General features: G+C 38.2%; 1 protein-coding gene across 1 annotated transcript; it reads left to right on the forward strand.

The window, feature by feature from the left end:
- Window positions 1-13,691: 13,691 nt before the first annotated feature.
- On the forward strand, window positions 13,692-87,386 carry LOC147613120 (uncharacterized). The gene is made up of 6 exons (XM_086782754.1): window positions 13,692-13,783; window positions 27,154-27,248; window positions 54,103-54,562; window positions 54,661-54,777; window positions 86,280-86,924; window positions 87,039-87,386. The coding sequence occupies exons 1-6, from the start codon at window positions 13,692-13,694 to the stop codon at window positions 87,313-87,315; spliced, it is 1,686 nt and encodes a 561-aa protein (XP_086638880.1). The 3' UTR covers window positions 87,316-87,386.
- The last annotated feature ends 56,793 nt before the right edge of the window (window positions 87,387-144,179 follow it).

Genomic DNA, 144,179 nt, shown 5'->3' on the forward strand with positions numbered 1-144,179 from the left:
CAATAATGTAGACAAATGACTTTTGCACCAACCAAGCCTCTTCCATGCTTCTTTCTGACCTAGCTCTTTGCTTCACAGAGTCCTTGAGTGAAGGTATTTAAGAAGCGCTCAGGAAAGAATATCCATCTTGTATGAACAAGCCACCTAATCCACCAAGTGGACGACAAGATGGAGTTGGCTAGTGAGAATAGACCATGGAAAGGCCTCCTCTCGATGGCACACATTACCTACACATAGCCATGATACATGTCCCATAAAGAGAAGCAAGATCAATCTCCTTTAAACTTATGAGTCTACTACAAGAAAATCAACACATCCTCACATAGGTTAGTAGGATGCACATACTTAATAAACATAGAGTATATGAGCTTAGGGAAGCCAATATAAATTATTAGGCCGAGGATTCAGCTCACTACTTGCCCCAACTTATTATAGATGGTCTCATGCACTTTGCTATCTCCACATCCACTAATGCATATGGAAAGGATAAACTTCATTGAAAGGCACATACAGTTCAAGGGCAACCATAAAACCATAGCAAAATTAATGCAACCATCGATGTAGTGAGCAAAATACTCCAACATACCTGCAAGACATTTTCCAATCACATATCTTTAGCCCGTACAATTGGGGAGATCCACAAGTCTTTGTCTTTATAATAATACCTTAGTCTCTTTTTTGCCAAACTGTGTCTCTAAGGAACACACAGAGTTATAGTAGCAACTTCTACATGCTTCCAAATGAAAAACTAAGCCCAAACCCGTGTTCGTTGTGCCCAATAAGACAATGATGATCTGCAGATGATGATTTTAGGTTTTCTCCCAAAAATATGGCGCTTTTTTTTTTCTTCCTCCCACGATGCTACGCAAATGTTTTCCACCATTTAGCCTCCATGCCTAGTCGTCACCTTTGAGCTAGGAAGAGACCCAATAGAGATCTTTGGTTTTGGTTGGATGAAAGTCAAGAAATCGGGCCTCCATGGAAGGTGGGTGTTGGAGAAGATGAATAAAAGGGAGATTTTGACTTAACAAGTGATTAGTACTACTTATAATTAGTATAGATGATGATGAAGGGTTGAAGTCTAGAGAAGGGGCTATGGATCTAGGATCTCATAACATTTTGGCTTTATAATTAATGTAGATGATGATCAAGGGTTAAAGGCTAGAGAAGGGGCTATGGATCTAGGCTCTCATACCATGTTGACCTTATTAGTACTAATTATCATTAGGATAGATGATGATCAAGGGTTAAAGGCTAGAGAAGAGGCTATGGATCTAGGCTCTCATACCATGTTGGCTTTATGGGTGCTTAGCATAGGTGAATTAAAATCATGGTGAATGCATGGAGACAAGCTAAGAAAATATGAGATTAACACTAATCACATGCTTAGTTAAATAGACAACATAATGATAGCAATGAGATAAGAGAAGGATGTTGTAGTCTTGTTGCATTATATCATTACCTTCAAATTGTCAAGGATCTAATTTTCTAGGAAGGAAGAATTTAAAAGAAACTTGCAAGAATTGATTTAATTGAAATAACTCATCGATTACCACATGCTCAACACTTTCAATAATTGAATACCAATTAAATGAAAGTAAACAAGAAATGAATTATTAACAAGAGATAGGGATAAAGTGTACCACACAAGACAACATTGGGTGCAATCTCCCCCCTTAAGTGTGTAGCTCCACTGACACTGTCACATATCTAATTTTATAGGAAGGAAGAATTTAAAAGAAACTTGCAAGAATTTATTTAATTCAAACAACTCATCAATTACCACATGCTCAACACATCCAATAATTGAATACTAGTTAAATAAAAGTAAATAGGAAAAAAATTATTAACAAGAGATAGGGATAGAGTGTACCACACAAGAAAAGATTGGGTGCGATCTCCCCCCTTAAGTGTGTGCTCCACTTCCACGACTTGAGTATTTAGAGAATTGTATTCATAAAAATAGCCCAAGGACCTAACAATAGCTGAGCGTACAAATTGGGCCTACTTTTTTCCACTTTTGGGTATAGCTTTACATATTATTAACCATATGAAAGTTCCTAAGGTTTGTACATATCAAAGACTTTACCCAAATATAAATAATATTGGGCCTTTACACATGAAATAACTTTGTGCACACTCGCACATATATAATAACCTTATGCACACTCACACATTCCATTAAGCCGATTCCTGCATACATTAAATTAAGCATATTTTTCTATGGTTATTAATTCATCAAAAATATGATAAAATATATACCTCTAATAGTCCTCTCGTTTAAGGAAACAACTGTCCTCAATTGTGTAGGATAAAATGTTCTAACAACCAAATGATGCTAGTATCTATCGATTTCATAACGTGCAAGGTAAACTCAGAGGTTCGAACATGGCGCACAGGCTCAGGTGAACATGGACTTTGACAATAAAACTCATGCGACACCTAAATTGGTGACCCTCGCACTCATCATCAAATCACAAATAATATGTACAGAAAAACCTAGCAACATGAAAGGCTATTCTAATACATGATTAACAAAAATGATCACAAATGATCACCATCTTCACACTATCGCTCAATCCACTAGCCATATGACACCTCAATTGGTACCCTCGTATAGTGTGACACCTCAATCGGTACCCTCGCACATCTCATTGTCTATACACTGTCCACGTTAGTTAAACAATTAATTGAGCATATCAATTAATCCCAACGTCGTCTTGAGATATAAGCAGCACATAAGCTCAAGGGGTTAACTATATGTAAACTCTCTATATCACGGGCGTTTAAGGCCTAATTTTAAAACCCCTTATCTGTAATTTTTTAATGAATAAAATATACCCTTTTTCTATTCAATGTGTAAATACCCCCTTTAAATGGTACCCTTCTCTATGTAAAAAATGTGTAAAAAGGGGATTTTAGAAACCCTCTCTATTGAACCCACGTTCTACGCTTAAATATTTATGAGTGACTCCCTCCCCTCCCCCCCTCTCGAGCCCATAAGTATGCAAATCATAGACACACATAAGTTTGCCAGGCGTAGCCCGGGAATTACCCCTCCAATACAAAAAACCAACTGAAGCAAACATTGGAGGCCACAGGCATGAGAGGATGGCTTCATGATTGGTGTGGAAGACTAGATCAACACATAATGCATATGAAATAAAGTAATCAAATGAATGTATGTAAAACTGTGAAAAGGTGCAGGGGAGAAGATAGCTTCAGCTCTTGCAAGCACACACACACTCACAAAACCCTAAAAGAGAACGCACAAGGTGAGAGGCTGAAAATCTTCTTCTTCTTCACACAACACTCAACACACCATATACAAAGATAAGAGTACACACAATATGAAAAGGTACTCAACCAGATACATACTAGGGTTCTCTATAGTGTGAACCCAACTAAAATCAGCTGGCGGTATAACTATGCCAATCTCTAGAATGGCTGTCACACTAACTGTCATCCCATTGGCCGCATATCACCCATGATCTCACCAACTATGCCACTGGTGTAAGTGTAGGGCCCATCCCCCAGGCGGGTCATCAGTGTCCACCGCCTCACTAGATGAGCTCGATAACTCAACACTTCCCCCCTCGAGCTCAACTCCATCTCATGTACACCAAGCAATGCCCTGAATCTGCGGAGCTTCTCTGTACCCAATGCTTTGGTGAAGATGTCAGCAACCTGATCCTGTGTGTGCTGACATAACCAAGGTCAATGTTTGCCAAAACCTTCTCTCTGACAAAATGGTAGTGGACCTCTATATGCTTCGTGCGAGCATGAAAAATTGGGTTCCTGGCCAACTATATACTGCTAATGTTGTCACAGAAAATGACAACTTGTCTATCCAACCACTGATAGACCCGAATTTGCAAGTAGCTTTCTCTACCAAGCTACCTCACATGCTGCCATAGCAACACCTCTGTGCTCGGCCTCTGTACTGGATAGAGCAACTATAGGCTGCTTCTTGCTGCTCCAAGTCACAACAGCACTCCCCAAAGAAAACATGAAGCCAATAGTAGATCTTCTATCTGAGATACTACCAGCCCAATCAGCATCTGTGTACCCATGTACACATATCTCTGTCCCAGTTTCATAAAATAGTCCACAATGCAAAGTAGACCTCACATACCTGAGTATGCGTCTCAATGCATCCAAATGCAGCCTTTTGAGGAACCTGCTAAAATTGACTCACCAACCCAACAGCATAGTTGGTGAGATCATGTAGATCAAGCCTGGTGACCGTCATGTAGATCAAGCTTTCTACTATGCACCTATACGTAGTAGGATCCTCCAAAATCTCTCCTAAATCTGCACTCAACTTGCCATTCTGATCCAATGGCACTGAGATAGCCTGTCATACCATACTTGGACAACATGTCCAAGCCATACTGTCTCTACGGTAATCCAATACCATCATGTGGTAACCTAATCACCTCAATGCCCAAGAAATATCTGAGCTCCCCCTAATCCTTTATCTCAAACTTCTGTCTAAGCAAGATCTTTACATCAAAGATCTCTATGTCATGGTTCCCCGTAATGATCAGGTCATCTACATAGATGACAAACAAGCACAACCCCTCTATCACTGGGTCTCACATACAGCGAGAAATCTGCATTGGCTACATGAAAGCCAATAGTGACAAGATATTGAGAAATCTTGTCAGACCATGCTCTTGGTGCTTGTTTTAAGCCATACAAGGCTTTCTTCAACTTGCAAACATGCTCAGGGTGACTCACATCCTTATAACTAGGTGGCTGCAACATATACACCTCTTCCTGCAAATCCCCATGCAAGAATGCATTCTTTACATCCATTTGATGTAAAGACCATTGCTTTGACGCAGCCACTGCTATCACAACTCTCACTGTTGCCATCTTGGCACAACTAGGCTGAAAGTTTTCTCATAATCAATGCCATATGTCTGCGCATATCCTTTAGCTACCAATCTAGCTATGTATCTGCTTATGCTTCCATCACTATTATGTTTTACTTTGTACACTCACTTGCATCCAATGGCTTTCATGCCTTCAAAAAATTGCACTAAATCCCAAGTCTCATTTACATATAGTTCATCCATCTCCTCATCCTCATAGCTTTCTCCCAACACACATTTCCAACAGCCTCATCAATGCATGTGGGTTCTACAACCTGTACAACTTTTGCCATGTATGCATAGTGATGTGCCACATAACCATCATAGGTAAACCTCTGCACACGATTCTTCACTCTCCCATATCTTCACAGCTTTGCATTCATGGCTTCCATAGCCTTCTTTACACTAGGTGTTCTCATAGCTGGTATCCCAAGATCCTCATCACATCAAGGCTCATCTCTGAGCCATTAGACTCTCCATCAACATGAGAATGCCCCGCAGAAATGTCAGGCTTACTAAGGGGTTCAATCACTTTCTCTTTGCCTTTATGTGATGTACCAATCACATTTGCAGGTCTGGTATTATGATGCATCCTGCCACTCCATGGTCTATCAACTGAACCACTAGATGAGGACTCTCCTGGTCCACTCAAAGACTGTGATTGCTGACTTGCATTCTGTGCAACCACATTTCCACTCACATCAGCCCCAACAGCTTCTTTTTTAGCAGCATACCAGCTGCTCATCTCATCAAAAACAACATCCCTGCTTACCCTCAACTCATGTGTAGCAGGGTTATAACACCTCTATCCCTTTTGCTGAAGGGAATACCCAATAAACACACATTTTTCAGCTTTTGGATCCAGCTTAGTTCTCAGCTCATCTAGCACATGCACATATGCAATGCATTCAAAGACTTTCAGATGAGACAAATTAGGTTTTCTTCCAGTAAACCTCTCCTCTAGAGTTACATCATGTATGGCTACAGTTGGACTCATGTTCATTATGTAAACTGCTGTAGAAACAGCCTCAGCCCAATAGCTATGTGGCATATTATTCTCTCCCATCAATGCTCACGCAATCTCAGCAATGTGCCTGTTTTTCCGCTCAGCAACTCCATTGTGCTGCGGAGTGTATCTGCATGTAAACTGTCTCCGAATACCATTCTTCTTAAAAAATTTAGAGAACTCATTGGAGAAGTACTCTCCCCCTCCATCTGACCTTAGGCACTTTACATATTTCCTGTTTGCTTTTAAACCATAACTCTGAAATTCTAAAAATGAGTGAACACCTCACCCTTCTCCTTCATGAAGTATACCCACACTTTCCTTGTGTGGTCATCAATAAATGTCACATAATACCTGCAGCCTCCCATAGACATGGTCTATTAAGGGACTAAGGTTATGTAGAAGGGTGAGAGAAGGGTGTGAGTGTGAATGGACTTGAGGTCCACTTGTTCACCTATTTAAAGGTGAGGCCATGAGGCATTTTGTATGTGAGCAAGGCCTAGTTGTATTCATAAGCAACTTAATAAGCAAGAGTTTTTTCTTGTACTTTTTGAGTCTCTCCTCTCCACACACTTGATCTAGCATGAGCACCACATTTTCTCAACATGATATCAGAGCAAAGGCTGAAGATGTTGAAGATGATGAGAGGGCACAAGCCATTATCATGCTTCATCTTGATGAGGCACTCATCCACCATGTGGACCCAGCTTCCGACTGCAAAGGAGAAGTGGGATGAGCTTGATAAGCTCTATGGAGCTCGTGGCAAGAATTCCACGATCTCAGTCAAGATCGAACTCTTTAGCTTGGAACTCAAAGAGGGAGAGGGCATTGGAGCCTTCATCTCTCACTTGAAGGGCCTTATGGCTCAACTTGCATCAGTGAATGCAAGAATGGATGAAGATGATGCAGTGGCTGTTTTACTCAAAGCGGTCAAGAAGGTGTACCCCACTTTAGTCACCACCCTGAAGAACATACCGAATCCCACCCTCGAAGGAGTCATCCAATCATGTCTTGACGAAGAAAAGAGGCCAAAGGGACCAACTGAATCTTCACATGCAACCACTTCATTGACTATGGAACAAGCTTTGTCACATCAGGTAGTCAAAGTAAGATGTGCCCATTGTAAAAAGGTGGGACACTTGGCAAATAATTGCTGGGTCAAATACCCCAACAAAATGAAATGTAACAAATGTAAATAAACGGGGCATATTACTTCTAAATGTCCTAACAAAGAGTCAGAGGACAACTTTGTGTATCAGCCTCTACCTCTTCTGAGAAATTGTTTTAATTCTCAATGTAATCACACCTATATTCCAAAGCCTTGTATGCCTAATGTTATAAAGGCATCCTATGGTCCAATACCTCCTATTCCATTCTTCCATAGTTGGTATTGAGGGGGGGTATTAAGGGACTAAGGTTATGTAGAAGGGTGAGAGAAGGGTGTGAGTGTGAATGGACTTGAGGTCCACTTGTTCACCTAAAGGTGAGGCCATGAGGCATTTTGTATGTGAGCAAGGCCTAGTTGTATTCATAAACAACTTAATAAGCAAGAGTTTGTTCTTGTACTTTTTGAGTCTCTCCTCTCCACACACTTGATCTAGCATGAGCACCACGTTTTCTCAACATGGTCTTCGTAGGACCCCATACATCTGCATGCACAACATCTAGTGCATTTTTGCTCACATTTTTGTGCTCACATTTCTGTCATGTGGAAATATATGCTTTGTTTGCTTTCCAAATTGGCATGCTTCACATATTTTCTACATACCCTTTGGCAGCCCTGTCACAATTCCTTTAGTCTGCATAGACTTCATTCTCTGCACGTTCACATGTCCCATTCTTTAATGCCAATTATCTGTGTCTGCAATAATTCCTGAACCATTTGCAAACATCGTAGCACTCACTTCAGGCATGTTTACATTCAATGCAAACATCGCAGCACTCACTTCAGGCCTGTTTACACTTCAGGCATGTTTACATTCAATGTAAACATTCTCCCCACTTTGTTGCCTTTTGCAACCAACCTGCACTTGTCTTTAAAGTCTTCTCAACATAACCACCATCAGGGTTAAACTGAACCTGAAAACCCTGCTCAATCATCTCGCCAACTAAAACCAGATTCTTTGTTATGTTCGGAACATGAAGTACATTTGCAAGGTACTTCAGTTTGCCATCCTGCATAGACAATGGCACATCTCCAACATGGGCAATTTGATGAGCAGTGTCATCCCTTGTTTCCACAAAACCTGATCTTTCAAGGTTTTTCATCTCCTTGAACCACTTCCCATGACTTGTCATGTGGTTTGAAGCACCTAAATCAACGTACCATACATCATCTTTATGTGGTGCTTCAACATTTTCAGACATGGCATTAACAACATGCTGCATAACAAATAACCTTTCATTATCCTCATTGTTTTTGCTCGATGATGCGTTGTTTTACTGTAGTTTTTCATTTTGCATGTCAGCCTGCTTCTTATAACAATCTGCCTGCACACATGTCTAGGCTTACCACGATAAAAGCATCCACGTGTATCATTATACTACCTTTGCCAATTTCCACGACCTCTTTGACTCCCCCTGCCTCTGAATTGGCCTCTTCCACCTGTGTGTTGTTGTTATTGTGAATTCTGGGACTGTTGTTGTTGTTGCTGCTGGCCATAATTCTGATTACCTATTCGGCCACCTCCTTGGCTACATCCATGGCCTCCTCTACCTCATCCTCTTCTTGAACTTGTGTAGAAGGCCTGTTGCTCTGAGCTCTTTTTGTTTTGTGAAGATTGTTGGTCTTGACCCAAGCACTTCTGCTCTATAATCAACATTGACACCAAATCTATGAAATTGGGAATGTTTTCCCGAGTCTGAATAGATGTCTTGAATGCCTTGTATTATGGCCCGAGACCACGTAGACAAACTTCCACCTTATCATCATCATCCACTGAAATGCTAATAAATGCAAGGGATTCCACAATACCCTTGATCTTCAATGCATAGTCTTTTATAGACATACTCTTTTTCTCCACAGTATGAAGTTCATTCTTCAACTGTATCTTTCGTGCCTTGGTATTCATTTCATAGAGTTTTACCAACGTGTCCCACGCCTCCTTGGAAAACTTGGCATCCTGTATGTGCCCAATCATGGTGTCCTATGTATACTAATAGTAGAGAGCCAATACATAACTTTTCTGGCTCCTTGGTTCCAATCCTTGAACTCTTTCACATCTGCAGTAGTCAGATTGATCTCCCGTATCTCCGGTGCCTCTTCATGCTCACCTTCTATGTAGTCCCAGTAACCCTTTCCCATCATGAAATTTGTCAACCTGAACCTCCAAGCATGGAAGTTATTCTTATCAAGCTTCTCAGCCACAATCTGGTTTATGCCATCATTTATCATCTTTCTTGACACACAAATTTACCAGAAACAGTACTCTAGTTTGTCCTGGCACAAACTGCTGCAACGGTACTGTACTACACTCAAATGTCATAACCAGTGACCTCAATGTGCATACACACACCCAATGGCAACTGTTGACCTCCTTGCAGCACACACAATGTTTGCATAACCAATCTCTCTTCCTGCAGTTCTTAAAACAAACTTTTGCAAAGAATTGATGACTTACCCTGCAGTGCTCGAAATCGCGTGCTTTCCGAAAAACGGAGGTCCTAACGCTCTCGAAACACGTTTTTGGCACCAAAAATTTTGTCCAATGAGACGGTATAGTTTCCCTATAGCTTTACTCCCGTGAAGAAAGCTCCTCAATCAGAGATCGTTTGCTGGTGCCTCCCGTAGAGCTCCCGACAAGGGTGTAGTCGCCAACACAAATAGGGAAGAGTAGATGAAGCTCTTACCCTCATACCGCTTCCTGTGCTTCTATTGCTTGCAGCTCAGCCCTTAGCATGAACCAAGCTCTGATACCATGAAAAGATGCAGGGGAGAAGAGAGCTTGAGCTCTTGCAAGCACACACACACTCACAAAACCCTAAAAGAGAACACACAAGGTGAGAGGCTGAAAATCTTCTTCTTCTTCACACAACACTCAACACACCATATACAAAGATAAGAGCACACTTAATATGAAAAGGTACTAAACCAAATATATACTAGGGTTCTCTATAGTGTGAACCCAACTAAAATGAGCTGGCGCTATAACTATGCGAGTCTCTAGAACGGTTGTTACACAGCCTGTCATCCCACTCGCCGCATATCACCCATGATCTCACCAACCATGCCAATGGTGTAAGTGTGGGGCCTATCCCCCAGGCGGGTCATCAGTGTCCACCGCCTCACTAGATGAGCTCGATATCTCAACAAACTAGTCTAAGTGTTCCATACCACATAGACGCATTGCACATACAGACATGAGATGGTGAAAGATATAAGACATAAATGTGTCTGGAGCAAGTATATGAAACCAATATCATGTCCCGTACCACCAAATTAATTCCATTCATCACTTCCTTCATAGTAGAAGTTTGAGCAGGAGTGGCCAGTTTCCTCTAAACTTAAATTTCGACACAAATTTCTTTATCTTCAAAATTTTTTAACTTAGTAAATTTGTAGTAATCTTAATGTTGAATCTATTAGGTTGTTACGTGATTAAAGTAATATAGGACAAATTTGAATAGTGTATAAGAAAAAGTAAATGTATGCATACCTTGGTGTTTTGTTATATTTTTTATCGTGATACCCTCTTTCTTGAGATGTGAGTTTTTACGCTTTTATATACATAAAGAGTATAAGCTTAAAATCAATTATTGGCGTAAAGGTAGCACTAATGATTAATGCCAAAATTTTAAAAAAACTTGCTTTTGCTAAATAAAAATAACAATTGAAGTAACACTAGTCATCTCATAAGAATAAAAGACAAATTGATATGGGTATAAAGATAAACGGATACCAACCTTGAGATGAAAAGTTGTTTGATATCAAAAATAAATTTAACCATAAAAATGAATATAAGAAGTTGAACAATATTTACAACCCTCTAATGGTGCGGGCGTGGTTAGGTACAATTATTTTCTTGGGGAGTAATTTGGTTCTAAGGTAATGGAATCGAGCAATAAACTCTTCATTAGATACCGAAAGAGCATCTTCTATACAATATCCACCACGAATGATGTTGATCTGTTTGAGGAGGCAACAAAATTATACGTTTAGGAGTAAAAACTGTAATGTTGCCAATGCGTATGAAAATAAAACACTCTTCATGATCATGTGTCTAAATCTTTGATCATTCGTCATGTTGTTTGGTTGTTGAATATCTGTTAGTAAATGTTGAAATATAGCACGATTTCGTTCGGATAAATAAACTAGGCGGCTACATTCTGCCATGATTCACAAGAGCTCCAAAAGGTGGATAAGGGTCGTGAGGTGATGGTCGAGTCATAATGCTATAGACATAAATGTTTTGACATAAGAAATTCTAGTTGATGCGGTGTTTTACAACTAATTTTGGTCTCATTTTTGTAGTTTAATACAAAACTTTAATTAGGCTTTGACCTAAAGCTTTTGAAAGCTGTATAACTTAGCAAAAAAAAAAGTTTAGGTATTACATAAAGGTTTATATATTCACAATATAATATAAAGAATCTTTTTAATTAGTATTATAGTAGAGAAGCTAAAGCTTTTTAACAAAGCTATTTCAAGGAGCTTCTCCACAAACAGGTAACAGCCGACGTGTTAGGGTAAGAAGAAGAAGAAAAAATAAAAAAAATTGCAGTCAGCGTGTAAGAGGGGAGTCCTTGTTAGCGTAAGGCATAACCAAGGGTTAATTAAACTTAACCATGGCTAGTAAAGAGGTTTAGTTTCACGCCTCTCCCAGCATAAAGTGCCTATGAGAGGAGATTCTAATTGGCAACGCCATCGCAGGCGAACACGAAAATGCTTCTCTCTCTTTTTGTTTTTTTTAATTTAAATAAAGTATATATATATATATATAATCCAAATTCTTTTTACATCCTCGTGGACAAACGACCAGCGCTTAGTGCTCAACTGAGAAGAAGAACAGAAAAGTGAAAAAGTAAATTTTGAAAAAGAAATCTTTGCACAATTCTCACCCATGGATTTTTCTCTGTAGGGCAGGGGTTTAGCAATTGAACTATGAGACTAATTTCTCCTTCAGAAACTCATTCAATCCATATGGCTCGATCATATACAGGTTATAGATTTAGTAAAAAAGACAATATTAGATAATTTGGGAAAAATCTCATACTTTGGGAATTACCTTTTCAACATAGTTTTGGCCATATCTTGAGCATATTAACTCCGAATTTGTCAGACATTATAGATTTAGATTCTACTCTTAAAGATATTTCTAATGATATGTCACATGATGGGGTCAAAAGCTTGGATAGGTTCACCATGATCCCATTTTTCAAATGGGAATGGGATTTTTCCCAAATTATCTAATATGGTGTTAAAACCACTTTTCAAGTAGAAAGTAGTTTTATGGTTTTCTGTACAGTGGTTTTTCACTCCCTTATCCTTTGGTCTTTGCCATTTGGATAATAGATGCAATTCTTTTGAATGAAGATTTTAAGCTTTCAATTCTTATCTCCATCTTCCTAGATCCAGCTCTCCTCTCCGATACCTAATACCACTATCTCACGGATCTAATTTTCTAGGACGAAAGAATTTAAAAGAAACTTGCAAGAATTGATTTAATTCAAATAGCTCATCAATACCACATGCTCAACACTTTCAATAATTGAATACCAATTAAATAAAAGTAAATAGGAAATAAACTATTAACAAGAGATAGGGATAGAGTGTACCACACAAGACAAGATTAGGTGCAATCTCCCCCCTCCAAGTGTGTATCTCCACTTCCACAACTTGAGTATTTAGAGAATTGTATTTTTAAAAATAGCCCAAGGAGCTAATGATAGTTGAGTGTACAAATTGGGCTTGCTTTTTTTCACTTTTGGGTAGTATTGCTTTACATAATATTAACCATATGAAAGTTCCTAAGGTTTGTACATATAAAAGAATTTGTCCAAATATAAATACTATTGGGCCTTTACACACATGAAATAACTTTTTGCACACTCACACATATATAATAGCCTTGTGCACACTCGTACATTCCATTAAGCCAATTCTTGCACACATTAAACAAGCATATTTTTCTACGATTATTAATTCATTAAAAAAATATGATTAAATATATACCTATAACACGAATAGGCTGGAATACAATGGATTAAGAGTGTGGTTAACCCTTAAGAAAAATCCTAAAGTACCCTTGAAGTGAGCACCTCCAAGATCTCCGAAATTACCTAAATTTGGGTGCAAGTTTGGACCTCTTCCCACTTGTAAAATAGGTGCTTAGAATATGTTGCTTTGGATCCTCCTTTGACTATAATACACTATATGTATGATGGATATAAGACTTTTGAACCATATTCTCATATCTCCAATGTCATATGGTGGTTGCAAGATGAGGTTATCTAGTTTCATTTAGTGGGCGCCCTTGGGTTTAGCCTGAAAACAGGCATTGTTTCAAGAAGAATAGCCAATCTCTCCTAGTTAGCCAAGGAGTTTCACTTCAAGTTCTTCTAATGAAACATCATATGCAAATTTGGGAACCTAAAACTATAATCTGATTGAATATCCAATAATTGAAAATCCCATTTTCTTTGGGAATCAAAATTGTATATAGGCCGTATCGGATTTTAGAGAGAAAAACTTGAAGTAGAGGGCAAGGGCACTTATACAGTAGATTGGCATTTGGGGGGTGAGACCTGAAGACAATAAAGTGCTTGCTTGGGTGTCCAGAAGGTGCCAACACCCCAAATCCTTGTCCATGGTGCATGAGAATGTGTTAGTGGGTGAATCAAGGTTTGACATTTGCGAGGCGAACGTGTCTTTGGGTGCTGGCCTTGCTGTCCCGCAAATGTAAGATCCTGGTCTCCACCGCGCAACGGATTCGGGATGCTAGCAGCGGAAGTAGCACATCGTGTGCGGGTAGGGGTCTCACACTTGGGGCCTCGCCCACGGATATCCGGACAAGAGACTAATCCGTCAGTTTGTCCAAAAACGAAACCGAAAAAACTTCCTTTACCCGGAAAGCACCACGAGCGATTCCACCAGGATAACTCTTTACTCTAACATAGTCAAGATCATTACTGATCAACTGATCTGACTGCACCTCTAACGGTACTTGGTCAAATCAAGGAAGAAACTTGCACTTGGATCATTGGGATCAACGCTTTTTTTCCCACCATCAAGAGGTACAGCCGTTAATTCCTATCCATAGAACAATTACTATCCGCCGGGATTTACTTCATCTATCGTAATAATAGAAATTAAATCTCGATTTACAGATCCATCAGTCCAGCCTAACCCCATCCAGTCCCATGGGTTAGCCAACCGCCCAACCACTGTAGTGATGGGATCCAATTAAGAATTTGGTTAGGTTTTGTCCTGGGTACCAAGGAAAAGAGTTCCATGGCCCCCTAGCTGGAAGTTCATGCAAACATAAAACTAGTCACACCACTTACACACCCAATATGAAATTGCCTTTTTCTTAGCATCAGCTAACTTTAAAACAATCCTTTAATGAAACCATTATGTCACTGATGACAATCCTCAAAGTCTCTGGTTGAATCCTTATTTCCAGTCATTCATTCATCGGTATACTTATGGCATCATTGGCAACCAGAACGCTCACCACCTGTTCACTCAGGGGCCTTTTCCATAGTTCCTAGCTCATAGTAACCGACAATATATTCATATAATAGAATGGAATCTCCGTGGAAGATCAGCAAGATCAACCCACAGATCCATATAAAAGAGCCGTGGACTCATCCATTGAGGACCAGCAAGGTCAATCAACCAAATCCATGCCCGGTTTCGGAAAACAACTCTTACTCCTTGTTCCAATATCTTCCACGACGCACGTGTGGGTATCTTCGGCAACCCAAAGCCCGAGCACCGTATGGTCAGCACCCTCTAGGATCCTTCACAGGTGACCTAGCGCTTCACTCATAGGCCGCTTCCTTGGTCCCTAATCCACCGTACCGGAAGCTCACCATTTAAATCAAACCGAGGCTGGTCAAGACCTCGGCCGACCTTGCTACGCGAGATGTCCTCCATTGACTCTCCGTCAGTAGTTACAACTTTATCAGTTCGGTCTTCATGACCTTAATCCTTAAGACGATCAAAATGCTTCCCCAGCATTCTTGACATAAAACAGTCATTTACAAACAGTCACAAAATACAGTTTCTATAACGAACTCTCGTCTTTCCACATTATCCACTCTCAGACCACATTACTTATTCCCTATTCCATTCAATGTATACTCATTCTCATCCATTCACTCATATAGACTACACAATATTTCACATACACATTCACATTCATTATTCTATATACATATCCATGTTTGTACGTCCACATCATACATCCAATTTCACATTCATACATACGCATCTACATGCATACATCTATTTTCACATCCTCATTCATACATCCACGTTATACATACATCCAATTTCACATTCATACATACGCATCTATATGCATACATCTATTTTCACATCCTCATTCATACATCCACATTCACACACATACATCTACATCCAAATCTACATCCATACATCCACATCCACATCTTCATTCACATTCACATCCATTCATACACATCTACATACATACATCCACTTTCACATCCTCATCCATACATCCACATCCACATACACACATACATCCGTATCTACATCCATACATCTATACTACATCCATTCTCGCCCTAACACATCCTATATACATCTTATCCCATCAGATACACTCTCTACCTTGTTCCATACACATGTTAACACAACTCATCTTAACACATTCTATCACATCTCATACACCTCTTATCATATCCTATCACATCTCATACACATCTTATCACATCTTTTCACATCTCATACACCTCTTATCACATCCTATCACACAAGCATCTTCTTAAGCATAAATTCAATTTGGTAGGAATTATACTTTTAGAATAAAAGAATTTCTCTTATACATCTAAGTTATGCATAAAATCCATTTATGAAGATCACACTTTTAGTATAAAAAGAATATCTTTTATGCATACCTCTATACATGAAATCCAATATGATAAAAGTAACGCTTTTACAATAAAATAATCAACTTTTATGCATACCTCTATGCATGAAATCCAAATATGATAAAAGTCACACTTTTATAATAAAATAATCAACTTTTATGCATACCTCTATGCATGAAATTCAAATATGATAAAAGTCATACTTTTATAATAAAATAATCAACTCTTATGCATACTTCTATGCATGAAATTCAATTGTGATAAAAGTAACACTTTTATAATAAAATAATCAACTTTTATGCATATCTCTATGCATGAAATCCAAATATGATAAAAGTAACACTTTTATAATAAAATAATCATCTTTTATGCATACATCTATGCATGAAATTCAATTATGCTAAAAGTAACACTTTTATAATAAAATAATCATCTTTTATGCATACCTCTATGCATGAAATTCAATTATGCTAAAAGTAACACTTTTATAATAAAATAATCATCTTTTATGCATACCTCTATGCATGAAATTCAAATATGATAAAAGTCACACTTTTATAATAAAATAATCAACTCTTATGCATACTTCTATGCATGAAATTCAATTGTGATAAAAGTAACACTTTTATAATAAAATAATCAACTTTTATACATACCTCTATGCATGAAATTTAAATATAATAAAAGTAACACTTACATTAAAATAATAATCTTTTATGCATACCTCTATGCATGAAATCTAATTATGATAAAAGTAACACTTTTATGTTAAAATAATAATCTTTTATGCATACCTCTATGCATGAAAATCAATTATGCATAATATAAAAATCAATTTCTCTATGATTACAATGAATATCTTCAATTAATATATGATGATAATTCCTAGAATATGGTTCTATGATGATAATTCCTAGAATATGGTAGGAAGTCCTCTTTTCATGCTTTGAATTAAATTATTTTATGCGTAATTTTTATAAAAAATTTGCCATAGCTCCGCTGCTGCTATGATTGATAAATCTCATTTTTTCTAAGGGATAAAGCTTATCATTAAGAAATAATTAGAATGATCCCTAATTGGATCAATAATCCATAATGGATTGAATCATCAATATTCATGAAATACATAAACTAAAAGCATAGAAAAAAAGCCATTAATTTGGTCTCAAGTATAGATTAATCTTGGATTAAGGATGATTGCTTACACTTTTGATCGCTTTACTGCTTGGTGTGTAAAGTCCCGAACTACTGTGTATATTTGCACTAACGTATATCTACACCCATTCATATTACTCTCCTCACTCCAAATTCTTCCCTCCTTAAATAATGGGCTGATCCGTCAACCATTAACTTGGGTGATGACAACACCACAATTCTATCTACACGTACTCCTACTGTTCACTTGACTCCCATCCTAAATGAGAGGGCTGATTCATTCTCTTGGAGTCTTTTAGAGTAAGCGCTCAACTACTTGAGGATGAATAGAGGATCAAGGCTTTGTAGAGACTAACTTGTCAATACTTCTAACTTTTGGTGAACAAGCATACAAGGTGCGATTATGTGGGTTAGCGACATGCAATGTTATGCGAGGTACGTTGTGCAATGTGTGAGGTACAACATGCAATGTGCAAGTTGGTGTGACTGTGGTATGTAGCTTGTAGCATGATGCTTGGTGTGCAATGTACAAGGTGAAATGCATGGTGTGCAATGTACGAGGTAAAATTTACATGGTGTGCGAGCATTCGGAGTAAATCTTCCTCTTCTCCTCCAAAAGGCTATGCCACCTTGTGCCTACTCCTCCAAATATAAATGAGAGTAAAGAGTTTCTTCTACCAGTGGACTCTCACAAACTCTTTCACAATCCCACACTTCATCCCCTACCTCCTTTTTTACTCCTATGCACATCTTCCTTCCAACTCTCTAGCTCCATTATATACCCATGTCCATGCTTCACTCCACCTTGATCTTGCGATTTCATTCCAAGCCTCACTCCACTAAACTTATTCAATTAATTTGAGTCCACGAAAGAAATTAAATGTGATCGCGTTGAATTGAGTATCTCTTCCGGAGACGGTCATTCCATAGGATGGTTCGCTGTTGGGAACAATGCATGTCCAACGTCCATAATGCGGTGCCGTTGGACCCAGCTTGGGGTAGCGATCTGCGGGCTGCTTGATGTTTGATGTTTTGATTGAGAGGATGAGCAACTGGCTCCAAGGCGGCGATGTCAAGGATAGGCTCTATGCTTAGCATGGGTGTGAAGAACTTGAAGCAAACCTTGATGTGTTATGACCCTTAGATACTACGCGATGGGAACCCTTGTAGCACTAGTCCCTTAGAGCTTAGAGGCCGATGTGTTATCACCTTTAGCTACTGTGCGCGTGTGTATCTATATCTATAGAATCTGATAGATATGTGTGTGGTAATTGGTCACTAGTCCCTAGAGGCCCATATGTTATCACCATTAGTTTCCCTGATGGATTGTGTTATTGGCCGCTAAACAACAAGATTTTTTTCAATGATGAAATAGGATCCCATGATGTATTAATTGAATGTTATTTGAAAGTGTTGTCGACGAATTTCTTTCTCTTAAAGTGTGGAATTGGGAAAGGGATGGAATATCATTGTAAACCATTGTTTCCATAAGCTACTCCTCCATGAATAACACAATCTAAGGGCTTCTATTGGGCAAGTATAATATATACCGTAATTTTTAAAGTAGTCACATGTCTTTGAATGGTTTATATCCTTATCAAGCTATCTTATGAGTGTTTTAGAAAGGAAAAGGTCGGTAGAAAAAATATAAAATTACTATAAATGCCTATTTTTTAAAAGTTTCCTCCTTGAGGGGATATAAAGAGGAAATATGTATAAGTTTCTAAAATGCTACATCTAGGGGTACATAAGGTTGAGCCAGATTTTTAGGCATAGTTTTAGTTGGCAAGGAGATGGACGAAGGAGATGGACGAGGGAAAGTGCTATAAAGATGAAATGTGTATGTTTCCTCAAAAAAAGTCATGGATGTTGTGTATAATAAGGGTCTTTGGACATCTACGCATGGTGAAACCCGATTTTTATGTATAATTCTCATGGGAACATAGAAGGACAAGCAATAGTAGCTCGGAATGGACTTGGGCAAGCACGATTTAGTAGGTTCACTTGCACAGTTCACCACATGTCTAGGTTCTAGCTTTGATGTTGTGTAGAACATCACGCACCGTGGAACCGTATTTTTTGGTGCAATTCTTGTGAGTAGGGAGATGGAATGGGGATACTGCCCAAGAATGGATTTGGGCAGGTAGGATTTCTCTAAATTAGCATGATTACTTGCACTTTTGACCGCTTTACTGCTTGGTGTGTAAAGTCCCGAACTACTGTGTGTATTTGCACTAACGTATATCTACACCCACTCATATTACTCTCCTCACTCCAAATTCTTCCCTCCTTATCTAATGGGCTGATCCGTCAACCATTTGAACTCTTTGAGAGAAAGTTCTCACTACGCAAGGATCCAATATTAACTTGGGTGATGACAACACCACAATTCTATCTACACGTACTCCTACTGTTCACCTCACTCTTATATTAAATGAGAGGGCTAGTTCATTCTCTTGGAGTCTTTTAGAGTAAGCGCTCAACTACTTGATGATGAATGGAGGATCAAGGCTTTGTAGAGACTAACTTGTCAATACTTCTAACTTATGGTGATGAAGCATACAATGTGCGATTATGTGGGTTAGCGACATGCATTGTTATGCGAGGTACGTTGTGCAATGTGTGAGGTACAACATGAAATGTGCAAGTTGGTGTGATTGTGATATGTAGCCTGTAGCATGATGCATGGTCGAGGTGAAATACATGGTGTGCAATGTACGAGGTGAAATTGTCATGAGAATATATTTTAAGTCCTCTTTAAGAATATTATTTTTCCCTCTTGAGTAATTTGGGGACGCCTAGGTTACTCTTGCATCATGCCGGCTAGGTTAATATCGTGGGTGACACCACTAAAATATTAATACGTGCGGTATATGACATATACTTAGGGCCGTCTATGATTATTTCAGTTAGGTTTGTATGACAGGGTGATTCCTGGGGTACTTACGCCTGGTAGTCATGAGTTGGTGATGATTTGCGCCTGTTTAATATTTGTGGGATTAATTTAATTATTAATTGGGCCTATATTTTCAGGTGATGAAGATTACGAGGATTGATGAATAATGTCGAGGAGAATGTTTCTTATGCGCATCATAGTTATTTTTACAAGCGTAGCTTGTAACCTTAGTAGTTGATTTTTCCATTTTGATACATTGGAAAAAATACATTTATAATGTTGAATTTATTAAAGCCCAAAGACTTTACCCTAGCCCCAATTTTTGGGACACTCTATTTTTGTTGTGGAAGAGTGTCGTGCTCTCTAAAAGCACACTTTGTATATTTTTGGGGGCTATGGCCTAGTTTTGGTTGAAAGCTAATAAAAATACTCTTGTGTGGGGAAGGCCACACACAAGGGGGGGAAGATTGCACCCAGCATGTTTGTCTTGGAGCTAAGTATTATGTTTGTTATGCTTTTGTTCCATTTATTTGATTTTGTTGAAACCTTCAAAGCATGTGTTTTCATGGTTGAATTTATGTGGTTAATTTCTCAAGTGTTCCACAAGCTATCCTAGAGAACGATTCCGTTTTCAGAAATGTACATGGTGTGCAAGCATTCGGAGTAAATCTTCCTCTTCTCCTCCAAAAGGCTATGCCACCTTGTGCCTACTCCTCCATATATAAATGAGAGTAAAGAGTTTCTTCTACTAGTGGACCCTCACAAACTCTTTCACAATCCCACACTTCAGTCCCTACCTCCTTTTTTGCTCCTATGCACATCTTCCTTCCAACTCTCTAGCTCCATTATATTCCCATGTCTATGCTTCACTCCACCTTGATCTTGCGATTTCATCCCAAGCCTCGCTCCACTATGTGTAGAAATTTGCATGCTTGACTTCACTCTATTCACATGTCCATGCTTCTTCACTCCACTCTGTATGTTTAAACATATACACTATTGTAGATATATAAAAACATAATGTACATACATATTACATTAACTATAAACAAATATTTATGTGTGTGTGTGTGTGTGTATACATGTATATATCATATATGTATATATGTGTGTGTGTGTGTATATATGTATATATCATCATGCATGTATGTGTGTGTGTGTGTGTGTGTGTGTGTGTGTGTGTGTGTATCATTACAACTAATACCATCCACTACAAAAAAATGGAGGTATAACCATGCCACTAGTAACCTGGAAACTTGGTGTTATTTTTGTAGGCTCCAAAAATCACCAACTTGGCTACTACCCCGACTATTGGCCCATCTATAGACGGACTAGGAACTGTGGTAGGCCTGCAAAACAAAAAAGGCATGGGGCTCCCCTTGCTTGCACTATATAAACCATGATGCATGTAAGGGAGCCCCGTATTTTTTGCTTGTGCCTGTGCAAGTGTGCAAGTGAAGGTGAAGACAACAAATTTACACAAGATAGGCCAAAACATAGACAAATTAAAGATAACTATTTTACACCACGTTAAGGCCAAAACATAGATTTCATTATGTAATCATTGACAAAGTACATTTTGGATTATAGAAAAAAACCATAATGACTTATTATAGGCAAAACAAAAAGATAAGAACATAATGGTGCATAAGTACCAAGCCTAGGAATTTGGTGCATAAGCACCAAGCGTAGGATTGGGAGTGGATCAATGTTATAGGTTACAATCAATAGGAAAAGTTTAACTTATTTTATTTTTTTCTCATTTTAGGATAAAGAAAGGCTGAAATTCTTAATGAAGAGAAGGGGGAAGCCTTTCCATCAAGGCATAACATCCAATTTCACATTAAAAAAAAAAAGAAATCAGAAAACCATAGAATAGAATTTAAAAAAAGTAGAATTTCTAACTTACATGGAGTTTTGTGAGCTTTCCTTTGGCTTGAGGGATTGAGGGTTCTACTCTTGCTTGGATCAAGAGTGGCCACCAATTCTTTGTAGAGGAATGTCAAAAACAAGCAAATTATCAAATAAGTCAATATTTTTGGCTCTGGGGAGGAGTAGAGTAACAGTGCATAAAACACTATTAAGCTTTTACAAAGGGGGAGGCTTCTATTATTAGGAAAAAGTGAGCCTCAAACCAAGCAAACTGATTCTAGAATTTTCCAGATCAGTTTGGTCAATTTTTAACTATTTTTGGGTCAGTTCAGCTTACTTTTTGGAACTAGACTTGAATTATGAGAGAGGAGAGATGAAATATCTCATTTTATTGATTTAAAATGGAAAGCAATGATGAGAAAAAAGGTGCCTCCTTCATGAGAGGGAATCCCCATTTTGAGGTGTCAAAAATCAGTTTTTTAACTATTTTCCTTGGTCCTTAGTCCACTCTTTATCTTATGTGAGTATTTGCTCGTTTTTGGGGAGGTTTTTCTTTATTTCTTCAATTTATCTCCTCCCTACATTTGGATTAATCTAATTGGTCCCTCAGAACCTTCATCCAAAATTTTCAAAAAATCTCCACCCTTAGGCTAAGGCCTTTTGAGCAGATTTTAATGTATTTCTAATGCACCCTAGAAAATTCTTTTTAAACTTCTATTTTGGGAAAATTTAGTTTAATTAGAAAGGATATTTTTCCATCCAAAGATATCTAAAAACTGAGTTACCTCTCTCTATAACATTTTCTCTCTCTAGGCCAAAACACGTAGAAACAAGATTTTTTATTATTTTGAAAAGTGGATTGATTACAGGGGAAGAAATTGGATTGATTTATTATTCTGAAAAGTGGAATTATTACAGGGGAAGAAACTGGACATCTTGAGGTACATAAGTCCTCGATTGACCTCTCCGCCCACCAACACTTTGGCAAAAGAAGACATTGAGCAAGAGGTAATAATCGACCTTTTACAACCTAGAAACATTTGTAATTATGTATAGGAAAATATTTTGATTTTTCCTTTGATTGCAGAGGGTGGTTGAAATTGACGCATTTGCTGGGAGAGGCGGTGGCAGCAGAGACCAGGCCAAGGTCCATGGACATGATGCTGCGTTGGCATACTATCTTGGTCGACTTCCTGTGGATGGCATCACCATTATCCACAAGGAATACACCCCTCAATCTGCCTTCACTCTCTTCTTTTTGAAAGCTCTCTCTAAGGTGCTCTGTGTAGCCTCTATGGCACAGAGCACCAAATGTATAGTTCTGATTAAAAAATCCCTTGCCTTCGATGTTTTTGGTTCTGGATTTAGGGGTAAGCTTCTTGCTCGTATAGGTATAGCCAAAAGCATAGGCATAGAGGATCCTCAAGAAATAGCCCAATCACTCCTTGAGCACACTCTACCCAATAATAAGAGAAGGAAGCTCAATATTGTAAGAAAGCTTTTGTAAAGATGATATATCACTTCTTATTATGAATACAATACAATTTTTGCAAACTTATTTTCATCAAGTATATCATTGTTTTTTCTAGTTTGTACCATCAATGTTTTTGTGAATGCATCAGAAATGACCCTAGGAGCCTGGGAGAGTAGTGCTAGAACAGTGCGAATTTTGAGCCTACACCGCTCCTGTAAAGCCCAAATTTACACTGTTTTGGCACAATTTTCCCAGCCCTTCAGGAGCAATTCTGATGCATTAGATGACAAATAATTTTTACACATAATTAAAGGTATTTTCATCTTGTAAATTACTGTTTCTCATACTCAATGTACTCAACTTGATTATGAATGCATCAAAAATGATTCTGAGTGGCTGGGGGAGCAGTGCCAGAACAGTGCAAATTTTGAGCTTGCACCGCTGTTGTAGAGCCCGAATTCGCACTATTCTGGCATAGCTTCCCTAGCCCTCAAGGAGAAATTCTCATACATTGAATGACAAATAATGTATTTTTACACATGATTAAAGGTATTTTTATTTTATAAATTACTGTTTTATAATTAATGTAAACTTCATCTTGAGTGGCTAGGGGAGCAGTGCCAGAACAGTGCGAATTTTGAGCCTGCACCGTCACTGCAAAGCCTAAATTCGTACTATTCTGGCATAGCTTCCCCAGTCCTCCAGGAGCAATTCTGATGCATTGGATGACAAACAATGTAATTTTACACATGATTAAAGCTGTTTTTATCTTATAAACTATTGTTTCTCACAATTAGTGTACTGAACTTCATTATAAATGCATTAGAAATGATCGTGTGAGTGGCTGGGGGAGCGGTGCCAGAACAGTGCAAATTTTGAGCCTGCACCACCGCTGCAGAGCCTAAATTCACACTGTTCTAGTGGCATAGCTTCCCCAATCCTCCAGGAGCAATTCTGACGCATTGGATGATAAACACTATATTTTTACACATGATTAAAGGTATTTTTATCTTATAAACTACTGTTTCTCACAATTAGTTTTCTCAACTTCATTATAAATGCATCAGAAATGATCCTAAGTGGCTAGGGGAGAAGTGCCAGAACAATGTAAATTTTGAGCCTACATCGCCATTGCAGAGGCCAAACTCGCACCGTTCTGGGCACAGCTTCCTCAGTCCTCCAGGAGCATTTCTGATGCCTTGGGTGACAAACTGGCACATGATAGACACTCTATGTTAAACAAACATGATGACACCGAGACATTGTAAGAGAAACTTAAAATTTTAATTATCAGAAGGTTAGAAATGAAAGCCGGATAGGCTTGTTACAAAGGGGGGTTTGAAACAAAAGAGTTGCTTCAAAAAAAAGGTTAACATCTAAGATCTCTAGATCGTGTCTCGCTCACCTCGAATGCGCCGAGCTAGTTGCATGTCCTTGGCAGTTATGGTAATCCTCTTTGCATGTATTGCAAGGCGGTTGTTGTCTTCAAAAAGACCAACAAGGTAAGCCTCGGAGGCTTCTTGCAATGCTTCAAGGGTAATCCCCTGCACACGAAACTCTGTTCTATATTGTTGGAGAATCTCCTTCATTGTGCGAGTGAAAGGGGCTCTTCTTATCAGCAACTCAGTGTTCCTCTGATAAAACTTGATTTCTTGTAGAGCCCTATGTCCCTGGCGCATCCTTCTCCTTGGAGCTCTCTGTGTTGTGTTAGTGAGTTGGCGAGATTGGGACTTCCTTGGCTTGAAGAGCTTGACCTTTCTACGCTTGCACGCACTTGCAGGAACCTTCTCTTGGTCTCTCACATAGTCTGAATCCTCCTCCTCCTGTTGCTATGTATCAAGTTCCTCCCGAGTAGGTAGGGGTCGCTATCCTAGTAGTAGGGTCTTGCCTTCTATGGTGCTTCGCAATGTAGGAATGTTTTCACCAACCTAGTCGAACTGCTCATCATCAGCCTCTCTGTCTTGATCTCTAGGGTGGCTGTATTCTGGGGTCTTCTTCAGACGCTTGCTCCCACTACAAGGGCCTGCATGTGTGTGCATTGGTGTTTCTGTGGGAGGAGGGTTGGTGGAGTCTGGTGATCCCATTGGGCGTGTCCTAGAATCCAAGGGGTCACTCTCTTCCGTGGTGTCGCCAGTATGTGGTCGTTGGGTGCCTTGCACTGTGTTTTGTAAAGGCATGGTAACACGTGCGGTGTTCTTAGTGTGTGCCATATCCATGTACGATTATGCTAACGTGGTGATGTGCTCGTGTCCTTACGTGGGTGTCTAAGTAGATCTTGAGCTCTCTAAAAAAGGGAAATGAAAATGAAGTGAGAGAAGGAACTATTAATAGTTTTTTTTAAGGGCAAAAAAAAAACCTAACTAAACTTATTTTCTTAGCCTTATTACATCTAGATTTATGTTGGTGTGTGCATAACCCAACGCTTCACTTGTCTCCTCATTCGTGCATGCCAAGCACCATGCCTATGGGGAGCATTGGTCTGCAACCATTCAAGCCAAGCATGACTTTTTGTAGCTTTGCGTGCCTCTTGCGCAACTTAGATTGTTGGGCCCTCTCCCTAACCAATACCCTTCCAAAGGTTGTGTGTTAAAACCAATTGAACATCTCTTGTAGATAGTTTGTACGTGTTCCTCCTGCAGAAGCTCCACCTCCATGTCTTGTATTTTTGAAATAAATCCCTCTTGCTTTATAATGTGATTTCTCCATCCCTTGGGTGCTCCGCATGTCGAGCGATCCATACTTGTTCATGAAATACACACCATGCACATAAACTATGTGCTGTACACATGATAATAGAATTTAATTAGAAAAAGTCAAGGTTAAAACACCAGTTTATTTTTTTACTGTACAACTTACCATATAGTGTGTTACTTTACTCTCTCCCCAAGCACCTAGCACACTTTTGGTGAATTCTATGATATGTTGTTGGATTGATGCTCGTTCTTGGACAGTTGTGCTACTTTGATTCATAATGCGAACCATGTTATTGAAATTTATCCAAAGCTATTTGCGCATAATTACAAGAGCTGGCATTGGACAATCTACATTTGTGGTGATTGCACATAGGTCTCTCTAGAGTCCCCAAGTCTTCTTTGAATTCTCTATGTTTGCTGGCTTCTCCAAAAATCTCCTTGCCTTTGATCCAGTCATGGGAGACCTTTTGAGCAACCTCGTATGACATACCAGAGGCCTGCTTATTCACTTCAATTTTCACATTTCTGCCATGGCAACCCAGAGAATTCAAAAGATGCTCTAATTTACCAACGGCTATAACTTTCCTCTCTTGCGTAGGCATTGTGAATGCATAATCGATATGGCACTTAAGCAATCGATCAAAGATTCTCATGATTTTATGAAGTGTGCAAAATTGAAAATTCTTTAGTGGAAAATTAATGATGGGGCTCCAATTTGAATTCCTGTTTAGTTCTCCTAGCATATTAGGAGACATGACACCTTCGATCCATCTTGCATTTGGTTGTTCCTCATCTTCATCAATCAATTGACTCGGTTGGATGTACTGCATCTTCTTGTTGCTTCCCTTTCTTGGGACCTTTCGAGGCATCCTATCCACCAATAGAACCAACCTTTTGTTTACCTTTTCCATTTTTCTTTTTCTGCCTAGGAATATCAATCTGAGCATTGCAGTATGGACAAGGCCATCTTGATGTCGTGCCTTGAGCACAACCCATCATGCATTTAATTGTCTTCAAATCTCCCCCAAGATGCCAATCCACCTTGAACTTTCCTATGTTTTCTACATCTAAAAGTTGACCATCAATTTGCTTTTTTATTACATCTGTTATTTTTCAAGTACTGGCAATGCTCCTGGAGCAAAAGAAAAAGATGTTACAATTGTGGCCGAGGAGATTGAAGAATATGTAGACATCAATGTTATTGTTCATGCAGGTAAGGCCAAAAATTGACATTTAATTATTAACATTCCTATCAAGATTGTGAATAATATATTTTTAAGTGTTGATTAAATAGGGAAGAATACATAATTTTCAATCACCCCACATGGTAAAACAATTAAGAATAACTCAATTTTACAAAAAGAAACTTATGGTGGAGCTTACTTCGGGAAAGCAACACACATGTAAGTAGTATGTCAAGAAGATATCTTTCATCATAGGTGACCTCAAGTCAAAAGTTGATTTCCATGTGTTGGTTTTGGGAAGATATGATGTTATATTAGGGATCGATTGGTTAGTGCCTAGAAATGCCAAGATATTGTGTCGTCATGGGGAGAAGCAGATTTGCATGATTAGAGATGATGGTAAAGATTATTTCTTATAGGATCAAAGATGAGATATAGAATTTAGAATGCTATTTGCTTTGCGAGCACAGTAAGAAAAGGATTCCATGTAATATACTATTTGCTTAAATAGTAAGTTATCATTATGAAGTTATTAAGTGTAGGTTGGAAAATCTATATCTATTGTGGAGGTTGCAAGTCCATCAATAGAAAGATTATGTAACCACATTTGTTCGTAAAGTTTGAAAGTGTTTTGCTTTCTAAGGTCCTTAATTGAAGAGAGAATAGAGAATCACTCTCTTGTGGAAGAAATTTGAGTAAGTCTAAAGCTACAAGAAAAGTCAAAATAAGAGTTTGCAAATTATTTGATTACCTTAAAGTTTAAGACAATGTGGCGATAATATTTTTCATGTCATTTATTATTATTTATTAAGAGTTTGCAAATTGTTTGATTACCTTGAAGTTTAAGACAATGTGGCGATAATATTTTTCATGTCATTTATTATTATTTATTAAGTTGTGATTCCATTTAGAGTTAAATTTTATAGAATTAAGACTAGTATATTACTCTCTTACTCTAGAGTTTAGGAGGCCTACTAAACTCTAGCGTATACATAAGTAGCTTAACACATAAGTATACTTACTCTCTTACTCTAGAGTTTAGGAGGCCTACTAAACTCTAGAGTTTAGGAGGTGGCCTCCTAAACTCTAGAGTCTAGGAGGCCTCCTAAACTCTACTAAACTCTAGCGTATACATAAGTAGCTTAACACATAAAATCATTTATCCAAGATAAGATCTATCAGAGATATAAATAAAACAAAGCACAATACTCAGAGAAACGAATGCTATAATATTGAGAGTCTAATTGTTGATTGTATCCAAGAGAAAGGTAAGAAATGAAGAACCAAGTTAAGACCTTATTAGATCGAGTTAAGATCTTAGAAAAGCAAGTTGTCAAGTCATTAATTGAAGAAATTTGAGGACGAAGACATATGGATATGTATAGTTTTCTTGAAAGACAAAATCATAGGACTTCTCAAGAACTATATTAAGTATAATAATTGAATTTTACAAAAACTATTTCTCAAGGTCTAATGATTGAGGATAAGATGTTTTTATCGTAGAGAGGACAACGATTTCTTAACGGGCAGAGAATGTAACATACCTCCTAGTTTAAATAAGTTATGATTAAAGATAATCTTAAGTTTTGGATGCTACAAATTTCAATAATGAATTTCAGCAGGTTTTCAACAAATTTTAGTAGCAAAAATTCCAAGTGTTAAAATTAAGTGAAAATTTAAGTTTGAAATTTTTATTATCTAATATGCTCAAAGTATGCCTTTAAGTGTGTATGTAGACATGTAATTCAAAATTTCATGAAAGACTAAAACATAATCTATTTCTGGAGTCCACTTTCACATATAACCCATTTTGATGATCCGGTCCACGTAGGGTGTAGATAACCCACATTCTAGGAATTTTGCTTACCCACATGACTAGTTTTTGATTATTGTTCACAAAGTTATATCTGATATAGGTTGTAGCCTTGCTAACAAATTCGAGAGGCTGGCCAAAGCTGCAAAAAGCACTTCCACAACTTCTGGAGAGTAGACATTGATTCCAATCACTCAAGACATCGTCAAATATATCGGTAAAGTATACAAACGCTCTTTTATTATTTTGGTCTAAATTCTTTTGAGATTAAATAAATAAATCGATAAGCATGTATATGAGAGAATTTGAGTCAACATATGGCACACTTAATGATGCATATTTCTTGACTTTATTAACTATACATGATTACCTTAGTCTATATGACTCAGAATAAACACTTTTGGAGTTAAAGAATTAGAAGATATAATATTTGACTAGGTTATGACTACATTTTAAGTTTAACTTTCATTAGGGGCTATTTTTTAAAGCGTTAGTGTGTTTAAAATCAAATGTTGAGGTAAACACAAAAGTTTTAGAGGACAAGAAACTCTACAAAAGTGTATGAGACTCTAGAAGGCCAAATCCCTTTTGTTTTTGAGTTATTCGAGTGCAAAGTGGGGCATTTGACAGTTTTTGAAAATTTTATTCTGAAAACACAACTTTGGCCATTTTGAATGCTCTCAAAAGGATCTTTGAATTCATTTTTAGAGAACCATCACTGAAATATGTTTTATAGAGCATTAGAAGTCCTAAAACTTTGTAGTTTTCACTTTTCTCTAATTCTAAATAGATTGGAAGATATAACTCCCCCAAAGAGACCAGTTATCAAGCTTTACCTTAGAAATTGCTATCAAGATTGACTATCTTATCTATATAGACCACCGGCGGATGGACTAATGCATAAGCATAGTAATGACTTAGCTACAACGACTAGAAATGATCTCGTTGGGGTTAGTATGTGCTAATTGATCATGTTAAAAACAAATATTCCCGTATGACTTGAAAGAATTAAAAGAATAAGAGAAGTTAAGAACTATTTGAATTAAAAGCTTGTTTTTATACTTGAACTTAATTTCGATCGATTTGAATATGCATGCCTTGAAAGATTATGGACTAGAGATGAGTGTAAGATGATATGTATGACTTTTGATTACTTTATTTTGGAATCAATGATTGATATGCATGGGTATGACGAGACTCAACATGAAAATGAGATTAAGGCCAGCATTAGGGGAAGGTTGAGGTCTATAGGGGCCCTTTAAGCTGCCATATTATGATTTTAATGACTTTTTGTTAAAATGTTAAGTTTCTTTGACTTATTCTTCAAATGGCTAGAAGTTTGAATTTCAAATTTTCCCGCCAAAATAGCATTCTTCCCTGGTTTATTCACTAGAGCTCCACAACGTGATCTAGTTGATTATATGAATAAATTGAGTGGGCAAAACCATACCATGTGACATATCTATGGAAAGAGCTCAGCGAGTAGATTCTGGATCTCTAATCTCCGACAATTTTTGAGCTCATATGTAGAAGTTATGGATGTCCAAAATTTCAAAAACTCCCCCCCCCCACTTTTTGGGAATGAAAAGTATAAAAAGGCATCTTCTAGAGAATCTTTTGTTGACCACCTTTAATCACCCAACATTTTTGTATACATGGCATCACATGATTGGCCCTTTTCCTTAATAACCTTTTAATCACATGGCATCTTAAAGGGCCCCTACTATAGACCTCAATCTTCCCCTAATGTAGGGAATGTCGGATTTGGAATGAGATTGATGCCCTCTCAGAGCCATGTGGTAGAACCTAAAGAGGATGAGATGAGATGTAGATGAACCCAGGATGACCGTGATGTCTAGTGTGGAGGTTAGGTGGATGACCATCGGAGAAAGCCCTACATTGGCTAGATTTTGGTCCCATTATGACTAACCATGTTATGGAGCATGGTGTGATGATGAAGAAATCTTTGAGATAGACACATACATTATGATTGATTGAGATGATAGGCTTTAATTGATAGATTATGTGAATGTTCTTTTGAGATTCTATGATTCTTTTCTTATGTGATAAGAATCTTGGATATGGTATACATTCTTATTTTTCTATTTGAGAGGATTGATTACTTTCAATTAATTCCAATTGCACATTGGAAAGTTCTTTTTGAATTTTTGTTTCAGGGGAAATCATTTTAAACATTAGGAGGATTTTTATATTCAAAAATATATCAATTTTGAATTACCTCTCTTTAGACATTTTCTCTCTCTAGACTAAAACAGGGTAAAATAGGATCTTTCTTTTATTTCAGAGAGGGGAATAATTATAAGATCAAAAGGGGAGGCTCTTACACCTGTACACCTCAAAAGCTGGAAGGAGGAATCTTACACTTATCTTTTAGTGATATGGTTGTAGAGAAGAGAAGAAGTTATTAGAAAATTCAGCCATGATCCATCTGTCTCTTGTGTCTTGCACTCTCTTGTATTTGTGTGTTTTCTTGCAAGGAACTCAAGCTCTCTCTCTCCCTTATATTCTAGTTATGGTATTAGAGCTTCAGTTTATGTGAGAGATAAGGAGGAAAGAAAGAGGCAATAACAAGTAAGAAAGGAAGCGGTACATGGGTAAGAGCATCATCATCTCTTTCCCTTCTTGGTTTAGGTACAACTCCCCTTGGTAGCTTCGGGAGATACACATCGCCGATTGAGGAGTTGTCATCACGGGCTTGGAGGTTCCTATGTGGTATGTAGTACTTTTTACTGTTGTTTTGCGGCCAGATTCGCATTTCGGGCATGTTTTGGTCTCTGTTCTCTTGGTAGTTTCGGAAAGTTTTGGTTGAGAACAGCCTCTAGTCAAAATCTAGTTACTGTAGTGAAATAGAGCATTTTGGGAGTATAGACAAATTTTTCACATGTACTTTGGTCAAATCTCGTGACCTACGGGCAGGGTGTGCTAAAGATACTATTGTGTTACAGGTTGCATACATAAATTGTCTATTACAATTTTTTAATTATTGTAGGAAAACATGTCTAACAGAATCAATCAGATTATTAGTGAGAAGTTGAAAAAGAACAACTTCCATGCCTGGAAGTTCAGAATGACCAATTTCATGATTGGTAAAGGATTTTAGGACTATGTGGAAGGAGACAATAAGGAGTCTCTGAAGTTGTCTAAAGAGAATACCACTCTAGCAGAAATAAAGGAATTTAAGGATTGGAATGAGGGTGCAAGGAAAGTCACAGACAAAATGATAGGACACACACAAGATTCCAACACTCCAGCAGTTGCATGGTAGAACCTTATGTAGATGTTCCAAATAAATACTAAGGCAAGGAAACTATAGCTAAAACAAAAGCTGCATATAGTGGAAACGAAAAGCATGTCTATTAATGAATCTCGGGGATTCACTATATGTAAACTCTCTATATCACGTGCATTCAAGGCCTAATTTAAAAACCCCTTATCTGTAAATTTTTCATGAATAAAACACACCCTTTTTCTATTCAATCTATAAATACCCCCTTTAAATGGTACCCCTCTGTATGTAAATAAGGTGTAAAAAAGGGATTTAAAAAACCCCTTATGTTGAATCCACATGCTATGCTTACATATTTATGAGTGACCCCCCCAAATAATGAATATGCTTTAAATATCAAGGGCATTGTTGAATCCCTTAATTCTATCAATGTACTTGTGGAGAATGATGATTTGGTTAGTGTCTGTTTTGAATGGGCTTGGTTAGTGTCTGTTTTGTTTGACAGATGGTTAAGCAGGGTATGCAAGTGAGGTTTAATCCTCAAGGATATTTTGTGAAAGACTTCAAAAATTAGTGTTGCTTGGTTGTAAAGGGTAACACAAATGGCAGGATGTTTATTTCGGATGTGAACATACCTAAAGTAAAGGTAGCCATGTTTGCACATGGAACAGATGTCATTGCAGATATTGATGTATGGCACAAGTGCATTGGTCATGTGAATGTACAGTGATTGAAGTCTATGCACGCCCAAAATATTGTTGTAGGTTTGCCAAAGTTTAAGGTTGATGGCATGCATAAAGTATGTGAATCATACGAGCTTGGTAAGCAGGCCAAATATGCTTTTCCACATGAAAAGCATGTCAGTGCCAGGCCATTAGATTTTATACATTCAGATGTATGGGGATTGGACAAGACTGTAAAAATTGTAGGTTGTAGTTATTATGTTACATTCATTAATGAGACCATAATAGGAAAGTGTGGGTTTACTTCAAAAAAGAAAAAAGTGAGGTGTTTTCTCACTTTCAGAGATTTAAAGCCTTGGTCAAGAAGGAAAAAGAAATGGAAATAAAATGCTAGAGATCAAATGGAGAAGAATATTTCTCCGATGAGTTCAATGATTTCTTGAGAAAGTAGGAAATCAAGAGAAAGTTTACGTGTACGTACACTCCGCAACATTATGGTATTGCAGAAAGGGAAAATATACACATTGGAGAAGTGGCACGTGTCTTGATGGATGAAAAGAATATTCCACATTATTTTCAGGCAAAAGCAGTAGCAACTACTATGTACATTATGAACAGGACACCTACTATAAGCTGTTCATCGTATGACACCCAAACATAAGTTTACAGTAATATTGGATGTATCTCACTTGAAAGTGTTTCGGTGTATTTCATATGTATATGTCCCTAATGAAGTAAGAACAAAATTGGATCCAAAAGAAAAGAAATGCATCTTTATTGACTACATTATGGAGAAAAAAGGTTATAGATGCTATAACCCTACCACTCGTGAGATGTGAGAAAGCAGAGATGTTGTTTTTGAGATGCAATGAGTAGTTGGTATGCACTGGCATTGAAGAAAACACAAGATGCAGATGTAAGGACTGTTTATGATGAACCACATGTAGAGAAGTAATCACAGATTCTTAGTGGACCTTGAGAGTCCTCTAGCAATAGATCCAAGCTTAGCCCATGTTTAGGCATGTTGAGGATAGTTGTTGGTACACAAGTATCATGCAAAGGGAAGGAAAAGGTAAATTAACCTTTTTTCCCTGATCTATCAGCGGGTCACTCATATGTGGTGATGGTGTCTCTAGCGGCTTTGAGCAGAGCCTTGATGAGGAGCTTGGCATTCCGTCTATGGTTACTCCTGGTGTAAAGAGAACCAAGACTGTTTTTAGGATAGGTAGTGATCCAAGTGTACGCAGGTCTACGAGGCTTAGGTACCCTATTGAGACAAGTTGAGATATTATGAGTATATATTCCATCAGTATGCCTACATGGTTAAAGAAATAAAAGAAATTGAGCCTAGTTGTTTTGAGCAGGCACTTGGAAATAAGAAATGGGAAGATGCCATGAATGAGGAGATGGTAGCATTGGAAGCAATTGCAACATGGGAGTTAGTGCCTTTGCCTAGGAAAAGAAGGAAATTAGAAGTAAGTGGGTGTATAAAGTCAAGCATAATGTTCATGGTTCTATGAGAGCAGGTATAAGGCAAGATTGGTTTCCAAGGGCTATGCACAGACTTATGGCATTGACTATGAGAAGACATTCAATCCGCTTGCAAGAATGGAAACCGTGAGAGCTATCATTGGCTATGGATGTAGCAAAGGGTTGGTCTTTACATCAAATGGATGTTAAAAAATTCCTTCTTGTATGTGATTTGTAAGAAGAAGTATACATGATACAGCCACTAGGTTTTGAGAGTAATGCACACCCATATTTTGGGTGCAAAGTATGCTAAGCCTTGTATGGCTTGAAGCAAGCACCAAGAGCATGGTGAAACAAGATTGGGGAGTATCTTGTTTACCATTGGATTTCAGATATCCAATGCAGATTTTTCACTTTGTGTGAAAAAGACAAATAGAGGGATCATGCTATTAGTCATCTATGTGGATGACTTGATTATCACTCGTGATAGTGATGCTGAGATACATGATCTCAGGAGGCTTTTGAAGAAAAAGTTTGAGATGAAGGATTTGGATGAGCTGCGGTATTTCTTGGGCATAGAGGTGGTGAGAGAACCTCATGTAATTTTGTTATTATAGAGGTAGTATGGTTAGGACATGTTGTCCAAGTATGGTATGATAGGCTGTAAGCCTATTTCAGTGCCATTGGAGTAGAACACAAAGCTTTCTACAGATATAGGTGAGCTTTTTAGAGGACCCCACTTCGTACAGGTGCATAGTGGGTAGCTTGATCTACATAATCATTACTAGGCTAGACTTGAGCTATGATGTTTGAATTGTGAGACAGTTTATGCAAGCCCCTAGGAAGCCACACTTGGATGTAGCTAGACAGATTCTCATGACCATATTAAAGTCAAGAGTTTTTTATGGACTTTTCTATGAGGTTCATATAGTGATACTACTACATGGGTACACAGATGTTGATTGGGATGGTAGTGTTGGAGATGAACGATCTACCAGTGGTTTGATGTTCTCATTTGGGAGTGTTTTTGTGAGTTGGAGCAGTAAGAATCAGCCAACACTTGCCTTATCGAGTACAAAGGTAGATATAGGGATGCTACTATGGTAACTTGTGAGGTATCCTGGTTTTAGAAGCTACTTGGTGATATGGGTGAGCGTGTGGATAGGGCAATTGTCATTTATTGTGACAACATGAGTAGCATACGGTTGGCCAATAACCTAGTATGCCATGCTAAAACAAAACACATTGAGGTACACTATCACTTTGTGCAAGAGAAGGTTCTAGTAGGTGATGGTATATGTCAACACATAGAGGATCGTGTGGTTGAAATCTTCACAAAGGCATTAGGCATAGAGAAGCTCCACAGGTTTAGAAGCTCAATTGGAGTGCAGTGTTGTGTAGAGTTGAGATCGAGGGGGAGTGTTGAGATATTAAGCTCAAACGACAAACATTTATAACCCGCCTGGGTGATAACTTCCACACTTATATAACTAGAATGGTTGGTGAGATTATGGTTGATATGATGTGGGATGACAGGCTGTGTGACAACCACTATGGAGTACTAGAGTTATGGCATAGTTATAGAGTTAGCTCATATAGTTAGGTTCACACTATAGACCGAAAATTTTATATGTTGATGTAGGAGAGTACTTTTCCTTTATGTATGTACTTTATCTTTTAGTTATATGGTTGTAGAGAAGAGAGGAAGTTAGAATAAAATTCAGCCACCCAACCATCGATCTCTCTCTTATGTCTTGCACTCTCTTGTGTGCCTGTGTTTGCTTGCAAGGAACTCAAACAGACATAATCTTCAAATGTTCCCTGCATTCTCTTTAAAAAATTTAATTCTCTTAAGTCGATGTTTCTTAATTCTCAAAAGTACATAATCTCCAAATTCAAAAGATATTTCTTTATCTTTGCAGTTTGATTTCTTACCATATTGCTCTATAGTAGATTGTCTTACCCCACTCAAAATGCAATTAAAACCTACCGTGAATTAATTAGCACCTTTGATTTTATGGGAAAGTCTTGTAGTCGGAACAAGCAAAGATTTTTCATATATGATCTCGAAAGATGCTCGACTAGTATAGCTCAATAAGAAGTATCTTTGTAAGCAAACTAGAGAAGATGAATGTAGTTATCCCATGAACTAGGTTGTTGGGCATCAACATAGGCTCTAAGTAGATCCAAGATAGTGCTATTGATAACCATAGTCTATCCATTCATTTCTAGATGGAAAGTAGTGAGAAGTCTAACTTAGTTCCTATGTTGGAGGAAAGAGTGATCCCAAAATTATTGTGGAATCTAGAGTCTCTATCAGAAACAATCACTTTTGGCAAACCATAATGCATAAAAACTTTCTTGGTAGACATGATTATGGCTTGCTAAAGAAGTCATGTTTTCTGACAAGGTGAAAGAGGCTTGCTTATTGAGATGGTCCACTATAAGCACCGAGTCATGAAAAACGAGAACAAAATCATGCAAATGACAAAACTTCATTTTTTGGAAAAAAAATCTAAAAATGTAATTTTTAAAAAAAAAATAGAGACAAAAAACACACTTTCAACGCAAACATTTAAAAAAAATCACTGCTTTTGTGAAAAAAATGCATAAAACATTACTTACATTTTACTCTAAACCCAAAAACATCCAATTGAAAAAAGAATTATAAAGAAGAAGAAACTCTTCCAATCAACTAGGAGAGTCATTGTAGGTTTTGCTTAAAAATATCAATTAACTCAAATCCGTATACAAGAATTTCTATATCCTGCAAATTAAACATGTCCACACGTTGACGAATTCCACTTTTCTTTCCTTTTTTGCTTTGTTTAAGAATCTCTAGATCATACTTTCCCTTGAGAATGCATAAGTTTTGTACCAATACACGCTTCTAGACTGCGTGTTGTTGTACGTAGTATGCTATCCAGGTGGTAAAATTGACGTTATTTTTAGACCCAACATAATTTGAAACTCTCTTACATGGGGCTAGTGTATTGTCTAAGAAAATAAATTTTCTTTTTATACAAAGTTGATCCAATGGTTGAGTTTAAGTATATTTTGATATTGAGACAGAGGTAGGCATATGGAGTCTATGCCCTTAGAAGAGGCTTATTGAAAGAAACAATTTCTCTAGATTTAGATAGAAAACCAACAATCTAAATAGTAAAATATTTTAGATGGTAGGGAGTACTAAAAGTTATCAGTTTACTTTATTTTGATCTAATAGTTTGATTATGAGTTATAATCTTTGCAAAAACACAATTTTTAGTTTATAACAATTAGATTTTGATTCATGAATTTAAATGACAACAGTTCTCGTTTTGAAAAATTGATGGAAATTAGGATTCTAGAGTGTTGTCTTGTTGACAAAGTGGATTATGGAATCCAAAATTCTGTGAAGACTGAGGTTTCTATTGTGACATTGAAATTTTTGTTTTAAAAAAAGAGAAATTTTTGTCCATAATGAATAAAAAATTCACTTTTATTGGATGAAATTTTAGTCCGTCTCAATGGAAAAAAAATTCCGTCAAAAAATTCCATCGAATTTAGATTCCACAATCCACTTGGATTCTGGAATCCAAATTTCTATCGTCGGATTGAAATTTCCATTAAGGTGTGAGAAGTCCTTGGGTCGAAATTTCCGTTGGTGGCGGATTGAAACTTTCGTCGACAGAAATTCAATCCATCGAACGAAATTTTTTTCTGAAAATTTTCGGTGATGGACTAAATTTTTCGTCCAATAAAAGTGAATTTTTTGTTCATTATGGACTAAATTTATCTTTTTTTGGGTGAAAATTTCACTGTCACAGTAGAAATGCCAGTCTGATAAAAAATTGGATTCTAGAGTTTAAATTTTCATTAATTTTTGAAAACAAGAATTATTGTCATTTTTATGGCTCAAAATCTAACTGTTATAAACTAAAAACTTTGTTTTAATTGCAAAGAATATAACTCTAAATCGAATTGTTATATCAAAATAAAGTAGACTAATAAATTATAGTACTCACTACCATCTAAAATTTGACCTTTTGGATCGTCAGTTTTCTATCTGAATATAGAGAAATCATTTCTTTCAATAAGCCTCTTCTATGGCCATGGACTCCATATACCTACTTATATTAACATCAAATATATGCTCTAATTCAATGATTGGGATAAAGTACAATGATTCCCAGGATGAAGTTAGGTAAACTCTTGTAGAAGAAAAAACACATTTTTCTAATTCTAAGTAAAGAGTGTATTATACATTACTACATAGACATGCGTGAATTATTAGTAGTTTTAAAGAATATTATATCTTTTCATGGACCTTGTTTTTTGTATTTTGTTATTTGACATGAAAAGTGAAAAAATTTTCACCTTTAAATTAATAATATGCACATTTTTTTAAAGAAGTTTGAAACTATGCTTATTTTGCAAAAGTTATAGAAACATTTCTCTTTAATGTCTCCAAAAGATTGTAAAATTGATCAATATTTAGGACTAGTGAAAAATCAAGATAGCCTTGCAAATGAAAACTCATGAATGAATCATTAACATTTTTCATGACTCAATTTTTATAGTCCAAATCATGTCATTATGATTGTTTGTAGTAGGCAAACCCTTAATGAAGTCCATTGATATATATTCCTAAGTATTATTAGAGATTGGTAGAGTTGTGAGAAGTCCTTGGGTCTTACCTTTATAGCTTTAAATTTTCTGACAAATAGAACATTAAACCATAAATTTTGCTACTTCTTGTTTAAGATAACGCCAAAGGAATTCTCTAGAAACTAATTGCAAAGTAGCAAAAACACCTCGATGATCCCACATGTATGGGAGGTGATGCATTTCCTCCAATACAAACTGTCTGAAAGGTTTTGTAATAAATAATCTCTTCTAAAAGAAGAGGAAACCATTATGACACAAGTAATCACCAATAATAGGGTTCTAATAATTATCTTTAAGAATGATCCAAGCTTCGTAGAAGCTAGAGCCATGCTCATAAGACTCTCTGATAGGACTCAAGGGTCTACTCTTAATCTCACCGAGATGTTGTGGACACTAGGATGTTGTTTTTATTCCCTAGTTGTTGATATTGGATCATGGGTTGAAAACTATAGATAAATGGAGCCCATTTCATATATCGGGATCAAAAATCAGAGGTTGGGTCAACAAATCATGAATGCTATGTTGGTTAATTTTGATTAAAAACTCAAATCTCATTAAATAATACTTCCAAAGTCTTAAAGCATGAACAAAAATAGTTAGTTTCTTGTTATACGTACTATAATTTATTTCTATTGGTTTAAGCTTATGACACTCTCATAGGCAATGGGATATCCATCTTGCATGAGAATAGCCCAAAATCCTATCCCACTTGCATTAGTAACTACTACAAAGAATGGTGGTTTAAAATCTGGTAACCTAGGAACTAGTGCATAAGTCCAAGATTTCTTAAGCTCAATAAAAGAGGAATGGTCCTATCTGCAAGTGTAAGATACCACCAATACCGTCACTAGGGATAGGGAGGCACCTCACTCAATAAGATCAATCCTAAGCCATTGTGAGAGCTATCTCATCAGTGCCTCTCTTGGACAATCTGCTTTATAAGCGATCTCCATAGGGTTGGGGGTCCTACCTAAAATGTAAAGGATCTCTTTTCGATTTCTAGTCTCTCGTAAGGAAACACTCGACTCATCAGGTCCACCCAACCACTCGCATCCCAGTGACTAGAATGGTTCATCTATGAGATTTACCTAAATTAGGCATATTGTTTCACTGATGCAAATTATAACATGATTCATTTATTTATCCTTATGCATAGGTTCCTTTATCCCTTAATGAATACATCCTTTTCCAATCAAGTTAGCCTACACAAGAAAGAAATTCATCATAAAAAATAACTATAATTTCAAACCCTTGACATCCAAAGTTTCATCCATCTCTAATTCTTGGCTCACTAAGTCACAAAAACAATCTAGATCTTACAACCGTTGTGGTGGCAAAAGTCACTTTCGCAGAGTAGAACGAGAAGTGTCCCCTTCACCCTCTTCTTGATATGGGGACCTTTCCAACTCAGGCTTGTAACCAATAGAAAGATCCGCCGCCCTTCCCCGTGGTGGGTTACCCAACCAAGGTGGTTGACCCGATCTGTAAGTATTTCTAGAGCCGGTTGTCCCCGGTGGGGAGTACTCGGTTGCCCCAAACCGATCACTAAATAGATCACACCAGAATGGTTTCCCCAAAATTGATCTAGTCACAATGGTTACCCTAGGGGGAAGTCCCCTAGTTCACAAATTCATCATTCACATTTAAAGATCATGTTTTGTCTCAACATCTTTATGATACCAACATAAACAATTCCACCTTCGTACTCATGGGGAAAACTTTTTAGCAATAATGCAATGCATACATCTTCTTCCATATTTTAGTTCATGGCTGCAAGCTATGTAGTTAGGCTTCTCATTAGATTTAGGTGAGACTCAAGAGAATATCCCCTATTTAACTTAAGTTCAAAGAGTTGAATTAGAAGGTTGATATTTGAGCTCTTAGCTTGAGCACCAAAAAATGTGTCCAACTCTTCCCAATCTTCATTTGAAGTGCTTCTTCCATCTATGTGATGGATAAACTGATCACATTAGACCAAAGCTATGATGGTAAGAGATTTCTCATCCTTACTAACCCATAATGCTTCTCCCTTCGTGGTGTTAGGATTTCTTTCCTTCCCATTGGAAATGATGTTAGAAGTGGTGCACCACTCAGGAACCATGACCAACCTAAGGTCGAGGGATCTCTCTCTCTCGTATCTCGTACACCCACTCACACCAAAGGTGTGTTGGAGGGATGAGAGAGCCCCAAGGGTATTTGACCCTTTATACAAAGGTGTTGAACACCACTTTATGCATAATATGGGATTAAATGCTTCCACGTGTAAGTTGAGGAGGAGGAGCTTCATTCCAACACCCCCGTGAAGTTGCAACATGCACCAACCACCTTTTAGAGATCACCATGCATAGGCAATAAACTGATTACTTTAGACCAAAGCTATAATGGCAAGATATTTCTCATCCTTACAAACCCATAATTCTTCTCCCTTCGTGGTTTTAGGATTTATTTCCTTCCCATTGGAAACGATGTTAGAAGTGGAACACCACTCACAAATAACTGCGACCAACCTGAGGTTGAGGGCTCTCTCTTCCTCGTATCCCATACACCCACTCACACCAACAGTGTGTTGGAGGGATGAGAGAGCCCCAAAGGTATTTGACCCTTTATAAAAAGGTGTGAAACACCACTTTATGCATACACGTTTATGCATACACGATTAAATGCTACCATGTGTATGTCGAGGAGGAGAAGCTTCATTCCAACACCCCCATAAAGTTGAAACATGCACCAACCACCTCCTAGAGATCACCATGTATAGGCGAGCACCTAGCCACCCATCCAAGAGGTGGCACCCTCCCATTGATAGAGGAGTGTAGTTTTTTACACGGACTTGACCTACCATCGATATAAAGGAGGTTCGTCCGATCCAATCAACCGCGAGCAACACCACTACCTAGATTACAAGCAACACCACCGCCTAGACTTTGAGCAGCAGTGGGCACAAGGTCGTGATACCATGTTAGAAGTGGAGCACAACCTACAAACAACTAGGTCCAACCTCAGGTGAGGGGCTTTCTCTCCCTCATATAACATGCACCGAGTCACACCAAAGGTGTGTTGGAGGGATGAGAGAGCGACAAGGGTATTTTACCCTTTATACAAAGGTGTGTTGGAGTGATGAGAGAGTCCTAATGGTATTTTACCCCTACTTGGTCCAACCTCCATGTTAGAAGTGGAGCACAACCTAAAACAACTAGGTCGGGGGCTTTCTCTCCCTCGTATCACATACACCCAGTCACACCAAAGGTGTGTTGGAGGGATGAGAGAGTGACAAGGGTATTTTACCCTTTATACAAAGGTGTGTTGGAGTGATGAGAGAGCCCCAATGGTATTTTACCCCAACTTGGTCCAAAATCTGGTTGGGGGCTTTCTCTCCCTCAAATCCCATGCACCCAGTCACACCAAAGGTGTGTTGGAGGGATGAGAGAGCCCCAAGGGTATTTTACCCTTTATACGAAGGTGTGCAACACTACTTTATGCATATGGGATTAAGCGATTCCACGTGTAAATTGAAGAGGAGGAGCTTCATTCCAACACCCCCCTGAAGCATAACTCTTATTGCAACATTGGCACTAACCACCTCCTACATATCACCATGCATAGGCAGGCACTTAACCACCCATCCAACAGGTGGCACCCTCCAATCAAAAAAGGCAAAGGGGAGCTTTTTACATGGCCTCGCCCTACCATCCATATAAGGGAGGTCCGTCCAATCCAATCAACTGTGTGAGAAACACCACTACCTAGAATACAAGCAGCGGCACTGCCCAGACCCTCACAGCACAGTGAGCACAAGGCTCTCATATCATGTGAGAAGTAGAGCACCACCCACAAACAATTACAGAGTGAAACTGAGGTCGGGGGATGTCTCTCCCTTGTATCCCATGCACCCACTCACACCAAAGGTGTGTTGGAGGGATGAGAGAGCCCCAATGGTATTTAAACCTTTATAGGAATGTGTGCAACACCACTTTATGCATATGGGATTAAGCATTGCCGTGTGTTAGTCGAGGAGGAGGGGCTTCATTCCAACAAATGCTCCACAATCCCTTTCTCATTAATGTAATTTTGATATTATTTTGCCATGTATGAAAGTCTGTTCCTTCAAATTTATCTATCTTGGTGGCCCCCATTAAGGAAGGTCTTACCTTAGAGAGCCAATGTCTACTCCCTTTATACAAGAAAATAAATGATTAATAAAAAGATTGAGCCCAAATGCTTTGAGTAATGATCCCTTCCAGAATTATATATGCATGAGAATAAGTATGGAAAAATTTCTAAAAATGTGGAACAAAATCTAATTCTGAGAGTTGATACACAGAGAACTAATTCAGATAGCTAAGTCTGATACACAGAGAACTAATTCAGATAGCTAAGTCTGATAGCTGACTCAGATAGTTGTTTTAGACAGCTAAGTCTACGACTTGACTTAGACAGCTGACTCAGAGAGATGACTTCGAGAACTACAACTAGCTGATGTTGTAAATCAGCTACTGAGAATTGATTTAGTTAGCTGATGTAGACAGATGATTCAACATTCTAATTTTGTCAATTGATTTAGTAAACTTGGCCAAAAAAGTAAACCGGCCAAGAACGTGAGCAAAAATTGTGACAAGTGGCAATTGTTGTCTATAGGCAGAGTAAGTCATTTGTAGTCACATCAATAGGTTATTGGCAGTCAATAGAGTAGGTCATTGACTATCAGCAAAGCAGCAATAGGTCATTAGATGTCGGCAACAAGTCGTCATACTGTTAGTAGTAGCAGGTCATCCGACATCAGCAGTGAATGTCAGCAGATACATGGAATGGTACACGTGAAAAAGCTGGTAAAACATACAACTTCTAGCAGTGCACCGATCACAGAAGTGGCATGCAAAAGCTAATGTAGAGAGACAAAGGTGCACGTGAAGTTGATGTAAACAGATGGAGTTGCACATGGAGCGGATGTAGATAGATGGAGTAGCTCGTGGAGCACCGATGTAGATAGGAGAATTCCACAAGATGAAGTAGCTGGATTAGTCATCTCTGGAGAAGAGATGAAGTAGCTGGATTAGTCATCTCTCGAGAAGAGATGGATCCCACCAACTAGGATCTTTGTGTGGCTTTAGTACATCAATTGTGTGGCTTCAGTAGAGTTGATGTAGCTTGTAAGATTCCTCTCCCAACCCCTTTTTGATGTCTAGTATCTTCCCCTGTAATCAATCCCTCTTCAGAAATATAAAGACCTTGTTTCTAACTTAGAGAGAGAGAAATATTCTAGAGAGAGAATATTCAGATTTTGAATATTTTTGGATAGAAAAATATCTCTTATAATTCAGATGAGTTTCCCTGAAACAGAAATTTAAAAAGAATTTTCCAATGTGCAATTGAAATTAATTGGAAATAGGTATAAAGAATCTTAGCCTAAGGGTCTAGATTTTCAGAAATCTTTAGACTATGGTCCAATTAAGGTTTCTATGGGCCAATAGCATCAATCCATGTGTAGGGAGGAGATAAATCCAAATTGTAAAAAGAAAATACCCAAAAATGAGTAAATGCTCACATGAGGTGAAGAGTTGAAAATGTACAAGGTTTATTAGTAAAAAACTATGAGCAATATTAAAATGATTCCATTATGACACATATGTAAGGAAGGAGAGTTCTTTAAAGGAGGTGCATATTTCACATAAGATGAAGAGTTGAAAATGTACAAGGGTTATTAATAAAAAACTATGAGCAATATTAAAAATATGAGATATTTTGGGAATAATGATTTTATTATGAGACATATGTAAGGAAGGGGAGTCCCTTAAATGCTCACATAAGATGAAGAGTTGAAAATGTACAAGGTTTATTAGTAAAAAACTATGAGCAATATTAAAATGATTCCATTATGACACATATGTAAGGAAGGAGAGTTCTTTAAAGGAGGTGCATATTTCACATAAGATGAAGAGTTGAAAATGTACAAGGGTTATTAATAAAAAACTATGAGCAATATTAAAAATATGAGATATTTTGGGAATAATGATTTTATTATGACACATATGTAAGGAAGGAGAGTCCCTTAAATGCTCACATATGTAAGGAAGGGGAGTCCCTTAAATGCTCACATAAGATGAAGAGTTGAAAATGTACAAGGCTTATTAGTAAAAAACTATGAGCAATATTAAAATGATTCCATTATGACACATATGTAAGGAAGGGGAATTCTTTAAAGGAGGTGCATATTTCACATGCTTGAATGAGTTTTAAACTCATAAAAATTAAGATATTTCATCTCTCCTCTCTCCTCATTCAAGTCTAGTTCCAAAAAGTTAGCTTAATTGACCTAAAAATGGTCAAAAAGTGACCAAACTGACTTGGAAAATTCTAGAATCAGTTTGTTTGGTTAGGAGCTCAAATTTTCCTATAAATAGAAGCCTTCCCTTGTTGAAAAAAATATAGTGTCTTATGCTTTATTACTCTACTCCTCCTAAGCCAAAATATATAGTGTCTTATGCCTTGTTACTCTACTCCTCCTAAGCCAAAATAGATAGTGTCTTATGCTTTGTTACTCTACTCCTCCTAAGCCAAAATATAGAGTGTCTTATGCTTTATTACTCTACTCCACCTAAGCCAAAATATAGAGTGTCTTAGGCATTGTTACTCTACTCTACCTAAGCCAAGAGCTGTGAATTCTTTAATAATTCACTAGTTTTTGATACTTCTCTCTTTCTTCAATCCCCATTGGTGGCTCCATCAACATACTAAACCAATTGATTGGTTGGGGGCCTCTACCGTGAATAAAGAATCAAGCAAATCATAAGGTAAGTATATTGAATTTTGATCTTTTCTATAATTTCTCAATGATTCTCTCTTCTCAACCCCTCTCAAGCTTGAGAAGTTTAATTAGTATGGTTTTTTAAATGCTATTGAAGTTAATTGGTGAATAGTAGTGAAGAGTTACATAATTTAATAAATACTATAGAAGTTAATTTCCATTTATGTTTAAATTCTAATGGTTTTTATGTAATTTCTCTCTCTCACTCAAGAAATGGTCATACTCATGACCCATTCTCAATCCAAATGAAGCTTTTCATAAAGCTTTTCCTTAATCCAAGATTAAGCTATGCTTGAGGCCAAATTAATGGCTTTTTGCTATGTTTTTAGTTTATGCACATTGATGATTCAATCCATTATGGATTGATGACCCAATTAGAGACCATTCTAATTATTTCCTTAATGATAAGCTTTATCCCTTAGAAAAAAATTTGAGATTTATCAGTCATAGTAGCGGAGCTATGGCAAAATTTTTATAGAAATCACGCATAAAATAAATTCATTCAAAGCATAAAAAGAGGACTTCCTACCATATCCTAGGAACTATCATCCTAGATTAATTAAAAGAATATTATTATGCATGGAGATATGGATGTTTGCATGTAGATGTAGAGGTATGGATGTGAGTGTGAATGTGGAGGTGGATGTATGCATGTAGATGTAGATGTATAGATGTAGATGTGGATGTGGAGGTGGGTGGATGCATGTAGATGTAGATGTATAGGTGTAGGTGAGAATGGAGATGTGGATGTATACATGTAGATGTAGATGTATAGATGTAGATGTGAATAGAGATGTAGATGTATACATATAGATGTAGATGTAGATGTATAGATGTAGATGTGGATGTGGAGGTGGGTGGATGCATGAAGATGTAGATGTATAGATGTAGATAAGAATGGAGATGTGGATGTATATATGTAGATGTAGATGTATAGATGTAAATGTGAATGGAGATGTGGATGTATGCATGTAGATGTAGATGTATAGATGTAGATGGGAATGGAGATGTGGATGTATGCATGTAGATGTAGATGTATAGACGTAGATGTGGATGTAGAGGTGGATGTATGCATGTAGATGTAGATGTATAGACGTAGATGTGGATGTAGAGGTGGATGTATGCATGTAGATGTAGATGTATAGATGTGGATGTGAATGTGGAGTGGATGTATGCATGTAGATGCAGATGTATGGAGGTGAATGTGAATGTGGATGTGGATGTATGCATAGGGATGTAGATGTATGCATGTAGATGTGAATGTACGCATATAGTTGTGGATGTATGGATGTGAATATACGATTGTGATGTGAGGGAATCTGAAGTGATGAGATGGAAATGATGTGATGGGATGAGTATACATATAAATGGAATATGGAATAAGTAATGTAGATTGAGGAGGGATAATGTGGAAAAATGAAAGTTAAAATAGAAATTGTATTGTAAACTGTTTGTAAATGCTGTTTGTAAATGATTGTTTTATGTCAAGAATGCTGGGGGGAGCATTTTGACCGTCTTGTGATTAAGGTCGTGATGAGAAAGTTGCAACTGCTGACGGGGAGTCAATGAAGGACGTCTCGCGTAGCAAGGTCGGCCGAGGTCTTGACCAGCCTCGGTGCGATTAAAATGGTGAGCTTCCGGTACGGTGGATGAGGGGCCAAGGAAGCGGCCTATGCGTGAAGTGCTAGGTTACCTGCGAAGGATCCTAGAGGGTGCTGACCATACGGTGTTCGGGCTCTGGGTCGCCTAGGATACCCACGCGTGCGTCGAGGAAGATATTGGAACAGAGTTGGAGTTGTTTTCTGAAATCGAGCATGGATCTGGTTGATTGACCTTGCTGGTCTTCAATGGATGAGTCCATGGCTCCTTATATGGATCCGTTGGTTGATCTTGCTGATCTTCAACGAGAGTCCATCTTGATAAGTGATTATATTACCGAGTATTATGGGCTAGGAACTATCGAAACGGCTCCTGAGCGTTCTAGTTGCCAATGATGCCATAGATACTCTGATGAAGGAATGATGGGAAATTAAGAATCAATTGGATAAATTGGAAGATGGTGATCAATGATACTATGGTTTTATTAAAGGATTGTTTTAAACTGGTTGAATCTGGTTGAAAAAGGCAATTTCATATTGGTGGGTGTGTGAGTGGTGTGACTAGTTTTATTTTGCATGAACATCCGGCTAGGGGGCCTTGGAACTCTTTTCCTTGGTACCCGAGACAAAACCTAACCAAATTCTTAATTGGATCCCATCACTACAGTGGTTGGGCGGTTGGCTAACCCATGGGACTGGATGGGGTTAGGCTGGACTGATGGATCCGTAAATCGAGACTCAAGCTTTGTTTTTACGATAGAAAAAAAAAAATCCCGGACAGTAACTGTTCTATGGATAGGAATCAACGGCTGTGCCTCTTGAATGGGGAAAAAAGCGTTGATCCCAATGATCCAAGTGCAAGTTTCTTCCTTGAACTGACTAAGGATCTTATAGATGTAATTGGATCATCTCGATCAGAAATGATCTTGACTACGTTAGAGTAAAAAGTTATCCTGGTGGAATCGCCCGTGCTTCCGGTTAAGAAAGTTTTTCCGGGTTCGGTTTTGGAACAACCGACGGATTAGTCTCTTATCCGGATATCCGTGGGCGAGGCCCGAGTGTGGGACCCCTGTCCCGCGCGAGAAGCGCTACTTCCGCTGCTGCCAGTACCCCGAATCCGTTGCTCGGTGGGAACAGGGATCTTACAGTTGGTATCAAAGCATTTGGTTAATAAAGATCAATTGAGAAGACAAATATGTCAAAAATTTATTAAGAAACACAAAAAGGTTATAATTGTGTGATATAATTCATACAATTTGATATTCAAACTGAAATTCATAATTTGGTAATTGGTTCTCGAGATGGAAGTACCACAATTATATAGAATCCCTGACTTGCTTGAGGCCTAGACATGATAGTATTTACCTTATAATTCCAAGGGCCGTGACTACCCGTATATACCGAGAGTATACTGCAGCTCTTTACTGACAGTATATACGAGTAAATCTAAGACTTGAAATTATAAGCGTTAATGCTATCTAGATGATGATTTCGAATGTGATTGATATGATTTTTAATTTTGTTTGAGAATGAATGAATTGATTTGGATTCTGATTGAAAATGCTGATTGAAAAATGTTGATTTTTAAAAATTAGTTGAAATATAATGAAACCACAATGAGGGGGAATGGGACGAGTCCCTGTGATGATATTCATAACTAGAATGATGATAACGAATTCAGCAAATCACTATGAGATTAGTGGGTTGTGCTGTCAGATTGCTACTGTTAATACTTGACCGGTAGATCAAGTTAAGGGATGTCAAATTGAGAACTTGCTTGACTGAAATTTCCGTGTGGAGGAATGTTCCGAAGGAAACTTTTCGGTCTAATGGACCATTATCATGTTAAAGATATGAATGATATAATCTGAATGAATTGTTATTTAATGATGAGTTCTATATAAGGGATATTTATCCCAGTGTTCTGTTGGGTTGACCAGAATATAAGCAACCCCAGAATAAAAATTGGATCTTAACACTAGTTCTGTAATTGGACACTTAAGTGTCCTGAGACACTAAAGTGTCCTAAAAAGTTCTTGAATTTTTGTGGGCAATCTATTAAGAGTTTTGAAATGCTTAACATCCACAGATGTTCCTCAAGACCCAAAAAATCCTTGAGATTTTTCAAATTGCACTTTTCTTAGCTTTTGCAAGGTAATATTTTAATTTTCTTAGACACATGCTGATAAAATGCATGATTTTTGCTGTTTTCAAAAAATAGTAGTAATTTGGACATAACTTTTAGAAGGGACATAGTTTGATCATGAAACTTGGCTTGATGGAAAGCCCATGATGTAAACTAAATCCTGGAATCATCAAATGACAATTATTGGATAAATTTTTGACTCGCTAATATTGAAATGACGTTTTTTATACAGGTGGAGCATGAATTTTTCTCCTTCCATATGCAAGCTAATAATGTAAAACTTGAGGTGCACCCATGTTATATAGGGTAAATACTACTTTGTTTTGAATTTTCCAAAACTTTATAGCCACTTTTTGGGCCTCTTCTCATACATGGCCTTTTGCGCAACCTGTTTTTAATACATAAAATATCTAATTATGAGCCTAATTTTGATTTTCATCAAAGGGGAAAGCTGTGTAAGTGCATTATTTATTATAACTATACATGTAGACTACTTGTGCAAGCATAGTTATGATTAGTTTTTAATAAAAGATGATCAAATTTTGCATTTCTATTTTTTACAGTTTTTTTAGAACTAGGCGATAAGAACCTACTTAAGTGGAGGCTAAGTTAGTGTCATACACATCAAATTATGACTTATTTATCTCATCTCAAGCATGAAAACCAATAATCAACATTCTCATTAATAGGGCTACATTATTTTTTAGTGGCGTGATTGAGTTTTGATAATACGCGTTACTTTTGCTGATTTTATGCAACTTTTTTGGAAAAAATTCTAGGAAAGGAAAATGATTTTTTTGGTGAACTTCTACCTCCTTGGACTGATGTATGCTATCAAAATATATTGGAAAAAATGCTATTGATATCATTGGATTTTTTTTTGAGAGAATGATGCTTGCATATTTGGAAAAATCTTGAAAAATGTTCATTTTCAAGACATATGCTACTTTGTTGCTTATGTACTTCCAAATAAAAAGGCATTTTATATGTTTAGCATTTTTTACATAAGCATAGGGTTATGTTCTACATGCCCAATGAAGCATTTTGTTTTTTAAATCCTGCATTAGGAGTTTGATTTTTTTCGCAAACCCCGAAAAAAGGACACTTAAGTGTCCTGTTTTGGTACCAAACTAGTGTTAAGAATAAGAGCTGTCCTCTACCTTGCAAGATGAGGACATCTCGCACTTTTTAAGTGGGGTAGGATGTAAGATTCCTTCCCAGCCTTCGAGGTATATAGGAGTAAGAATCTCCCTTTCGGATCTTATAATTATTCCCTCTCTAAAATAAAAGAAAGTTTCTGTTTAAAAAAGGAATACCCTTTTCCTAAAATACTTCTCAGGAGTCACGCCTATTTTAAGGATTCAGAACAATGAGTTTAGAAGTGAAAATCGGTGTTTTGGATACCAAGGTTTTGGTTTTCATTCGAGTACGGCCCAAAAGAAGTTCTTTATCTCTTGGGGAGTATAAGAAGTTATCCCCCAGATATTGTGATCCTTATATCTGAATTCAATGAAAGTAGGTGACTTAGCCTACAAGTTTCTTTTATCTCCTCATCTCAAAATTGTAAGATCCCTGTTCCCACCGAGCAACGGATTCGGGGTACTGGCAGCGGAAGTAGCACTTCTCGCGCGGGACAGGGGTCCCACACTCGGGGCCTCGCCCACGGATATCCGGATAAGAGACTAATCCGTCGGTTGTTCCAAAACCGAACCCGAAAAAACTTCCTTTACCGAAAAGCACGGGCGATTCCACCAGGATAACTTTTTACTCTAACGTAGTCAAGATCATTTCTGATCGAGATGATCCGATTACATCTATAAGATACTTAATCAGTTCAAGGAAGAAACTTGCACTTGGATCATTGGGATCAACGCTTTTTTCCCCATTCAAGAGGCACAGCCGTTGATTCCTATCCATAGAACAGTTTCTGTCCGGGATTTATTATTTTTTTTTTCTATCGTAAAAACAAAAGTTTGAGTCTCGATTTACGGATCCATCAGTCCAGCCTAACCCCATCCAATCCCATGGGTTAGCCAACCGCCCAACCACTGTAGTGATGGGATCCAATTAAAAATTTGGTTAGGTTTTGTCCCGGGTACCAAGGAAAAGAGTTCCAAGGCCCCCTAGCCGGATGTTCATGCAAAATAAAACTAGTCACACCACTCACACACCCAATATGAAATTGCCTTTTTCAACCAGATTCAACCAGTTTAAAACAATCCTTTAATAAAACCATAGTATCATTGATCACCATCTTCCAATTTATCCAATTGATTCTTAATTTCCCATCATTCCTTCATCAGAGTATCTATGGCATCATTGGCAACTAGAACGCTCAGGAGCCGTTTCGATAGTTCCTAGCCCATAATACTTGGTAATATAATCACTTAACAAGATGGACTCTCGTTGAAGATCAGCAAGATCAACCAACAGATCCATATAAGGAGCCATGGACTCATCCATTGAAGACCAGCAAGGTCAATCAACCAGATCCATGCTCGATTTCAGAAAACAACTCCAACTCTGTTCCAATATCTTCCTCGACGCACGCGTGGGTATCCTAGGCAACCCAGAGCCCGAGCACCGTATGGTCAGCACCCTCTAGGATCCTTCGCAGGTAACCTAGCGCTTCACGCATAGGCCGCTTCCTTGGCCCCTCATCCACCGTACCGGAAGCTCACCATTTTAATCGCACCGAGGCTGGTCAAGACCTCGGCCGACCTTGCTACGCGAGACGTCCTTCATTGACTCCCCGTCAGCAGTTGCAACTTTACCATCACGACTTTAATCACAAGACGGTCAAAATGCTCCCCCCAGCATTCTTGACATAAAACAATCATTTACAAACAGCATTTACAAACAGTATTTACAAACAATTTACAACACAATTGTTGCTTGCAAATGAAGATCAATACCAGGATGCAACAAAAACGATACTTAGGGCTCTTGAAAAGAGTTCTACTTTGTAGATGAATGTGGGAGAGGGTTTGATAATAATCCCACATGGGGACTTATGGGAGTCCTAGAATTTTTGTATAAAAGGTGGCTCATTTGAGAGCTTTACACACTTTGGGCTTAGTTCATGCAAGAGCTCCTTTGAGAGACCTACTCTCCCTCTTCTCCATAGAGGTGAAGACTCTTCTCTCACCCCATCTACATCATTGTATGAGGTAAATCTCTTCATTGAATCATTAGCAATGTCATGAGTCTTTCTCATCCTCTTCTCTAATCATTTTACTCTTATGCATGCTTTTAGTATTTCATTTTTGAGTACATGGATTGATTTGAAGCTTTCATGGAAGCTTGATGCTTGAATGTATGCATGCTTGTAGGAAGATAGGAGTGGAGTGAGGTCTTTCTCTTTGCTTGAGTGCATAGTGATTGTATTCCTCTTGCTTGTATTTGTGAATGAATGGGTGTGTAGGAATGAGGACAAGTTGAGCTTGTGTGTATGCTTAGTCTAGTGTCAAGTGATGGTAGCCATGAGCATTCTCTCCTTTTGTGGATAAGCTCTTGTGCACCGGTACGGGTCGAATCCCTAGCTCCGAAAGGGATGCAAATCCCATTGGAGTGAGCTTAGTGTGGATCGTACTCCTCTTACTACAAGAGAGAGAGTTTTCCGTCTCTCCATTGGCGCCGCTGCCGGGGAGAAGACTCAAATCCGGTTGAGAGTGTGTGGAAACCACCACTATTTCCTCTTTTGGTTGCAAAACCATTGAGTGATTAGGTTAAGTTCGGGTGTGTGATCCCGGTGTGAGTGGATAAGGTTAACCATTGAGCGGTTGAGGTTTCTCCCGCATTGTTTTTTTTATGTTTCATTGCTTTTATGTTTTTTTCAAGTACCATTCATTATGCTTACCTTCATTGTTTTTTGTCATTTCATTCTTTCATGCTCTTCGTTAACACGTGATTAGTAAAAAAAGAAAAAAGAAAAGAGGTGCGTTGCTAAGCTCTTCCATAGCTTATGCAAGCCCCATAGACTCCCAAGCAAGAAGTCCGCTTAAGGATGAGAGGGGAGAGGGAAAGAGAAGTGAGATAGGAAGTGTTGGAGGCGACCTTTCTTTTGATGTTTTGTCGTGTTGTTATCGTGGGGGGAGGCATCTCCATAATTACAGCAAAGAAAAAATAAATAGATATATATATATATATCTATTTATACCCATATATATACATTGGGGAGGCTTCTGCAGCAAAGAAAATATATATATATATATATATATTTTACATTGGAAAGGCCGTGGGGGTTCGAAGGACAGTTAGAAGACGGTTTTTTTTTTTTAAAAACAAAAAAACAAAAACAAAAAAAACATTTATATTTATATATATAATCGTTTTTTTTAACGAGTGGTGCAGGCTGCTGGGCGGCGTTGGCATAGGAGAGGCAGCTGCGTAGCAAAGAAAACTATATATATATATATATATATATATAGTTTCGCTAAGGTTTTAGTGGAGGTGGCCGGCGTCGATGGCGTAGGCGGGAAGAAGCAACTGGAGAGGTGGCTGCGTGGCTGGCGAGAGGCTGCAGGCGAGAGGCTGCAGGCGAGAGGCAGGCGAGAGCTGCTGAACATAGCAGCTGTAGGAGAAGAGCGGCTGGCTGCAGAAGGAAGCTTGCAAGGTGGTGAAGCGGCTGCAGCAGCTAAGGGCTGGTTCGGGGCTGTGAAGTTGGTGCAAGCAGGCGGGGGCTGTGAAGTTGGTGCAAGCAGGCGGGGGCCAGAGGCCGGCAGAGGATGTGGTGAAGCGTTGCTGGTGGTGAAGTGGCCGGCGTGGAGGCAACCGACTGCTGGCTGGCAAGGAGGCGAAGCAAGCGCTGACTGGCTGTATAGGCGGTTACACGGTGCTGAGGCGACTGCTGGCAGCTGCTCTGCAGGCGAATCTGAGGGAGGGCGAAGGCGGCATTGCTCAGACGGGCACTCGCGCAGAGCGGAGAAGGTGCTGTAAAGCGGCCGCAAGAAGGCAGAGCGGAGAAGGTGCTGTAAAGCGGCCGCAAGAAGGCAGGGCGGGGAGAGCTTGAAAGAGAAGGTTGCTGCAGCAGCTGTAGAGTAGCTGGCAGACAGCAGCGAGAAGGCGAAAATAGAAGGAAGACAGCAGAGCAGCAAAGGAAAGCAGCGTCGAATCCGGGAGCGTGCGGCGAGCGGCGAACGGCGCGAAGGTTAGTGGACTTTTCATTTTTTATTATTATTATTTATTATTATTATTATTATTTTTATTAATCTTTATTAATTTTTAGTTTAAGGAGAAAAAAAGAAAAGAAAAAAGAAAGAAAAAAAAATTTTAAATTTGGAAAGAAAAGAGATTAAAAAAGAAAAGAAAAAAAAAATAGTGGAAAATCTTTAAATATATATATATATATATAGAGAGAGAGAGAGAAGAAAGAAAGAAAAAAAATTTAAAAAAAATTTAAAAAAATTAAAATAAAAAAATCCTTTTTATTTTTTTTAGGAGTCCATATTGTGTGCATATTTTTTATTTTTTCATTTCTGTATTTTTTAGCATATTTAGTGTAATTTGCATTGTTTTAAATTTTTGTAATATATTAAAAAAAAAACAACAAAACAAAAGAAAAGAAAAAAAAAACAAAAAGAAAAAAGAAGAAAAAACAATTTTTATTTTGAAATCATTGTTCATCATTTAAATTTTTGCATAATTAAAGTAGTTTGCATTTTAGAATTTTTTGTAATTATTGCATAATTAGTAGATTTATATTTTTTTTGTAATTAGGCAACGAAATTTAGTAGTTTAAAAACAAAACAAAACAAAAAGAAAAAAGAAAAAGAAGAAAAAATAATTTTTGGAATCCATTGTAAATTATTTAAATTTCTGTACAAAATTTTGCATAATTTAAGGTAGCCTGCATTTTTTATTTTTATTGCATGCATAATTAGTAGATTTATAAATTTATATTTGGCACGAAATTTATTCATTTTATCAAAAAAAAAAAAAACAAACAAACAAACAAACAAACAAACAATCCAAAGAAATTTTTTTGATTTTTTAGGAGTCTATTATTTTTTTGCATATTCTGTAGTTCTTTATTTTGCATAATTAGTGTAACCTGCATTTTTTTCATTTTTGTAACTTTGTGCATAATTAGTATTTTTTAGGGTATTTCATAATTTTGTGTAAATTAAAAAAAAAGGGAGTAAAAATAAAAAAAAAATCATAAAATCATTTAAAAAAAAACAATAAAAAAAATAAAAAAAATAGGTTAGATAAGTACACCATACATTTTCTTTTTTTTGTCTTTAGTGGTTAGGTAGGGTAAAAAATATATATATATACAAATATATATATATTTTTATCAAAACCAAAAAAAAAAACAAAACAAAACACAAAAACCAAAACAAAATTTGACCTTATGCACTTACGGTCAGGACGTCTGATAGATTCTGCCATAGGGCCTAGGGCACCTTCTCGAGTACCTACGCAAGAAAGTGGGACCCAATCAGTAGGAAATTTGGCAGATATTGCTGAAACCCTTTCTGAATCCCAATCCGATACCCTTTCCTCCAGAACAAATAGTTCATTGTCCATGGACAATCTAGGGCCATCAACTAGTCATCCCGTAGTCCAAAATAGGACACCCACACGATCCTTTAATCCATTTGAGGCTGACACCATGGGGTTAACATTCAATGTGCGACTCCAATATGTCTACACAAATGCTCAAGGAGCTGAGATCTTTAGGGACCCACAACAAAGGTACCTTGTTAAGATCGCCGACATATTCTCAGAACTTGATAGAGCACCTCTAGTCAATGACCAGGGTAACATGTACATGGGTGGAGATGGTGTTCGCTACGAAGTCACCTACCATCCAGAAAAGGTAGACAAATTAGGGGAGCTCTCTAAAACCGAGTTCTTAGATTTATCAGAACTTTCCAGAGCAAGGGAGTCTAGAGATGACTGGCTCATCGAGCCGGACATGCCTGGACCATCCAATGCCCAATCCTCAAAGCCATCCATAGATGATTTACTTCTTGTAGATCTAAATTTGGAAAGGGATAGGAAAGGCAAGTGTAAAATGGATCAGGGGGCTGAAAGCCAATGGGAGTTTGTACGACAAATTCCTGTGACAAAGGTTTTACAGGATGACCAACTTCAAGAGGTCTATAAGGATTCGTTAGAGGGATATTATGCCACAACTAAATCGCCAGAGCTGGATCTTCCTCTAGCTTATGTAGTGGTAGTTGAGAAGTGTGCAGGACACATGCACAGAATAGTTGATAAATGGTCAAATGAATACCGAACGTTAGATTGGAAAGAGATTAGGGAACTCACGTGGAAAGGACAACCTTTATTTATGGAAGTGTTCTCAACACGTACAGCCAAACCAGGAGAGACAGCCTTTCTTGGAGAAACTGTTGCTCCTCCCCTACGAGAGTTCACTAGAGAGGGACCTTCAACATCTAAGTGGACCACTGCTAGTAGCCCAACTCTAGCACCACGATATCGTCCTACACCAAATGTGCGACCACAGGTCACACCACCACAACAACATCTTTCCCACTATGACAATCGGATGAGAGGGGAGCCAACTCGGCCTCCTATAAGTGCACCTCCTGAAATGAGGGTGACAAGATCTTTAGAGGGGTTTGGTGAGGCTGGTAATAGGGCACCCACACCAATTTTGGAAACATGTGGACCATCTTTCCAAAGAGAGGAACAATTCCCACTAAGGGTAAGAGGCCGTAGACCCTACGATGAGTATTCACGACAAGTAAGGCCATCAACTCTTCAGAAACTGGTAAAGAAATATGAAGGGTCGGGAGATCCATACGACCATGTAGCAGCTTTTAGGCAAGCAGTTCGAGCTGAGCAAGTTGCTGATAAGCATACTCAAATAGAAGGGTTTGGACTCACTCTTGAAGGAAAGGCCCTTGCTTGGTTTCAGGCATTAGAAGCTTCTGACAAAACTTCTTTACGAGTTTTGGAAGAGAGATTCATTGCTGCTTTTTCCTTGATGGGAATTCAACATGACACAGTAGCGCATATCTACTCTTTCAAGCAAGGTGAGAACGAGAGTGTTAGAGACTGTGTAAATAGAATGAAGCAATACATTAATCGATGCCCAGAAGATGAGAAGCCTGCCCAAAGTCGATTAATTTCTCTCTTCTTAAAAGGCCTCAAAAATTCGACACTGCATACACATCTCTATGCTAAGAAACATACAAGTTTTAATGAGTGTTGCCATGATGCTATGGATTTCACCGATAACTTCAAGTTCCAGGATGGTTCTGGCCCTGAGGTGAAACCTAGAAATCAATGGGGTGAAGATCAAAGTTCAGGGTCTAGCGCACTAGTAAATCCAGACCAAATAGCCAACCTAGTGCTAAGGAGATTAGGACAAACCTATCGTCCACCCATGCAGCCACAACAACAGCAGCAGAGAATGAGGAGTGTACTTCCTACAGGTCCTCATCTTTGTGGAGCATGTGGCGGTGACCATAAAACAGAGGACTGTAATACCTTTTCTCCTCTAGTCACAAACCAACCCACAAAGAAGTGGTGCCAAGCCTGTGCTTGGAACTTTACTCATACCACCCAGGATTGTACTCGCATTGCGAGAATGAGACAGGAACGTGAGCAGCCGAGGGGTGGAGTGGCTCCACAAATGTATCAACAATATACAAATTTTGAACGTAAGCCACCGATGACACAAGAACAAGCACGACCTGTTCTTGGTGCTCAACCTCCTGCTCCAGGGACTGCTCCTGTAAGGATTGTGGACTATGACAATCCAAATGTGTGTAGAGAATTGGTAAACCCAGGATATGTGGAGGAAGAATATGTATCATATTCATCCAAAGAAAATATCTTTGAAAGTCCCGCATACCCAAGCCCAGCACTGGAGACTCAACCAGGGGAACAAAACTCTTTAATGTTGCTAGGCGGCTACCAACCTAGGACTCCAGGCCCCTCAGGTCAATGGCAGCCAAGGAAAGTAGAGGCCAAACCAATGGGTCCCTGTTATGAGTGCGGAGAACCCCATTGGGCTCGTGATTGTCCACATCGCTCAAGGCAAGCATCTAGGTCCAATACAATAGTGCAACAGTTTCCACCAATAGAAAGATATTGTCTGGGGTGTTGTGTTGAACACTTCCGAAGGATTGTCTGTTGAAACCACATGAGGAAGGCAACTCCCAACCAAAGGTTTCACTTAACCTTGTAGGGGCAATTCCATCACCACCTTCATCTGAGAATGAGGATGTCGTGCCACTTAGAGTCATGACTCGATCACAGACACGAAACGCTGAAATACAAACTGATGAGACACCTCGAACTCGGGATGCAAAGACAAATCTAGTGGACAAGACCCTACAGTCCAGTAGAAAAAAGACCACTAGGAGAAAGAAGAACCGAAACAAGCAAACTAAAAGTACATCCACTAGTTCTCAGGAGACCTCTAAACAAACCATACGGGATAAAACTTTTACATCCCAGGAAGTGCGTGAGGAACATCAACCTCAACCTGAGCCTAGTGTTAAACCAGATAAGGCTAGTACGACTGAGGATAGTTCTGGGGGTTCTGTTTTTGTGGATAAAGTGAATGAGACTCTAGAGGCCATCATTGATGCTCATAGAAGTCGCATTGCAGCTTTATCTGAGCTACCCAAAAAGCTTCAAGAATACCCAAACCCTCGTGAGGAGAAGATCAATCTAGCTGTACATCAGCAACTCATTAGGGAAGCTCAGTCGATACTTGAGGGACCACCACCACCTATTCCTCGGGGCCCAACCTCTCTTAAGCCAACATTAGAAACTATACCGGAAGTGTCATCAAGTAGGGAAATGAAAAGTGAGTTCATTTCACAAGCTCAAAGCGAAAGATCGACACCAATTGACACTCCATTGAAAGAAGAAAGTCTACCATCACCTAGCCTTGTCTTCCCATGCAATGATGAAATTATTGATGCTAATGAGGACATGGCAAATGACATGTGGGCCGCAGTAAATGAGAAAATAAATGAGAACATGTCTTCTGTTAGTTCGCCTCCATTCTCTGAGGTGGATTTTACTAGAGACACGGAAAACAATTTTGGTCGCCCAAGCATCCAGGAGGAAGGTCAAACAATTGTTTCTCCTAGAAGTAAGAATACAATGAAAACCTTACCGTCCTATCTGGGAGAATATGAGAACTGTTCTCAAACCTTGAGGATACCCTCCATGCATAAAAGGTTGACTAAGGAGAAAGATATGAGTATGGTGCAAGCTATTTTGTCTGCACCAGTGGCTTGTAACTTACCTTTGCACGAGTTGATAAAGCTTAAACCTGAGTTGTGGAATGATATTGCCACATGTTTGTCAGAGCAGGTATTGCTACAAAAGGGTCCCCATGAGTGTACAATACACCCTGAGACAAAGCATGTAATGCCAGTTCCTATCAACAAAGTTGGAAAATTTTGTGAAGACGATCAGGGAAATGCTACCCTCCCATTGGAAGTGCGAAAAGTATCTTCAACTGCAATACTTGATAGTGGCGCAGGAGTGGGCATTGTGACAAAGTCCATTTGGGAAAAATGGGGCAAACCAGCTATTAGGAGTACCAGGATGCGTTTGCAGCTAGCAGATGGAAGCTTAGAACATCTCCTTGGGCTGCTCGAGAACATATTGGTCACCACATGTGGGATTGAATATGAGCATACCTTTGCAGTGGTGGATTTTGGAAAGCATCCAAACTATGAAGTGATATTGGGTAGACCATTCATGCGACAATTTCAAATGATTCAAGATTGGGGATACAATTACTTGTACCTCCGACATGATTCTGTCATCACAAGGGTCAACCTAAGGAATCACTCATATCGTGATGTAACAAGGTCTCCAATAGATGAGTTTGATTCTGCTTCATCTGAGGGCTCAAGAGTTACATTGTCAGATGGGCGAGAAGATCTATGGATGTGTGGAGCCTCCTGTAGGGATTTCAACACTGAGAGACTTAAGGGTAATCGAAGTGTATCTGACGAGGCATACATTCCACAACCCTTCCCTGAGCATTTAATTGATCCATTAGAATGGAGTCATGTCCTTGCAACATTATCGACATGTGCTTTACCAAAGCCAATTCAATTCTGTGACTCTGATGGATATGATATTATTCCTATAAGAATGGTACAAACACGTGCCCGTCTAGATGATTTGTACTATAGGGATACATCCACAACAGCTATGCATGTCGAGGAAGTCTCAGTAGAGGACTTGACACTCGAATCGGCTAATGATGCTGATAAGGAGGATGGCTGGGACTCTGATTTTGATAATGAAGATACAATCCCTGAGGAAGAGTTAGGAAAGGCCCGCCTACTCTTGAGAGGAAGGGAGATTCAGGTAGAAATCCCTCGAAGCTGACCTAAACGTAAATGTTGTAAGAGCCATAAGAGAATCAGTAGACAAGATGAGCGGGAACAACGAGAGAGACTACAAAAAGAAAAGGAGGAGTCTAAGAGTGAAAACTCTCGACCACCACCTCACTTCTCAGGAAAGAACGGATATCTATACTATGTCCAAGCACAAGATAGTATCAAAGACCAAGTCAAACGATCAGAGGGATTCCAAGCAAGAGAAAAGCTAACAATTGTTAGCAAAAATCGTAAAAGAACGAAGAAACAAAAACCAAAACTCAAGTCTAACACCGATTCAAAAAAGAGTGTGGGAAGTGCAAAGATAACGGTTAAAAATCCGATGCATGATGGCAAAGGAGAACTCAAAACCGCATGGTCTTCCATGAGCGGAGACTCAAGTGAACAAGAACAAGGTCTAAATGTTCCTCCCAATTTCACATAGTACACTCTTCAAGATCGGAAGATTGTTCTTCAACAGCCCATGCGACAAAAACCAAGCATGCCAGGGATTTCATACGATGGTCCTGAAGATGCAAAAAAGGTTGATATTGCTAAGCCAGGAGAAGAACCTCGCTATGTGTGGATTGCCACAGACTTGTCCTTAGATGAGAAGAAGTTATTAATACAAACCATAAAGGAGTATCGTGATGTTTTTGCTTGGAGTTATAAAGACCTCAAAGGAGTTGATCCAAGCATATGTCAACATACAATACCATTGCGAGAGGATGAAAAACCCTCCAAGCAACGTCCTTATACTTACAATGAAAACTTTGCACGGAAGATAAAGGAAGAAATAGACAAGCTCTTAGAGGCAGAATTTATCTATGAAATTGAACACACTGAATGGGTCTCCCCTATTGTAGTGGTGCCCAAGAAAAATGGAAAACTTCGAGTATGTGTCAACCTCAAGAAGGTAAATGCAGCTACTGTGCGTGATCATTACCCACTTCCAATCACGGATCATGTTCTGGAACGAGTTGCAGGGAAAAAGGCATATAGTTTTTTGGATGGATTCTCCGGGTACAATCAAGTGTCAATTGATCCAAAGGATCAACACAAGACAGCCTTTGCTACTGAGGATGGCATCTTTGCTTATCGTGTTATGCCATTTGGTCTAACAAATGCACCAGCAACTTTTCAGCGGTTAATGAGTCATGTATTCAAGGAGTACCTTCGACAATTTCTTGAGATTTTCATGGATGATTTATGTGTTCACTCACAAGAGCGTGATGATCATATAGAACACCTGAGACTTGTGTTTCAAAAGTGTCAACTTTATCGTATATGCTTGAATCCTGACAAGTGCAAATTCATGGTAAGACAAGGAAAAATTTTGGGCCATATTGTTTCTCGCAACGGGATTTCAACAGATATGGATAAAATTGATGTCATTGTCTCATTACCTCGGCCTGTCAACCTTAAAGGGGTACAAACATTCATGGGACATTGTGGCTATTACCGTAGATTCATCTACATGTATGCTGTCCTAGCCAGACCGTTATATGCTCTTCTTGTAAAGTTTAATTGGACTGATGAGTGTGAGGAATCCTTTGAAAAGTTGAAGCAAGCATTAGTGACTGCACCCATTTTACGGGCACCAGATTGGAACCAAATCTTTCATGTCCATATTGATGCTTCCAACTTTGCAATTGGATGTATTTTGGCTCAATCGGGAGAACACAATAAGGATTTCCCAATCTCATATGCTAGTCGACAGTTGAACAATGCTGAGAGGAATTACACCACAACAGAAAGAGAAGGATTGTCCATGATATATGCAGTAAAAAAGTTTCGCCATTACCTTTTGGCAAACAAGTTCATATTTTTTGTGGACCATCAAGCATTGCTATATTTGGTGAATAAACCTTGTGCAACTGGAAGAATTGTGAGGTGGTTTATCATCCTTCTTGAATTTGATTTTGAAGTTGCAGTTCGGAAAGGAACAACTCATCTAAGGGCAGATCACTTGTCTCGAATCACCTCTGGAGAAGCTCCTGTGGGTGTGGATGATGATATGTTAGATTCAACACTTTTCCTTGTAGAGACAGCCCCTAGATGGTCTGAATCCATTTTAGAAATTTTGACAAGTGGGCAAATACAACTAGCGGGTCCTAATGTGGACCTATGGCGACCATTCAAGCTAATCTCAGGGAGATTATATCGTCAGGGTAATGATGGAGTGTTGAGGCTTATACCTAACCCCGACCAATATGAGGAGATCTTGGAATGGGCCCATGCAGGTATTGATGGAATCCATGCATCAGCTACCACTTGTGTGCGACGTATATCTCAGGATGGGCAATGGTGGCCTACCATGCATGCAGATGCTGAGACATTTGTTCGTAACTGTGCTTCATGTAAAATTCAGAAGCCAATTCCTAATGTCACATTATTCCAAATTTCAACTACACCAAGTTGGAGTAAGTATATTGTGGACTATCTACAGCATGGTCATTTGGATCCAAAAATTCCTAAACATCGAAAGCATGCTATTAAAATTGAAGCGGCAAACTATATGCTGATAGAAGGCCAACTCTACAAGAGAGGAAAGGATGGCAATTTACGCATGTGTGTATGTGAAGCTGACTATCTGAAAATCTTAACTCATGCACATGCAGGTGTTGGGGGTGGACACTTTTCTGGCAATACCACAGCAAAGTTGATTAGGTGGTCTGGGCTTTGGTGGCCAACCTTACAAATGGATGCCGAAGAATATGTGAAACGTTGTGACGACTGTCAAAGGAACAAACCTCCTATCACAAAGGACAATATGCCATTGCGGCCTATGTTAAGCACACGTGCTTTTGCAAAATGGGGTATTGATTTTGTCGGTCCCATTAAACCTCCAGCTCGTAACACGCATGCAGAATATATTATAGTCGCAACCGACTATTTGACCAAATGGGTAGAAGCAAAGGCAACAGTCAAAAATGATGCCAGAACCACGGCCAAGTTCTTGTATGAGTACGTGTTTACACGCTATGGCTTACCTATTGAGATCGTTAGTGATCAAGGTGTACACTTTGTAAATGAAGTCATAGAATTTTTGCTTCAAGAATTTATGGTAATTCACAAGCGTTCTGCACCCTATCATCCCCAGACCAATGGACAAGCCGAGAGTACTAACAAGATTCTCTGCACAGCACTCACAAAGATTGTTGAGGGACATAGGACTGACTGGGAGCAAAAGTTGCACTCAGTTCTCTGGGCATATAGGACAGCCTATAAAACATCTGTGGGCACAACCCCATTTGAACTTGCTTTTGGGTTAGATGCAATTCTTCCCATTGAATTTCTTGTACCTACTCTACGAGTAGCTAAACAACTGGATTGGACTGGTCATGAGCTTTCACAACGTGTTGACGAATTGGAAAAGCTTGATGAGACCCGCTTATTGGCGGTAATGGGGATGTATGCTGAGAAGAGGAGACAAAAGCAATGGTATGATAGAAATGTAACAACTGGCCGATTCAAAAAAGGAGACCTGGTGCTCTTATACACACTTAAGAAGCATAAGAGAAAGCTCAAGAAACGTGGCCTAGGACCGTTTGTGATTAATGAGCTTACTCCAAGTGGTGCGGTGCGTCTGGAGACACTAGAAGGTGAGCAAATGCCTAACTTCATTAATGGAAGTCGTCTCAAGAAATACAATGAACCATTAACTGAAGCCATGCTTCAACAGATGCATGCTGCACAAACACGAAAAGAAGCACTTGACCTACTTAAACGTCAGGCTCAAGAGGAGGCTAAAGTTAGAGTTGCAAAAGCCAAGGAGCGTCGCAAAGCTTCTGTGTTGGCCATACAGTTGGCTACTGATGAGCCATATGTCGATCCATTCAATATTCAAGTATGCCTTCATCTTCATGAGACTACCTACTTTGTCTCTGCCTTAATTGACTCTGGTGCAGACTATAATGTTCTATCGTTTGAAACATGGATAGCCTTGGGTCAACCCACACTTGTACACACTCCTGTGGACCTACGAAGCTTCTCAGGTGAAGATAACCCTATAGAGGGAAAATGCGTCATTATGATGTCCATTCAGGATCACCAGATGTCAGTGCCCTTTTATGTGGCACGTAAGTCCAAGGCGGTAGTAGAGGTTGTTCTCGGTAGATCGTGGTTAAGTGCGACCAATTGCTCATTGGATTGGAAGAATAGACAATACAAGTTGCAAATTGATTCTGATTGCATCTTGGGATCTGCTACACCACGTGCTTTATCGTGTCCAAAAGGTAATGTTTCTACCTTACCCAACCCACAATCAAAATCTGCTCTTGAAGCTCCAAAACAAATGATGTGGATAATTGATGAGTACTCAAGTGAGGGCCATGGCTGGCATGTTCCAACTACTCTAGTTGCTGCTCAAAGAAGGCCAGGCAAGAAGGATTCATCAATGTGGCTACCCAAAGATGCGTACAAACTTGTACCATCTATTCCAGTTGCTAAGCCTCTTAAGAAGCACATCATTTCCAAACCTAAATCTCGGATTGTTACTCGCTGGGTCCCAAAACAAGTTCTTAAAGCACAAGGTTATTATGAGGGTGCAACCGCAATTTGGCTTCCAAAATGCCATGCTGAGCAAAAGGTAAAAGAGTGTTTCAGAAAGGTTCCGAGAGTCACCCCTGATTGGCCATATCAGTGGGTGCAAAAGAAATCAACACAAATTCCCCAAGAAAGGAAAGGTGGCTGTGATAGCACCTACAAATCTACTTGTGTTGATCTTCCTAAAACATGTATTGAAACAACTGTTGCCCCTATTTCTCCTTGTTTCACAATTCAACCAACAACTGGTGTACCTACGACAAGTCCAAATGAGTCTTATTTGAGCATAGATTCTGGTACTTCAATGCCTAAATCCTCTTATCTTGCTCAAATTCCAAGACAATTGCTAAAGTCTCCACCTCTTAAAAAGGATATACCAAAAGCTAAAGATAAGGCATTAACGCTACAATTAAGGCTCTTTGGTAAAACAATGTTTGAATAATGTAGTTCCTTATGCCTTTAGGAGATGTGTTCTTTTTGATAATCTTGTTTTTGATTGGAATTGTCATGATGGATATGAGTGTTCTAAATTTCATTATTCTACGTCCAGATAACTCCTGATGGATATTTGGCGCGATACATGTCCACCATGCCTTGACCCCGATAGTACTCGACTTGATCATCGCGGGGGTTATAGTGCTCCTCCGTTTCAAACACATTCTAGGTATTTCTATGCTCCCTTAGGTGAAAATTGCTGTGGGCATCACTTTGTTACGTTATTCTATCAACAGCATCACCCATTTTCACATTGTCAAGAGTGTGCACGGCTAGTATTAAGTGAAGCTTCACATATTTGTTGGATATGCCGCTCTTACTTTAGACGATATGGCACGGCCTTAATGAAGCAAATTGTGGGAATTACTCTCCAACGCCATAATCTTCTTAATGTGAGAATACCAGAAAGGGGACCAAATCAACGAAGATTACCTGAGGAGGTACAAGCACAACAATGGAGGGATACGAGCTTAAATGACTTGCAACTACCAATCTTGCAAGCCCTCCTTCCCCAACCCTCCACATGTCAATATTGGATCAATATGAGTACCTACATTGCACAGTTCCAAAATCAAAACTGTCTGACTAACCTTCCCATAGAACCATTGCCATATTTCAGTGAGGAAGCACTCCTTCCTCTACCACCTTCTCCAGAGGCCGGTTTTTGTGAGGGGTTGTCTCTGCATCCGGAGGAAATTGATACCATCTTTCCAGCAGACGAGGACACGGACCCACCATCAGCGCAAGAGTAACTCATTGACTCCACAATAAGAACGACAAGCCAGGGCACTTTTCTCCCATTGGGTTTTTTCCCCTCGGCTATATTTGGTGATTGGCACCACTAACAAATTTTCTTCTTTTGTTTTTTCTTTTGTTTGTTAATAAAACTTTGTGCAGAGATCTCAGCTTAAGAAGAGCATCAGATACGCCCCTACAGTCCACCTATCGTGCACACAAATTAGGAAGGGGGGAGATATGCTATGCTTACAAAGATCAAGGAGGAGCAATCTGCACAAAATCAGCAATTAATCAAGGCAAACGAACAACATCAACAGGGCACTACAACAGGTGTATGCAAATCTTAATCTTTATTTCTTTATGTGCTCTTATCTTTCGAATATATGGTTTGCATGTACACAATATTGGCTAGTTTGAGTTTTGATTAGTAGTTAAAATGTGGTGAGTACATTCTAGAGTCTTAGAAAACTTAGTAAGAGATATTTCTATCCAAAGACAGTGTAGGATATATACCAAGGGAGTATGCCAAGTACTTATGTCTTCAAGGTATATTAGTTATCCCTAGTGGTAGTTATCTCTTAGATATGAGCTAGGTGCTACGAGTAATAAAAATTTATGAAAATATACCCTACAAAAATATATAGACAAGGTGAATTGCGACATGAAGTGTCTACCGCCATGCGAAGTGCTTGGTAGGACCTGGGGATGTCTCAGCACCTTGGAGCCGATGCCTTGGTTTCCATGGGGTGAACACTGATGTCTAGAAGCTTCAATAGAGGACCTTTGTGGAATCTATCGCCTTGATAGATGTTGGTAGGACTCGGGGGTACACTATGGGACCTCGAAACCGATGCCCTCATCTTCAAGGGGTACTCCTTAGGTCATAAAAGAAAGAAAAAGGGTCTGTCGCCCTTGAGATACTTAGCGGTCTTTAGATTCTCTTGGCGGAGGTCTCTTGGCCATTGCTCGGGTCTCATGGGGATAGAACCTTAATCTTTATCACCTTCTACACACATATCAAAAAAAACAAAAAAAACAAAAAAAAAACAAAAACAAAAACAACAAGAGAGAGCTCCAATCACCTTTGCTCATACTTAGGAGTAGGGTTGCCACTTAGGAGTAACTTACATACTGATAGGACATTGAGACTGCGGTCATAACCGGAGGTGTACAAAGACACTTGCCTTTGCATAGCATTATCTACTACCTAAGTCTCACTTTGACTAGTTTTTACTCACCTCTTTTAGTACTCATTAAAACTTTAATCAGCCTTGCACTTGTATGCTCACGTGTGTAATTATTATTGCTGATTTTGCTTTTCTTTTCTTTTTATCAATAAAGGACTTTACTCGTATCAATTGTTTTTGTTGCAGCTCTTGCTACTACCGCGCTCGAGGACGTGCGCAAAATAGGAAGGGGGGAGTGTTGCTTGCAAATGAAGATCAATACCAGGATGCAACAAAAACGATACTTAGGGCTCTTGAAAAGAGTTCTACTTTGTAGATGAATGTGGGAGAGGGTTTGATAATAATCCCACATGGGGACTTATGGGAGTCCTAGAATTTTTGTATAAAAGGTGGCTCATTTGAGAGCTTTACACACTTTGGGCTTAGTTCATGCAAGAGCTCCTTTGAGAGACCTACTCTCCCTCTTCTCCATAGAGGTGAAGACTCTTCTCTCACCCCATCTACATCATTGTATGAGGTAAATCTCTTCATTGAATCATTAGCAATGTCATGAGTCTTTCTCATCCTCTTCTCTAATCATTTTACTCTTATGCATGCTTTTAGTATTTCATTTTTGAGTACATGGATTGATTTGAAGCTTTCATGGAAGCTTGATGCTTGAATGTATGCATGCTTGTAGGAAGATAGGAGTGGAGTGAGGTCTTTCTCTTTGCTTGAGTGCATAGTGATTGTATTCCTCTTGCTTGTATTTGTGAATGAATGGGTGTGTAGGAATGAGGACAAGTTGAGCTTGTGTGTATGCTTAGTCTAGTGTCAAGTGATGGTAGCCATGAGCATTCTCTCCTTTTGTGGATAAGCTCTTGTGCACCGGTACGGGTCGAATCCCTAGCTCCGAAAGGGATGCAAATCCCATTGGAGTGAGCTTAGTGTGGATCGTACTCCTCTTACTACAAGAGAGAGAGTTTTCCGTCTCTCCAACAATTTCTATTTTAACTTTCATTTTTCCACATTATCCTTCATCAATCTACATTACTTATTCCATATTCCATTTATATGTATACTCATCCCATCACATCATTTCTATCTCATCACTTCAAATTCCCTCACATCGCATATCGTATATTCACATCCATACATCCACATCTATATGCGTACATTCACATCTACATGCATACATCTACATCTCTATGCATACATCCACATCCACATTGACATTCACCTCCATACATCTACATCTACATGCATACATCCACATCTCCATTCACATCTACATCTATACATCTACATCTACATGCATCCATCCACCTCCACATCCACATCTACATCTATACATCTACATCTACATGCATACATCCATATCTCCATTCCCATCTACATCTATACATCTACATCTACATGCATCCATCTACCTCCACATCCACATCTACATCTATACATCTACATCTACATGTATACATCCACCTCCACATCCACATCCGTATCTATACATCTACATCTACATGTATACATCCACATCCACATCTATACATCTACATCTACATGCATACATCCACATCTCCATTCACATCTACATCTATACATCTACATCTACATGCATCCATCCACCTCCACATCCACATCTACATCTATACATCTACATCTACATGCAAACATCCACATCTCCATGCATAATAAAATTCTTTTAATTAATCTAGGATGATAGTTCCTAGAATATGGTAGGAAGTCCTCTTTTTATGCTTTGAATGAATTTATTTTATGCGTAATTTCTATAAAAATTTTGCCATAGCTCCGCTACTATGACTGATAAATCTCAATTTTTTTCTAAGGGATAAAGCTCATTATTAAAGAAATAATTAGAATGGTCTCTAATTGGATCATCAATCCATAATGGTCTCTAATTGGATCATTAAGAAAACAATTAGAATGGTCTCTAATTGGATCATCAATCCATAATGGTCTCTAATTGGATCATTAAGAAAACAATTAGAATGGTCTCTAATTGGGTCATCAATCCATAATGGATTGAATCATCAATGTGCATAAACTAAAAGCATAGCAAAAGCCATTAATTTGGCCTCAAGCATAGCTTAATCTTGGATTAAGAAAAAGCTTTATGAAAAGCTTCATTTGGATTGAGAATGGGTCATGAGTATGACCATTTCTTGAGTGAGAGAGAGAAATTATAAAAACCATTAGAATTTAAATATAAGTGGAAATTAACTTCTATAGCATTTATTAAATTATGTAACTCTTCACTACTATTCACCAATTAACTTCAATAGCATTTAAAAAAAAACCATACCAATTAAACTTCTCAAGCTTGAGAGGGGTTGAGAAGAGAGAATCATTGAGAAATCATAGAAAAGATCAAAATTCAATATACTTACCTTATGATTTGCTTGATTCTTTATTCACGGTAGAGGCCCCCAACCAATCAATTGGTTTAGTATGTTGATGGAGTCACCAATGGGGATTGAAGAAAGAGAGAAGTGTCAAAAACTAGTGAATTATTAAAGAATTCACAGTTCTTGGCTTAGGTGGAGTAACATAGCATAAGACACTATATATTTTGGCTTAGATGGAGTAGAGTAACAAAGCATAAGACACTATCTAATTTGGCTTAGGTGGAGTAGAGTAACAAGTCATAAGACTCTATCTAATTTGGCTTAGGTGGAGTAGAGTAACAAGGCATAAGACTCTATCTAATTTGGCTTAGGTGGAGTAGAGTAACAAGGCATAAGACTCTATATTTTTTTTTTCAACAAGGGAAGGCTTCTATTTATAGGAAAATTTGAGCTCCTAACCAAACAAACTGATTCTAGAATTTTCCAAGTCAGTTTGGTCACTTTTTGACCATTTTTAGGTCAGTTAAGCTAACTTTTTGGAACTAGACTTGAATTAGGAGAGAGGAGAGATAAAATATCTCAATTTTTATGAGTTTAAAACTCATTCAAGCATGTGAAATATGCACCTTCTTTAAAGAGCTCTCCTTCCTTACATATGTGTCATAGTTTTTTTTTTACTAATAAACCTTGTACATTTTCAACTCTTCATCTTATGTGAAATATGCACCTCCTTTAAAGAACTCCCCTTCCTTACATATGTGTTTTTTAAACTAATAAACCTTGTACATTTTCAACTCTTCATCTTATGTGAGCATTTAAGGGACTCCCCTTCCTTACATATGTGTCATAATAAAATCATTTAAGGGAAATATGCACCTCCTTTAAAGAACTCCCCTTCCTTACATATGTGTCATAATGGAATCATTTTAATATTGCTCATAGTTTTTTACTAATAAACCTTGTACATTTTCAACTCTTCATCTTATGTGAAATATGCACCTCCTTTAAAGAACTCCCCTTCCTTACATATGTGTTTATTTACTAATAAACCTTGTACATTTTCAACTCTTCATCTTATGTGAAATATGCACCTCCTTTAAAGAACTTCTTTACATATGTGTTTATTTACTAATAAACCTTGTACATTTTCAACTCTTCATCTTATGTGAACATTTACTCAATTTTGGGTATCTTCTTTTACAATTTGGATTTATCTCCTCCCTACACATGGATTGATGCTATTGGCCCATAGGAACCTTAATTGGACCATAATCTAAAGATTTCTGAAAATCTAGACCCTTAGGCTAAGGTTCTTTATACCTATTTCCAATTAATTCCAATTGCACATTGGAAAATTCTTTTTAAATTTCTGTTTCAGGGAAACTCATCTGAATTATAAGAGATATTTTTCTATCCAAAAATATTCAAAATCTGAATATTCTCTCTCTAGAATATTTTCTCTCTATGTTAAAACAGCCACAAACAAGATCTCTTATATTTCAGAAAAGGAATTGATTACAGGGGAATATACTAGACATCAAAAAGGGGGTTGGGGGAGGAATCTTACATTCTACCCCACTTAAAAAACGCGAGATGTCCTCATCTCGCAACTTGGAATAATTTTGCAAGATGCACGAATATGAGACTTAGAGAAAAATTTTAATCACGATTAACCACCAAGAAAAGTCTTAAAGAGAGCAAGATTCAAAATAAGAACAAGATTTAAACTTTATTCATTCTCGGAACTTATACAGTAAAGATAGAGAAACTCTTTACACTTCTATAAGCCCGTCCATCATATGGTCACAAAAGCAGTCCTCACAAGCTGCACAAGTATAGGGTAACTCATCTATGGGAATGATTCTGCTGGTTATTGCCGCACCTATCTCAGTGGTATGAGGTGATCTAAGAAAAGGACCTCTGAGAGGCAAGCCAAAAACGGGATAAAGGCATATCTTCTCATGAGGAAGAAAACACGCCAGTAAGAAGACCCGCTCAGAAAACCCAAGATGCCTTGATCTCATGACGCAGTAGTATCGAGGACCCAAACCCAAAGCTTCAATAACCATGGCCAAGCGGACATTGTTACGAAAGTGCTGCTGACCCCAGGGTGTTACCCTAGTTATGTTTTGATAGGTCCGCCATTTGGTCTGCGCTACAGAAGTTCCTAGGTGAGGAAAAAGTGAGCGCTCATACTGTTCTATAAAGTCTTTCTTCACAGACTCTCTTGCGTCTTGAAGGTGAGAAATCATCAGGGATAAAACTAATTCCTGTTGCCAAGCCATGAAGGAGATTAAGAAAGAAAGGAGATTGATGGGAGTAAGATTACTGTGAGCGACAAGTAAAAGTTACGACTTATATAAAGGAAGGAGCTAGCGTAACCTAGAAGCCAACGGTAACTTGCCACTGAAGTTTTACCGTCTTTCCATGATTTGTGTTTGACACATTTTTCTATAGAAGGCATTAAGAATTTTGAGATGAGGAGATAAAAGAAACTTGTAGGCTAAGTCACCTACTTTCATTGAATTCAGATATAATGATCACAATATCTGGGGGATAACTTCTTATACTCTCCAAGAGATAAAGAACTTCCTTTTGGGCCATACTCAAATGAAAACCAAAACCTTGGTATCCAAAACACCGATTCTCACTTCTAAACTCATTGTTCTAAATCCTTAAAATAGGCGTGACTCTTGAGAAGTATTTTAGGAAAAGGGTCTTCCTTTTTTTAAACAGAAACTTTCTTTTATTTTAGAGAGGGAATAATTATAAGATCAGAAAGGGAGATTCTTACTCCTATATACCTCGAAGGCTGGGGAGGAATCTTACATCCTACCCCACTTAAAAAGTGCGAGATGTCCTCATCTCGCAAGGTAGAGGACAGCTCTTATTCTTAAGATCCAATTTTATTTTGGGGTTCCTTATATTCTGGGTGGTCACCCCAACAGAACACTGGGATAAATATCCCTTATATAGAACTCATCATTAAATAACAATTCATTCAGATTATATCATTCATATCTTGAACATGATACTAGTCCATTAGACCGAAAAGTTTCCTTCGGAACATTCCTCCACACGGAAATTTCAGTCAAGCAAGTTCTCAATTTGACATCCCTTAACTTGATCTACCGGTCAAGTATTAACAGTAGCAATCTGACCGCACAACCCACTAATCTCATAGTGATTTGCTGAATTCGTTATCATCATTCTAGTTATGAATATCATCACAGGGACTCGTCCCATTCCCCCTCATTGTGGTTTTATTATATTTCAACTAATTTTTAAAAATCAACATTTTTCAATCAGCATTTTCAATCAGAATCCAAATCAATTCATTCATTCTCAAACAGAATTAAAAATCATATCAATCACATTCGAAATCATCATCTAGATAGCATTAACGCTTATAATTTCAAGTCTTAGATTTACTCGTATATACTGTCAGTAAAGAGCTGCAGTATACTCTCGGTATATACGGGTAGTCACGGCCCTTGGAATTATAAGGTAAATACTATCATGTCTAGGCCTCAAGCAAGTCAGGGTTTCTATATAATTGCGGTACTTCCATCTGAAGACCCAATTACCAAAATTACGAGTTTCAGTTTGAATATCAAATTGTATGAATTATATCACACAATTATAACCTTTTTGTGTTTCTTGATAAAATTTTGACATATTTGTCTTCTCAGTTGATCTTTATTAACCAAATGCTCTGATACCAACTGTAAGATCCCTGTTCCCACCGAGCAACGGATTCGGGGTACTGGCAGCGGAAGTAGCACTTCTCGCGCGGGACAGGGGTCCCACACTCGGGGCCTCGCCCACGGATATCCGGATAAGAGACTAATCCGTCGGTTGTTCCAAAACCGAACCCGAAAAAACTTCCTTTACCGAAAAGCACGGGCGATTCCACCAGGATAACTTTTTACTCTAACGTAGTCAAGATCATTTCTGATCGAGATGATCCGATTACATCTATAAGATACTTAATCAGTTCAAGGAAGAAACTTGCACTTGGATCATTGGGATCAACGCTTTTTTCCCCATTCAAGAGGCACAGCCGTTGATTCCTATCCATAGAACAGTTTCTGTCCGGGATTTATTATTATTTTTTCTATCGTAAAAACAAAAGTTTGAGTCTCGATTTACGGATCCATCAGTCCAGCCTAACCCCATCCAATCCCATGGGTTAGCCAACCGCCCAACCACTGTAGTGATGGGATCCAATTAAAAATTTGGTTAGGTTTTGTCCCGGGTACCAAGGAAAAGAGTTCCAAGGCCCCCTAGCCGGATGTTCATGCAAAATAAAACTAGTCACACCACTCACACACCCAATATGAAATTGCCTTTTTCAACCAGATTCAACCAGTTTAAAACAATCCTTTAATAAAACCATAGTATCATTGATCACCATCTTCCAATTTATCCAATTGATTCTTAATTTCCCATCATTCCTTCATCAGAGTATCTATGGCATCATTGGCAACTAGAACGCTCAGGAGCCGTTTCGATAGTTCCTAGCCCATAATACTTGGCAATATAATCACTTAACAAGATGGACTCTCGTTGAAGATCAGCAAGATCAACCAACAGATCCATATAAGGAGCCATGGACTCATCCATTGAAGACCAGCAAGGTCAATCAACCAGATCCATGCTCGATTTCAGAAAACAACTCCAACTCTGTTCCAATATCTTCCTCGACGCACGCGTGGGTATCCTAGGCAACCCAGAGCCCGAGCACCGTATGGTCAGCACCCTCTAGGATCCTTCGCAGGTAACCTAGCGCTTCACGCATAGGCCGCTTCCTTGGCCCCTCATCCACCGTACCGGAAGCTCACCATTTTAATCGCACCGAGGCTGGTCAAGACCTCGGCCGACCTTGCTACGCGAGACGTCCTTCATTGACTCCCCGTCAGCAGTTGCAACTTTACCATCACGACTTTAATCACAAGACGGTCAAAATGCTCCCCCCAGCATTCTTGACATAAAACAATCATTTACAAACAGCATTTACAAACAGTATTTACAAACAGTTTACAACACAATTTCTATTTTAACTTTCATTTTTCCACATTATCCTTCATCAATCTACATTACTTATTCCATATTCCATTTATATGTATACTCATCCCATCACATCATTTCTATCTCATCACTTCAGATTCCCTCACATCGCATATCGTATATTCACATCCATACATCCACATCTATATGCGTACATTCACATCTACATGCATACATCTACATCTCTATGCATACATCCACATCCACATTGACATTCACCTCCATACATCTACATCTACATGCATACATCCACATCTCCATTCACATCTACATCTATACATCTATATCTACATGCATCCATCCACCTCCACATCCACATCTACATCTATACATCTACATCTACATGCATACATCCATATCTCCATTCCCATCTACATCTATACATCTACATCTACATGCATCCATCTACCTCCACATCCACATCTACATCTATACATCTACATCTACATGTATACATCCACCTCCACATCCACATCCGTATCTATACATCTACATCTACATGTATACATCCACATCCACATCTATACATCTACATCTACATGCATACATCCACATCTCCATTCACATCTACATCTATACATCTACATCTACATGCATCCATCCACCTCCACATCCACATCTACATCTATACATCTACATCTACATGCAAACATCCACATCTCCATGCATAATAAAATTCTTTTAATTAATCTAGGATGATAGTTCCTAGAATATGGTAGGAAGTCCTCTTTTTATGCTTTGAATGAATTTATTTTATGCGTAATTTCTATAAAAATTTTGCCATAGCTCCGCTACTATGACTGATAAATCTCAATTTTTTTCTAAGGGATAAAGCTCATTATTAAAGAAATAATTAGAATGGTCTCTAATTGGATCATCAATCCATAATGGTCTCTAATTGGATCATTAAGAAAACAATTAGAATGGTCTCTAATTGGATCATCAATCCATAATGGTCTCTAATTGGATCATTAAGAAAACAATTAGAATGGTCTCTAATTGGGTCATCAATCCATAATGGATTGAATCATCAATGTGCATAAACTAAAAGCATAGCAAAAGCCATTAATTTGGCCTCAAGCATAGCTTAATCTTGGATTAAGGAAAAGCTTTATGAAAAGCTTCATTTGAATTGAGAATGGGTCATGAGTATGACCATTTCTTGAGTGAGAGAGAGAAATTATAAAAACCATTAGAATTTAAATATAAGTGGAAATTAACTTCTATAGCATTTATTAAATTATGTAACTCTTCACTACTATTCACCAATTAACTTCAATAGCATTTAAAAAAAAACCATACCAATTAAACTTCTCAAGCTTGAGAGGGGTTGAGAAGAGAGAATCATTGAGAAATCATAGAAAAGATCAAAATTCAATATACTTACCTTATGATTTGCTTGATTCTTTATTCACGGTAGAGGCCCCCAACCAATCAATTGGTTTAGTATGTTGATGGAGTCACCAATGGGGATTGAAGAAAGAGAGAAGTGTCAAAAACTAGTGAATTATTAAAGAATTCACAGTTCTTGGCTTAGGTGGAGTAACATAGCATAAGACACTATATATTTTGGCTTAGATGGAGTAGAGTAACAAAGCATAAGACACTATCTAATTTGGCTTAGGTGGAGTAGAGTAACAAGTCATAAGACTCTATCTAATTTGGCTTAGGTGGAGTAGAGTAACAAGGCATAAGACTCTATCTAATTTGGCTTAGGTGGAGTAGAGTAACAAGGCATAAGACTCTATATTTTTTTTTTCAACAAGGGAAGGCTTCTATTTATAGGAAAATTTGAGCTCCTAACCAAACAAACTGATTCTAGAATTTTCCAAGTCAGTTTGGTTACTTTTTGACCATTTTTAGGTCAGTTAAGCTAACTTTTTGGAACTAGACTTGAATTAGGAGAGAGGAGAGATAAAATATCTCAATTTTTATGAGTTTAAAACTCATTCAAGCATGTGAAATATGCACCTTCTTTAAAGAGCTCTTCTTCCTTACATATGTGTCATAGTTTTTTTTTTTACTAATAAACCTTGTACATTTTCAACTCTTCATCTTATGTGAAATATGCACCTCCTTTAAAGAACTCCCCTTCCTTACATATGTGTTTTTTAAACTAATAAACCTTGTACATTTTCAACTCTTCATCTTATGTGAGCATTTAAGGGACTCCCCTTCCTTACATATGTGTCATAATAAAATCATTTAAGGGAAATATGCACCTCCTTTAAAGAACTCCCCTTCCTTACATATGTGTCATAATGGAATCATTTTAATATTGCTCATAGTTTTTTACTAATAAACCTTGTACATTTTCAACTCTTCATCTTATGTGAAATATGCACCTCCTTTAAAGAACTCCCCTTCCTTACATATGTGTTTATTTACTAATAAACCTTGTACATTTTCAACTCTTCATCTTATGTGAAATATGCACCTCCTTTAAAGAACTTCTTTACATATGTGTTTATTTACTAATAAACCTTGTACATTTTCAACTCTTCATCTTATGTGAACATTTACTCAATTTTGGGTATCTTCTTTTACAATTTGGATTTATCTCCTCCCTACACATGGATTGATGCTATTGGCCCATAGGAACCTTAATTGGACCATAATCTAAAGATTTTTGAAAATCTAGACCCTTAGGCTAAGGTTCTTTATACCTATTTCCAATTAATTCCAATTGCACATTGGAAAATTCTTTTTAAATTTCTGTTTCAGGGAAACTCATCTGAATTATAAGAGATATTTTTCTATCCAAAAATATTCAAAATATGAATATTCTCTCTCTAGAATATTTTCTCTCTATGTTAAAACAGCCACAAACAAGATCTCTTATATTTCAGAAAAGGAATTGATTACAGGGGAATATACTAGACATCAAAAAGGGGGTTGGGGGAGGAATCTTACAAAAATTCTTAATGCCTTCTATAGAAAAATGTGTCAAACACAAATCATGGAAAGACGGTAAAACTTCAGTGGTAAGTTACCGTTGGCTTCTAGGTTACGCTAGCTCCTTCCTTTATATAAGTCGTAACTTTTACTTGTCACTCACAGTAATCTTACTCCCATCAATCTCCTTTCTTTCTTAATCTCCTTCATGGCTTGGCAACAGGAATTAGTTTTATCCCTGATGATTTCTCACCTTCAAGACGTAAGAGAGTCTGTGAAGAAAGACTTTATAGAACAATATGAGCGCTCACTTTTTCCTCACCTAGGAACTTCTGTAGCGCAAACCAAATGGCGGACCTATCAAAACATAACTAGGGTAACACCCTGGGGTCAGCAACACTTTCGTAACGATGTCCGCTTGGCCATGGTTATTGAAGCTTTGTGTTTGGGTCCCCGATACTACTGTGTCATGAGATCAAGGCATCTTGGGTTTTCTGAACGGGTCTTCTTACTGGCATGTTTTCTTCCTCATGAGAAGATATGCCTTTACCCCATTTTTGGCTTGCCTCTCAGAGGTCCTTTTGTTAGATCACCTCATACCACTGAGATAGGTGCGGCAATAACCAGCAGAATCATTCCCATAGATGAGTTACCCTATACTTGTGCAGCTTGTGAGGACTGCTTTTGTGACCATATGATGGACGGGCTTATGGAAGTGTAAAGAGTTCTTCTATCTTTACTGTATAAGTCCCATGAATGAATAAAGTTTAAATCTTGTTCTTATTTTGAATCGTGCTCTCTTTAAGACTTTTCTTGGTGGTTAATCGTGATTAAAATTTTTCTCTAAGTCTCATATTCGTGCATCTTGCGAAATTATTCCAAGCTGCGAGATGAGGACATCTCGCGTTTTTTAAGTGGGGTAGAATGTAAGATTCCTCTCCCAACCCCTTTTTGATGTCTAGTATCTTCCCCTGTAATCAATCCCTCTTCAGAAATATAAAGACCTTGTTTCTAACTGTTTTAGCTTAGAGAGAGAGAAATATTCTAGAGAGAGAATATTCAGATTTTGAATATTTTTGGATAGAAAAATATCTCTTATAATTCAGATGAGTTTCCCTGAAACAGAAATTTAAAAAGAATTTTCCAATGTGCAATTGGAATTAATTGGAAATAGGTATAAAGAATCTTAGCCTAAGGGTCTAGATTTTCAGAAATCTTTAGACTATGGTCCAATTAAGGTTTCTATGGGCCAATAGCATCAATCCATGTGTAGGGAGGAGATAAATCCAAATTGTAAGAAGAAAATACCCAAAAATGAGTAAATGCTCACATGAGGTGAAGAGTTGAAAATGTACAAGGTTTATTAGTAAAAAACTATGAGCAATATTAAAATGATTCCATTATGACACATATGTAAGGAAGGAGAGTTCTTTAAAGGAGGTGCATATTTCACATAAGATGAAGAGTTGAAAATGTACAAGGGTTATTAATAAAAAACTATGAGCAATATTAAAAATATGAGATATTTTGGGAATAATGATTTTATTATGAGACATATGTAAGGAAGGGGAGTCCCTTAAATGCTCACATAAGATGAAGAGTTGAAAATGTACAAGGTTTATTAGTAAAAAACTATGAGCAATATTAAAATGATTCCATTATGACACATATGTAAGGAAGGAGAGTTCTTTAAAGGAGGTGCATATTTCACATAAGATGAAGAGTTGAAAATGTACAAGGGTTATTAATAAAAAACTATGAGCAATATTAAAAATATGAGATATTTTGGGAATAATGATTTTATTATGACACATATGTAAGGAAGGAGAGTCCCTTAAATGCTCACATATGTAAGGAAGGGGAGTCCCTTAAATGCTCACATAAGATGAAGAGTTGAAAATGTACAAGGCTTATTAGTAAAAAACTATGAGCAATATTAAAATGATTCCATTATGACACATATGTAAGGAAGGGGAATTCTTTAAAGGAGGTGCATATTTCACATGCTTGAATGAGTTTTAAACTCATAAAAATTAAGATATTTCATCTCTCCTCTCTCCTCATTCAAGTCTAGTTCCAAAAAGTTAGCTTAATTGACCTAAAAATGGTCAAAAAGTGACCAAACTGACTTGGAAAATTCTAGAATCAGTTTGTTTGGTTAGGAGCTCAAATTTTCCTATAAATAGAAGCCTTCCCTTGTTGAAAAAAATATAGTGTCTTATGCTTTATTACTCTACTCCTCCTAAGCCAAAATATATAGTGTCTTATGCCTTGTTACTCTACTCCTCCTAAGCCAAAATAGATAGTGTCTTATGCTTTGTTACTCTACTCCTCCTAAGCCAAAATATATAGTGTCTTATGCTTTGTTACTCTACTCCACCTAAGCCAAAATATAGAGTGTCTTATGCTTTATTACTCTACTCCACCTAAGCCAAAATATAGAGTGTCTTAGGCATTGTTACTCTACTCTACCTAAGCCAAGAGCTGTGAATTCTTTAATAATTCACTAGTTTTTGATACTTCTCTCTTTCTTCAATCCCCATTGGTGGCTCCATCAACATACTAAACCAATTGATTGGTTGGGGACCTCTACCGTGAATAAAGAATCAAGCAAATCATAAGGTAAGTATATTGAATTTTGATCTTTTCTATAATTTCTCAATGATTCTCTCTTCTCAACCCCTCTCAAGCTTGAGAAGTTTAATTAGTATGGTTTTTTAAATGCTATTGAAGTTAATTGGTGAATAGTAGTGAAGAGTTACATAATTTAATAAATACTATAGAAGTTAATTTCCATTTATGTTTAAATTCTAATGGTTTTTATGTAATTTCTCTCTCTCACTCAAGAAATGGTCATACTCATGACCCATTCTCAATCCAAATGAAGCTTTTCATAAAGCTTTTCCTTAATCCAAGATTAAGCTATGCTTGAGGCCAAATTAATCGCTTTTTGCTATGTTTTTAGTTTATGCACATTGATGATTCAATCCATTATGGATTGATGACCCAATTAGAGACCATTCTAATTATTTCCTTAATGATAAGCTTTATCCCTTAGAAAAAAATTTGAGATTTATCAGTCATAGTAGCGGAGCTATGGCAAAATTTTTATAGAAATCACGCATAAAATAAATTCATTCAAAGCATAAAAAGAGGACTTCCTACCATATCCTAGGAACTATCATCCTAGATTAATTAAAAGAATATTATTATGCATGGAGATATGGATGTTTGCATGTAGATGTAGAGGTATGGATGTGAGTGTGAATGTGGAGGTAGATGTATGCATGTAGATGTAGATGTGGATGTGGAGGTGGGTGGATGCATGTAGATGTAGATGTATAGGTGTAGGTGAGAATGGAGATGTGGATGTATACATGTAGATGTAGATGTATAGATGTAGATGTGAATAGAGATGTAGATGTATACATATAGATGTAGATGTAGATGTATAGATGTAGATGTGGATGTGGAGGTGGGTGGATGCATGAAGATGTAGATGTATAGATGTAGATGAGAATGGAGATGTGGATGTATATATGTAGATGTAGATGTATAGATGTAGATGTGAATGGAGATGTGGATGTATACATGTAGATGTAGATGTATAGATGTAGATGGGAATGGAGATGTGGATGTATGCATGTAGATGTAGGTGTATAGACGTAGATGTGGATGTAGAGGTGGATGTATGCATGTAGATGTAGATGTATAGACATAGATGTGGATGTAGAGGTGGATGTATGCATGTAGATGTAGATGTATAGATGTGGATGTGAATGTGGAGTGGATGTATGCATGTAGATGTAGATGTATGGAGGTGAATGTGAATGTGGATGTGGATGTATGCATAGGGATGTAGATGTATGCATGTAGATGTGAATGTACGCATATAGTTGTGGATGTATGGATGTGAATATACGATTGTGATGTGAGGGAATCTGAAGTGATGAGATGGAAATGATGTGATGGGATGAGTATACATATAAATGGAATATGGAATAAGTAATGTAGATTGAGGAGAGATAATGTGGAAAAATGAAAGTTAAAATAGAAATTGTATTGTAAACTGTTTGTAAATGCTGTTTGTAAATGATTGTTTTATGTCAAGAATGCTGGGGGGAGCATTTTGACCGTCTTGTGATTAAGGTCGTGATGAGAAAGTTGCAACTGCTGACGGGGAGTCAATGAAGGACGTCTCGCGTAGCAAGGTCGGCCGAGGTCTTGACCAGCCTCGGTGCGATTAAAATGGTGAGCTTCCGGTACGGTGGATGAGGGGCCAAGGAAGCGGCCTATGCGTGAAGCGCTAGGTTACCTGCGAAGGATCCTAGAGGGTGCTGACCATACGGTGCTCGGGCTCTGGGTCGCCTAGGATACCCACGCGTGCGTCGAGGAAGATATTGGAACAGAGTTGGAGTTGTTTTCTGAAATCGAGCATGGATCTGGTTGATTGACCTTGCTGGTCTTCAATGGATGAGTCCATGGCTCCTTATATGGATCCGTTGGTTGATCTTGCTGATCTTCAATGAGAGTCCATCTTGATAAGTGATTATATTACCGAGTATTATGGGCTAGGAACTATCGAAACGGCTCCTGAGCGTTCTAGTTGCCAATGATGCCATAGATACTCTGATGAAGGAATGATGGGAAATTAAGAATCAATTGGATAAATTGGAAGATGGTGATCAATGATACTATGGTTTTATTAAAGGATTGTTTTAAACTGGTTGAATCTGGTTGAAAAAGGCAATTTCATATTGGTGGGTGTGTGAGTGGTGTGACTAGTTTTATTTTGCATGAACATCCGGCTAGGGGGCCTTGGAACTCTTTTCCTTGGTACCCGGGACAAAACCTAACCAAATTCTTAATTGGATCCCATCACTACAGTGGTTGGGCGGTTGGCTAACCCATGGGACTGGATGGGGTTAGGCTGGACTGATGGATCCGTAAATCGAGACTCAAGCTTTGTTTTTACGATAGAAAAAAAAAATCCCGGACAGTAACTGTTCTATGGATAGGAATCAACGGCTGTGCCTCTTGAATGGGGAAAAAAGCGTTGATCCCAATGATCCAAGTGCAAGTTTCTTCCTTGAACTGACTAAGGATCTTATAGATGTAATTGGATCATCTCGATCAGAAATGATCTTGACTACGTTAGAGTAAAAAGTTATCCTGGTGGAATCGCCCGTGCTTCCGGTTAAGAAAGTTTTTCCGGGTTCGGTTTTGGAACAACCGACGGATTAGTCTCTTATCCGGATATCCGTGGGCGAGGCCCGAGTGTGGGACCCCTGTCCCGCGCGAGAAGCGCTACTTCCGCTGCCAGTACCCCGAATCCGTTGCTCGGTGGGAACAGGGATCTTACATAGCTGATGAAGAAAATGGCATGAAGTGTTGCACATCAGTAAATGTAGATGACTAGGTGAGAGAAGTAGACGAGAGAAACAACAAACTAGCCTCTCATACCAAACGTTGGCATTCATGGTGGCTCATAATGATCAATGAAGAACATGATTAAGTATAATGATGAGAGATTAATGTTAAGTAAAATTAAATTAGCTTAATCACATGAGATAACATAGTGACAAGGTAATGATGGACAATGAGAGCATTTCTCTTGCATTAGTGTGCCTCTTTAAATATGCAAGTATAAAAGTGATTATAATGAGCTAATCAAGATTAGCCACTAATCATATCCACAAATCTCTCCATGCTTCTCTCCCATAGGTCCCTCCTTGAGTCTCTCTGCACTCCACAATTCTTTCTCCCATGATTCTAGCTTTCTTATACAAGGTGGGATATTTGGCAACGAGTTTGACCACTTGCAAAAGTAGAGATTCTCTAGTAAATGACATTCAACTCAGCTAGTGAATATAAGTGACCTTTGATCAAGTCTACACCATATGCCCCATTTTCCCCTGAGGCTTAATACATGAGTATTTCAGTGCATATTTCAACAGGGGAGGCCCATCATCGTCGGGGATACTGAAATAAATGCTCATAATGGTTCTCTAACCCAACCATCTCCTCATGTGTCTTGTAAGCCTAGAGCACCTGATAGTGACACTTCTCTACTCTGGAAATCTTTTTTGATAGTTTTGCCTCACCAAGCAGTCTGCACCTCTTCTTCACTACGATTGACCAAGGTTAGGTCTTTGTTCCCTGACGCTTTGGGATCAATATCCCTCCCACCCTGTGAGTAGGATCTAAACTAGGAATGAGGGGGGGATCTAAGATTAAAGGTAAGGACAAGATCTAGCGAGGTGTCCCATCTTTCTGGGTAGATGAAACATTGGAATGAGAGGCTAGAGTTCTCAACTCTTTACAAAATAGGGTCCCCCAAAGGCAAGAAAGTGATATGGCATGAGCTAGTAACTCCGAAGAGGCTATGTAGATACGAAGGAATGGAATCCTAGCCATCTCATCAAGAACGGTGAGGGGGATTCCATCATGCTCCTGATAGCACCACATATCATGGGGAGGAGAGGAAGAGCTTGGAACCTAGAAAGCAAATTGTCACTGGAAAGCGGTTGGACATTAGGTCAAAGCCATCGCAAAGAGGGCCTAGGCTGTACTTAGTGCGAATGAGGCTCAATTGCATGACTCTATCCAAAACTGTAGGAAAATCAAACTCAACTTGGTAGTAGGCCACACCACAAGGGATGGATATTTGTTATCTTTCTAGGCTTGCTTATAAAATAGATCCCGGAGATATCCGCGCACTGAGCGGCTACCCACAATCTTGTATACCAAGGTGAAGGCCTCTCAAGATGTGATTGTTGAAGAAGGAAGGAGCTAGAGGTTTTCTTCTAAAAAAGAAAGGTAAGGGAAAGAGATGGAAGATTGTTGCAAGTCCCCATTGTCATTGCCTACTCCGTAAAGAATACAATCTAAGGGCTTCTATTGTAATGCTCAATGTTTAGGTGCTCACATTAAGGCTTTGTGTCTATTTCATGTGTGATTGAAAAAAGTATAGTATATCATTAATTTTTAAAACATCCATATGTCTTTGAATGGTCTATATACATATATCTTTCAATCGTTTATATCCTATATCTACTTCTTATCAAATGATCTAACAAACTATCTAACAAGTGTTCAGAGGGAAAGGAAATTGAGATGATTGAATAAATACAAATACAGTGTGAATTGCCCAAAATGTAAGCCTATTTTTTAGAGTTTCCTCCTTGAGGAGATATAAAGAGGAAATGTGTGTGTCCTAAAAATAAGTTTCCGGAATGTTGCATATAAGGGTCTTTACGCATCTACGCATCATGGAGCTGGATTTTCAAGCATAATTCATGTGGACGAGAAGATGAATGAGGTAAAGTGTCGAGATATAAAGAGGAAATGTGTATGTATCCTGAGTGCTTCCTCTAAGTGTCTTTACACATATGCGCATGATGGAACTAGATTTTCAAGCATAATTCTCATGGGTGGGGAGAGGCACAAATTGGGAAACCACTATCAATTTTTCAAAAATAGTAAGATCACTTCCACTTTTCAGAGAATGTGGAGGTTCCAACCTTGATGTGTAAAACATCACACACCGTGGAACCGAATTTTAAGGTGTAATTCTTGTGAGTGGGGAGGTGGATGAGGGATCGTGCTCAAGCGGGCATGATGCTTTGCACTTTTGATCGCTTTTTTAGGTTTCAGCCTTGATGTGTAAAGGCCCTAATTATTGTGCATTTGCACTAACACTAGGAGTCATGGGCCATGTATCGTGCCTTGACATTCCAAATTATTGTGCATTTGCACACTTGTATGACACACTAGTATTGACAACATGTCACACGTGATGCGCGGGTCAAAAAGAGAATGATGTCGGTACAGAATTATATTTTCTTTTATCATTGTAAATTGTACGAGTTCAAAGTTTAAACACACATGTCCGGAAAACGTGACTATTTGAAAGACAAAGCGCACATGACACCACGTAGTAGTGCGCGGTGTTTGGATATGGGTGGGGAGTCGGATAGCATGTAAGGACGAGTCCAAGCATCCTGCATAAAATCCTCTCCTCCGTATCTCTTCCAGGCATACTGATCGAGCATATCTAGTCTCTATAACTAAGAATCTCTTGCAGAGCCTGCCATTGCAGAGGATGGTTCGCTGTTGGGAAAAATACATTTCCAAGGTCCATAATGCGGTGCCGCTGAACCCTTGGGCTAGCGATGTGCGGCTGCTTGATGTTTTGATTGAGAGGAGGAGCAGCTGGCTACCTTGGCGCCGCTCCAAGGCGACGATGGCAAGGGTAGGCTCCATGCTCAGTGTGGGCGTGAAGAATGCCGCCAAAGGTTGGAAGGAGAACGTGGAAGAGCCCATAACGGCGGGCTTGGACATGATGGAGAGTGAACAACGTTCCACAACGAAGGCCGACATTGCTCTATCAAGTGGTGAACTAGCGGCCATGAACTTGTTCAGGGTGAAGAGCATGGCCGACATCCAAGCTTCCATTAAGTCCTCGACTTCGTTTCTGGGCTCCATAATCGCAGGAGGAGCAAGCGAGGCACAGTTTGACATGCAGGGCTCTAAGACAGTCAACCTCACCGTAACTGGCGTGACGTCCCGCCGTGTTATTCTGGACACTCTAACGACGATGGTGAGCGAGCATACCTCGATGGAGGAGCCTTATTGGAGGCCCGATACATCACAGCGTCATCTCAAATGGTCTTCTAAAAGGTATAGCCCTATAAAATTTTAAGGTACCCGAGTTTCTAAAGCTGCATCGTCGTTGCCCTCTAAGTTCACTAGGTGCTCTCACTGATCATTAGCTTCTATTTGTTGATAACAAAGGGGCCAAGCTCTTTGGGTCATTACCGAGATCATCTATGCAAACAAGATCAAAATCAAAGCTGTGAACAAAGGAAAGGGAAGGAGCAAAGCGAAAATTATAGCAACAACACTAGTGCCCAAGGTTGGAGAGGTAGGTACGTCCACAGAACTGGAGAAGGAGAAACGAGGGGTGTGGACGGTGGAAGCCGCCAAGGACAAGTCCTCTTTTCCCTTTGCATTCAGGATGACGAAGCTGCAATATGACGGGATAGGAACACTTGAAGCAAACCTATCTTGAGAAGAAGGAGCACCTTGAGCAATAACACAAGGCGCCATAACTTTTCGTGCGAATAAACCATAAAATATGTCATGCCATTAACTAGTTCTAGAGAGTTTGTTCTTGTCTTTAATACCTTGCTCTATGAAAACATAATTATAATGTAGTATTCCGTATTGCAAGGGCTTGTACATGACATACAAGATTAAAGAGAAAGACTTAATAAAAGAGCATCTATCCACAAAACTAGCTCTAGCTCATGGGGGTCAATCTTGTCAATGGGAACATATCTTAAAAAATTGAGAATCCTTTATGAATTTTAAAATTAAGATCTTCACGGTAAGCTTTTGTGGTGATAGATTTCTAGAGAAGAGGATCATACACCGTGTTCTATGGAAGGCATTACATGTAAGATACACATAAGGTTCTAGTTAACATAATTGGAAAACCATTCACATTTATATATGCAAGAGTAACCAATCCTTGAAGATAGATATGAAAACAAGGAAGACTCAACCAATATGTGAGATGCAAAGGCTCATTCATAATTGGGAAACCAATCACATTTATATATGCAAGGGGGTAACCATCCTTAAAGATATATTTGAAAACAAGGAAGTCTCACAACATACCTATTTTAGTCCCATTCTCTTGCTCCAAAAATTCCACTCGATCAAGCAACAAAATGGCCACACAAAGTGATGGAATCCACCCACAAGCATAGACATTCTTCCAATTCACACATAAGGCATAGTATTTCCATGAAAGGGAGCTCTCACACCATGTGCAAAGTTTGGGATATTTACTTAAAGCTATTTAGACTAATCTAAAGCTAATTACACAAGAGAGCTATAGTACCATGTGCAAAGTTAGGGAGCTTTACATAGAGCTAATTAAACTAATCCAACCATCAACTACAATAGAATGACAGTATACCTGTGTTATTATAACTACAAGCCTTGGCAAATGTCACGATCATTTCACTATTACTGACACTAGTATATTTGTTGCATAATGGGAGCACTGCTAAATAAGCAACATTATTAGTAGCAGCGCAAATAATGCTACGGAGCAACGAAATAACACTGCTAAAGTAGCATTATTTTTCTATTATAAACGTTGCTCAAACAGTGAAAATAAGCCTATGAAAAAAATCTGGAGATAGACTAGGGAGTTTTGACAAAATTCTCCAGTCTGTCTCAAATTTTTTTAAAAGCTATCTATCCTAGCTTTTTTTAAAAATAAAGAGATAGTTGAGAGAAGTGGACAAAAACATTTACAAAAAGCATATATTCACTGAGTTTAAACGATTACAAAATATCGATAAGGTTTTTAGCCATATACAAAATAAAGCTAGAAAGGGATTACTAGTCATCAACCTCATCTTCATCGACATACTCATCGTCATCGACATATATGATATAAAAGTTTACAATTATAAAAAATACAATTACAATTCATAATTGGCAAATGTACTGAAGTGTATGAGTCCAATTAAAAAGGTCATATACAAAAAAAACCATGGAGGCAGACTAGGGAGTTTTGACAAAATTCTCCAGTCTGCCTCAATTTTTTTTAAAGGCTATCTATCCTAGCTTTTTTTTAAAATAAAGAGATAGTTGAAAGAAGTGGACAAAAACATTTACAAAAATCATATATTCACTGAGTTTAAACGATTACAAAATATCGATAAGGCTTTTAGCCATATACAAAATAAAGCTAGAAAGGTATTACTAGTCAACAACCTCATCTTCATCGACATACTCATCGTCATCGACATATATGATATAAAAGTTTACAATTATAAAAAATACAATAACAATTCATAATTGGCAAATGTACTGAAGTGTATGAGTCCAATTAAAAAGGTCATGTATACAAAATAAACCATAATGAAAATATATAGAGTTAGGGGCTACATGGAGGGATCCACATCTCACACATTCTGATTATTATTTTCCCTTCTTGTGCAGATCCATGCTCTTGTCTCACATTTTCATTACTTCTCGCTAGCACATTTGCACCATTTGATATACTTGCCTGCAAGCATGGCATTTAGAAATAACAATCCATCCTTCGTCTTGCACCCTTTCAAAGAGAGCTTCCAAACCCCATTGTAATGCCAAATGATATTCATCTTGCATAGGGAGGAGGTCCATTATACATATAAACAAATAAACATTAATTTTATGTTTTTATTTAAGGTAAACCTTTTTTAATTAAAAGATAAGGTACATATTGAGGCAATATATTTACAAACATTGTTGGGATATCTAGTCCTCGTTCACGCGTAACATCACGCTCCAAGTTGCTTGCCATTTATCCATGCATAAATATAACTACTTAAAACTCTTATGCATGCATAAAGCATATATATGCATGCATGTATATTAGATCTACGTGCATGAGCTTCATGAAAAGTTGTATGAGATTCATGAAAAGTTGTATGAGCTTCATGTCATATAGCACCAGTGCATATTGCTAGCTACCAGCATGCCTAGGTAGCACCTAGCATGTGAAAGCCATCAACATGCCTAGTTAGCTCCTAATGCATGCCGATAGTTATCAGCATGCATTGGGAGCTCTCAATGCATGTTCGTAGCTACTAGCATGCCTAGGTAGCACTCAGCATGCATTGGGAGCTGGCAATGCATGTGCGTAGTAGCTACCAGCATGCCTAGGTAGTACCTGTCATGCATTGGAACTTACTTAGACATGTGAGTAGCTACCGGCACGCTTAGGTAACACCCACATAATGGGAGCTCTCGGTGCATGTGGGTAGCTACTGGCATACCTAGGTAGCACTCGCCTAATGCATAAGCCTTATGCATAGACCTCATACATACTATGCATATAAGGCTTATGCAAAGCATTCATAGCCTGCACAAGGCTATGCATTCATAGCTTGCATAAGCCTCATGCATAAACCTTATGGCCTTATGCATGGACCTTATGCATGAGTCGTTGTATACATGAGGCTTATGTATTAGCCATATGCATAAGCCTTATACATAAGCCTCATGTATGTGGCTTATGCATTAGGTTTATGCATGATCTCATACATAAGCCTCATGTATATGGCTTGTGCATAAAGTTTATGTATAAGGCTTATGCATATGACTTTATACATGAGCCTTATGCATATGGCTAATGCATAAGCCTCATGCATAATCCTTATGCATAAGCTACATACATATAAGACTTATGAATGTGGCTAATGTATAGGCCTCATGCATGAGGCTTATTCATGTGGCTTTAATACATAATCATTAGGAAGTGAATGGGGTCTTCTTGGGTCCTTTAATCTGCCCTAGCCTAATCAAGGTGATTAAGGAATAGCCAAATGGGGGGTTGCCATGTGGACTGAAATGTTGGGTTTGTAAGAGTGGTCAAAGGGTGCACTTTTCTCCCCAAAAAGAGGGGGGGGGACAATTTTACAATTTTCGGACCTCCATAACTTCTACATACAAGCTCCAATTTGAGCGAAGATTACAGATCCATGATCTACACATCAAGAGCTTTCCATAGATATGTTACATGATATGGTTTTATCCGCTTGATTTTAAATTCTATTTTTCCCCCAAAATTCAAATTCAAATAAAGTAGCCATCTTGAAGATTCTAATTAGAAAACGTTTCTTCTTAAGAGAAAAGGTTTGACTCCCTTAAACTACCAAATAAAAGGGCCCAAGAAGACTCCATTGAGGTCCTAATGCTTTATGCATTCATAAGCTTTATGAATTAGACTCATATAAATGTAAATACATGAGGCATATGGCCACCTCTTGACAGATGCATAGCTCAGTAGTAGTAAGGGCTATGCATAGAGGCTTATGGGTGGCTAATGCATAAGCCTCATGCATAAGATTTATACATGAGGCTTTATGCACAAGTCTCATGCATTTGGATTATTCATAAGCCTCATGCATAAACCTTATGTAAAAGTCTCATGCATGAGGCTTATGCATATGGCTCAGGCATGAGGGCTATGCACTAGCCGTATGCATGGGGCTTTATACACTAGCCTCATGCATGAGGCTAAGGTATATGGCACTAAAACACCACACCTCTGTAGCGATGCCATTTCTCGTTGCTCATAGATGACTAGACATCGCTTAAGAAGTGACACCTTAATCATGCCATAAATGACACCTGTAGTCAGGGCATTGCTTCAAGAAATCTCCTTTAGTGCATTGCTTAAGGGATGACAGGCAACACGTAAGAGATGGATAACGGCTATTTTACCCGATTAAAAGCAAGCGTAATAAATAAAAAATCTATGTTTATTAATTAGTTTGATTACAATTTACAACCATCTTATATCACAACGAAAGATCTCTTACCCCCCCATAGATTGTGGACCTCAGGCATATAGAGGTCCATTCTTAAATCGTAGACGTTATTAGACGATGCAAAAACTAGTATAACATACAAAACATACTTTATACCTTTGTCCATGATGCCTTTGCTGAGAGTCCTAGGTGACATAACCAGGCCCCTGTGTACCTCTCCTCTGTGTCCTAAATAATTGACCAAATATAGCTATTATAACAATTTTTAAACAAATGATAGCTCAAAAGAGACAAATTATAGAAATTATACATACTCATCTAGCTACATGATGGCGCCAAGTCTTGCTCCTAATAATGATCCTCCAATGCCACATCAAGCTCATGAACCTAATCCTCCAGGGCTAGCTCCTTCTCCTGACCCCCTAACCCACCTCTCCTGACCCTCCTCCTAAACCTCTTGCTATGGATCCTCGAACAGATCTAGAGATGCCCTCACTAGGGACTATGGGCCACAAGGAGCAAGAGAGCTGAGTGACGGAAGCCTCCAGCTCATCAACACTCACTCAACACAGAATACTCTGCCAAGTCTTATATCTAGGACAAACTCAAACCGAGAGTCCGCAATAGTCTCTTGATGGCTATCAAGAGACCATCTTTCCAGTCTGCCATGGATGTCTATGAACATGCAAGAAGGAGATCATATCTAAAACTATAAGTATACACTCACAATCCACTAGTACATATATAGAAGATAAGAGATGCAAACAATCACCATCGTCATCAAATACGGCTCCGAATCCCACCAACAGCACAAGAACAACAACAACATAATATCAAGGTATTAGGAATATAAACCCGATAGTTACATTAATCTATACAAAGAGTACACTATAAAAGAGTACTTTAAACTTGATAGTTACATTAATCTATACAAAGAGTACACTATAAAAGAGTACTATAAAAGAGTACTTTAAACTTGATAGTTTCTAAACATTCTGTTGAGCCCACTTCACTATATCGGGTGAGCTCAGCATGAGCTCTTCTTCCTTGTGTGGAATAGATAAGCTATTTTGTTTCTACTCAGTGTGATCACTTCTAAAAGCTTTGTGCATGCTCTTTATTTATGTCAGTAGGAGTGCACCTGCCACACAATAGAGTGCCACAAACAAGGTATGCAAGATATTGCTTCCTAAGAAGTGCAGTGTGGTATGCATCATTATTGTCTTAGTGTATTGTGAGACCACCAACAGCATGTCATTAACTATCTTTTTCAATGTTTTTGGTCTTGCCATTGAATATAAACCTATGCAAAGCATTGATGGATTTTCCCACATAATAAACTATGACCAATAAGTTTCACTACACTTGCACCTTATTAACCACACTCCAATCCTCTCTCTCTCTCTGTCTCTCTCTCTCTCTCTCTCTCTCACACACACACACACACACACACACATATTCAAAATAAGTTACCATGTGTCCATGGTGCCATGATGATCTACTCTGATGTGGATGCAAGCCCTGATTCTTATGCTGGCTATGTTGTGTTGCTCTAAATAAAATGACGGGTCTAGCTTATATGTGCCTCCAGCTTGAATCTTAGTGTTGTCCCGATGTCGATGGATGATGAGCAAAGAGGGTTGCTTGTCCCAAGTTGTGAGACCCCTTCCCCCTCCGCGTGGCCTCCTTCGAGGCACTGTTAGCGGAAGCAGCAGCCTCTTGCAAGATAGGGCTTCCCACTTGGGGCCTCGCCGCCCAAGAATGTCCGAACAAGAGACTAATTCGGCAGTTCCTCCGAAACGGAGACCAGAAAAACTTCCCTCGCCCGGAAAGCATGGGCGATTCTACGAGTAAAATCATCTAAGGGAAGATTTATCTATTGGGTCAAGGCCTTAACTATCCTTTCTAATCCGACGGAACCCGTAGGTCACATGGCCAAATCAAGGAATTAATATACCGTAATTTTCTACATGAAATTATGGTGAACTCTTTTAACACCGAAATTAATTTATGCATTTTCTAATTAAAGAACGATGAAAATTCCTCTTTTAAATAAAAATACCCATATTTGAAATATGCCAAAAATTTCTCTTTTAATATTTAACATATTTGTTTCTAGAATATCGTCGGAATTTCTCTTTTTTCATCTAAATTTATGCATGAAAAAACAAATATAACAAAAATTCCTCTTTTCTCTATTTAAATAATTATGCATAAATATCATAAAAATATTTTTCATAAATATGACAAAAATCATTCTTCTTGCATTAAAATATCTATGTTTAGAATATGATGGGAATTCCTCTTTTTGTATTATTAATTTTATGCATAAAAATAAGATTTATCTTTCTTTTCTGGAAAATTTTACCATGGCTTTGCTGGAATTATTGAAAATGTTCAATTTCCTAACTGAAATGAATACACATAATTGAAATGTGATAGGAACTCCTCTTTTAAGCTAAAATTTTATTTATGCATTCATAACATAATTATAAGCATAATTATGATCAATCCTCTTGATTTAAAACATCCATTCATCATTTCTATAGGAGAATTCTTATAAAAGGTTAGCATAACACTCTTTCACTTTTAAAATGAGTTTATAGGATTTTTCTAAATCATAAACAAGCTTAAATAATTAATCATCATTTTTTACTAGATTGAAATCATAAAAGTAGATAATCTTTTTCACTAGCTTGTCAAGCCTAGAGTTTTGATTAAGATAATGATTTTATCATTAAGAACCATCATTCTAATAAGGATCTAACCATAAAGATGAATAATCTTTCTAAAAAGAGATATTTACTAAAAATACTATAATTAAGCATAAAGATTAGTATTAAACCATTTAAACATTATGAATCATTAGAAAGCTTGATTTCAAGAAAAAACCATTTAATTGAAAGCTTCCCAAGCATTAGAGGGGTTGGGAAGGAGATAATCATTGAGAAAGATAAAAAAACCATTGAATTAAGGCCTAACTTTGATTTTGGCTTGATTCCTTTGGAAAGAAGTGAAGCCCACAAAGCAAGGTTTGGCCACCAAGTTGGGGAGGGTAATCTCCAAGAGAGGATGGAGAATCGAGAAGCTCCAAAACTCCCAAAAGTAGAGGCAAAATAGAGGGATAATAGAACTACACTAAAATTAAGATAATACTGGCATGTAATTACTCAAAGATGAAAATACAAAGAAATGAGGGTCTATTTATAGGTGAGGGAGGCCACTAATCGAGTCCAACTAAGTTCTAGAGGCTTCCAGCTTCAATTTGATCCAATTTGGACAAGATTTGGACAAAATTGTCTCCCTTCTTGATCTAGTTTGTATGGGGAGAGAGGAGAGATAAAATATATCATTTTTTGAATTAAAAATGCCAAGTAATGATGAGAAAAAGGAACCTACTTCATGGGGTCTCTCCCTCCTTACTGAGGTGTCAAAAATTGATTTTTTTACCAATAAACCTTAATTTTTAACTAATAAACCTAGTACTCAGTCAACTCTTCATCTTATGTGAGCATTTACTCATTTTTGGAGCATTTTCTTTTATTCTTTGCATTTTTGTCATCCCAACACTTGGATTAATCCTATTGGCCCTTTAAAACCTTATTTGGACCTTAATAAAAAATCTGAAAATGTGGATCCTTAGGCTAAGGCCTTTAATACACATATTCAATTAATTTCTAATGCACATTGGAAAATTCTTTTTGAACTTTTGTTTTAGGAAAAATCATCTAGATATTAGGAGAAAATTTGTATCTAGAAATATCTTAATTTTGAATTACCTCTCTCTAGAACATTTTCTTTCTCTAGGCTAAAACAAGGAAAAATAATATTTTCTTGCATTTTAAAATAGGGGATGATTATAGGGGACTAAGATTAGAGCTTATACATCTTTTAGGGCTGAGGAGGAACCTTACATCCTCTCCCACTTGAAAAACGCAAGATGTCCTTATCTCGCAAAGTAGGGGTAGTCCTTTACCAACTCTTCTTCTTTCTCCCAAGTGGCGTCCTCTAAAGGGTGGAACTTCCACTTCACCAAAATTCTCTGAGGAATCTTTTCCTGATACCCTTCTCCCAAACATCGAGGATTTCTTCAGGTTAGAGTACCAGCAGGCCTTGAGTCGAAGAAGTCAACTGTTCATTATCCAGCACATGTGAGGTACATACTTTTTAAGTAAACTAACATGGAATACATTATGTATTTTGAGATGGGGAGGCATAAGAAGTTCATAAGCTAGATCTCCTATTTTCTTAGTGATGGCGTACGGCCCACAGTATCTTGGAGACAGCTTTTTATACTTCCCTAGAGATAAAGAACTTCTCTTGGGTCGTACATGAATGAAAACCATATCTGCTTCTTCAGACACTCTTCGATCTCTTCTTGTCAGCATACTACTTTTGTCTATCCTGAGGAGCAGCCTTGTTATCCTTGTGGATTGCCTGCATTTGCTGCTCCATATCATCAAGCATCTGACTGAACATCTCAACCCTGATCAATGGGTCAGAGCAAGTTAATGGTGTGAGGCAACCTTGTCCATACAAAGCTTTGAATGGGCTCATCCGGATACTTCGGTGATAAGAGGCATTGTAAGAAAACTCCACTAGATGTAAGTAGCTTAACCACTTATTGGGCTCTTTGCATAGCATGACCGAAGAATATCTTCAATTACTTGGTTTACTCTTTCAATCTGACCATCTGTCTTTGGATGATAAGCTGTACTGAGATCTAAGGAACTTCCTACTGCTTCGAAGAATGCAGTCTAGAACCTTGATGTGAACTTAGAATCTGTGTCGCTCACTAGGGTAAGCCATGGAGCCTGAAAATCTCCTTAAGGAAGACTTTGGCAACATCCACTACGCAGAGTAGGTTTCTTTTACTAGAATCAGATAGGAAACTTTGGTTAATCTGTCAGCTACCACAAAAATGGAGTTGTAACTTGATTGCACTGACGGTAATCTAATAACAAAATCCATACTGATACATTCCCACTTCATCTGTGGAATGTCCAAGGGATGCAGCTTACCTCACATTTTAACCCTTTTTGCCTTGACTCTTTGACATGTTAAGCACTGACGTACATGCTTCAGTACATCCCTTTTGAGTCCTGGCCACACGAAGCTCTTCTTACAGATATGTAGGTCTTTATGAACCCTGGGATGTTTAGCTATCGGGCTATCATGGGCTTCCCTCAGAATTTTTCCCTTTGTTTCCTCATCATTAGGAATGCATAGCCAATTGTTCTAATACATGCATCCTTTGTCCATTTGTATCCAAGAACTCGACTCATTTCCTGAGGAGTCTTGCTTTCCTGCATTAGTAGGGTAGCAATGGGGGCAAAGAATCTATCCTACATGATTTTCTCTCTTGCTTCACTGATCAATGGATTTGACACCTATGTAATTGCAAGTAAGGAGGCTTTCCTATTGAGCACATCAGCTACTACCACATTTTCTTTCCTTGGCCGGTACTTTATCTCAAAGTCAAAATCCTGCAGGTCTGCATTCACCTTCTTTGACGCATGTTGAGATCCCTTTGGGTGAAGATCCACTTCAGACTTTGATGATCTGTCTCATCAAGGTGAATCTCTGTCCCAAGAGATAATGTCTCCACAACTTCAGATAAAAAACTACTGAGAGTAACTCCTGGTCATGGACAACATAATTTCTCTCATGCGTTCTGAGCTTTTTGGATTCATAGGCTATTGCATGACCTTTCGGAATAAGGGCACCACCTAGGGAAAAACCACTGGCATCTGATCACTACCTCCTCAAAGGGAAAGGAAAAATCTAGCAATTTTAGGATAGGGTTGGTTACTAAAGCTTTCAGCTTGTCAAAAGCACTCTGACACATAGGGGTCCAATGAAATAGGGTGCTCTTCTTGAGAAGGTTAGTTAAAGGGGATGCTATCTGAGCATACCTGGGTATAAAGATTCTATACCATTCAGTTAGTCCCAAGAATCCTCTGACTTCTTTCACTATTTTGGGCTCTGACCAATTCACAAATTTTAGCGGGGTTAGGAGAAATCCCGTCTTTAGATACTATGAATCCCAAGTATTCTACACGGTCACCAGCGAAAGTGCAGTTGCTCTTCTCTAAGAGGTGGTGCTTCCTTAGGATCTCTAGGACCTTATGCACATGATCTTCATGATCTTCTACATTCTTAGAGTATACCAGGATGTCATCAAAGAAGACAAGAACAAATTTATCGAAGTATTCTCTAAGAATGTTCTACATGAGAGGCGATTAAATGTCGCTGGTGTAAGATCCCTGTCCGCACCGCGCAACAAATTTAGGGGTGCTAGCAGCGAAAGTAGCACTTCTTGCGCAAGCCAGGGTCCCACACTCGGGGCCTTGCCCACGGATATCTAAATGACAAGAGACTAATCCATCGGTTCTTCCAAAACCGAACCCGAAAAAACCTCCCTTGCCCGGAAAGCACGAATGATTCCACCAAAATAACTTTTCTCTATCATAGTCAAAAACCTTAACTAACTGAACTGATCTGACCAAACCTGTAAGTCCCATAGTTAGATCAAAGGAAAGATTGCCCTTGGATCATAGAGACCAATGCTTTTTTCCCTCATTTAGAGGCACAGCCATTGATTCTTTTCCATAGAACAATTTTTATCCGGGATTTACTTCATCTATCGTACCAACAAAAATTTAGTCTCATTTTAGGGATCCATCAGTCCAGCCTAACCCCATCCAGTCCCTTGGGTTAGCCAATTGCCCAACCATTGTAGTGATAGGATCCAATTAAGAATTTGGTTAGGTTTTGTCCTAGGTACCAGGGAAAAGAGTTCCCAAGCCCCTTAGCCGGATATTCATGCAAACTTAAAACTAGTCACACCACTTACACACCCAATATGAAATTGCCTTTTTCACAGAATCAGCATCTTCTAAAAACAATCTTTTAATGAAACCACTGTGTCACTGATCATAATCCTCAAAATCTCTGGTTGAATCCTTATTTCCAATCATTCCTTCGTCTCGATGTACCTATGGCATCATTGTCAACCAGAACGCTCACCACCTATCCAGTCAGTGGCTTTTTGATAGTTCCTAGCTCAAAGTAACCGACAAATTATTCACATAACAAAATGGAATCTTCATTGAAGATCAGCAAGATCAACCAACGAATCCATATAAAAGAGCCATGGACTCATCTGTTTTTGAGGACCAGCGAGGTCAATCAACCAAATCCATGCCCGAATTCAGAAAACAACTCTTACTCCTTGTTCCAATATCTTCCATGATGCACGTGTGGGTATCGTCGGGGCGACCCAGAGCTCGAGCACCGTATGGTCAGCACCCTCTAGAATCATTCGCAGGTGACCTAGCCCTTCACTCATAGGCCGCTTCCTTGGTCCCTTATCCACCGTACCGGAAGCTCACCATTTTAATCGAACCGAGGCTGGTCAAGACCTCGGCCGACCTTGCTACGTGAGACGTCCTCTGTTGACTCTCCGTCAGCTGTTGCAACTTTATCAGATTAGGTCTCCATGACCACAAGACGGTCAAAATGCTTCTCCAGCATTCTTGACATAAAATAGTCATTTAAAAACAGTTCAAAAAATACAGTTTCTATAACGAACTCCCGTCTTTCCACATCAAACCACATTATTTAATTCCACAATCAATTCATAAGTATTCCTATTCTCATCCAATCACATCATTTTCATCTCATCACATCTTTCCTCAATTTATCCTCATCAGATCTCAACCACTTGCATCTACCCATATCTACATCTACATCTCATCACATCACATTCATTCACATCTCATCCACTCATACCACATCACATTCATTCACATCACATTCATTCACATCTCATCCATTCAGACCACATCACATTCATTTTACCTCACATCTCAGTCATTCACATCTATCCCCATTCACATCCCATCTGTAATTTTTTAATGAATAAAACATACCCTTTTTCTATTCAATCTGTAAATACCCCCTTTAAATGGTACCCTTCTCTATGTAAAAAATGTGTAAAAAGGGGATTTTAGAAACCCTCTCTATTGAACCCACGTTCTACGCTTAAATATTTATGAGTGACTCCCTCCCCTCCCCCCCTCTCGAGCCCATAAGTATGCAAATCATAGACACACATAAGTTTGCCAGGCGTAGCCCGGGAATTACCCCTCCAATATAAAAAACCAACTGAAGCAAACATTGGAGGCCACAGGCATGAGAGGATGGCTTCATGATTGGTGTGGAAGACTAGATCAACACATAATGCATATGAAATAAAGCAATCAAATGAATGTATGTAAAACTGTGAAAAGGTGTAGGGGAGAAGATAGCTTTAAATCTTGCAAGCACACACACACTCACAAAACCCTAAAAGAGAACACACAAGGTGAGGCTGAAAATCTTCTTCTTCTTCACACAATACTCAACACACCATATACAAAGATAAGAGTACACACAATATGAAAAGGTACTCAACCAGATACATACTAGGGTTCTCTATAGTGTGAACCCAACTAAAATCAGCTGGCGGTATAACTATGCCAATCTCTAGAATGGCTGTCACACTAACTGTCATCCCACTGGCCGCATATCACCCATGATCTCACCAACCATGCTAGTGGTGTAAGTGTAGGGCCCATCCCCCAGGCGGGTCATCAGTGTCCACCGCCTCACTAGATGAGCTCGATAACTCAACACTCCCCCCCTCGAGCTCAACTCCATCTCATGTACACCAAGCAATGCCCTGAATTTGCGGAGCTTCTCTGTACCCAATGCTTTGGTGAAGATGTCAGCGACCTGATCCTGTGTGTGCTGACATAACCAAGGTCAATGTTTGCCAAAACCTTCTCTCTGACAAAATGGTAGTGCACCTCTATATGCTTCGTGCGAGCATGAAAAATTGGGTTCCTGGCCAACTATATACTGCTAATGTTGTCATAGAAAATGACAACTTGTCTATCCAACCACTGATAGACCCGAATTTGCAAGTAGCTTTCTCTACCAAGCTACCTCACATGCTGCCATAGCAGCACCTCTGTAATCGGCCTCTGTACTGGATAGAGCAACTGTAGGCTGCTTCTTGCTGCTCCAAGTCACAGCAGCACTCCCCAAAGAAAACATGAAGCCAATAGTAGATCTTCTATCTGAGATACTACCAGCCCAATCAGCATCTGTGTACCCATGTACACATATCTCTGTCCCAGTTTCATAAAATAGTCCACAATGCAAAGTAGACCTCACATACCTCAGTATGCGTCTCAATGCATCCAAATGCAGCCTTCTGAGGAACCTGCTAAAATTGACTCACCAACCCAACAGCATAGCTCAAATCAGGCCTGGTGACCGTCATGTAGATCAAGCTTCCTACTATGCACCTATACATAGTAGGATCCTCCAAAATCTCTCCTGAATCTGCACTCAACTTGCCATTCTGATCCAATGGCACTGAGATAGCCTGTCATACCATACTTGGACAACATGTCCAAGCCATACTGTCTCTACGGTAATCCAATACCATCATGTGGTGACCTAATCACCTCAATGCCCAAGAAATATCTGAGCTCCCCCTAATCCTTCATCTCAAACTTCTGTCTAAGCAAGATCTTTACATCAAAAATCTCTATGTCATGGTTCCCCGTAATGATTAGGTCATCTACATAGATGACAAACAAGCACAACCCCTCTATCTCACTGGGTCTCACATACAGCGAGAAATCTGCATTGGCTACATGAAAGCCAATAGTGACAAGATATTGAGAAATCTTGTCAGACCATGCTCTTGGTGCTTGTTTTAAGCCATACAAGGCTTTCTTCAACCTCCAAACATGCTCAGGGTGACTCACATCCTTATAACTAGGTGGCTGCAACATATACACCTCTTCTTGCAAATCTCCATGCAAGAATGCATTCTTTACATCCATCTGATGTAAAGACCATTGCTTTGACGCAGCCACTGCTATCACAACTCTCACTGTTGCCATCTTGGCACAACTAGGCTGAAAGTTTCCTCATAATCAATGCCATATGTCTGCGCATATCCTTTGGCTACCAATCTAGCTATGTATCTGCTTATGCTTCCATCACTATTATGTTTTACTTTGTACACTCACTTGCATCCAATGGCTTTCGTGCCTTCAGAAAATTGCACTAAATCCCAAGTCTCATTTCCATATAGTGCATCCATCTCCTCATCCTCATAGCTTTCTCCCAGCACACATTTCCAACAGCCTCATCAATGCATGTGGGCTCTACAACCTGTACAACTTTTGCCATGTATGCATAGTGATGTGCCACATAACCATCATAGGTAAACCTCTGCACACGATTCTTCACTCTCCCATATCTTCGCAGATTTGCATTCATGGCTTCCATAGCCTTCTTTACACCAGGTGTTCTCATAGCTGGTATCCCAAGATCCTCATCACATCACGGCTCATCTTTGAGCCATTAGACTCTCCATCAGCATGAGAATGCCCCGCAGAAATGTCAGGCTTACTAAGGGGTTCAATCACTTTCTCTTTGCCTTTATGTGATGTACCAATCACATTTGCAGGTCTGGTATTATGATGCATCCTGCCACTCCATGGTCTATCAACTGAACCACTAGATGAGGACTCTCCTGGTCCACTCAAAGACTGTGATTGCTGACTTGCATTCTGTGCAACCACATTTCCACTCACATCAGCCCCAACAGCTTCTTTTTTAGCAGCATACCAGCTGCTCATCTCATCAAAAACAACATCCCTGCTTACCCTCAACTCATGTGTAGCAGGGTTATAACACCTCTATCCCTTTTGCTGAAGGGAATACCCAATAAACACACATTTTTCAGCTTTTGGATCCAGCTTAGTTCTCAGCTGATCTAGCACATGCACATATGCAATGCATTCAAAGACTTTCAGATGAGACAAATTAGGTTTTCTACCAGTAAACCTCTCCTCTGGGGAGTTACATCATGTATGGCTACAGTTGGACTCCTGTTCATTATGTAAACTACTCTAGAAACAGCCTCAGCCCAATAGCCATGTGGCATATTATTCTCTCCCATCAATGCTCACGCAATCTCAGCAATGTGCCTGTTTTTCCGCTCAGCAACTCCATTGTGCTGCGGAGTGTATCTGCATGTAAACTGTCTCGGAATACCATTCTTCTTCAAAAATTTAGAGAACTCATCGGAGAAGTACTCTCCCCCTCCATCTGACCTTAGGCACTTCACATATTTCCTGTTTGCTTTTCAACCATAACTCTGAAATTCTAAAAATGAGAACACCTCACCCTTCTCCTTCATGAAGTATACCCACACTTTCCTTGTGTGGTCATCAATAAATGTCACATAATACCTGCAGCCTCCCATAGACATGGTCTATTAAGGGACTAAGGTTATGTAGAAGGGTGAGAGAAGGGTGTGAGTGTGAATGGACTTGAGGTCCACTTGTTCACCTATTTAAAGGTGAGGCCATGAGGCATTTTGTATGTGAGCAAGGCCTAGTTGTATTCATAAGCAACTTAATAAGCAAGAGTTTTTTCTTGTACTTTTTGAGTCTCTCCTCTCCACACACTTGATCTAGCATGAACACCACGTTTGCTCAACATGATATCAGAGCAAAGGCTGAAGATGTTGAAGATGATGAGAGGGCACAAGCCATCATCATGCTTCATCTTGATGAGGCACTGATCCACCATGTGGACCCAGCTTCCCACTGCAAAGGAGAAGTGGGATGAGCTTGATAAGCTCTATGGAGCTCATGGCAAGAATTCCACGATCTCACTCAAGATCAAATTATTTAGCTTGGAACTCAAAGAGGGAGAGGGCATTGGAGCCTTCATCTCTCACTTGAAGGGCCTTATGGCTCAACTTGCATCAGTGAATGCAAGAATGGATGAAGATGATGTAGTGGCTGTTTTACTCAAAGCGGTGAAGAAGGTGTACCCCACTTTAGTCACCACCCTGAAGAACATACTGAATCCCACCCTCGAAGGAGTCATCCAATCATGTCTTAACGAAGAAAAGAGGCCAAAGGGACCAACTGAATCTTCACATGCAACCACTTCATCGACTATGGAACAAGCTTTGTCACATCAGGTAGTCAAAGTAAGATGATCCCATTGTAAAAAGGTGGGACACTTGGCAAATAATTGTTGGGTCAAATACCCCAACAAAATGAAATGTAACAAATGTAAATAAACGGGGCATATTACTTCTAAATGTCCTAACAAAGAGTCAGAGGCCAACTTTGTATCAGCCTCTACCTCTTCTGAGAAATTATTTTAATTCTCAATGTAATCACACCTATATTCCAAAGCCTTGTATGCCTAATGTTATAAAGGCATCCTATGGTCCAATACCTCCTATTCCATTCTTCCATAGTTGGTATTGAGGAGGGGTATTAAGGGACTAAGGTTATGTAGAAGAGTAAGAGAAGGGTGTGAGTGTGAATGGACTTGAGGTCCACTTGTTCACCTAAAGGTGAGGCCATGAGGCATTTTGTATGTGAGCAAGGCCTAGTTGTATTCATAAACAACTTAATAAGCAAGAGTTTGTTCTTGTACTTTTTGAGTCTCTCCTCTCCACACACTTGATCTAGCATGAGCACCACGTTTTCTCAACATGGTCTTCGTAGGACCCCATACATCTGCATGCACAACATCTAGTGCATTTCTGCTCACATTTTTGTGCTCACATTTCTATCACGTGGAAATACATGCTTTGTTTGCTTTCCAAATTGGCATGCTTCACATATTTTCTGCATACCCTTTGGCAGCCCTGTCACAATTCCTTTAGTCTGCATAGACTTCATTCTTTGCACATTCACATGTCCCATTCTTTAATGCCAATTATCTGTGTCTGCAATAATTCCTGAACCATTTGCAAACATCGCAGCACTCACTTCAGGCATGTTTACATTCAATGTAAACATTCTCCCCACTTTGTTGCCTTTTGCAACCAACCTGCACTTGTCTTTAAAGTCTTCTCAACATAACCACCATCAGGGTTAAACTGAATCTGCAAACCCTGCTCAATCATCTGGCCAACTAAAACCAGATTCTTTGTTATGTTCGGAACATGAAGTACATTTGCAAGGTACTTCACTTTGCCATCTTGCATAGACAATGGCACATCTCCAACATGGGCAATTCGATGAGCAGTGTCATCCCTTGTTTTCACAAAACCTGATCTTTCAAGATTTTTCATCTCCTTGAACCACTTCCCATGACTTGTCATGTGGTTTGAAGCACCTAAATCAACGTACCATACATCATCTTTATGTGGTGCTTCAACATTTTCAGACATGGCATTAACAACATGCTGCATAACAAATAACCTTTCATTATCCTCATTGTTTTTGCTCGATGATGTGTTGTTTTACTGTAGTTATTCATTTTGCATGTCAGCCTGCTTCTTATAACAATCTGCCTGCACATGTCTAGGCTTACCACGATAAAAGCATCCACGTGTATCATTATACTACCTTTGCCAATTTCCACGACCTCTTTGACTCCCCCTGCCTCTGAATTGGCCTCTTCCACCTGTGTGTTGTTGTTATTGTGAATTCTGGGACTGTTGTTGTTGCTGCTGGCCATAATTCTGATTACCTATTCGGCCACCTCCTTGGCTGCATCCATGGCCTCCTCTATCTCATCCTCTTCTTGAACTTGTGTAGAAGGCCTGTTGCTCTGAGCTCTTTTTGTTTTGTGAAGATTGTTGGTCTTGACCCAAGCACTTCTGCTCTATAATCAACATTGACACCAAATCTATGAAATTGGGAATGTTTTCCCGAGTCTGAATAGATGTCTTGAATGCCTTGTATTATGGCCCGAGACCACGTAGACAAACTTCTACCTTATCATCATCATCCACTGAAACGCTAATAAATGCAAGGGATTCCACAATACCCTTGATCTTCAATGCATAGTCTTTCACAGACATACTCTTTTTCTCCACAGTATGAAGTTCATTCTTCAACTTTATCTTTCGTGCCTTGGTATTCGTTTCATAGAGTTTTACTAAGGTGTCCCACGCCTCCTTGGGAAACTTGGCATCCTATATGTGCCCAATCATGGTGTCCTATGTATATTGATAGTAGAGAGCCAATACATAACTTTTCTGGCTCCTTGGTTCCAATCCTTGAACTCTTTCACATCTGCAGTAGTCAGATTGATCTCTGGTATCTTTGGTGCCTCTTCATGCTCACCTTCTATGTAGTCCCAGTAACCCTTTCCCATCACGAAATTTGTCAACCTGAACCTCCAAGCATGGAAGTTATTCTTATCAAGCTTCTCAGCCACAATCTGGTTTATGCCATCATTTAACATCTTTCTTGACACACAAATTTACCAGAAACAGTACTCTAGTTTGTCCTGGCACAAACTGCTGTATTTTCTACAACGGTACTATACTACACTCAAATGTCATAACCAGTGACCTCAATGTGCATACACACACCCAATGGCAACTGTTGACCTCCTTGCAGCACACACAATGTTTGCACAACCAATCTCTCTTCCTGCAGTTCTTAAAACAAACTTTTGCATAGAATTGATGACTTACCCTGCAGTGCTCGAAATCGCGTGCGTTCCAAAAAACGGAGGTCCTAACGCTCCCGAAACGCGTTTTCGGCACCAAAAATTTTATCCGATGAGACGGTATAGTTGCCCTATAGCTTTACTCTTGTGAAGAAAGCTCCTTGAACAATATTTACAACCCTCTAATGGTGCGGGCGTGGTTAGGTACAATTATTTTCTCGGGGAGTAATTTGGTTCTAAGGTAATGGAATCGAGCAATAAACTCTTCATTAGATACCGAAAGAGCATCTTCTATACAATATCCACCACGAATGATGTCGATCTGTTCGAGGAGGCGACAAAATTATACGTTTGGAGTAAAAACTGTAATGTTGCCAATGCGTATGAAAATAAAACACTCTTCATGATCATGTGTCTAAATCTTTGATCATTCGTCATGTTGTTTGGTTGTTGAATATCTGTTAGTAAATGTTGAAATATAGCACGATTTCGTTCGGACAAATAAACTAGGCGGCTACATTCTGCCATGATTCACAAGAGCTCCAAAGGTGGATAAGGGTCGTGAGGTGATGGTCGAGTCATAATGCTATAGACATAAATGTTTTGACATAAGAAATTCTAGTTGGTGCGGTGTTTTACAACTAATTTTGGTCTCATTTTTGTAGTTTAATACAAAACTTTAATTAGGCTTTGACCTAAAGCTTTTGAAAGCTGTATAACTTAGCAAAAAAAAAAGTTTAGGTATTACATAAAGGTTTATATATTCACAATGTAATATAAAGAATTTTTTTAATTAGTATTATAGTAGAGAAGCTAAAGCTTTTTAACAAAGCTATTTCAAGGAGCTTCTCCACAAACAGGTAACAGAGCCGACGTTAGGGTAAGAAGAAGAAGAAAAAATAAAAAAATTGCAGTCAGCGTGTAAGAGGGGAGTCCTTGTTAGCGTAAGGCATAACCAAGGGTTAATTAAACTTAACCATGGCTAGTAAAGAGGTTTAGTTTCACGCCTCTCCCAGCATAAAGTGCCTATGAGAGGAGATTCTAATTGGCAACGCCATCGCAGGCGAACACGAAAATGCTTCTCTCTCTTTTTGTTTTTTTTAAATTTAAATAAAGTATATATATATATATATATATAATCCAAATTCTTTTTACATCCTCGTGGACAAACGACCAACGCTTAGTGCTCAACTGAGAAGAAGAACAGAAAAGTGAAAAAGTAAATTTTGAAAAAGAAATCTTTGCACAATTCTCACCCATGGATTTTTCTCTGTAGGGCAGGGGTTTAGCAATTGAATTATGAAACTAATTTCTCCTTCAGAAACTCATTCAATCCATATGGTTCGATCATATACAGGTTATAGATTTAGTAAAAAAGACAATATTAGATAATTTGGGAAAAATCTCATACTTTGGGAATTACCTTTTCAACATAGTCTTGGCCATATCTTGAGCATATTAACTCCAAATTTGTCGGACATTATAGATTTAGATTCTACTCTTCAAGATCTTTCTAATGATATGTCACATGATGGGGTCAAAAGCTTGGATAGGTTCACCATGATCCCATTTTTCAAATGGGAATGGGATTTTTCCCAAATTATCTAATATGGTGTTAAAACCACTTTTCAAGTAGAAAGTAGTTTTATGGTTTTCTGTACAGTGGTTTTTCACTCCCTTATCCTTTGGTCTTTGCCCTTTGGATAATAGATGCAATTCTTTTGAATGAAGATTTTAAGCTTTCAATTCTTATCTCCATCTTCCTAGATCCAGCTCTCCTCTCCGATACCTAATACCACTATCACGGATCTAATTTTCTAGGATGAAAGAATTTAAAAGAAACTTGCAAGAATTGATTTAATTCAAATAGCTCATCAATACCACATGCTCAACACTTTCAATAATTGAATACCAATTAAATAAAAGTAAATAGGAAATAAACTATTAACAAGAGATAGGGATAGAGTGTACCACACAAGACAAGATTAGGTGCAATCTCCCCCCTCCAAGTGTGTATCTCCACTTCCACAACTTGAGTATTTAGAGAATTGTATTTTTAAAAATAGCCCAAGGAGCTAATGATAGTTGAGTGTACAAATTGGGCTTGCTTTTTTTCACTTTTGGGTAGTATTGCTTTACATAATATTAACCATATGAAAGTTCCTAAGGTTTGTACATATAAAAGAATTTGTCCAAATATAAATACTATTGGGCCTTTACACACATGAAATAACTCTTTGCACACTCACACATATATAATAGCCTTGTGCACACTCGTACATTCCATTAAGCCAATTCTTGCACACATTAAACAAGCATATTTTTCTACGATTATTAATTCATAAAAAAAATATGATTAAATATATACCTATAACACGAATAGGCTGGAATACAATGGATTAAGAGTGTGGTTAATCCTTAAGAAAAATCCTAAAGTACCCTTGAAGTGAGCACCTCCAAGATCTCCGAAATTACCTAAATTTGGGTGCAAGTTTGGACCTCTTCCCACTTGTAAAATAGGTGCCTAGAATATGTTGCTTTGGATCCTCCTTTGACTATAATACACTATATGTATGATGGATATAAGACTTTTGAACCATATTCTCATATCCCCAATGTCATATGGTGGTTGCAAGATGAGGTTATCTAGTTTCATTTAGTGGGCGCCCTTGGGTTTAGCCTGAAAACAGGCATTGTTTCAAGAAGAATAGCCAATCTTTCCTAGTTAGCCAAGGAGTTTCACTTCAAGTTCTTCTAATGAAACATCATATGCAAATTTGGGAACCTAAAACTATAATCTGATTGAATATCCAATAATTGAAAATCCCATTTTCTTTGGGAATCAAAATTGTATATAGGCCGTATCGGATTTTAGAGAGAAAAACTTGAAGTAGAGGGCAAGGGCACTTATACAGTAGATTGGCATTTGGGGGGTGAGACCTGAAGACAATAAAGTGCTTGCTTGGGTGTCCAGAAGGTGCCAACACCCCAAATCCTTGTCCATGGTGCATGAGAATGTGTTAGTGGGTGAATCAAGGTTTGACATTTGCGAGGCGAACATGTCTTTGGGTGCTGGCCTTGCTGTCCCGCAAATGTAAGATCCCGGTCTCCACCGCGCAACGGATTCGGGATGCTAGCAGCGGAAGTAGCACATCGTGTGCGGGTAGGGGTCTCACACTTGGGGCCTCGCCCACGGATATCCGGACAAGAGACTAATCCGTCGGTTTGTCCAAAAACGAAACCGAAAAAACTTCCTTTACCCGGAAAGCACCACGGGCGATTCCACCAGGATAACTCTTTACTCTAACGTAGTCAAGATCATTACTGATCAACTGATCTGACTGCATCTCTAATGGTACTTGGTCAAATCAAGGAAGAAACTTGCACTTGGATCATTGGGATCAACGCTTTTTTCCCCACCATCAAGAGGCACAGCCGTTGATTCCTATCCATAGAACAATTACTATCCACCGGGATTTACTTCATCTATCGTAATAATAGAAATTAAATCTCGATTTACGGATCCATCAGTCCAGCCTAACCCCATCCAGTCCCATGGGTTAGCCAACCGCCCAACCACTGTAGTGATGGGATCCAATTAAGAATTTGGTTAGGTTTTGTCCTGGGTACCAAGGAAAAGAGTTCCAAGGCCCCCTAGCCAGAAGTTCATGCAAACATAAAACTAGTCACACCACTTACACACCTAATATGAAATTGCCTTTTTCTTAGCATCAGCTAACTTTAAAACAATCCTTTAATGAAACCATTATGTCACTGATGACAATCCTCAAAGTCTCTGGTGGTTGAATCCTTATTTCCAGTCATTCATTCACGATATACTTATGGCATCATTGGCAACCAGAACGCTCACCACCTGTTCACTCAGGGGCCTTTTCCATAGTTCCTAGCTCATAGTAACCGGCAATATATTCATATAATAGAATGGAATCTCCGTGGAAGATCAGCAAGATCAACCCACAGATCCATATAAAAGAGCCGTGGACTCATCCGTTGAGGACCAGCAAGGTCAATCAACCAGATCCATGCCCGGATTCGGAAAACAACTCTTACTCCTTGTTCCAATATCTTCCACGATGCACGTGTGGGTATCTTCGGCAACCCAAAGCCCGAGCACCGTATGGTCAGCACCCTCTAGGATCCTTCACAGGTGACCTAGCGCTTCACTCATAGGCCGCTTCCTTGGTCCCTAATCCACCATACCAGAAGCTCACCATTTAAATCGACGAACCGAGGCTGGTCAAGACCTTGGCCGACCTTGCTACGCGAGATGTCCTCCATTGACTCTCCGTCAGCAATTACAACTTTATCAGTTTGGTCTTCATGACCTTAATCCTTAAGACGATCAAAATGCTTCCCCAGCATTCTTGACATAAAACAGTCATTTACAAACAGTCACAAAATACAGTTTCTATAACGAACTCTCGTCTTTCCACATTATCCACTCTCGGACCACATTACTTATTCCCTATTCCATTCAATGTATACTCATTCCATCCATTCACTCATATAGACTACACAATATTTCACATACACATTCACATTTATTATTCTACATACATATCCATGTTCGTACGTCCACATCATACATCCAATTTCACATTCATACAAACGCATCTACATGCATACATCTATTTTCACATCCTCATTCATACATCCACGTTATACATACATCCAATTTCACATTCATACATACGCATCTACATGCATACATCTATTTTCACATCCTCATTCATACATCCACATTCACACACATACATCTACATCCGAATCTACATCCATACATCCACATCCACATCTTCATTCACATTCACATCCATACATCCACATCTACATATATACATCCATTTTCACATCCTCATCCATACATCCACATCCACATACATACATACATCCGTATCTACATCCATACATCTATACTACATCCATTCTCGCCCTAACACATCCTATATACATCTTATCCCATCAGATACACTCTCTACCTTGTCCCATACACATGTTAACACATCCTAACTCATCTTAACACATTCTATCACATCTCATACACCTCTTATCATATCCTATCATATCTCATACACATCTTATCACATCTTTTCACATCTCATACACCTCTTATCACATCCTAGCACACAAGCATCTTCTTAAGCATAAATTCAATTTGGTAGGAATTACACTTTTAGAATAAAAGAATTTCTCTTATGCATCTATGTTATGCATAAAATCCATTTATGAAGATCACACTTTTAGTATAAAAAGAATATCTTTTATGCATACCTCTATACATGAAATCCAATATGATAAAAGTAACGCTTTTACAATAAAATAATCAACTTTTATGCATACCTCTATGCATGAAATCCAAATATGATAAAAGTCACACTTTTATAATAAAATAATCAACTTTTATGCATATCTCTATGCATGAAATTCAAATATGATAAAAGTCATACTTTTATAATAAAATAATCAACTCTTATGCATACTTCTATGCATGAAATTCAATTGTGATAAAAGTAACACTTTTATAATAAAATAATCAACTTTTATGCATACCTCTATGCATGAAATCCAAATATGATAAAAGTAACACTTTTATAATAAAATAATCATCTTTTATGCATACATCTATGCATGAAATTCAATTATGCTAAAAGTAACACTTTTATAATAAAATAATCATCTTTTATGCATACCTCTATGCATGAAATTCAAATATGATAAAAGTCACACTTTTATAATAAAATAATCAACTCTTATGCATACTTCTATGCATGAAATTCAATTGTGATAAAAGTAACACTTTTATAATAAAATAATCAACTTTTATACATACCTCTATGCATGAAATCCAAATATGATAAAAGTAACACTTTTATAATAAAATAATCATCTTTTATGCATACATCTATGCATGAAATTTAAATATAATAAAAGTAACACTTACATTAAAATAATAATCTTTTATGCATACCTCTATGCATGAAATCTAATTATGATAAAAGTAACACTTTTATGTTAAAATAATAATCTTTTATGCATACCTCTATGCATGAAAATCAATTATGCATAATATAAAAATCAATTTCTCTATGATTACAATGAATATCTTCAATTAATCTATGATGATAATTCCTAGAATATGGTTCTATGATGATAATTCCTAGAATATGGTAGGAAGTCCTCTTTTCATGCTTTGAATGAAATTATTTTATGCGTAATTTTTATAAAAAATTTGCCATAGCTCCGTTGCTATGATTGATAAATCTCAATTTTTCTAAGGGATAAAGCTTATCATTAAGAAATAATTAGAATGATCCATAATTGGATCAATAATCCATAATGGATTGAATCATCACTATTCATGAAATACATAAACTAAAAGCATTAATTTGGTCTCAAGTATAGATTAATCTTGGATTAAGGATGATTGCTTGCACTTTTGATTGCTTTACTACTTGGTGTGTAAAGTCCCGAACTACTGTGTGTATTTGCACTAACGTATATCTACACCCATTCATATTACTCTCCTCACTCCAAATTCTTCCCTCCTTAACTAATGGGCTGATCCGTCAACCATTAACTTGGGTGATGACAACACCACAATTCTATCTACACGTACTCCTACTGTTCACTTGACTCCCATCCTAAATGAGAGGGCTGATTCATTCTCTTGGAGTCTTTTAGAGTAAGCGCTCAACTACTTGAGGATGAATGGAGGATCAAGGCTTTGTAGAGACTAACTTGTCAATACTTCTAACTTTTGGTGAACAAAAGCATACAAGGTGCAATTATGTGGGTTAGCGACATGCAATGTTATGCGAGGTACATTGTGCAATGTGTGAGGTACAACATGCAATGTGCAAGTTGGTGTGACTGTGGTATGTAGCCTGTAGCATGATGCTTGGTGTGCAATGTACAAGGTGAAATGCATGGTGTGCAATGTACGAGGTGAAATGTACATGGTGTGCGAGCATTCGGAGTAAATCTTTCTCTTCTCCTCCAAAAGGCTATGCCACCTTGTGCCTACTCCTCCAAATATAAATGAGAGTAAAGAGTTTCTTCTACCAGTGGACTCTCACAAACTCTTTCACAATCCCACACTTCATCCCCTACCTCCTTTTTTGCTCCTATGCACATCTTCCTTCCAACTCTCTAGCTCCATTATATACCCATGTCCATGCTTCACTCCACCTTGATCTTGCGATTTCATTCCAAGCCTCACTCCACTAAACTTATTCAATTAATTTGAGTCCACGGAAGAAATTAAATGTGATCGCGTTGAATTGAGTATCTCTTCCGGAGCCGGTCATTCCATAGGATGGTTCGCTGTTGGGAACAATGCATGTCCAACGTCCATAATGCGGTGCCGTTGGACCCAGCTTGGGGTACCGATCTGCGGCTGCTTGATGTTTGATGTTTTGATTGAGAGGATGAGCAATTGGCTCCAAGGCGGCGATGGCAAGGATAGGCTCTATGCTCAGCATGGGCGTGAAGAACTTGAAGCAAACCCTGATGTGTTATGACCCTTAGATACTACGCGATGGGAACCCTTGTAGCACTAGTCCCTTAGAGCTTAGAGGCCGATGTGTTATCACCTTTAGATACTGTGCGCGTGTGTATCTATATCTATAGAATCTGATAGATATGTGTGTGGTAGGCCCATATGTTACCATTAGATTCCCTGATGGATTGTGTTATTGGCCGCTAAACAACAAGCTTTTTTTCAATGATGAAATAGGATCCCTTGATGTATAAAATTGAATGTTATTTGAAAGTGTTGTCGGCGAATTTCTTTCTCTTAAAGTGTGGAATTGGGAAAGGGATGGAATATCATTGTAAACCACTGTTTCCATAAGCTACTCCTCCATGAATAACACAATCTAAGGGCTTCTATTGGGCAAGTATAATATATACCGTAATTTTTAAAGTAGTCACATGTCTTTGAATGGTTTATATCCTTATCAAGCTATCTTATGAGTGTTTGAGAAAGGAAAAGGTCGGTAGAAAAAATATAAAATTACTATAAATGCCTATTTTTTAAAAGTTTCCTCCTTGAGGGGATATAAAGAGGAAATATGTATAAGTTTCTAAAATGCTACATCTAGGGGTACATAAGGTTGAGCCAGATTTTTAGGCATAGTTTTAGTTGGCAAGGAGATGGACGAGGGAAAGTGCTATAAAGATGAAATGTGTATGTTTCCTCAAAAAAAAGTCATGGATGTTGTGTATAATAAGGGTCTTTGGACATCTACGCATGGTGAAACCCGATTTTTATGCATAATTCTCATGGGAACGTAGAAGGACAAGCAATAGTAGCTCGGAATGGACTTGGGCAAGCACGATTTAGTAGGTTCACTTGCACAGTTCACCACATGTCTAGGTTCTAGCTTTGATGTTGTGTAGAACATCACGCACCGTGGAACCGTATTTTTTGGTGCGATTCTTGTGAGTAGGGAGATGGAATGGGGATACTGCCCAAGAATGGATTTGGGCAGGTAGGATTTCTCTAAATTAACATGATTACTTGCTCTTTTGACCGCTTTACTGCTTAGTGTGTAAAGTCCCGAACTACTCTGTGTATTTGCACTAACGTATATCTACACCCACTCATATTACTCTCCTCACTCCAAATTCTTCCCTCCTTATCTAATGGGCTGATCCGTCAACCATTTGAACTCTTTGAGAGAAAGTTCTCACTATGTAAGGATCCAATATTAACTTGGGTGATGACAACACCACAATTCTATCTACACGTACTCCTACTGTTCACCTCACTCTTATCCTAAATGAGAGGGCTAGTTCATTCTCTTGGAGTCTTTTAGAGTAAGCGCTCAACTACTTGATGATGAATGGAGGATCAAGGCTTTGTAGAGATCAATACTTCTAACTTTTGGTGAACAAGCATACAATGTGCGATTATGTGGGTTAGCGACATGCATTGTTATGCGAGGTACGTTGTGCAATGTGTGAGGTACAACATGAAATGTGCAAGTTGGTGTGACTGTGATATGTAGCCTGTAGCATGATCCGTCAACCATTTGAACTCTTTGAGAGAAAGTTCTCACTACGTAAGGATCCAATATTAACTTGGGTGATGACAACACCACAATTCTATCTACACGTACTCCTACTGTTCACCTCACTCTTATCCTAAATGAGAGGGCTAGTTCATTCTCTTGGAGTCTTTTAGAGTAAGCGCTCAACTACTTGATGATGAATGGAGGATCAAGGCTTTGTAGAGATCAATACTTCTAACTTTTGGTGAACAAGCATACAATGTGCGATTATGTGGGTTAGCGACATGCATTGTTATGCGAGGTACGTTGTGCAATGTGTGAGGTACAACATGAAATGTGCAAGTTGGTGTGACTGTGATATGTAGCCTGTAGCATGATGCATGGTCGAGGTGAAATACATGGTGTGCAATGTACGAGGTGAAATTGTCATGAGAATATATTTTAAGTCCTCTTTAAGAATATTATTTTCCCCTCTTAAGTAATTTGGGGACGCCTAGGTTACTCTTGCGTCATGCCGGCTAGGTTAATATCATGGGTGACACCACTAAGATATTAATACGTGTGGTATATGACGTATGCTTGGGGCCGTCTATGATTATTTCAGCTAGGTTTGTATGACAGGGTGATTCCTGGGATACTCACGCCTGGTAGTCATGAGTTGGTGATGGTTTGTGCCTATTTAATATTTGTGGGATTAATTTAATTATTAATTGGGCCTATATTTTCAGGTGATGAAGATTACGAGGATTGATGAATAATGTCGAGGAGAATGTTTCTTATGCGCAACAAGAGTTGAACCCTCAAACCATCAAGCCAAAGGAAAGCTCCAAGAAACTATGTAAGTAGAGATTCTTGTAATTTTCTTTATTGATTTTATGTTTTTCTAATGTTTATGATTGTTTGAATTGATAAATGGAAGTTATGCCTTGATCGAAAGGCTTTTCCCCTCTCTCTTCTTAGAATCAACCCTTCTTTATCCTAGTTAAAGTGATAATTATTGGAATTAAACTTTTTATAATGTTTTCTCTTTTATAAGTGAATTTTGATTAGTCTAGATTACTTTAAATCAATTAAGAGTTAATTTTTAAGACAAATTAAGTAGAAAAATTTGAAAACTGGTGAGCCGAACAAAGGAGGTTATGGCGAATTTTTTTTGGAAATAAGTATTATCTTTTATTGTGCTAAAATAGTAATTCCTATCAATTCTACACTCTAAAAGTGTCATTTTCATGCATAGAAGATGCATATTGATTATTACTTTTATGCATAAAGGAGTAATTTTCTTTTATTATGAAAGTGTTACTTTCATCAAAATAGATTTTATGCATAAAGGAATAATTTTCTTTTATTATGAAAGTGTTACTTTCATCAAAATAGATTTTATGCATAAAGGAATAATTTTCTTTTATTATGAAAGTGTTACTTTCATCAAAATAGATTTTATGCATAAAGGAATATTTTTAAAAGTGTTACTTTTATCATAATTGATTTTCATGCATAGAGGTATGCATAAAAGATTATTATTTTATTGTAAAAGGGTTACTTTTATCATATTTGATTTTTATGCATAAATGGGTGCATAAAAGATATTTTTTTAATAGTAAAAGAGTGATTTTCATCATAAATGATTTGTATGCATAAACATATGCATAAAAGATATTTTTTTATATTAAAAGTGTGATTTTTATCATAAATGATTTTATGCATAAGAGAAATTCTTTTATTCTAAAAGTGTAATTCCTACTGAATTCGATTTATGTAGTATGGAAAAATACATAAAGAATTTATTTTAATTCAGAAGTGTTATTCTCATCAATTTTAATTTTATGCATAGAAAGATGCTTAAAGAAATCTATTTTTAGTTCAAAAGAGTTATTTTCATCAATTTTGATTTTATGCATAGGAAGATGCATAAAAGATTGATTTTTAATTCAAAATTATCATTCTCATTTTAAATGAATTTACGTTTAAGAAGATGCATACAAGATTGATTTCAAAAGTGTTATTCTCCTTAAAATGGAATTTATGCGTAAATAGATGCGTAAAGAAATCTTATATCAAAAATAAGAATTCGCTTGTATTCTATAATAGATATGAGGATGTGAAACGAATCAGATAGATGAAAATGAACGAGGAATAGATGGAGATGTATGTATGTGAACGAATGGATGTAGTTATATGTATGTGAAAGAAATGATGTAGATGTATGTGAATGTGAATGTGGATGTGTGAATGTGGATTTGAATGTGGATATGGATGTAAGAATGTGGATGTATGTGAATGTGAATGTGGATGTGTGAATGTAGATATAGATGCAGATATGGATGTAGATATGGGATGTGGATGTGAATGTATGTGAATGTGAATGAGGATGTGGAATGTGGATAAGGATGTATGGATGTGAATGTGAATGTGGATGTGAAATGTGGATAAGGATGTATGGATGTGAATGTGAATGTGGATGTGAATGTATAAATGTGGATGTGGATGTGGATATATGAATGCGAATATGTATGTAAATAGATATGAAGTCGATATGAACAGATGGATGAGATGAGATGTCATGTGAATCAGAATGTGAATGAATAACATAAGATCTGAACGAATGAGATGTAGTGAGAAATGGAAGTGATGAGACGTAATGTAAATTAAGAAAGATAAGAATGGATGTTATGCGAAGTGAATGAATCTCATGTGATGGGATGGAAAATGATGTATCTGGTCAAGAATGGATACACATATGATTTGGATTTGGATTAAGTAATATGGATTGATGTGGAACAATCCGGAAAGATGTGAGTTCAGTATTGAAACTGTATTTGTGAACTGTTTGTAAATGACTGTTTTATGTCAAGAATGCTAGGGAAGCATTTTGACTGTCTTGAGTATGTGGTCGTGGAGACCTACCTGTTAAAGTTGCAATTGCTATACGGAGAGTCAATGGAGGACGTCTCACGCTTAACCAACCTCAGTTCGATTTAAATGGTGAGCTTCCGGTACGGTGGATGAGGGACCAAGGAAGCGGCCTATGAGTGAAGCGCTAGGTGACCTGCGAAGGATCCTAGAGGGTGCTGACCATACGGTGCCCGAGCTCTGGGTCGCCAAAGATACCCTCACGTGCATCGTGGAAGATATTGGAACAAGGAGTAAGAGTTATTTTCTGAAACCAGGCATGGATCTGGTTGATTGACCTTGCTGGTCCTCAACGGATGAGTCCATGGCTCTTTTATATGGATCTGTTGGTTGATCTTGCTGATCTTCAACAGAGATTCCATCTTGATTTTTATAAGTGATTATATTATCGAGTACTATGAGCTAGGAAATGTTGAAAAGGCCCCTGAGTGAACAGGTGGTGAGCGTTCTGGTTGCCAATGATGCCATAGATACTCTGATGAAGGAATGATTGGAAATTAAGATTCAACCAGAGATTTTGAGGATTGTGATTAGTGACATAATGGTTTCATTAAAGGATTGTTTTAAGATAGCTGATCTCATAAAACATATTAGATTCATGGGGGCTAAATAAAAAATAGAGGGATTACAAGAATTCCTAACAATGGTAAGAACCCATAGAAGGATATAGGAGTACCACCATAAGAAAGGGTATAGCCTTTAAACAAGGTTAGACTATTAGCCCTATTATAGAGCTTGTTCTCAAGTATAACAAATGATATCAATATTCTTTTCATGTATGAAATTCCAAAGCTTGGCATGTTTAGAGGGTTCTACTATAAATTGATTCTCATTAGTCTATGTGATGTGTGCCTTAGGTTTGAGCACTTCAAGATATCATGCTTGCCCAATATGTGGGCCATCGTGTTGGAACATGCAGTAGAAATGAGATATATAAAAATTTAAGAGCAATAAACATAGAAGAGCAAGAAAGGAGAGTTTCTATAAACTCTATTATATAAATAAGACAGCTAGTGTACAACTGTATGTGGGGGGGGAAGTGCCCTATATATATGGGCAAGGGGCATGCACTCAGCCACCAATAGAAACAGATCGACGAGAGTCCCCTCCATGGGCCCACTCCTAGGTAGAAACAGATCGACGACAGTCCCCTCCATGGGCCCACTCGTAGGTATAGCCTAGTCAGCCTCGGTCAGCCAGCAAACCCTGGTCGGTCAGCATGCAACCGGACCCCTATCGCCAACCACCTCCTAACTATAGACCGGCTAGGAAAAAAGGAAAATAGTAGAAAAAATAGCCGCCTCGGCACAAGCCTAAAAAATTGGGAAATTGGAAAAACTCTGGGACTCCTCCCGCCCCCACCACGGCGGCGGGCACACCCACATCATAGGCCCTCACTCCCTAAGGTATAATATGGTACAAATAGGAGATGAATGGTAACACCCCCTCTTAGCTCTTGGATGTGAATCCAATCCTAGTGAGCTGTAGTGATAGCGAAGCATCTGCTGAGGAAGAGGCTTCACGAAGAGGTCTGCCGCATGTCCTCCGTCAAATAAAAGGCTAGCAAGATGTCACCATCCAAAATCTTCTCTAAAAAAAAGTGATATTGTATCTTGATGTGATTGGTTCGGGCATGGAAGATCGGCTTCTGAGCAATAGCTATATAGCTATGGTTATCACACTACTGGATAATCGTGGGAACCTTCTGCGAAAACCCAATGTCAATAAGTAACCTCCTCAACCATACCACCTCGCAAGCAGCACCACAAGTATCTCGATACTTTTCCTTAGTGGAAGATAAGGCAACAGTTGGTTACTTCTACTCCTCCAAGAAATCGCTCTTGAGCCAAGGGTAAAACGGTATCCTGAAGTAGATCTCCTCATGTCTCGATCTCCTCCCCAATCAGAGTCATTCCAACATTGGAAACTGAGTTGGTCCTTCGACCCCCTCTAGTGCCATAAAAGAGTCCAAGATCCTTTGTACCTTGCAAATACCACAAGATTCATAATCCTGCATCCCAATGAGCCTTCAAAGGTATCTGCATAAATGAGCTCAACAACCCCACTAGAAAACTCAAGTCTGATCTGGTGTTCAGCAACCAAATCAATGAACTCACAAAGTTTTTGATATAAAAAGGCATCAACCTGCTCACAAGAAGGATCATTTCATTAAGTTTGGTATTCGGGTCCATTGGGGATGAAATAGGCTTGCAGTTCTCCATCCTAGAAACAAAGAACCCCCTCTAGGTCTACCGAATCTCCAATCCCAAAAAAGAAATGAAGTAAGCCTAAATCAGTCATCTCAAAATCCTCTGACAAGGCAACCTTCATCACGGTTTTGTGCTCCACATGACTGCAGTGGGGACAAGATCATCCACATACAATGTGACCATACTGTGTTTCCGAAAGAGATACAAGTTCGGGGATTTGTAACTAATCTTTGGAAACCCTGTGTCTGAAAAAAAGCATCAATCTTTTGGTTCCAAGACCTACAAGCTTGTTTGAGACCATATAAGGCCTTTTACAACCTATAAACCATACCTTTTGAGCCCGGAACCTCAAAGCCTAGACATTGCTCAACGTACACCTCCTCCTACAAGTCACCATTTAGGAACATAGATTTAACATCCATCTGATACACCAGCCATTGCTAATGAGAGGCAAGGGCAAGAACTATCTAAATCATGTCCATCCTAGCTGTTGATGTGGAAGTGTCCTCATAGTCGATGCCTCGCCATTGAGCATAGCCCTTACCCACAAGTGTAGCCTTGTTCTTTTCCACCGACCCATCGGACTTATAATTGGTTTTGTAGACCCACTTCACACCCATGAGATTGACCGTTTCGATGGCCTTGGAACCAACTCCCAAGTCCCATTCTTCTCTCTATGGCCTCTAGTTCCACTTGCATGGCTTTTCTCCAAGTCTACTGGGAATAAGCTTCCTTAACTGAAGTAGGCTTCTTGTCCTGAATGATACGAGACATCAAAGCATAAGTTTCCTATAACTCTGATTGACATTTGTCATGAACTCCATGTGATCATTGAGTTCAATCCTCCATAGTCCACTCAAAGGGATACTCCGTCACACCAAACTCTCAAAGGGTATTCAACAACCACTTTGGTACGTGAACAAAACATGGAGCCGCCTATTGTGGAAAATTTCCAACCTCGAGATCAACTTCTCCTACTCACTGGCTGGATGGAACAATAGCCTGGGACTCATCCTCTTACTCATTTGGAAACATCTCCCTATGTTGCTTCCCATGATTGCAAGAACCGCATTTGGGCTTGGAAAGCCCGCCTCCACAGCGCATCCACATTGAAGTTGCCAAAACAAGAATGCCACATATCACTGAGCCGAGTACCTCAAAGAAAAGAGAGTGCTAAGAGTTTGTAAATCCCATTCTCCACTCTGCCTCCCCAAACAACCTGGCTTGTTGCTTTGTCCTGGATAGCGTCAAACTCCAACTGCATGCCAGTCCTGCAAACCTCATGTACAGACAGAAGATGAAAGCCATGAGATGGGACATAAAGAACCGGGGAGGAATGATTCCCCCCTCTTCCACTACCATTGAGAACGATCTCCAAAACCTACCCTCACTATGAATCCGGATAGTGGACTTGCCACCAATAAAGTTGTGACCTGTTTTCCTCCGAAGGTCTTGTAACAACTCTCAGGAAGGAGTCATGTTCCTAGCAGCACCACTATATGAATCCACTCTCAGGTATCCCCAACAGTGAGACCAACCGCCTCTGTGCTTGAAGAAGATGAAGCTCTGGTGTCCATAATCTCCAAGTGCACAAAAGCTAGATTCTTCATGCGACTGGAGTAGGCTGAGGAATCTGCACCTTTCTCGGTGCTCCACTAAGGACATTTCCTCCAGTATAGACCTTTCTAGCCACAATGGTGGCCTTTTAGGCATCATAGTTCGAGTTGGGCTTCTCCTCAAAAGACTTTGACTGTGAAGACTTCCCTTTACCCTTGTTGTTGTTGTTGCAACCTTTCAACCGCTTGCTAGTAAAAGCCTTAAAATCTCCACCCTGTGGAGGTTTCAAAAACCGTTCCTCTTGGTACAATATCTTGGCACAAGCTCCTCCCAAGTAATGGTTTGGAGCCTCCCATTTTGGTGATCAAAGAAGAATAAAAAGTTTACTAAGAAGATAGAAGAGACAACAGTGTGATGACAATGTCCTCTTATGATATCTCCTTCCCAACCTGAAGAACAACCTAAAGAACCTCTTGCTGCTAAAGAGCTTAAAAAACCTCTAGTTGAAGATCCTATAATTTGTTGATGTGATCCCGCATCATCAAAGACTTTGTTTGATTCATCAATCACATCTGCACTTCCAAGGAAACTCTCTTCATGGGTGATACTTGATTATACACAGAGGCCAAGTGCTGCCAAAATCCTCAGGCCAACATCATGTGTTTGATATGATTGATCACTTGGGGTGTGTAGTTGAGAAAGGTGAAAGAGTGCACATGAGCATTGACATGATCTTACAAGTGTGCTTGGGCCTCCTACTCTTTTACTGATAGTGAACACTCCTCCTCCATTGGATCTGGCCTTGAAACTCCAACCTTGAACCAGAAGATTCCAAAACAGGATCCATCATCACCTTCCAAATGCAATAGTTGTTCCCATCCAATTGTTAGTCCACCGATAACGTCGGGAGGGTGGGGATATTCACAAGTTTCTCCACCATCTCGAGCAAAGCTGCCATCTCAGGGGTTCAAGTCATCTTGTGAAGGGAGGGTGGGTAGGAAAAAAATTGAACAAGAGGCTGCACCTTCTTTAGAGGTGGCTGCCCAGTGATGACACCCACCTTCTATCAGCTCATCCACATCCCATATGGCCTAAAAACTCTCAATCAGCACCAAGAATAGCAACCTCACAAGCTCTGACCGTCTCCAAAGCTTCAAGCCACCTTGGGATCTGATACCATGTCAGAATGTACAGTGAAAATGAGACAAAAGTCAGCAGACTGTAGAAAACATAGGAGAGCAAGAGAGGAGAAGTGATGTAAATTCTTCTATATACATAAGATAGGTGATACAACTGTGTGGGGGGGAAAGTGCTCCATATGTATGGTCAAGGCGTATGCAACAAATTGACCAGTAGAAATAGGCTGACAGTCCCTTCCATGGGCCTAGAACTAGGTCTAGCCTAGTTGGCCAACATGCAACTAGGCCCCCATGGCCAGCCACCTCCTACAGGTCGGCTAGGAAAAAAGAAAGCAACACAAAAAATATCTTCCCCCCACAATCTTACCAAACTGGGAAAATGGACAAACTTGGGGACTCCTACCAACAAGCGGGCACACCCACATCACAGGCCCTCACTCCCTAAGGTATAATATGGTATAGATAGGAGATGAATTCTAACACATCACTCATGGAGCATCAAGATCAAATAATCTCAAGAAGGTGGTTTATGAAAACCATCACCGCTTTCTCCCTTGTTCCCATATGAGCTTTGTCCCTTCTTTGATTGAAAGGTGTTCTACTACACCCCATGATCATGGCCTATTGTTGGCAAATATATTGGAATGGAGTGGAGAGAAAGCCACCATGCAGGATGAGTAGGTACTTCATCTTCTTTTGCCTCCCCTATTGGCCACAACTAAAGCTCCATCACCTCTTGGATCTAATGCACATCTTTAATAATGTTGCCTCCAACATTTAGGGATCACTTAAGTGATGCATGGGATACACTTGGGGTGCAAGAAGACATGAGATTTCTTGATCAATTCCCTTACACATAGCCAATGGTGAGGGAAAATGGGAAGGTGGTCTTATCCAAGGCAGTGATCCTTACTGAATTGCCTATTTCTGCACACCCATGGGCTTCATGTGTTTGTTGAAGGGTACATTTTCAAAGATAAAGAAATAGAGATCTCCCCAATTTTATGGGCTAAATATCCATGATTGAAACAAAGTCTTATAAGTATGTTGAAGTCTTTGGCTCATTACATCTATGCTTACATTCATTTTGCTATGGTTTTATGGTGTGAGATCCCGGTCTCCACCGCGCAACGGATTCGGGGTGCTAGCAGCGGAAGTAGCACATCATGCGCGGGTAGGGGTCTCACACTCGGGCCTCGCCCACGGATATCCGGACAAGAGACTAATCCGTCGGTTCGTCCAAAACCGAAACCGAAAAAACTTCCTTTACCCGGAAAGCACGGGCGATTCCACCAGGATAACTCTTTACTCTAACGTAGTCAAGATCATTACTGATCAAACTGATCCGACTGCACCTCTAACGGTACTTGGTCAGACTGATCCGACTGCACCTCTAACGGTACTTGGTCAGATCAAGGAAGAAACTTGCACTTGGATCATTGGGATCAATGCTTTTTTTCCCATCAAGAGGCACAGCCGTTGATTCCTATCCATAGAACAATTACTATCCGGGATTTACTTCATCTATCGTAATAATAGAAATTAAATCTCGATTTACGGATCCATCAGTCCAGCTGAACCCCATCCAGTCCCATGGGTTAGCCAACCACCCAACCACTATAGTGATGGGATCCAATTAAGAATTTGGTTAGGTTTTGTCCCGGGTACCAAGGAAAAGAGTTCCAAGGCCCCCTAGCCGGAAGTTCATGCAAACATAAAACTAGTCACACCACCCAATATGAAATTGCCTTTTTCTTAGCATCACCTTACTTTAAAACAATCCTTTAATGAAACCATTATGTCACTGATGACAATCCTCATAGTCTCTAGTTGAATCCTTATTTCCAGTCATTCATTCATCGGTATACTTATGGCATCATTGGCAACCAGAACGCTCACCACTTGTTCACTCAGGGGCCTTTTCCATAGTTCCTAGCTCATAGTAACCGGCAATATATTCATATAATAGAATGGAATCTCCGTGGAAGATCAGCAAGATCATCCCACAGATCCATATAAAAGAGCCATGGACTCATTCGTTGAGAACCAGCAAGGTCAATCAACTAGATCCATGCCCGGTATCAGAAAACAATTCTTATTCTTTATTCCAATATCTTCCACGACGCACGTGTGGGTATCTTCGGCGACCCAGAGCCCGAGCACCGTATGGTCAGCACCCTCTAGGATCCTTCGCAGGTGACCTAGCGCTTCACTCATAGGCCGCTTCCTTGGTCCCTCATCCACCGTACCGGAAGCTCACCATTTAAATCGAACCGAGGCTGGTCAAGACCTCGGTCGACCTTGCTACGCGAGACGTCCTCCATTGACTCTCCGTCTCAGCAGTTTCAACTTTAACAGTTAGGTCTTCATGACCTTAATCCACAAGATGGTCAAAATGCTTCCCCAGCATTCTTGACATAAAACAGTCATTTACAAACAGTCACAAAATACAGTTTCTAAATCGAACTCTCATCTTTCCACATTATCCCTCCTTAGTCTACATTACTTATTCCACATTCCATTACTCATTCTCATCCATTTCCTCATATCGACGACACATTAATTCATATACACATTCACATTCACATCCATACATCCACATCTACATGCATACATCCATTTTTACATCCTCATTTATACATCCACATCCCATATCCACATTCGTACATACACATCCATATCCACATCCATACATCCACACCACATCCACATTCACATCCATACATCCACATTTACATGCTTACCTCCATTTTCACATCCTCATTTATACATCCACATCCCATATCCACATTCATACATACACATCCATATCCACATCCATACATCCACATCTACATGCATACATCCACTATCACGTCCTCATTCATACATCCACATCCACATACATACATACATCCATATCCACATTCCCATTCACATCTATACATCCACATCTACATCCACATATATACATACATCCATATCCACATTCCACATTCACATCTATACATTCACATCTACATCCACATCCACATTCCCATTTACATCTATACATCCACATCTACATCCACATACATACATACATCCACATCTACATCTACATCCACATCCACATACATACATACATCCACATACACATTCCACATTCACATCTATACATCCACATCTACATCCATATTCACATACATCCACATCTACATCCACATCTATGCATATACATCTACATCCACATCTACATCCACATTCACATCTATGCATATACATCTTCATGCATACATCCATTTTCACATTCATACATCCACACTCCCATCTCCACATCCACACATCCACATACATACATCCATTTCCGCATTCCCATTCATATAGCCCCATATACCTTCACATCTAATCTTTTACATCACATCCATTCTCGCCCTATCACAACCCATATACATCTTATCCTATCACATACACTTCTTACCTCATCCCATACACATCTTATCACATCTTAATTCATCTTATCACCTCCTAACTTATTTCATAAGCATCTTATCACCTCTTATCACATCTTATACCTCTTATCACATCCTATTACATCTCATATCTATTTATAAAATACAAGAGAATTCTTATATTTGATATAAGATTTCTTTACACATTTATTTATGTATAAATTCTATTTAAGGAGATTAATACTTTCGAAGTAAAAATCAATCTTTTATGCATCTTTCTATGCATAAATTTATTTTAAATGAAAATGACACTTAAATTAAATTTCAATCTTTTATGCATTTTCCTATGCATAAATTCAATTTAGATGAGAATGACACTTTTAAAATTTAAAATCAATCTTTTATGCATCTTCTTATGCATAAATTCAATTTGGTAGGAATTACACTTTTAGAATAAAAGAATTTCTCTTATGCATCTAAGTTATTCATAAAATCCATTTATGATGAACATCACACTTTTAGAATAAAAATAATATCTTTTATGCATACCTCTATGCATGAAATCCAATATGATAAAAGTAACACTTTTACAATAAAATAGTCAACTTTTATGCATACCTCTATGCATGAAATTCAAATATGATAAAAGTAACACTTTTATAATAAAATAATCAACTTTTATGCATACCTCTATGCATGAAATCCAATTATGATAAAAGTAACACTTTTACAATAAAATAATCATCTTTTATGCATACCTCTATGCATGAAATTCAAATATGATAAAAGTAACACTTTTACATTAAAATAATAATCTTTTATGCATACCTCTATGCATGAAATCTAATTATGATAAAAGTAACACTTATATGTTAAAATAATAATCTTTTATGCATACCTTTATGCATGAAAATCAATTATGTATAATATAAAAATCAATTTCTCTATGATTACAATGAATATCTTTCAATTAATCTAGGATGATAATTCCTAGAATATGGTAGGAAGTCCTCTTTTCATGCTTTGAATGAAATTATTTTATGCATAATTTTTATAAAAATTTTGCCATAGCTCCGCTGCTATGACTGATAAATCTCAAATTTTCTAAGGGATAAAGCTTATCATTAAGGAAATAAATAGAATGATCCCTAATTGGATCATTAATCCATAATGGATTGAATCATCAATATTCATGAAATACATAAACTAAAAGCATAGAAAAAAGCCATTAATTTGGCCTTAAGCATAGATTAATCTTAGATTAAGGAAAAGCTTTATGAAAAGCTTCATTTGGATTGAGAATGGGTCATGAGTATGACCATTTCTTGAGTGAGAGAGAGAAATTACATAAAAACCATTAGAATTAAGCATAAATGGAAATTTATGTAATTCTTAACTATCATTAATTAATTAACTTCGATAGCATTCATCAAATTATGTAACTCTTCACTACCATTCATCAATTAACTTTAATAGCATTCAAAAACCATTCCAATTAAGCTTCTCAAGCCTGAGAGGGGTTGAGAAGAGAGAAACATTGAGAAATTATAGAAAATGATCCAAATTCACTAATTACCTTACAAATTTCTTGATTCTTTGTTCACGGTAGAGGCCCCCAACCAATCAATTGGTTAAGTATGTTGATGGAGCCACCAATGGGGATTGAAGAAAGAGGGAAGCTCCAAAAACTAGTGAATTATTAATGAATTCACAGTTCTTGGCTTAGGTAGAGTAGAGTAACGATGCATAAACACTATATATTTTTCAACAAGGGGGAGGCTTCTATTTATAGGAAAAATTGAGCTCCTAACCAAACAAACTGATTCTAGAATTTTCTAAATCAGTTTGGTCAATATTTGACCATTTTTAGATCAGTTAAGCTAACTTTTTGAAACTAGACTTGAATGAGGAGAGAGGAGAGATGAAATATCTCAATTTTTATGAGTTTAAAACTCATTCAAGTATGTGAAATATGCACCTCCTTTAAAGAACTCCCGTTCCTTACATATGTGTCAAAATGGAATCATTATACCCAAAATATCTCATATTTTTAATATTGCTCATAGTTTTTTACTAATAAACCTTGTACATTTTCAACTCTTCATCTTATGTGAAATATGCACTAATAAACCTTGTACATTTTCAACTCTTCATGTTATGTGAGCATTTACTCATTTTTGGATACCCAAAATATCTCATATTTTTAATATTGCTCATAGTTTTTTACTAATAAACCTTGTACATTTTCAACTCTTCATCTTATGTGAGCATTTACTCATTTTTGGGTATCTTCTTTTACAAATTGGATTTATCTCCTCCCTACACATGGATTGATGCTATTGGCCCATGGGAACCTTAATTGGACCATAATCCAAAAATTTCTGAAAATCTAGACCCTTAGGCTAAGGTCCTTTATACCCATTTCCAATTAATTCCAATTGCACATTGGAAAGTTTCTTTTGAATTTATGTTTCAGGGGAGCTTATTTTAATAAGATGAGATAATTTTCTATCCAAAAATATTAGAAATCTGAATATTCTCTCTCTAGAATATTTTCTCTCTCTAGGTTAAAACAGTTAGAAACAAGTCTTTTATATTTCTGAAGAGGGATTGATTACAGGGGAAGATGCTGGACATTTTGAGAGGCTGGGGAGGAATCTTACATTCTCTCTCACTTGAAAAACGCGAGATGCCCTCATCTCGCAAACTGGGAGGTAATTTCGCAAGATGCACAAGTATGAGACTGAGAGAAATTTTTTAATTAAGATTAATCACCAATTAAAAAAGTCTCAAAGAGAGTAAGGGTCAAGACAAGAACAAGATTTAAACTTTATTCATTCTTGGAACATATATAGTAAAAATAGAAGAACTCTTTACACTTCCATAAGCCCGTCCATCATATGATCACAAAAGCAGCACTCACAAGCTGCGCACGTATAAGGTAACTCATCTATGGAAATAATTCTGTTGGTTATTGCCGCACCTATCTCAGTGGTATGAGGTGATCTAACAAAAGGACCTCTGAGAGGCAAGCCAAAAACGGGGTAAAGGCATATCTTCTGATGAGGAAGAAAACACGCCAGTAAGAAGACCCGCTCAGAAAACCCAAGATGTCTTGATCTCATGATGCAGTAGTATCGGGGACCCAAACCCAAGGCTTCAATAACCATGGCCAAGCGGACATTGTTACGAAAGTGCTGCTGACCCCAGGGTGTTACCCTAGTTATGTCTTGATAGGTCCGCCATTTGGTCTGAGCTACAGACGTTCCCAACAAGTGAGAAAAAAGTGAGCGCTCATACTGTTCTATAAAATCTTTCTTCACAGACTCACTTGCGTCTTGAAGGTGAGAAATCATCATGGATAAAACTAATTCCTGTTGCCAAGCCATGAAGGAGATTAAGAAAAAGGGAGATCGATGGAAGTAAGATTACTGTGAGCGACAAGTAAAAGTTACGACTTATATAAAGGAAGGAGCTAGCATAACTTAGAAGCCAATGGTATCTTGCCACTGAAGTTTTACCGTCTTTCCATGATTTGGGTTTGGCACATTTTTCTATAGAAGGCATTAAGAACTTTGAGATGAAGAGATAAAAGAAGTTCGTAGGCTAAGCTACCTACTTTCTTTGGTCCACAATATCTGGGGGATAACTACTTATACTCCCCTAGAGATAAAGAAATTCTTTTGGTCCGTATTCAAATGAAGACTATAGCTGCTTCTTTGAATTCTCTGATTGTCCTCTTCTTATATGTATATTGTCTCTGTCGATCCTAGGCAGCATTTATATCTTTATGAATTGCCTGCATTTGTTGCTCTAAGTCGCCAAGCATTTGACTGGTCATCTCGACCCTAATCAATGGGTCGGACCTAGTTAATGGAGCTAAGCAATCTTGTCTGAGACGGACCCTGATTAGATTGGTATGAAGGAATTGGTCTCTGAATTTAGGTTCTAGACTTCCCTGTGCCCTTTTCATGGTAGGAGTTGGGCAGTCTTTTAACTGATGGTCAAAACCTTGGCATCACCAAAACACCGGTTCTCACTTCTGAATTCATCGTTCTGAATCTTTAAAACAGGTGGGCTCCTGAGAAGGTATTCTGGTAAAGTGTCTTCTCTTTTTAAACAGAATCTTTCTTTTATTTAGAGAGGGAATAATTATAAGATTCTTACTCCTGTATACCTCGAAGGCTGGGGGAGAAATCTTACATTCTACCCCATTTAAAAAGTGCGAGATGTCCTTATCTCGCAAAGTAGAGGACAACTCTTTTTCTTAAGATCCAATTTATTCTGGGGTTCCTTATATTCAGGTCAACCCAACAGAATACGGGGATAAATATCCCTTATATAGAACTTATCATTAAATAACAATTCATTTAGATCATATCATTCATATCTTTAACACGATAATGGTCCATTAGACCGAAAAATTTTCTTCGGAACATTCCTCCACGGGAATTTCAGTTAAGTAAGTTCTCAATTTGACATCCCTTAATTTGATCATCCATGTTAAGTATTAACAATAGCAATTTGATAGCACAATCCACTAATCTCATAGTGATTTGCTGAAATCATTATCATCATTTATCATCACAGGGACTCGTCCCATTCATCCTCATTGTGGTTTTGCTCAAGTTATTATATTTCAACTAAATTTTAGAAATCATAATTTTTCAATCAGAATCCCAATCAGTTCATCAGTTCCCAAACAGAATTAAAAATCATATCAACCACATTCGAATTCATCAACTGGATAGCATTAATGCTTATAATTTCAAGTCTTAGATTTACTCGTATATACTGCCGGTAAAGAGCTGCAGTTATACCCTCAGTATATACGGATAATCATGATACTCGAAACTATAAGGTAAATACCATCATGTCTAGGTCTCAAGCAAGTCAGAATTCTATACAATTGCGGTACTTCCAATTGAAGTCCTACTTACTAATTTACGAATTTCAGTTTGAATAACAAATTGTATGAATTATATCACACAATTACAACCTTTTTGTGCGTCTTGATAAATTTTTGACATAATTGGCTCCTCAGTTGATCTTATTGGAGATCTATGACATAAGTCTGATAAACAGATTTTTCTTTATCCGATCATCCGTAAACAATCACTTAAATAACAGGAAAAACATTTGTATATTTATATACAAGTTGCAATAAATACATAGAGTGGCTCGGCTCCAAAATTCAAAATCTCCTCGAGAGACGCATAAGACGACGGTACTGGGCCATAGTTATGCCCTGTTACATAATTTCTCTAATTGCGAAGGGAGCTATTATTTTCTCCTTAGGGATAAATCGACTGAAGAGTCTATAAACTCGGCAAGCAAGTCTAAAATTTTGAGGCGTTGAAAGATATAGAATGACACCATGCGTCATTTTCAGCTTTATCAAAATCATGGCCAATGAGAGGTTCTACCTCAGCATTGCACGCCGGTTGCAAGAGGCATGTATATATAGCCCTGCAAACCACTTATGCTGTTGTCTCTCCACTAGGTTAGGAAAATATAATTCCTCGAAATGGCGTGCGAGTCTTGCTCGGCTTGTTCGTGTTGAAGCGAAAGAGATGAGATGCTCGAAGACAAATGCAATCATATCTTGAGACTGGGTGAGGTCGGAAATACCACATAAATGGGAAACTTCCATCTATAAAAATAATTTCTTTGATTAAAATTTCTTCATTAAAGAAGCTTACGGAATGAAAATACATTATGAAAATGCTGTTTCTGAATTCTTATTACCAATTTCAGATAAGAATTTAATTATCTTTATTAGCTTTCAATTTCGCTCTGATACCAACTGTGAGATCCCGGTCTCCACCGCGCAACGGATTCGGGGTGCTAGCAGCGGAAGTAGCACATTGTGCGCAGGTAGGGGTCTCACACTCGGGGCCTCGCCCACAGATATCCGGACAAGAGACTAATCCGTCGGTTTGTCCAAAACCGAAACCGGAAAAACTTCCTTTACTCGGAAAGCACGGGCGATTCCACCAGGATAACTCTTTACTCTAACGTAGTCAAGATCATTACTGATCAAACTGATCCGACTGCACCTCTAACGGTACTTGGTCAGATCAAGGAAGAAACTTGCACTTGGATCATTGGGATCAATGCTTTTTCCCCATCAAGAGGCACAGCCGTTGATTCCTATCCATAGAACAATTACTATCCGGGATTTACTTCATCTATCGTAATAATAGAAATTAAATCTCGATTTACGGATCCATCAGTCCAGCCTAACCCTATCCAGTCCCATGGGTTAGCCAACCGCTGTAGTGATGGGATCCAATTAAGAATTCGATTAGGTTTTGTCCCGGGTACCAAGGAAAAGAGTTCCAAGGCCCCCTAGCCGGAAGTTCATGCAAACATAAAACTAGTCACACCACTTACACACCCAATATGAAATTGCCTTTTTTTTTAGCATCACCTAACTTTAAAACAATCCTTTAATGAAACCATTATGTCACTGATGACAATCCTCATAGTCTCTAGTTGAATCCTTATTTCCAGTCATTCATTCATCGGTATACTTATGGCATCATTGGCAACCAGAACGCTCACCACCTGTTCACTCAGGGGCTTTTTGCATAGTTCTTAGCTCATAGTAACCGGCAATATATTCATATAATAGAATGGAATCTCCGTGGAAGATCAGCAAGATCATCCCACAGATCCATATAAAAGAGCCATGGACTCATCCGTTGAGAACCAGCAAGGTCAATCAACTAGATCCATGCCCGGTATCAGAAAACAATTCTTATTCTTTATTCCAATATCTTCCACGACGCACGTGTGGGTATCTTCGGCGACCCAGAGCCCGAGCACCGTATGGTCAGCACCCTCTAGGATCCTTCGCGCAGGTGACCTAGCGCTTCACTCATAGGCCGCTTCCTTGGTCCCTCATCCACCGTACCGGAAGCTGACCATTTAAATCGAACCGAGGCTGGTCAAGACCTCGCTCGACCTTGCTACGCGAGACGTCCTCCGTTGACTCTCCGTCAGCTGTTGCAACTTTAACAGTTAGGTCTTCATGACCTTAATCCACAAGATGGTCAAAATGCTTCCCCAGCATTCTTGACATAAAACAGTCATTTACAAACAGTCACAAAATACAGTTTCTAAATCGAACTCTCATCTTTCCACATTATCCCTCCTTAGTCCACATTACTTATTCCACATTCCATTCAATGTGTACTCATTCTCATCCATTTCCTCATATCGACGACACATTAATTCATATACACATTCACATTCACATCCATACATCCACATCTACATGCATACATCCATTTTTACATCCTCATTTATACATCCACATCCCATATCCACATTCGTACATACACATCCATATCCACATCCATACATCCACATCCACATCCACATTCACATCCATACATCCACATTTACATGCTTACCTCCATTTTCACATCCTCATTTATACATCCACATCCCATATCCACATTCATACATACTCATCCATATCCACATCCATACATCCACATCTACATGCATACATCCACTATCACGTCCTCATTCAAACATCCACATCCACATACATACATACATCCATATCCACATTCCCATTCACATCTATACATCCACATCTACATCCACATACATACATACATCCACATCCACATTCCACATTCACATCTATACATTCACATCTACATTCACATTCACATACATCCACATCCACATTCCCATTCACATCTATACATCCACATTTACATCCACATACATACATACATCCACATCTACATCTACATCCACATCCACATACATACATACATCCACATACACATTCCACATTCACATCTATACATCCACATCTACATCCATATTCACATACATCCACATCTACATCCACATTCACATCTATGCATATACATCTTCATGCATACATCCATTTTCACATTCATACATCCACACTCCCATCTCCACATCCACACATCCACATACATACATCCATTTCCGCATTCCCATTCATATAGCCCCATATACCTTCACATCTAATCTTTTACATCACATCCATTCTCGCCCTATCACAACCCATATACATCTTATCCTATCACATACACTTCTTACCTCATCCCATACACATCTTATCACATCTTAATTCATCTTATCACCTCCTAACTTATTTCATAAGCATCTTATCACCTCTTATCACATCTTATACCTCTTATCACATCCTATTACATCTCATATCTATTTATAAAATACAAGAGAATTCTTATATTTGATATAAGATTTCTTTACACATTTATTTATGTATAAATTATATTTAAGGAGATTAATACTTTTGAAGTAAAAATCAATCTTTTATGCATCTTTCTATGCATAAATTTATTTTAAATGAAAATGACACTTGAATTAAATTTCAATCTTTTATGCATTTTCCTCTGCATAAATTCAATTTAGATGAGAATGACACTTTTAAAATTGAAAATCAATCTTTTATGCATCTTCTTATGCATAAATTCAATTTGGTAGGAATTACACTTTTAGAATAAAAGAATTTCTCTTATGCATCTAAGTTATGCATAAAATCCATTTATGATGAACATCACACTTTTAGTATAAAAATAATATCTTTTATGCATACCTCTATGCATGAAATCCAATATGATAAAAGTAACACTTTTACAATAAAATAGTCAACTTTTATGCATACCTCTATGCATGAAATTCAAATATGATAAAAGTAGCACTTTTATAATAAAATAATCAACTTTTATGTATACCTCTATGCATGAAATCCAATTATGATAAAAGTAACACTTTTACAATAAAATAATCATCTTTTATGCATACCTCTATGCATGAAATCCAATTATGATAAAAGTAACACTTTTACATTAAAATAATAATCTTTTATGCATACCTCTATGCATGAAATCTAATTATGATAAAAGTAACACTTTTATGTTAAAATAATAATCTTTTATGCATACCTTTATGCATGAAAATCAATTATGTATAATATAAAAATCAATTTCTCTATGATTACAATGAATATCTTTCAATTAATCTAGGATGATAATTCCTAGAATATGGTAGGAAGTCCTCTTTTCATGCTTTGAATGAAATTATTTTATGCGTAATTTTTATAAAAATTTTGCCATAGCTCCGCTGCTATGACTGATAAATCTCAAATTTTCTAAGGGATAAAGCTTATCATTAAGGAAATAAATAGAATAATCCCTAATTAGATCATTAATCCATAATGGATTGAATCATCAATATTCATGAAATATATAAACTAAAAGCATAGAAAAAAGCCATTAATTTGGCCTCAATCATAGATTAATCTTGGATTAAGGAAAAGCTTTATGAAAAGCTTCATTTGGATTGAGAATGGGTCATGAGTATGACCATTTCTTGAGTGAGAGAGAGAAATTACATAAAAACCATTAGAATTAAGCATAAATGGAAATTTATGTAATTCTTAACTATCATTAATTAATTAACTTCGATAGCATTCATCAAATTATGTAACTCTTCACTACCATTCATCAATTAACTTCAATAGCATTCAAAAACCATTCCAATTAAGCTTCTCAAGCTTGAGAGGGGTTGAGAAGAGAGAAACATTGAGAAATTATAGAAAATGATCAAAATTTACTAATTACCTTACAAATTTCTTGATTCTTTGTTCACGGTAGAGGCCCCCAACCAATCAATTGGTTAAGTATGTTGATGGAGCCACCAATGGGGATTGAAGAAAGAGGGAAGCTCCAAAAACTAGTGAATTATTAATAAATTCACAGTTCTTGACTTAGGTGGAGTAGAGTAACGATGCATAAACACTATATATTTTTCAACAAGGGGGAGGCTTCTATTTATAGGAAAAATTGAGCTCCTAACCAAACAAACTGATTCTAGAATTTTCTAAATCAGTTTGGTCAATATTTGAGCATTTTTAGGTCAGTTAAGCTAACTTTTTAGGTCAGTTAAGCTAACTTTTTGAAACTAGACTTGAATGAGGAGAGAGGAGAGATGAAATATCTCAATTTTTATGAGTTTAAAACTCATTCAAGCATGTGAAATATGCACCTCCTTTAAAGAACTCCCGTTCCTTACATATGTGTCAAAATGGAATCATTATACCCAAAATATCTCATATTTTTAATATTGCTCATAGTTTTTTACTAATAAACCTTGTACATTTTCAACTCTTCATCTTATGTGAAATATGCACCTCCTTTAAAGAACTCCCCTTCCTTACATATGTGTCAAAATGGAATCATTATACCCAAAATATCTCATATTTTTAATATTGCTCATAGTTTTTTACTAATAAACCTTGTACATTTTCAACTCTTCATGTTATGTGAGCATTTACTCATTTTTGGATACCCAAAATATCTCATATTTTTAATATTGCTCATAGTTTTTTTACTAATAAACCTTGTACATTTTCAACTCTTCATCTTATGTGAGCATTTACTCATTTTTGGGTATCTTCTTTTACAAATTGGATTTATCTCCTCCCTACACATGGATTGATGCTATTGGCCCATAGGAACCTTAATTGGACCATAATCCAAAATTTTTGAAAATCTAGACCCTTAGGTTAAGGTCCTTTATACCCATTTCCAATTAATTCCAATTGCACATTGGAAAGTTCTTTTTGAATTTTTGTTTCAGGGGAACTTATTTTAAAAAGATGAGATAATTTTCTATCCAAAAATATTAGAAATCTGAATATTCTCTCTCTAGAATATTTTCTCTCTCTAGGTTAAAACAGTTAGAAACAAGTCTTTTATATTTCTGAAGAGGGATTGATTACAGGGGAAGATGCTGGACATTTTGAGAGGCTGGGGAGGAATCTTACATATGGTTACCCTTATTCTATATGCCTTTCCATGTAGTTTAGCCTTCCCATATGCATTAGTATTTAAATAATACACCAAAATATCATACATAGGGTGGTTGCAAGATGAGGGTACTCACTTTCATTCACTCTCTCTAAAATTTGGACATCGAAGCAACTCGGTCGTGATATCGCGAATCAATTAGAACACAACACTTGCCTCTCAAGCCTAAAGCGCCGTATCTCGAACGAGATACCAACTAATGCCATGCCAGCATAGGTACGGGTTTCAAGTCACCATCCATATCACTAATACATGTCTCACTACCACCACATTATCTCAATCGAGATATGCATGCCACTCAGATCCACGTGAATGCCAATGTGTATCCCCCTGGGGACATGCCCGCTTGGATGTACATTTAGCATATTCAATGATGCCATCTCCACCATCCACATATCTCGAACGAGATAAGGAAATATAATCTCGACCATTGACAAATCTCGTTCGAGGTAGAGATGTGATTGCATCCGTCCACATATCTTGTTTGAGATACCAAGATGACATCGAAGTCATTCAAAAACCTCGAACGAGATACATCTACACAATCCGGCCCATCCATTCGTGCACATTTGAAGATGCAATCCCAGATGTTTATATATCTCCATTGAGGTATGAAGTGAATCTCGACCGTCAAACATACCTCGATCATGGTAATGACCCAAAATCTAAGCTGTCCATGTACCTCGAATGAAGTACTTAATTCAAATCGCAGTCGTTGATCCCACCAACCCTTAAATCAAATGCATATCTTAGATGTTTATCTCACTAACCCTAAAACCACGTGTACATCTTGAAAACCCTAAATTGCATGCCAGCATACCTCGATTAAGGTTATAAAACTTGAAAGTTTTTTTTTGCCTCATTGTTACATGTTGTTTTCACTCTCCTTACTCTTTTGATTTGGATTAGCAATTACTGGGCTCATTAGCATTAATTTATAGCAACACCATATTAGATAAAGTGGGAAAAATCCCATTCCCAGGTTGGTCGTGTTTTTCATTTTTATGTGCTTTCTGTGTGAAAAAATATTTAAAGACTGTGCAAACTTGTTAGGAAATATATGATATATACTATGAAATTAGGAGCCCCCATGTGCCACACTGTTATTTTAATAGTCCAAGAACAAGATAAAAGAATGGTCCTAGGGCCGTTCTAAGGCTGTAGAGTAAAGAGAAACTCCTGTAATCTGCTACTTTGAAATAAAAGTGAAACAAACCCTGTATGCAACACATTGAAGCTAGATGGGAGTTTGTGGGCAATGAACCATTCTAGCACTAATGTGCACCTTCAAATAATAAGTAAAGTTTTAGTTTGAATAATAGAATAAGTTTTACTCTAGACGTTGCTACATAGGTTTCTTAAACTATGTGCCTTATCTGGCATTAGAAGAGGTAAATATGAGTGCATGCTTGCTCAAGACTCTTAAATTTAAGAACAAAAATGTGTATTAATAGAGGAATGGCCCTAAGACCATTTTGTACCTCTGATTGTTTATAGTGGGAGTGGTACAAGATGAGAAAAATATGAAAATATAAAATAATGTGAAAGGAGACACCAACAAACGATATGCCATGCATGATGGCTACTGATCTTGACACTTAAATTGGTATAAACTAGAATGATTCAAATAACAATATAGGCCATGCATGATAGTTATTGACCTTGACACATGAATTGGTATAGACTAGAATTATTCAAATAACTTGCATTTGTAATCAGATTTGAGACTTCTACATGAATAATAAAGAAAAGAGGAAGACCAATAAACAAAAAACATAAGACTTGATGCTCTAGCAAATAACATTAAACTTTTATTTCTGGTGAGAAATGTACATTATCTTATATAGGAGAGGACACAGTAGAATTACATTTATGTTATACAAGTGAAGAGATACCCATTGAGATTTTGTTTGTCAAGATGGGTCTTTTGGCTTCAAATATTTACAAGATTTGTGACATACATGAATGAACATTGCTTTTGTGTCCAAAGCACCTTTCCTTTAATGATGTCACCTCCGTAAATATTCCTCCATAGTTGTGGTTTTTAAGAAGCCTTGAAGTTCCTTTGGTGTCTGATTCCACGGCTTTGGAAATACAAGACAGGAACTAGGCATGTTCCACATAATTTGATACAGTTTGTCAAATCAAAAATCAAAGTGTTGTCTCCATCCAATTCTTGAAAATATATCCAGATTGTTGATAGATTCTTGTGGTAAGCATGCTCATAGCCAAAGAACACAGGGCTTCTAAAGAACATCCCAGTGTCTTGGCATATCTCTTGGCTCAGCACATACTTAAATTTCATATGATGTTTTGGAAGACATAAATTGAGGATGCAAAGAATATCATCTAATTTGCATCTACTCCAAATCTAAACCTCGAAGCATTTAAAGCAAAAGTCTAAGAATTTTTCTACATCCAAATGCACAGCATGGTACAATTCATTGCTTTCTTGAACTATTCGCATATTCTTAGTCCAATATGGCATCTCATCAACATGGTCTAGCTCAAATGATTCAAGAAGTATTCCAATCATATCAAGAATAAGAACCCTTCTTTGATCTTTAAGTGAAGGCACACATGTGAACATTGGTTGTCATGGTGGTAACAAAGATAATGAAACATGCCAACATAGCATCAACGTATTTGATGGCTCGCAAACATTTTGATTTGCCAAGATTGCTCCTATGCTATCATCTCAAATAGGAACACACATAACTAGCCAAATTCCTTCATTCATTTACAAGACAAGGAAAGAATAAAAACCCTTTATGTCTAGGCTCAAATAAGGGCTTACTAGTGGTATAGTGATCTTGGGGCCATTTAAAGGAGAAATATTACAAAAGTGTGTATAGTAGGATGGCCCTATGATCATTCTGTACCCCTTCTAACACAACAATATATTACCACAATATAATAGTCCCGGTAAGGCATGCTAATCTAGACCTTGAGAAAACTTACAGACAAAGGACTTGAGGACTTGTGGTCACCTAGGCCATTCTTGCATGAGCCCCCAAGTCCTCAAGGTCATGTTGGAGATGGCCATGGGGCATCCAAGAATGGACCTAGCATTGGCTTCCTGGATCACCCAACTTTCATGCATCCTTCTAGGCATCAAAGAATGGCCCTAGGCCCATTATTGGATCATCTAGCTTTCTTGCATTCTCCTCAACATCAAAGAATGGCCTTAGGGCCATTTTTTTCATGCATAACAGGTGTAAGAATAGCCATGGGACTTTATTTTTTGGGGCAAATAAGGCCCTTGTTTAGCCTTAAAGGCCTCAAAGAGCATTCAATAGTGGCCTTGGGGCAAGAATGGCCCTAGGGCCATTCTCTTCATGTAGAACAAGTGCAAGAATGGTCCTAGGGTCATTCTTGCTCTTGTTGTTCATGAAGATGTCCCATGGCCACTCATGCATACTCTTTGAGACCTTCAAGGGAAAACAGTGGCCTTATTTACCATTAAATAATGGCCCTAGGTGCATGTTATAGAATGGTCATAGGGCCATTTAAAACTCCTTGTGCAAAGCTATTAGTACAAGGTGCTAATCAAACCTTAGAGCGAGGGGCTTTAGATTATAGAAGAACAAAAGAGAAGATACAAAGTAATAGATTGTAGAATGGTTTTTAGGTACATTATAAGAAACAAGTGGTATATAAACTTTATGTTGTGAACACACTTATGTGAGAACAAGCCTCAAAAGGGTGGACTCCGACGAAGAAGTAGGTTGCACTCCAACGAAGAAATTGTCTGACAAAATATGAGAAAATTTGCAATAAAGGAGCCTCCTTAGAATAGGATGCAGTCCTACTATAGGCTAACACTAGAAAAAATGCAACAAAGTTCAAGACCCTAAAGACTGAAATAATCCATCAAAACTTAAATAAAGAGAATAAACATGGACATCAAGAGAATAGAGATATCTCCACAAAAACTTGAATAGATTCATTAAGATAACAAACATGTACATCATTGTGAATATTTCTAGACTTCCAAGTTATATCTTGATTTAAAGTTCTTGATCCATTACATTACATAAATAGATGTTTTGAAAATTCTACAACTTAGAAAAACCTACACACAAAAGGTCACAATGAAAGTTAGAATGTTACAGTATACAGTTTCTGAATATATTTGTAATATAGTGAGAGATTCTAGATAGGATAACACTTTCTCTACTTATACTCATATTTAGAAGACCATGATTGTTTGGCATTTTATTGATAAATGCCTTTGCAGACTATGACCTCAAGTTACTCCCTCCTTTGGCAACCCAATCTTTTAGCTAGATAAATCAATTTTGATGGATTCATGCCTGAAATTTGAGGACCTTCTTTGATTCGAATATCCTTTATCTCATCTCCCATGATGTAAGACGAGATACCACTAAGGCTTTGCATGCTTCTTACACCACCTTTATCACCTCTCTTTCCACTTGTGTCCTTCACCTTATAAGAGTCGTGTAAATGACTTGCAAAAGGAAGTTTACTTGTGTTGAACCTTGTTTGTGACGAAATCACATTATACTATTGTCATTTGTCAGTAACATCACCAACAAGGTTATATAAATCATGGCCATTTGATACTAGGAGCTGACCATATCGATTATTTTCAACGATAATACATATATCTTCTGCATCATCAAGAAGAATTAAGTATGGTAGTAGCTCTCCCATGAGAACATTGTCATCTTTCTTATCTAAATCAAACTTGTTTGGAAAGATGCAGTTATTAGAGAGAGCAACACAAGCTTTATATGAAGAGTCATCAATAAGAATTGTCCTCCTTGGATCACATTGAAAAGCTTTTGGCATTCTTGCAAGTGGTTTAAACATTGCCTTAACACCTGAGTTATCTGGCCTGAATACTTTTCTCTTCTCAAAACTATAACGTGCATTCTGACTCCAAATAGCAAAGAAAGGAAGTATTCTCCCAACTTTCTCTTATAAAGCTCTCACCATTTGGAGAACATTATCTTGTGTTGCAGTTGACCAGATACCAACATTGAATTTTTCTAAAACATTCTGCAAAAATGATATACACCTTTGACAAAGTATAAGGTATCTATTTGGAGCATACATAATGGATTGGTGTAGAGAACATGGCTGGAAGCAACGCTTAAAGAGTAATCCATTTAAATCCAATACCATAGTCAACATTGCTCTCTTAGATGTGTTTTGTATTGAACAAATCTTCTTCTCAAGTGGAATTGACTCCTCCCCAACTTCAATGGCAATTTCATTCGTGCTAGTATCCGTGATTCTTGATGTTATAGTTATTTCATGTACGGATCATAAGAGGCTCCTACACAAAATAACTCTAATGATAACATTTTTGAGCATGATATGGCCTAGACGACAGTGTACCCATATACATAGTAAACAAATATGTTCTTTTTTAAGTAAATGTTTTCTCAAAAAAATATATATCTACTTAAAATTAATAAAGCTCCCAAATAGAGCTTTTGATATATTTGCTGTCGTAGAAGAATGGCTTCAATTCTACTACATTAGAACTTTGCAATGACTTGGTGGAATCTAGTTCATCATGCAAATATCAACAAACTAAAAGGATGCACAAAACTTAACTACAAGTAAACAGTTCTCAAGCAAAAAGACGTGGTAGCCAATTTAATTCTCTAACTTGCACAAAATTTAAACTATGATAACCTTGCTCTAGGGGCATTATTTCCATGCACAATAGCATTAGGAATGGCCCTAGGGCCATTCTTGCATGACCCCAAGGCCATCCTTGCATGCTCTAATGGCCTAATTGCCATGTTAGAGTGGCCTTGGGCATCAAAAAATGGTGCTAGGGTAATTTTTCTCATGCACAACAATTGCAAGAATGGTCGTAGGGCCATTCTTACATGCTCTAATGGCCTCAAGGTCATGTTGGAATGGCCCAAGGTCATTTAAGAACAGCCCATAGAGCGGTGCTCACATTAACAAGAAGAGAAAGAATGGCCCTAGGGCTTTTCTTTTCATGCACGGGCCATTCCAAGAATAGACCATTATTCTCATGCACAAGGGCTATTGTATGATGCCCCAAGGCCATTCCAACATGACCTCTAGGGCCATTCTTCTAATGCACAAATAGGAATAGGAATGGCACTAGGGAGATTCTTGCATGCTCTAATCGGCAAGTCCATGTTGGAGTGACCTTGGGCATCTAAGAATGGCCCTAGGTTCGTTCTTCCCATGCACAACAATTGCAATGATGGTCCTAGGGCCATTTTTACATGCCCTAATGACCTGAAGGCCATGTTGAAATGGCCCTATCGCATCTAATAATAGTCCTAGAGTCATTCTCACATGAACAAGATGAGAAATAATGGCCCTAGGCCATTCTTGCTTCACTCCAAGGCCATGATAGAGTTGTCACCAGGCATCAAAGAATGGTCCTTAACCATTCTGAGCTAGCATCAAGGCCATGTTGGAGTGGCTTGGGGCATTCAAGAATAGCCTAGGGCCATTCTTTCCATGCACGACAATTACACGAATAGACTATGTACAACAATCATGATGTTTACACTAATACTATGAAAGAGATTAACTTTGAAAAATAATTAAACATGACAATGTAAACAAGTAATATTTCTATCATCAATCATCAAGAATGTGCATAGAATCAAATAAAGCTATAATTAACTAACAACTCTTCACCAGCATGAATATTGCATAAGGTTTCCACACATATGTAGCCATACGCTGTTGAATTGATATTCTTACCAAGGGGGTAATTTTGGGTGAAGAGTAAAACATACATTTGGTCTCATGTTTGTGCCTTGACAGCTATTTATGTATCCTACTACATTTCCATACTCTACATCACCAATGATGTACACCCTATCCTCTGGACTATCTACATTGGGTTCCTCTTCAAATGAGTACTTCAATGCTCTTGTATTCAGCTTGCACAACTCCTTCCAATCA

The sequence above is a fragment of the Cibotium barometz genome, chromosome 44 (assembly GCF_041138505.1).
Source record: "Cibotium barometz isolate CiBa-2024 chromosome 44, ASM4113850v1, whole genome shotgun sequence".
NCBI lineage: Eukaryota > Viridiplantae > Streptophyta > Polypodiopsida > Cyatheales > Cibotiaceae > Cibotium > Cibotium barometz.

Coding starts and splice junctions, on each gene's coding strand:
- LOC147613120 (XM_086782754.1), top strand. CDS start 13,692: ATGGTGCATGAGAATGTGTTAGTGGGTGAATCAAGGTTTGACATTTGC. Junction 27,249..54,102: donor CAATGTTATTGTTCATGCAG/GTAAGGCCAAAA, acceptor TCGATGGCGTAG/GCGGGAAGAAGCAACTGGAG. Junction 86,925..87,038: donor CTCAAATGGTCTTCTAAAAG/GTATAGCCCTAT, acceptor TTGATAACAAAG/GGGCCAAGCTCTTTGGGTCA.